The sequence below is a fragment of the Neodiprion lecontei genome, chromosome 2 (assembly GCF_021901455.1).
Source record: "Neodiprion lecontei isolate iyNeoLeco1 chromosome 2, iyNeoLeco1.1, whole genome shotgun sequence".
Lineage (NCBI taxonomy): Eukaryota > Metazoa > Arthropoda > Insecta > Hymenoptera > Diprionidae > Neodiprion > Neodiprion lecontei.
The window spans coordinates 4,673,709-4,817,887 of NC_060261.1; the positions used below are offsets into that span (position 1 = coordinate 4,673,709).

General features: G+C 42.6%; 1 protein-coding gene and 1 long non-coding RNA gene across 2 annotated transcripts; one reads left to right on the forward strand and one right to left on the reverse strand.

The window, feature by feature from the left end:
- Positions 1-18,147: 18,147 nt before the first annotated feature.
- Positions 18,148-19,561, forward strand: LOC124292841. The gene is made up of 3 exons (XR_006902777.1): positions 18,148-18,586; positions 18,688-18,990; positions 19,113-19,561. It is a non-coding gene; the product is annotated as an uncharacterized LOC124292841 (long non-coding RNA).
- A 25,283-nt stretch (positions 19,562-44,844) lies between these two features.
- Positions 44,845-91,037, reverse strand: LOC107227976 (E3 SUMO-protein ligase EGR2; the record flags this gene model as incomplete). The annotated part of the gene is made up of 2 exons (XM_046731082.1): positions 44,845-46,910; positions 90,933-91,037. Coding segments are annotated over 2 exons (1,683 nt in total), but the record flags the coding sequence as incomplete, so codon positions are not given.
- Positions 91,038-144,179: the final 53,142 nt, after the last annotated feature.

The following is a 144,179-nucleotide window of genomic DNA, read 5'->3' on the forward strand; positions in this document are numbered from 1 at the left end:
AGAACCGAGCGGTAACCGGAACTAAAAATTTCTCTCAAAATCAGTGCACTCTTAGCTGATTTGCATCCCCTCTAATTTTCAATTATTCGTTAAGTTCTGACTTCGAGAAGTGTGTGAAATCCGGTGGGAAAATAGGAATAAGACAAGGAAGAAGAATTGTACCTTAGATATTTTCGGTTTGATATTGATATCTCGATTTCTCGTTCGGCATTTATCTGAGATCGCTCAAGTCCCTCGTTAGCCACCGGGTACCACGATAAATTTCGGTAGCACATACACATATATGTATATACAAACAACACGTTGTATTACCGCCGATGTAACAGAGTGCGATCGGTGAAGAGGAGAAGCTGGTACGAGTGTAAGTAAATAGCTGCAACCGGCAGCATCCCGCTTTGGAAAACGGGATAGGTTTATCGTTATGGCGTTTAGACTATTTGCCCCCCGATTAATTAGTGGATTAAGAAACAGGCTCGGTCGCGTGGGCACCTTCCCACACTCCCCTTTACCAACGGAATCCAGGACTCGATAGTCCTGAATTCCGGCTCCGCCTCGAGATTTACTTCCAATTTCAATCTCCCTTCCATACGAACAGTCTTTCTACTCTCTTTCTCCCTCTTGACTCCCTCTAAATTAATTAGACGGGGGAGAATAACGGGAATTCTTTTAACTTGCGTATTATACACCGTGTCACTGTGTTCGACCGCATTTTATCCTGATTTCTTCGACGACGCGGGAAGAATTGCGGAACCGCACTCGTGGGGAGGAAAAGAGAGAGAGAAAGAGAGAAAAAAGGGGGGGGGGGGGGGCGGGACAATTAAGCGGGCGACCGTCGTCGCGGTTGACAGTCACTAAGGTATTCTAATTTCGGAGCAATATTTCCCTCGTCTTGTCTGCGTCTCGTATCTCTTCGTTTGAAAATTCGCGAAAAGACAATCGCAGCCAGTCGCGAATAATCGCTCAGTGTCGACGGCTACATGCAAGCGGAGAGAGGAGAGGAGCTACTCCTCGTCCTCGATCGCGAAACGAAGGGAGTTTACTCCGACTACATCGGGGTGCGACATCCTCGCCTGGCGCAATAACGTCGGGAGATTAATTGCCCTTAATTATCACCCCGCGATGTTAATCCTCGGGAGGTGGTGTTCACACTCGCGGAGTCTTATATTAGCCCAATCAGACGTACGCGTAGAATCCTCGAAACATCCGGATTGCTTCGTTTCGCCTCCGGATTCAAAAGCGTCCGACTCGAGTTCGTAAAGTTTTTAATATCGAGTCGCGACGGTGAATTAGGGGTGAGTTTGATGGTCCGGTCGTTTGATTTTTAACGATTTAATGAAACGGCTTATCGCCGCTGCGTAGAGTGAAAATAAAATAAGGACAAGCCTGCACGCGCTTACGGAATTTATTAAAAGCGTTATTATACGCGCGCGAGCATTTTTGTCCAACGAATATCGTAGCTGTGGGGATTTGAAACGATCGCGAGGTGTCGAGGGCGATAAACGGGCGTCGTCGACGGTCCCTGACAATAAAGCATTAGCGTGTCGGCCGGGTTCATTATCTAATATAAGAATTTCAACGACACCGTATTTCAATACCAGACCCGATCTTTCCTCTCCAGCCACGCTCTGCCGGTTCACAATAAAACGTGAACATTTTTTAAAAGGTTATATAATTGGGCCTCGTATTCTTTTTCCCGGTCCCATTAAAACAAACGTCCCAAGACGCCGCGACCAGATCCGGGGACGGATATCGCGCCGTTTTACCACATTCACAGGAACCACACCGACTCGGGCTTGCGTAACAAGCCGCGTTTCAACCTGCTACGGATATCAGCTGCGCACGTACCTCGGGACTCGGAATCGACGAATCTCGGTGTATTCAATTCCGTAAATAATTATCTCGGAATATCGTACGGTAATGGGTAGACCGATCGTCTCGAGAAGACTGCCGCATCGAATCCATCTTGCCCTTTGCTCCTCGGTAAGATTAGAAATTCATACGTTGTAGAAAAAGATTGAGAATTTTCTTCCGCAACTGTATAATGCAGGATCCTCGAATGAGAAAAAAATCGCAAGCTTTGCAGCCAACTCTTTCAACGAGGACAAAAATATCTTGACCTCGAACTTTAATTTTGAAGAAAAATCGCGGATATGTGGATCACGAATAAAACGCGGTGATTATTTCCAACGTTTTGGCTATGAGTATGTGACAATTAATTTTAACAGCAAGCAGAGGAAAAATGATTTTTCAAATCAAGGAAATTAGTTTTTCGTTTCGCTAACTCTTTCAGTCTCTACTCCCGATAATAAAATGCGATAAAAAACGACTGTCTGATCCTTACGAAACGTGCGTTGTTCAAAGTCGAATAAAACGTCGTTAAGACTGCACAAAAGAAAATAAACTTGAATAATCGATGCATGCTGACCAATGACAAAGTCACAAGATTTTCCAGTCATTCGTGTCAGGAAATTTAATAGCCACAAAAACAAAATACAACAAATAAATAAAACTGTATTTGTCCGTTTTCAATATCAGCTGAATGCGTATGATCGTTTACCCCGAGCATTTGACGGAATTCGTTATTTTTGAATGGTAAATTTCACTCGGCGACAATTAGACTTCCCGCAGAACGATTGTTACGAAGATATCAACGCTAACGTGGGATTTAAGACGCGGCGGAAATTGCGATTTCATCTCTTAGCTGAAATCGGAATTCGATCGGTTTAACACATCGCACGTGATAGTGAAAGTATGAACGCGTATACCTCGTTCATATGCTTGCATGTACACGTATAGTTGCTACGGCACTACTCGCGATGAAATTTATGTACAGTCTGATGTCTAACCGCGTGTATAATAAAATGCTCCTTCAATTAGCGGGAAAGCAAACGTCGTTATTTACTCGGAAAAGTTTGCCACGCTGTCCGATTGAACCAGTGCAAAGTGTAAACCGGCTGAAATAACGACCGACAAGGCATAGACGCGGGAGTGTTTTCAATAACTCGGAATTAATTTTCCATCGCGCATTTGATCGGACGCGGTAATAAAAGTCGGGCGATAATTTTCGCGTTGGTGGTTAATCGATTTTAGAGTCGACGCTTTTTTTTTTTCTCCTCCAGAATCGGAGAAAATACCGACGAAGTTCTTGTTGGGCATGTTTGATCGAATTCTCCGGCGACTCGTAAGCGCGCGCTAAATGCGTTTTGGCCTCGGTGAAATAAAAGTGTAGAAAAATAAAGGTGGGCAGAAGAAAATGGGGCTTAAAAAAAAAAAAAAAAGAGGAGGGAGAAAATCGTGGGATCTATTCGGCGAGCCGCCTGCGACCGGCGGCTTTCTTTCCCCGAATAGAGTAGCCACGGTACCGAAATAATTGCGGGCAAAAGAAAGGCTTGGAATAATCGCGACAGACAATGTGAATTATTTGAGTTGGCGGCGTAGGGTGCGGACCGAGTAGTCGAGATTCCCTCCCGGTTTTACGGGGGTAAAAAGAGAGGAGAGGAAAGAAAGGGAAAGGAAAGGAGACGAGAGGAGAGAAGAGAGACGGCTCTGTGCGCCGCGAGAGGGAAAAAAGGAAGAAAGTGAAAAAGGAGAAGCTGCTGCGAACGTCGCAAGAACAACTCGAATTACCGAGGACTCCAGCAAACGCCGCTTCGCAATCGACCCGCGTATAATGGATATTTATAAGCGGTAGAAAGACTCGGTGTAATAATTGCCCGAGTTTCCGATCGGCTTCGAAGAACGAACCTCGCGGGACGTCTTATTATAATCGCTGAAAGATAAAAACCGATCTACGGTAAGAAGGAGTAAAAAAGAAAAAAAAAGAAAAAAAAAAAAGAAAATAGAAAAAAATCGGCTTTTCAAAGCTCCCAAGAGGCATCGCTTCCAGATTCACTAATCGCCCCGACGATCATCGGCACATTGACCGTCGCAGGTGAGATAATACCCGTGTAGTAGTAAAAGGAACGAAATGCCCGAAGGCGCGATTCCGTACCGATCGACACCGGCCACTGTGCCTACATCTTCGCTCTGCAATTAACCGCTCCCATTTTAATTGCGAGATTCCGGTTCGAAAATCGTTCTACGAAACCGACGCTTTCTTTATGTCGATACCGTCTGCGATACGTTTCGTAGGCTACGCGTATGCGAGAGGATGATTTTTTATCAATCATAACTCGGCGGCTCGGGTTCACACGTATTCGATCGTATCGTATTACGATCTTGTAAATTAACGCGAAGGGAGATCGATGCGGAAAAGAAGATAATACGGCTGGCATCGGTATTAATCTCTTTTCTTTACACCCCTCGATATTTTTGGCATAGACCAAGTTTCACTGATCATTGCTCTGTGGGCGAATTTTTTTATTTTATGACGTGGTTAATGAATTGCCAGTTAAGGGATCATCCTGGTGTAAAATTTTCAAAAAATGTATGTATATTTATTTTCGTATTGCTTGATTCGTTAGTATGGACGAGGTATTGTACGGATCTCGCATCGCTGATTTATCGTGAGTAGATAATTTATTTGAAAATTCCACACACGAAACTATTTAAACGCGTTTCTCTCCAAACGGGGTTTCTCAAAACGCTGGACACTTTCAAAAGAAGAGTTTTCAAGCTATTCGTCTCAAATTTGGATACAACATTCTTTACGTTATTTTTTACCGTACTACCTAAGCGTTCTTTTTGAAATCTTCGTAACTTTTTTTGGACGATAAACTGTCGTTTTGTCAACTTTGATGGAAAAAAACCTAAACATAGCAAGATAGCGGCTTTCATACCGATTAATAAGTTATTTACGAATTGGTTTCAGACAATATTTACGGCCACAAGCGCGTACGCCGTGAGGACTTTTTTGAAAGACATTTTCAACCGTGAAAAAAACAAAATGTTAACAAAATGTAAATATACATTTGAAAATTTATTCTCTGTTCTTAACGGGTGCTTCGATTCGACATAAAAAAAAAATCAGACTGATTAGCGTATTTTAAAACCATCGAAGAAAAAATCGCGAAAATCATTTATTTGTCAAACCGTTAGATTAGGATGATTTCTTAAACGAGCCCTGCGTTACTTGTCTAATTTCAAACATGGAAATGACTCTGAATCATTTTGAACAACCGCTTTCAAGTTTGTGTAAAAATCGATGCAGATTTTGTGCACGTTGAAACAGCCTTTCAGTTGCCGCGAATAACGGTGTAGATAAAGCAGCAAACAAGATCGGGAAAGCTCCGGATAAAAACAAAGCTTACACTTGTGACTCGATCGTTAATCGCTGCTAGGAGCGAGCGCCGATGTTTCGATGACGTCACAACGCTGACCAAGATCCGAAAAATTGGTTCGCACGTAAAGTGGAGGACTAAAGCTGCGCTTGATCGATGTTTCAGAGGCGTTGCAAAAAGCTCGCTGCCCTCCTCGAGTGGTTCCCCAAAGAGTAACGAGCCGATCGTTAATTCGGTTTCGATTATTTACGTTTTTTGGTCAATTAGCTCCTCTCCCTCGTATATGCATGTGCGTATGTATATCGAGGGGGAAAAACGCATTGTCACTGCACGAGCGAGGCTCGCGCGCGCGCTAATTCGAACGTGTTAATTGCGGGAGCGGGTAATTATGAGGCAGTAAAACGGGCGTACAGCTCGTCGTTAGCGATGCAATTACCGGACGTACCTACCCGCTGCGCTTTCTCCTTCTTTCTCCCTCCTCCTTCCTCGTCGTAGTCGAGTTATCCTCCTTCTAAGACGAGCCGAAGGGTACAAGCCGCCGATTTTTCCACACGAAACTCGGCGTCACTCCCGTTAATCGCGAGCATGGGGTGGATTCCGATTATTTACGTAATCCGGACGGCCCGTTATATATCATAGACTATTTTCGGAGGTCTGGAGTGCGATTGCTAACTCGACGTGACAAGAATTTGGCACGAGCTTCAAGAATCGGGCGCGTCTCTTTCTCTCTCTCTCTCCCTTCTCCCTCTCTCTATCTATCTTACACCGGATTTGCGAATTTCGCTGTAAAGACCTTTCGCGCCTTTCGTCTCTTTTTCCCTATTCTCTTTCCGCTCTTCGTTTCAATTTTTCATTCATTCCCCGAAGCCGCTGCCTCGTCGCAATAACGCGTCGGCAGCTTCAAAAATCATAGCTTAATGCACCCCGGCTGATCTCCCGCAAGCTTATTGTTTAGTCTTTGGCTCGGGCTTTGCTCGCGAGCTTTCCGAGTCTCGCCTTGAAATTTCATACGTACTTAGCGCTCGGCCCGCTAATTCGTCACAGCACAATGGCCTATGAAGACCACGCGGTTGCATTTGCAGCCTCTGCGCTATCGGGACAGTTATTATGACTACACCGTTAATTAATGCTCCTCCGGATTATATATATATATATATATATATATATATATATATATATATGTATGTATATTTTAGCACGCTTAACCGACCCGTCGCCTTTCAAATATCAGATCCGAATTATCAACGCTCCAGACGCTCTCCTTTCATGATCGCCAGTTTTTATTTCCACCGTGAGTTATCACCCGCGTCACAAGCCGCGTATAATCCGGACCACTCTCGGATATCAAAAATTTTTGATAAATATTTATAGAAAAAAAAACAAAAAAAAAAGCACAAAGTACAAAAGGTACCGAGAGACAGAGATCGTGGAATTGGGTTTTATTTTTCGTGACAACTTTGACAAAGAGAAAAAAAAGAAAAAAGAAAAAAGAAGAAGAAGAGGAACCGGGCGCGATGTGATTAATGGGGCGAAAATTCAGGCATAATGCGAACGTCGAGCAAACGCTGCACCGCGGCGGCGGAGGCGGCTTATTTTCCGCAAGACTCGTCTCTCTTCTCGTTCGTGTAACAAATTGCCGGACAAGTGACAAACCTGAGCCTCGGCTCGGCTCGTCCCGTCCCATGAACATTGCGCAAGAGTTGACTAGGTATGTGCGCAATAACGTATGAATCTCGCAAAGTGCATCGCTGCACGGGCTAAGCTTGGCCTGCCGAATGCGACGACGCCCACGCTCTCTTCTCCCTTCTGCCTTTATTCACTCTGAAATCGCGTCTAGGATCCCGTCTCGCGGCGAAATTCGCGCAAATTTAGACGGTGCACAGGCATTATCCACGCTTCGTCCGCATCGAATTGGGCGTGGAGGTCTGATGTTTTTTTTTTTTTTTTTTTTTTATTTTCGTTATTTTTTTTCCCGAAACAAATCGTACAAATCCAAGTAAATTCACGAAGTCGTCTCGGACGGTTGTCGCTTAATAGTTTTCCGACAAAACGCGTCCTCTCTTTTCTTTCAAACCTCTCGACATCTTCGCATTGGCATTTCGGGATAACGCGGCGTAATTGTCGCGTTAGGTGATCGATCGGGTTAATTCACGAACGACTTAATGAGCTGTTCCTCGGGAAAACGCAGACGGTCGGTCCGACATGTCATAATCAGCTGGCAGAAGTCGCAGACGGCGCAACGCGCGGCCCATTAGCGGGACAACGCCGTCTCCTGTTCTCCGTTTCTCTTAGCGAATCGTTACGGACGTTCCGCGTTTATTCATAAAACGTCTCTCCGCGTCGTCGCGACGAGTATTGTAACAATGAAGTATACGAATGGCGAAAACAAGAATTATTAAAAAACGAATGAACTAAAAGGGGAGAAAGTCTGCCGGGGAATTGTAAGTGAAGGAAAGGCGAATGATCGAGGGGTTGGGGATGCGAGTGGCTTAAGTCGTTTGGAACATCGGTGAATCGTTCTGGTTTTAATACGAACTTAACTCCGGAGGAACGGTGACGGAAGGATGAGAAAAATACCCCACGGGAATTCAAATTTCCCGCCGTAAGATAACGACTCACGTTTTCTACTCTGGACACACTAATTTTTGACCACTTGTTTGGAACTTGAGCAAAATGTTTTTTAGCCTAAGTGATTATTTATTAAAAAACGAAGAAAATAAAACCCTGTAGGAATCTTGATGATACGATGTATCCGAGAGATGGAATCGGGGAGTTTTTTCACCCCCTGTTACCGGAATCGAAATAAAATAAAACAGCGTTAACGTTCTAGGGTTAATATTCTGGCAAATTTTGAAGAACTGACCAGCGGTAAATCAAAGTAAAATAATATAATTTATTCTGTCACCCGAATCGCTGGTAAATTCGACTGCGAGTCCCTTTGTCCTGAAAAACACATGTCAAACTGATTGAAACCATTAGCATTTTCAACCTCTCCATTTCCAGCAAATTTTTAGTTCCGGTTACCGCTCAGTCCTAGACTATTTTCATTTTTTATCAAAATCGAAAAATATAGTTCTAGGTAGAAATTGAAAATTAGTTTTCTAGTATCCGTTACTATTCTTTCTCATTACGATCACTGTTGCTATATTTTCTTGCAACTGTTGCGAAAATTTAACGCTCGTACGACGATAAATTGACGTTAAAGCCTTGTTTAACTAAAAAAGTGGAGTAAACCTCAGAAACTGATTCAGCGTTGCGATAACCAGAAAAGGATCGACGATAGCGCAAAATGGTTAGGCGTACCTCGTTTTTCGTAATCCCAACAATATTAAAACAGCTTTTTTTTAACGATACCTGTTTCACTAAATTCTTCCAGTTACTGTGGAAAATGAAATTTATCACAGTGCAACAGCTTTGGGAGTGACAGCAGATGATGCAGGTTTGTTCTCGAAAAAATGGGGATAAGTGATCCCGCGCCGAGATCAGCAAAGAGGTAAGTGCCGCTGGTGTGCGTGATGTGGAAACAGAGAAGTGACTCTCCGGGTTTTCAGTCGCGGTATAAATAAACGTTGCGGGTTTCAAGGGGGTTGCGGGGGGCGGCGGGGCGGAAAGCAATAGACTCGCTGCACCGTGGCTTGGCAGCAAGTCCGAGAGGGTTCTTACGCTTCTACGCTCACTCTGACACGGCGGAGCTGTCATCGGAACGCGAAATACGCGCAGTTGTAGCGGCGAGATGCGCGAGCTGCGCTGGACCTCGGCTAGGAGAGAGAAGAGGAGGAAGAGGAAGAGGAAGACGGGCGCGATTCGCCCGCGAACAAACGGAATCACTCGCTCGCTGAATATCTTACGCCGCCGCCCTCCCTCCCACCCTTCGACGGCCCTGATGCAGACTCCCGGTCTAAGTAATAATTATACTGCGGCTAGAACGATTTACCGCTCTCTCAAACCCATATAATGCACGTTCAAAATAACACCCCATTATTTATGTATTCCCCTTTCAATTTACGCACCGAACAGCTGTCCTCCCCGATTTTATCCTACATTATATCCCCGTACCGATACACTTTAAACAACAATTTAAAGGTATCGTACACGCCTGAGATTTCAGCCACGAATCTGTGTAGGTGTGGGTGATGTGTTGTACTCGATATTTGGAAATCCATTTGTCTACGGATGAGGTTAAAAATAATTCATCACTGGCGAGAAAAATCGACAAGATGAACTCTTTCGTTAATTGCAATATACGTCCGTTTTGCATTCGACGAATTTATAAGATCAGGAGCAATTCGTTCGTGAAGTATTTATCGACGCGAATTTACTTTTCGCAAATTTCTGCCGGTTTATTTTCTGCGGTAAATATCAGGCACCGGTAAATGAGAAACCGCGAAATTTCGCAACACCTGCAAGAGGTGTAGCGCGATTAGTATTGCAATTATTTATTTGCAAACAGGGCTGTTTCATGAGAATCGATCGCGCGAGGTGTATTTAGGTAAAGCGATAAATCAATACGGGAATTACATTTACACCGTTAGTTACGGTGAAACTAAAAGATATATTATGTGTATATATAATATGCATATGTATATTGTATGAAATATCTCGGGCAACTAGTTGTTACTTTAATAGCCAAGTTCCACAATGCGTTTCAGCAGCGCCGCGACGGCTATTTCCTAGAACACATACATGTCTCAGCTCTGGCTTATACCACCGACCACTGTACCTATTTGTATAATTAATTCAAGGATTGTGTGGCCATAATAGCTAATGACCACCGTTAGGAGCTATATACACGGGTAAGACGGCGTCGCAAAATACCCGGGTGATTTATCTCCTCCTCTCCCTTTTCGATCTCGATCTCTCGCAGTCTCTATCTCTCTCTCTCTCTCTCTCTATCTCTCGCTTCTCCGGTCAGCTATCAGCGAACGCGAGAATCGTCGACGCGGTGAATAAATATCTCGAGATTTGGTGAAACTTATTTTCCTTTCTTTCTAAACAATAAAAATTGTAGCAAACCACTGAAAGATGCAATTTTTTGTACCACCGCGGCGAACCGAAAGCTAAACGAATGCCCCGGGAGAGAAGGTGAAACCGATATTTCGTGGTAAGGAAGAAAACAACGCACGGAATTGGACGTGCGATGAAATACGGTCGTCGTTGATGAATTTGGAGACGTATTATACGTGCGAAGGCGATACACCGGGAGCAACGAGCGTCGATTCGATAAATCGTGAGAAATCAGTCAGCCTATGAATATCAGTGCGCAGAATTGCCGGAGGCGATAATTGCACGCGTCACGAGTACGAGGAAAAATGAATCCGTACATTAACGTCGAATAGAACGAAAATACGAGGGGATGAGATAGAGAGGTGAAGAAAAAAGTCTTGAGATCTAAAGACACGGTGCAAAATTTCACCGGCAAATAACGAGGAAAGAAACTCGCGACAGTCGAGGCGATAAGCGCGAAATGCGGCGAACGGGCGCGGCTTTCGAGTGCGGATGAAGCGGGGCAAACGGCGCGGATCCGTCGTCCCACGTACGCCAGGAAGCGTTGCAGCACATTCGAGGAGGGTTGGGCTGTTGGAGAAGAGAAGCAGCAACGGGGTTGGGAAAAAACGAACAGAGTGTACTTTGTCTTGGCGGGCGATACATGCGAGCGATACTCGATGATGGATTACGCGTGGTAGCTCGGTTGTAAACTACCGGACAGTAAATCGCGTCGTTAAATGACTGCTGGCCGAGTGTCCTGGGACATTATGCACGCTCCTTGCCGCGGTGGTAGCGCTGCTGCGTGGGCGAATTTCGAGATATTGGAGAGCGCAGGATATCACGTGGGATGCCGGGTGAAAATTATGGGGCGACAATATCTTGCGCAAATGATATCTCTATCTTACTCTCTCTCTTTCTCTCACTCTATTTCTCTCCTGCCCCGCCGCATTGTCTTTTCGAAAATTAATAGCCGACACTCTCGATTCACGCTTGGTTTATATTATGTAAACCTTTATACACTCGCTTATACTGCGGAGGATTTATTCACGTCCTACTAGGTTAACGCTGATATCTGTATGCAGGTATTACCGTTGGTCAACTGATAAATCGATGGACAATATTATACTCCGTGAGTTACGGGATCGGCATTCTGCACGGAGGCGGTCGCACCTCCTTGTAGAAAGGTCGACTGTCATCCATCACGAAATTCACCACGTTTTTCATCCGTCGTTCGTAGTACCAACGACGCCACGAGGTGGCGAACGTCGAAACTGAACTCGCTTCACACGCACCAAGAAGTCAGCGAAACCGGTAGAGCACTTTCTTTGGAGGAAAAGCAGCTTCCGCGGAATCTTATCATCCGGAAGTGCACTGAAATCGATGTCATCGAGCCTGCCTCAACTACGAAACATCACGAAAGTCACTCACCATCAGTGTCCACGCTCCGTTGATTGACCATTGATGACCGCGTTGTTTCACGCTCTTGCACTTTCTGTACTCGCTTCTTGGAGTTGTCCGGACTCTAGATGAGTGCATTCAGGGTCACTGGGCCGACCCGGAGACCTCGGTCAGGTTAGGGAGCGTAGGAAGATGTCTTGTTAGGAAGTTTCAGGCCAGAGAAACAAACCGGCCAAACGCCTCTTCCGCGACCCCGAGACTTTTTTCGTCATCTAATTCCAAGAAGGAAGAAGGAAGAAGTTGTACGCAAGCGTTGCAAGGTTGTTTCGAAGAGTGTGCATAGTAATGCGATAATACCACAGTGGACGAAGTGTACCTATCCGAAGAGGTGACGAGTGCGGATGGCTCTCATCTCGTTCCTCTTGCTGTTCGAACGACGGTAACCACCTGGTTGAATCATGTCGCGAGGACCGGTGTCCGCGTCTTTTCCGCCGAATAAAGGCTCACGACTCTCTTATCTGAAAAGTGAAGAAACGGGCGTTGGGCCGAGAATTACGAGGGTGACGAGTGACGAGTGCGGCGGTGGCACGGCTCGTTTGCGGCTCGAGGTATACCCACGATGTCAGAGAACACTTTAGAGCCGATGTCAGAGGTCAGAGGTCGAAAGGAACCCGGAGGAAAGCCCGCAGCGCTTACACGTTGTGCCCACATGTGGCTCTTGAGAGCTCGGGGATCGTGCGAAGCCGGCTCGTGATCTTCCGGCTCTCTTTCGCACGGCACGGCCGTGCTTGTATAAATATTCGACGAATAAAAACGTCTTCACGCTAATTACCTAGTCAACGCTGCGGAGATGAAAAGCGCCGGATCGATAATCGGCTCTCCGCAAGTGGTTCTGGGAATCGATATATCCCATAGGTGACAAGCGTGAACACGAGTCAAACAGGACTCGGGACAAATAAATTAATTTTCTTAGCCCCGCGACCGCGGCTCGAAAACCGTGCGGGATCCACGTCTTAATCTCTCGATCACTCGTCGATCGATATTGATCGAGCACGTTCGGCTCGGTCCGGGAGTGAATTAACGAGGAAACGAGTCGATGTTCTAGACCAGGCTCGATTAATATCATTTTTTGCCTATTGCGATGAAAGAATCGTGTGGAAACGAGGCGAAAAATCCCTTTGGCCTATCAATCGGGCCTAATTGGATGGCTATTTTAGCGCTCCCGTCATCTCTACCCCGCGATCAATTGATTGATGAGAATTTCGTCCGATACGATCATCGCGTGGTACGAGTCCCAATTACCGATCATTAATCGCCAATATTTAAACTTCAACCTCGAGGCACGAGTACTCGAGGATCATCTTCGATCCAGAGTACGTAAGAATCTAGCTCGTTCCGATCGTCCCACCGAGCTGTCACCAATTGTCACGTCACGATTCAGCGTATAAATTAGTGCGACTGTTACCGTGACGGAGTCGGTACTTTTTCCCAAACGAAACTGTAAAATCGTAGGACGCTAATGAATATAAAATTGCCGATTTCACAGCGCGGCGTGGAATCGTGATTCGGAGCAAAAACAATCGAGGGCTTAGGATCGGATCAAAGAGGCGGTGCGATCGGTAGAGAAAAAAATAATTGATTTCTTCATCGAGATCTTCGGCGACGAAGCTGGGAGCGGACGATCATCGCCCCACATAAATATAAGTTTGTACCGAAGGTGGGTTACAAGGTACACGAGGCAGCGTCCGTCGACGATGGTGGAATAACGACCACAAATCGGCCTCGCGGTCGGCATCGTTGTAGATCCTTGATCGACGTGTCGAATCGGCCGCATTGTCGAAATACATCAAATAATAATCGATAGACTTTCGGTGGGTCGTTTATTTCCTCCCGCGGGGATATGCCTGTGTGTTCCAGGGACGGCTCAATCGAACGAGCCTTTCTCTCCCACACTCTCCTCTCGCTCTCTCTCTCTCTCTCTCTCTCTCTGTCTCTCTTTTTAGGCCCACCAAAGTCCCGGCTCGTTACGCTGCCATGCACTCGCTCGCTCGATCCTTCCACATGATCTTCTGTTCGGCTGTATTATTTAATTAATTCCTAATCGATTCTGATTGACACTACCGATAAACGTTATTACGATTTCACACCACTGGGTGCCGCCGCCGCCGCCGCCGCCGCCGCCGCTGTTTCTGCTGCTGCTGGTGCTGCCGGTGGTGCTGCCGACTTCACAACCGCCCGCTGACCGACCATCGTTTCGATTCAGAAACCCGGAGCGTACGTGACGCTCATAGATTAAACTCAACTGCCAGATATATAGATCGAACCACACGCTACGCTCTATCCAACCTCTTCGTCGTGGTCTTTATTTAGGCCCAAGGTTCCAAAAAGTGCAACATGTTTCGAAACTCATTGAAATTTTCTGCTCACAAGTACATGCAGGATCCGTTTCACGCGCACAGAAAACTCGTATCAAGTATAATAGACAGAGATAGCCTGGCGCGTGAAGGAGTGAAAGTGATTCGGCCGGTTGGCCGTGTCTATAAACCGTAAGTGTTTTGAAATGATAAAAGGAGCTGACATAATGATAGCCAAGAGATCGGCGGTCACGCATCAGGTTTTATGCCCAACACCGGGTCATTATATCCGAACAGCTGATCATTGTGTCTTTCTATGTCCGAAAGTGATCCAACTTTAATTTCAATTAGTTGTGTATTGATTTAGGTTATCCTTTTCTCCACCTGTTTCTATTTTCGGTCCGGTTCGATAGGCATTTTATTCCGGATAGAACAAACCAGCGTCTGTTCCACCATGCAGAGATTAACGTATCGGCACCGGTTGTAGTAATTGCCGCGGGCATGTATGAAATAGGGAAACAATTAAATTATAAGCCGAGTATCAACTTTCGAGGAGACCCGAAAATCGAACGTCGGAAATTTTTCTTCTTTATTTTTATTTTCCAAGATCTGCGATCGGTTAATAATAGGGTTTAATGATTGGTAATAAAAGCGAACAGTGTTAGTCGTCCAAATTCGTAAGACACGCACTGAATCAATAATCGAATTAACATATTAGAAAAATCGCGGCGACTGTGAGGACAAGAGAATCGCGATATAAGAGATTAATAAACCGTGGGACAGGTTACGGAATCGGCCAATCGCTTAAGCCAGTCATATTAAATCAACACACACTCGGTCGGTCGCCGCCCAAAAACGAAAAAACGAAAAGTGAAACAGCATTAAAATTAAGAATAAAGAAGAAGAAGAATAAAACAAAAAATGAGAAATGAAAAAGAGAGAAAGAGAGAGATATGCGGGAGAAGGAGAATAAGGAACGCTTCTCTCAAGCCGAAAAATCCCACTGGCGCGGGCACGTAGCGACCTTGTGTGTAACGCACGTTAATTACACGTGACCATTAGCATTTAAATCACTTTTTAATTACAAATGGCGGATGATAATTTAACCGTGCCCGTTCATACGTGAGAGCGACGGCATATACGTGATACAAACCTTCTCCTCGTAGAGGTGAAACTTACGTGCTTGCAGTTCGGCGGCCTTTCGTATGTATTATACCAGCGCAAATGGACCCGCGCGATCGGTACGGACGACGAAGAAGCCGCGTGCTTCTCAGTCATGTCGAGTGTCCCATGATCGTCCGCATCTCCCGAGGCACATTATTCGTGGCAGATAGTAGCGGCTAAATACCGTGGGAGCCTGTCCAACGGATCGACCGGTGAAAATTATGGACACTCGTCGATCTCGGAAACACCCGCGTCTTTCGGCTCGAAATAGTCAAGGTCGTTTGTTGAGCCCAGAAGGAAGAAGAAGAAGAAGAGGAAGAAGAGAATGATGGGAAAAAGAGAGGCCAGCCACCTTCGGTAATTCCCTAAATCTCAAACCCGTCTCTCCGGTTTTTCGGAACAACTACGATGCAGATAACCACGAGATCAAATTGCCTGTTATCAAATACAAATCCAGACTAGCTGTTGTACCGTTTTACGGTAAGGCCTTCGGAGCCTCGGAGAGCGAACGAAAGAGCGACGATGCTAATTGTAAGACGGTGAGGTAGGTAGGTAGGTAGGTACACCTATTTACTCAGGTGGATAATCAGTCGAACAGTGAGACGTGACTGCCCGGGTTCCAGGAAGTCGGTGAGCAAATCGTGACGGGAAGGTGTGTTGAGGCGGTGGAAAGAGATGGAAATGAAAACAGAAAGAGGGAGATCATGAGAAATAAATAATTCTCGTACGATACTCCTCGAGTCGTTAATGAGGCCCCTATGATTCGTAGCTCGATGTTTAGGTCCTCGATTATTTGTCTATCCGTTTCTTTTTCTTTTTCCCTCACGTTCGATTCCTTTTTTTCCACCATTTTCGTTATATCTGATTTTAGTTTTAAGAAATCACTGATTTAATACCTCCTCCGGCGATCGTACACTGATAAGCGAAGTCCCAGCCTGATCAGCTGTGAATAAAGTGTTAATTTTGTGTGCGGCCGAGAGGTTATCGATTGAATTTCTTCAGACCCGTGAGCGGTGGATAAAAATGTTGAAAGAAAAACGAAGAAACGTAGATGGAAAAAGAGAAACACACATATTATAGTTTTATACCAAATTAGAGACTCTGTATAATGCGTGTATACACGCATCAGCGACGCATTCTAAATCAAAGCCGAGCCTCTTCACTTTTCCCTTACTCGGTGTTGTATACGCAATACATAGGTGTGCATGCGCGAAGAGCCTTTCTCTCTGTCCTCTTCGTTTTCATCAATTTATTCCCAAGATTAAGTTACCAAGCGTATCTTCCTGGAAACGGTGAGTGTACGTTACAAAATTGAATTTAATGAACAAACAGGTGTTCGTGATATTAAGAATCGGCGGGTTTGCCTTTCGAGAAAACGTAATCACGGAACACCCGCTCTAGCTGCATAGCCGTGCTCCAAGCATTCTTCGGCCCCTATACTCGCATCCTCGATCCATCTCATCCAGCTCTCTTCGTGTGCGCACGCCATTATACACAAGTTGAGCTGTAACTCTAGTCATTTACTGAAATCCCATCCGATCCCGTCCTCCTCCACCGCCGCGTGGTAAAATTAGTTAATCCGTAACTATCCGACGTTTGCTCACGGTACGGTATAATTATGTCCAATGAAACGAGACTCCGTACCCCACAGGATTTCACACCGATGTAAAAAAATTCATATTCACACTAAATCTTCAAATATTCTTTCTCCGATTTCCTCGTTTTTCCATATTCCAAGCGTGTACGATTACCGTTTCCACTTGTCAAACAGCCGGGCCGGAATACATTGGCAGTGGATCATTGTCGGACAAGAGACTCACCGTTCGGTTCTTTGACCGTGGTAAGCAGATTGTGGGTACCTGGCTGTAAGAGAATTGGGCAAAAACAGATGAGAAACCGATAGAACCGTACCCGCGTATCCATTATTTTGTAATACCTAATCGTGACTAACGGCCAGGTGTAAAATCAGTATTGGAAGTGTCGAACCTTACCGACTGTACGGTGAGCATAGGACATAGGTCCGAGACCAAGGACAATTAGTAGTTTGTTTTGGTTACGGTGTGGCCAGGCCGTGGAATGCGCCGGACTAATGAAGCGTTAATTAATAATCAAATAAGTGACGTTCGCCGAGGAACGGCGTGGGCAGAATGAACCGAGAAGAAGGCGAAGGCGAAGAAGTCGAAGTGGACACCGGCGGCCCGGCGGTGGTCGTCGTCACTCGCTTAGCCGACATTTTCAAGAGCGTCCTTGTCGAGGCTAAGTACACCTCGTCGCTCGACGTTGATCGAGCCGCCGCCAGCCTCTTACACCCGTCTACGCCGGGCAACCAATAAATGCCTCCATAGATACCTTTACACAGTCTCCTTTACTCCGCGGTGTGTAACCTCACCTCCCCACCAACGCCAAGAGGTTGATGCCTCCGGTACGCAGACCAACCTCTGTGTACAAACTCGTCACTCCGAATTAGATAGTAAGTCTTTCGCGCATACGGCGTACGCGGTGATGCTGTCGCACAAAGAGACATGGTTGTGGTGCGAGTTTACGGGTATTGGAATTATCAGTTTCATCGTGTCCAAATTACTGAAAATATCCAGAGTATCCCACCTCGAAAATTCGAAATACTGCTGCACCGAGTCTCATGAACGTTGAAATATGAAAAAAATCACGCACATAAAAACAGTTGGCACAAATTTACTGACCAAATTTCATCAAGATTGATTAACAATTTCCGAAGTTATCGGTTCTTCAAGATTTCGGGTAAACGCCATACTGGAGTTGAAAATTGAAAAAATTTGAATAGAGACCAAACTTTCATTAAGTTAAAGTGTTGTTCAACTACGTTCTTCAGTTCTTCCGTCAATGGTGAAGCCTCTTTATGAACGGAATACCCAAAAAAAAAACAAAAACAGAAGAACCGAAATCCACACGAGGCCGAATTTCGAGCTCTAAGTTCTCCGGATATCGGATTCTCACGCGAGTCCGCGCATCGGTACGGTACCTATCTACCTGCGTAAGGTGCACGAGCACAGGTTAGGTGTATCTACCTGTCCAGGGGCCCCTCCCAGCTCACCTGTAGTGAAAAAGGGTCAACAGCACGCGAGACCCCGCGCGCGTCCGCGGGCAGTAAAAGAATGGACGATGTTGCGGAGCCGAGAGTAGCAGAGAAGGACGGACAACAATTGTCCAGCAAGTTGGCTCGGCGCGCGGGCCTTACCAAATGCATCGGGACAAAAACCAACAAGGATAATGAAAGACCATCCGGTCAGGAAGTTATCGGGTGCGAATTCATTTCGGGTAGGATACTAACTTGCAGAGTCCTGCGAAAACAAAGGGGGAATCACGTGAAATCGATATCTTAGAGATCTTTGTCCCTCGGAAGATTCTCGAATAAGTAGATAAGAGAAAGAGAAAAAGTGAGGAGTAAAGACGAAGAGAAGGGAGTCTGTACTGGTTCTGCGTAGGGAGGTATATTCCTTGGTATTCACTAAAAAATCTGTCACAAATTCAAGGCCATTTCCAGGACATTTTCAGGTTATTCAAGGACATTGAAAATATAATATTTCCAGGACACGAGAAAAATTCGAAGATTGTTTCCAGAACCTTTGAAGGAGAAGCAAAATTCAAGGACATTTCCAGGACCACTGGACACTATGTATACTTATTTGACTTCCAGCGGCCGCGGCGTACGTCTATTACAGAAATCGCAAGCGGTGTCTTGACTGCGGGGAGTTTGTCACTATACGCAACGTCGTTAGAACGACTGTTGGGTGTACCGACCGCAGGCCTAATTCCGAGTCTCTCAAGTAACGTGCAACGCGGGTCGAGCCGGGCGCACAGGTGTGTCGTATAGAACCGCGGTGCTTAGAGAGGTTAGAATTTAGCCTTAAACAGCCCAGAGCTAAATCTGGCCGGGCGAACTCGAACGGTCTTCGAGCAGCGCGCGGCGCGGCGGCAGTAACGAGGCTAACTGTATTTTATTCATTAATTACAGCTAATAACTGACACTCGATTCAGCCCGTGATCTCGGCTCCTGATATCCAGCTACTAATCACCGGTAAAACACCGCGCAGCACCAGCAGCACCAGCGATAAGACGCAACGCAACGCGACGCGTTGGGCGGCCGCAGATCTAAGCGCAACATCGTCGCTTTAATTTTCACCAGACGCGTTTCGGCTCGGATCGAATCGAATCGAAACGCCGCCGCTTCTTTCGCGAGCGGATCGATCGATCGATCCTCCGGCCTCCTCGCGGGGTGCTGCCGCCTCCGAGGATGATGCCCCAGGGGCCGACGGTAGCCGGGCACTCATTGCCCCGAAATCAAGCGATAATTACGGGTCTCGGACCGCTGATCGCAGTCTTCTCGACGCGGAGGACGACGAGGACCCGGAGGTGGTTGCCCAGCGGAGGCGGCGGAGGCGGAGACGGAGGCCGAGAGGAGTAAAATACCGGTTTCGACGGCGCACCGACGAGCCGGACCGCGGGGGGCTTCGAGAGCTGCGTAAGCTGCGTGGAAACTGTGGTACGTAGCGCATGCTGGCTGCCGTTGTGGCTACACCTCGACATGACCAACTCCCATGATCCCAAAGTAGCTGTGAACCGCGATCGGCGGTCGCGTTCTGGTATTAGTAACACTTGAATGAACCGGGCACTATCATTACCTCGGCCAATGGCGGACCGAGTAGCCTCTGATAATCAGTTTCGTCAAAATTTATGGTTATTGTTCCTCGCGTGCCTCCGGATCACCAACTTTGTACCCGATCGAATCAGCTCCGCCGGGAGTTCTGAAATAAAATTTAACAATACTCTTTGACCAGATGATTTTTTTGTGCCCTCATTCTTGTTCTCTTCTTCCTCCACGACGGCCTTCTTCTCGTCGTGCGAAAGATGCTCATCGATTCGAAAACACTGTGACTGGTACCTCTTCTCTAATGACTTCCTCGTCGTCTTCGTTCAAAGTCTGAGCAACATCTTACGGCGAAAATCCGTAACTGGAGGGAGAGGTCGACGTATACAAGAGGACCTCGCGGTGGTCGCGAATCATCAATGGTAAAATGCGCAATACCTCGAAGTGGTACAGCGGCGACTAAGTAAAGGGCGGTGGACGTGTCTCCTGGCGATAATTTGGCCGAAATACGTATATTCAAATTTTACGACAGAGTGAACTGCGGAACGTAATTCACAATTATTATAATTCGGAGCAGAAACGACGGTGCTGCGGTTGTGCCCCAGAACCGGAACTGTTTGTAGTTGAAATCGTTGGTGGTTACGTGCGTGTGGTTGCATACAGGCGAAGCCTTGCACCTTATACCTACGCCTGCGTCGCCCTGAGACATCTCGGGCATGAGGCATCTTATTACGTCATTAGCGAGTCAAATAAAACTCCTTTTATTACTTCCTGGTACGGGAACTCCACGCCCTGCGCCCCGGACCACGTGAACTAGAACTGCGACTGTGCGAATAAGGTCACTCGACGCGCTTTTCGCGACCATTTCGCAATTCTTCATAGCGCGGAACTTGCCTCGCAGGGTTTAGCCGATGTCCGTTTCGAAATTCCAGGCTCGACGTTCCCTCGCGTTTCAAACCTCCTTCTTATCTTTGCCCTGCCATTTTTTCTCGTCCAGGAATATGGTTTCCAAACCTTCGACAGTTTCGAGTATCACGTATTTGTAGTTCGGATTCACCTGTAAGCCACCCCCTCTGTCTCCTCCAATCCCTCTTGAACATGTTCCAGATTTGTCGGATGAGTTTTCGTGGTTCCAATTGTGGTTTCGTGACGTGATCGAAGCCGCGACGGTCGCCGATCATTGACCGCTGATTTGCTGTCCCATCCTGATCATCGATTCAGAATTCTCGAAACTCATTTCCTTTCACTTTTGCCGGCCCTCGTGATTGCCCCCAAGCAGAGGCACTGAAAGTTTCTCAAACGATGCCATCTTACCACTCGGATATACGTACCTACGTCATAGGATAAATAGGGACCATTAGCGGCGACCCGTTTGCGAGTGGGTTCTCACAGATCCAGAATATTAAAATTCTACTCAGGAGAAGCTTCAGAGAATCGAGAAGAGTTTGAAACCTACGCGCTGCAACACCATGCGAGTAAAAACATTTCCGTAAGAGTAGAAACGGTGTTAAAATTGTGTTGCAAGCATGCGTGCAGCAGTGTCGATTTTCGAAGAAAGGCTTTTAATCTCGATCTCGAAGTATGTTTGATTTGGGGGAAAATTGCCGCGCCATAGCCCGAAGCCTTCCGTGTCGGATTTTGATCGGAGTGAACGAGATATAAAGGCATTTGCATTCGAAATTGGTTGAAACTTGATAATGCGGCATCTTCACAGCTTCGAGGAAACGGTCGATTAAATTCCTTTGTTGTTGTATGCGGGTACCGAGTGACGTCGACTCCTCAGGGTCCAGGAACTTGGGAGAAGGAAAACAGCAGGACCGGCTCCTGCAGGTGTCTTTCCATCGTTAGTCAAAACCTAGAAAGACCATCGCGCCGTGCGACTCGATCCTTCGATCACGTCTCCAGCAAAATCCGACTAGACGAAACACGCAGAGCCCAATAAACGGAGAAAATCAAGCCGAGTGATTTGGACCTGGAAAATGTCGGAGCCACGCAACAGGTGGCAAAGAGCCACCTGCGACTCGTCCGAGATCACTGAGGAAATATTGGCTTCAAGTAAAGAGACGGTAACGAGAAGATCCAAGAAGGGGAGCAGCCCGGCTGGTGGAAGTCGGCATAAGTTTGCGCATGCAGTCCGCAGCTCGGTGGATTCCTGGAGCTGGAACTGGACTACGGTGGAAAAGGTACCCACCGGAGGATAGTCGAGGCGAGGCGAGGCAAGGCGTGCGGCAAATGTACAAACCGTGACGCGAAGGCGAACAACGCGGAAAGCCGATCTGTCTGTAAAGCACGTCGCCCCCGTCCTTGTAAGGCCACTGCCTTTCCATGTGGACACGCTCACGCTCTCGCCTCTCTCTCGCTCTCCGTTTTCCATCCTCCTTACTCCGCTCGTCTAACGCAGTATTTACCTACGGCTAAGCCGTGCCCACATGCGGACTGGCCACCGACTCCCAGGTACACGTAATACACCCAGGCAGGTGGAGTGCGTCGGTATGCGACTGGCGCATGTTCGATTCGAACGCTATCGGTACGGGCGAAACGATTATATTCAACCCGGGTTGTCCCCCGCCGGCGTGATTAGATTTCGATGTCGCTCATTCCGGCTGATTCGTCCACACCATGCCGTCGCACCTCGATACGATACCTATCCGACCACAAAACGAGCCGGTCAACACTTTTATTCCCGCTTTATGCTGTTATCTTTACGACTCCATACCTCTCAGCGCTTCGTTCCCCGCCACCGAGAAATATCATCTCTGAAAAAGACAGTAAACCGTTTTTCGACCCTCTCCTTTCGTCCACTTCTCATTCATTCTTCCTCCTGTATTATACTAACTCGAAAATATCAGACCCTGTTCTTGTCCAACCGGTGCACGCGAAACGATGTTATTTTAAGGTCAGGTCAAATCGCACTACAGGCGTTGTCCGCAAAGGTGTGAGGAGAAATTACCACCCTGCATGTCTCGATCGGGGATCCAGGGACTCCTGGGCGAGCCCACGACGGGCGGCTTGGGATACGTAGGTAGTCGTACCTGGCGTTAACCGGAATGTAGAGCCAGAGCTCATATTCAGCTGGCAATAATCATAAAGATCGTTGCAGAATATTTGCATTCCATTCGAAGCACTTGCTCAACGTGGAAGGATACCGATGGAGGGAAAAATGACCCCACGTCGTAAACCCTTCGGACTCGAGAATCTAGTCGAGGGTCGAGGGGCGAATATCGAAAGAGCAAAATCGACATTCAGGCCAAATTGTCCAGAAAGAGATACTGTGTTCCTCTTTCTCAACGTTTTCGGCAATTGTTCATCTACCAAAGTTAGGATGTAATTTCCATCGCACCTGGTGCCGATCGTGTTCCCGAAACGGGGCTCGAGGGGATTTTTTGCCTGCATTAGAACGAATTTTCTCGAAACCGTGACTCGACGAAAAGTTTCTATTAACTCATTCGTATTCGGCATCGAAATAGCCGTACTAGCCAGTCGGTAGGGCGGCCAGTCGTTGGCTGGTTCGTGATGCAAAATCCGTGTAGGACAGTGTAATCAATGGCTGACCGTGATTAGAGGTCCATTACCAGAGGCCACCCACTGCTTCAATCAAGGAACTCGAGTGGCCCGAGTCCTGATGTTCCCGTTACACATTGCATGCATGCTTTGCCCGGCCGAGTCGAGCGAAGAGGAGATGAACATCCACTCTCCGGGCTTGATGAACATACTGCACGGATTTTTTACCCCGGAGTGATACCGGGCCAGGAGTCGATCTCGGCGTGTACCAGCGACCGGACTGCACTGCGAACGTCGCCTTACGTAAAACGCGAACGTGATTCATCGTGCGAGAAAGCGACACGATTTCCTGAATGGACACGCGGTTATATTGTATATGGTATACCGTGTGTACGCGCATCCTGATCACCTGGATCCACGTGCGGATGAATTCGCGTGGGATTCCGATGAGTGTGAAAATAAATGGAGACATTTAATGACGCGCAGTGAGGTGAGGGTGAGCACCAGAAAACCTGGTCCCCGTTTTAGGACTCTCTTTCCGGCCCCTCGAGACGTGAGAAATACTTATTCAACACGCCACCTTGAAGCCGGAGCGAGCTTTTTAGCGTCTCCGACTTAACGGCTTCGGTTTCATAGGCTGACGAACGCCGTGTGTGCCTGGATTACACGCACGGCTAAGCGTGGATGTAAATACCTACCATCGACTCAACGTCCCCGCAGTTGGAGTGCGATCACAGGTGACACGGGCTGGAAAGAGAACCGGGAAATCGAGGATCAGGAATCGTTGGTGTTCATTAAAAAGCCAAACTAAACAATTTCACAGCACCGAGAGCGGATTGAGACGCGGACAGCCAGTCAACGTTCGACGAACGGGCCTAAATCAATCGCGAGAATGCGGCTGCCCTATAAGGTGGCGAATGAAATAAATAAACGAATCAATCGACCCGCGCCTCGATACGAGAGACCGAAGAGTTAACACGGTCGTTACCGGGATGGACTAGTCACCGGATCCTCGTGTAAGCCCGTGACGATGAGAGCTGTAAACAAATCCCCGGAGCGTATATAACGAAACGCAAAGCCGAAATTCCCCGCGCCTTGATCCCGCCTGAAACGTGGCTCCAAAGTCGAAGACGAAACTGACACGACGCTGGGGTCAAAAAGGAGCACCATCTTTTGATTGCCCCGCGTACGTGCCGCGCCTATCAAGGGACCGGGCAACCCACGGATCCTGGGCCTCGGGCCCTCCCGCGAGCCAGAGGTCCCGGGGCCAGGCTCATCTCGGAAACGACGTATTCTGTTTCAGATGAAGTGTTTCCTTGGTGTATGCGGTGTCCTCGCTGCGGTGGTCCCGTTCATCATCCATGCCTGCGCCCCACGTCACGTGATCAGTTCTCCAAAATTCAGCCAACTCTGTAAAGTGCGGTATGGTGCTTGATCTCACAGGTGAGGAAGAATGGACTGTTTCACCGATTCCGGACTGAAGCAAGTTCAGGTGGTGGTCAAAAACATGCGGGTCACAATTATTCCTCAGAATCAATAGAGATTTGGTTTTGGTAGGGTGCTATGCTCGTGTACGACAACTTCTTCCACTCAATTCCAATGACTAGGTATCTAGAAACAGACTTCTTCTTTAACATTTTATGCGGGTGATAATTTGAAGCCAGATAACGAGAAAGCAACGGCCGACTGGAAGCTGAGCACGGAATGAATTATCTATATCGGAATGTCTGAGGGTGACGCGATGGAAATAAGTAACCCACATTCGCAAAACGCGTTGAAATCATTTATACCAGGGCGCGGCTCAGACTAGGCGACCCAACGAAGAAGTAGATTTTGACCGTTAAACTTGGAATAAGATACGATTAGGAATTAGAATTCTCTGAAGAAGTGTTTAGCCCAAATAAACTGGTATGAATTTAAGAGAGTTGGAGTAAAAACATGGGATCATTTCTAATTGGTGTCAACATCTTGAAGACAACGATCCATCCGGCGCGCTTTGAGAACGAGTGCAACCGTCTAGAGCGGAGACCGAGAGGACGAAGAACGACTAGCGGAACAGGCGCCTGGTATGAGAATTGAAAATAAATTAAAGTCGACACACACCGCGTGTAGACGAGAAGCGGAGTGTAATGGTACGAGTAAGAATCGCTCTTCTCGAGTCTCTTCACCGCGGGCAATGTCGCCTCTGGGTGGCGTTCGAAAGCCGGCGGCGCGGCGACGCCCCTAGCCCATTGTCTAACGGGTCGCCGAATACAATACTTAAACCCGTGGCTAACATGAATAAATGTATTACGGGTGTACGTAGGTGTGCCCATATATGCCGCGTTCCACCCACAACACAACGCTCGCTTTGCCTACTATCCAAACTTTCCTTGGAGTTGAACGCCGGGTTGTTGGACCGAATTTCTTCTCCTTTTCGAGCTCCTTCACCAGCTGGTGATTCGAATTCGAGGCGAAGTGACGCTTCGCGGTGGATTTAAGAGAGCTGGTCGCAAAGTCGACGAGCGAGTGTACGTGTAATATGGAATGCCTTGCGACCACCAACGCGAACGAGAATGAATTTCTCAAGCGTAGTACGCCGGTCGACTCCTCTGGTACCTTTACAAGCCGGCGCGAGCGGCGATATATCGAGCCTGCGGAGGCTGTCCTCATCTGGTAAAATCAGCAAACTTGCGGCCCGACATTCCGGAGGAAGGGGAGCTGATCCGGCTCAATAAATGTCCGACGTTTGACACACGCCTAATAGGTACGGGATGCGGCCGGGATAGCTGGACTCGAGGACCAGGAGGGAGGATTATACGGCATGGAGACCAGACACGCGATGGAAGTTGGCATGCCCTTAGACGCAACCGGATCGATCGTAAGTAAACCTAATCGAACCGTACAGCTGGGGGCAGTTTTACCCTAATACAGAAGTCGTCGCGACGTAGGCGGTCTTTTAACCCGAGAACTCGCGGCCACCGAGAGACGCTTTTCTTCGATACCTTTTTTAGGAGGCAAAAAGCGACGGGCGCGCCTCGAGCCGATATTCTAAAAACACAATTTCACTGCTGCACGTTGTGGGTCAGCGACCGATCGACCGAGGAAAGTGGCTGCGGTGGAATCGAGGAAAATAACCGACGGCAACTAATTCCGGATTCGCGAGACCACGTGGAGTTCTAATACCTACACTCGTCGATCCGCGTGAAGCGATCGGTTGAGGTGAGGATCGATGGAGCTCGGTACAATTTACAAGCCGGTGCGGGCCGCCGTATCGGCTATCCAATCAGCTGGCCAGTAAGAATAATGGCGGTAGCTGTTAAAGGTGAAGGGATTGTTTTACTACCGGTAAATTTATAATTCGATATATGATCTCCGGCTCGAGGAACCCATCGGTACCTACTGTAAAAATTGAAAAACTTCCATAGACGCGCAGGCGGGCGTTGAGGCATGAATATCCGGTTTACGAGCGAACGCGTGAGCCTCCAGACGCCCTTTTCGTCCCAGGTTATGTCATAGGTTTGCTGAAAATCCACGACGCAGTTTTGGAAAGTGTCTCGCGCCATTGTATGCTTTCCTTTCGCGTCTTGATCAGATTTTCTTTTGTACCGCGTAATCGAATCCACCGTAGGAATAATGTCATTCGATTGGAAGGCCTTGGAAGTCCCGTTTCTCATTTTCCCGCCAGCCGGTGTAGAATCAACTTACGGCACACAATGATCCCGTCTTCAATGTGCACCTGTATGTTATAATACGAGTTTTACGCAATAACGAAATACCTACGAGCATTGACCGAGCCTTTGAATATACCCTCGGCTTTGATTTTGGTACCGGCTTACGCGTAGCTTCGGGGTTGCGCAACGATATCGTAACAAGATGATAATTTGTTCGGTGAGACAATCGAGCCGCGGCTGAACGCCGAATAAATAATAACGTCATCGAATAAAGAGGCGTATTGTTACGGAGCGGCGTACAGCCGGCCAATAAATCGATCATTATCATCTGCGTACGGTTATTTGTGCGAGCCGGTATTGTCCATTCAATCGAAAATACGCCTCCCACGCGCAACTCGAGTCTCTCTTGTTAACGATGCACAATCGGTTCCCGAAAGGATTCAATCATCATTGAAAACACCGAAGCCACGCTTAATCGCCCAGCCCCCAAATACGCTTCATTGTTTCATTGAACCATCTGGCCCCCATTAATCTGTCTCCTACAGGCGATCGGCCCTTCTCCATTTCTCCTTGAAATTATTCCGATTCAACTCGGTTTTCATTATCTCATCATTGCGTCATTCAACTCTCATTCAGCGGAGCCGAATGCCAAAGGAACCTCGTGAAAGTGAAAACTGAAATCGCTTTCGAACGGAAGAGATCGTTTTTATCCCCGAACTCCCCATTCTCAAATTTACATCCCAAACGCTCTGCTTCAGGGCCGCTAAAGAGCTGCTTGAGGATGATTACAAGGGACGGAGAGTCGCGTGCAGGATCCAGGAGTCGGCGCTACTCCCTGACTAGTCCCGAAACTCGCCCGAGGCCCGGAAGTTCCTATCTCGACTTGTGATTCCTCTCAAACTGCAGCTGATGTGTATTAAGGGGAAAAAACGGGGAAATATGAGAAGAAGTCGGATTTCGAGGGTGTGCAATTCGTTAAGATTGCATGGTAGGATGATGTGCATTTTGTTTCTCACTAAAACCTCGCTGTTACAGATTTGTTGGAACATTGTTACTCTTACAATGAAATATATACCGAGAACACAAGTTTTTCCCATGTTATTTCCATAAGAAACTTCGATCACAAAGCGGACTATCTTAAGAGTTGAAATAAAAATGTGAAAAAATTAGGCAATTGTTTTTGAATCATTCGAAGTTGTTTTTCGGGGTGGAGAAGAAAAAATTCTTCAATGCCCCGAGTAAGGACAAACCTAGTGTACGGAAAGTCAATTCTTTCCGGACTCGACGAAACGACCGACCCGACGGTGTCCCACATTTCATTTTTAAACTTTTACGAACGTCTGTGAAAGGGTAATTCAGTCTGACAGAGCATAGCTTATGCATCAGCCAATACACATAAAAACATGTCGTGCCGACTGTCGGTTTAATTGAATTCGGCGTGATTGTCTTTATTACACCGGGTCACGGCGTCCATCGCCCTGATGTCGAATACTTTCACAGAGTATTCAACCAGTTCATACAAAATGCAGGATACAACGGCGTTAATTTCCTGTCTGAAAAGTGAAGTAAGATCGTTATCTGATATTTAGATCGTACGGCTGCAGTAAATTTAGCGTAACTAATTCAATAATGATCGTACAATATTAATTCTTACGCTGCACAGCGGGGTCAAAATGACCCCGCGGCATCTTTCCCGTTAATTTCCAAATGAACAACATCCAAAATAATCTAATTTGATGCAAGACAAATAACGAAATATCGTAAAAATGGTTAATTCATTCTTTTTACAAATATTCAACTTCGCTCAATATTTTTTTTTTTTTAATTAAATACCTGCGTTTTGAGAGTTGCTCAGTCAATTTTCAGCTCAAAATATAAAAAATTCAGTGAGTTATGATTTCTCGAACAGATGGATCGATTTTCCAGTAATTTCTTGTTTCACCAATTTCTTTTCACGCCAAAGACAACTAATTTGCCTTTAAATATAACAGTTAAATAGTATCTCATAATTTTATTCAAGTTATTCGAATCGACACTCGGGAGATGTTACACACAGGAGGCGTGGTGGAGCGCAAGGTTTTATTATCGAGTATTCGATCCTCGTTTGTAAAATTTTTACCATTCCTAAAGAAAACCTTGCCTATCTGTCACATTCAGCCGTAGTGAAACGACGACAAAGATGATGCCGACTAGACCGACGCTGATGATCCGGAATGTCGTGGGCAACCCACGCGATAAGTTGCGAATCGTCGTCTCCTTTCAAACTCACGCACACACGCGCACACACACAGAAACGCGCGCGGACACACGTTACGAAGAAAGACCGAGGAGATCTTACGAGCAGAGAAGAGGGTCGTCATGCGGTGGCAAAAACCTCCGGCTTGTTTCATCAGACTGCTTCAAAGTATTCGAGCTGCTCCTTGGCGCAATTATAAGTAACAGGATCGAGGAAATGAGATCGGGTCGAATGGTGTTTCGTTTGTTTATTTGTTTTTCTTACTTTTTTTTTTCTTTCATCTCCTGCAGGGTGAACGTAATCTCTCGTTCCTCGGTGAACTAAATATCAAAAACGATCGCAACAAGATATCGCTGTCATAACCGCGATCGTCGTCTTCGTTCGGATATATATGTATATATATATATATGTATACGCGGGCGGCAAGTTGAGAAAAAGAAATCCGTAAAACAAAAAAATAAGACTTGAAATGAAGGAATAATAAAAGTTAAGCCGTATTTATGCCGGCGTGGGCGTTCGTTCGGGCCCAATTATTATGGTATTTGTGCGCCGGTCGCAGTCGTCGCGTCGCGTCGCGTCGCCGTTCAGATCGTGCGGAAAGAGATGCGCTCTGCACTCGGCAGTTTCGAAGTCGCCGAATGACCCGCGCCGGTTGGGTAGGTACCTACTTCTTTTTACAAATTGCGACCGTCCCAGTCCTGCTCGGTCGTAAGGAGGTGTCAATTAGCGCGAAGGTACGGCTCGGCCTTAAGTACATCCTCTTTTACCTCGCCGAATGGTCAGCGTTTGCCTCTCGCTCGAACCGCCTCGATCTTTTCTCAGCGGTGAGTTGATCGATTCACCGATTACAGGGGAAAAAGGCGGTTCGACTCGCGAAGGTTCATCCGACTAATCGCGAAAAAGGTTCTCATAATTTTTGTCCGTCAGTTGTTGTTTTTTTTTGTTTTTTTTTTTAAATTTTGTTTTTGTTCCTAGTTCGATGTTACGAAAACGGCACACGACACCCGAAACTGTGTAAAATTTAGCGAAAATCGAATTCGGAGCGACTTGATCGCCAATTCTCTGAGTCGATAATTCCGCAATAAAAACGATCGCATACAGCCGACAAAATGTATTACTCGTATCAATGATTTTTAACTATTTATGTGTATACGGTTACTTTCCATGACCTCAATTTCAACTTCAAATTCAATTTGTTCAATTGCAAGTTCGAGTCGTTGTATAGCTATACGGAATAGAATCGGGTCAAATGGACTGGTATAAACTCACGTCAACTTATACTCGTGCTGCTTTTTGCGAACAGGATAATTTGGTTTTTGGTATTGTTGCCGAAATGGAGTGTTTGAAAGAAAAGTTAATTTTCAATAAAGTTTGCAATACTTGGTACAAGGATGATTTCTCGTTAAAGTTTACCGTCGTAATACCTGGCAACGTATTTTGATTGTGCCCGGAATTTTTTCTTCAGAGAACTTTCACCACCCCATATACGTATATATATCAGCGTCGTGAATAAACGAAGTTTGTTCCTCGCACTACGATCGATTGTGTAAACGATAATAAGAAAAGAGACACTCGGACGTCCCGCGGTTTACACCGTCTAATTATCCGTCGCCGTTCAGTTTCAACGTATTATACCTGTTAATAAAACGCCGATATGGGCAGGTATAATAACAGTGTAAAAATGAAAATACCATGCAGGACTTATTCACCCACGTGAGTGCAGGAGGTCCCACGTAATGAACACCAAACGTAGAAAGAGACGCCGGTTTAACCAAATACGGTAAATTTTTGTACCGATCGCAGGATTCGGAGAGGAGAAATAATTCGACGCTTCTCTCTCTCTCTCTCTCTCTCTCTCTGTCTCTCTCGCGGGAAGGTGCTCTTCCGCAGAAGATGAAGCGGGCCGTGATTCTGGGACTTACAGCCATTGACAGCGGCTAATTAACCGTGGAATTGACTCTTTCGGTGTGGTCCGCGATCGGCTTGTTCCGCGATCGAAAACGAGGAACGTGTTTCGAGCAATAACGATCAATAACTCGCGGCCCCTTTTCCTTCCCCCTTCCACTCCCCTTTGGCGCCGTATTTAAGGCTCTCGGGTTCACCTCAGCCACCCACGCCTCCAGGAACAGTTTATCTCTTGTCATTAGCCTTCCGCGAGCACTGATTAACCGTCACCTTCTAAGGGCATTTTACGGTTTTTTACGATCCGGAGACCGCTGCCACCCCCCATCCCTTTTAATGTGTCGAAACTCGAGTTTACATCGCGTTTCTTTAATACACCGAGGTTCGGGATTAGGTACGCACATTCGATGCTGGAAATTCAATCCCTTCACGCTACCTGTAAATCTTGCCCATTACTCGTAAGCAGATAATCTCGGTATATTTTCATTAGAAATTGTGAAGCTGGATGAGACGTTATTTGGTTATTATCTGAATATGCGAGTGAGATAACTTCACGAAATCACGCGTTTTACCGTAAATGTAATACGAACTAGAGGAAATCAGCGGTAATGTCTTGAGTGTTTCGCAAAAAAGCATTACAAGATGAATTTTACAACGGCGGAGAAATAACTTTGATGATCTGAACAACAACCAGAAGAAACTACTATTGATAAAATAAACGACAAAAAGAAATTATTAAATAAGTAATTAGGTGAAATTGAGAATAAGTATAATGTAAACACAAAAACACACACACCAAACTGTAATGTAACGACTCGAGTAATAACTTGTCATTGGAATAAAAATATTGTAAAAAAAAAAAAAAATAATATCTGAACTGAAAATAATATCGAAAAAATATTGAAGAAAAAATGTACATGTAAAAAGCAAACATTATGTTCCAATAAATCTAAATTGAGTGATAAATTATTCAAGTTTACTTTCCAAGTAATATCGGAAGGCTTCCTTAAAGGTGACGAGAAACTTTTTGTACCAATTAGGCTTAAGTATGTACGAAGTGAGGAATGTCGACTGGTATAAACTATTGTAATAGCAAGTTTTTTGAGACTGGTTTTCGATAGTTGGAAATAATTTTCACACGCGTAATTCAAATAAATATTTTATTTCTGTACCGCGTAACAAGGAGACAAACTCAGTCTTCTCGTACCGAACGTAAGTCTGAAATATGAGTCGTAGGTGAATCGAAAAGATCGTCACTACCTTGTTGCACGCGATTCTTTATACAACAAGAGTACGTCACTCGTTTTTCACGAAGCACGAAATTGAGGTTAGGGTCGCGTAATGTCAGATTTGTTCGCAACAGCGCATGCGTGCGGTACGGAATATACCACTTTCAACTCCGAGTACTGAAAAGTGGTATTTTCTGCACTCCGCGCACGCGCATCCGCAGACTCGCTCTACCGTGGTAGAAACCGATAACTTGTGTACGAAAAACACGCGTGGAAAGACGCGTAAAACGCGCTCGCGTTACATAAATTTGTATATTAGTGAATGAAATCTCGGAGTAAATCATTTCGTGTGGCTTGTAATGCGTGGAGATGAGAAGAGGAAAAAACGAGATGAAAAACAGATTGCCTGAAAAACGGCGAGGGCGTCGCACGGATTGCTGATGTGGGCGGCTGCCAGATACGATCGCAAATCACTTTACGCGTCGTTTCGCTTTCCGGATGAATTACGAAAAAAATATACCTACGTTTCTGCGATGGTGTCGTATTCACAGAGACACTGCTTCGAGTTCCGTGCATCGCAGCTAACAACAAGCTGCAATCGGTAGGTACTAAAAACTACCAAAAATTAATCAACTTTCGATTAAATCGATTATTTCTCCCCGATTATTTTTCCTCACGATCGGTTTTTCTCTTCTACTCCCACGAACAACGCGATACAATATCAATTTATTTGATCAAGTTATCAATTGTTATCATTGTCTCACTTACCGAGTACCTGTTTCAATATTTTCACCTGAAATTAAAAAATATTTTTAATCAAACTATAAATTATCGAAACACTTTCACGCTATTAAGACTACGTACTAAAATTTGCGAAATTTTGGTTTCACATGCACCGTTTAAAAAAAAAACAATACGAAACAATTTATTGATCGATTAATTTTAACCGATTCAATCGAGTCGCGTTCGATTATTTTGCCGGACTCGATTAATCGACGCATCGATCATTCTTGGCTGAGCTACCATCGCCAGCTGCATGGGGTACGGGAATCTTCTTCGCCTTGAAATTCATCCCACCTTCGTAGATTTCGCGTACAAGACGCTGCACGCGGTTGCAGCCGGCTTATCTATCGGGCATCCAGATCATCGCAACGCAACATTTCACCGGGCAACGTCTCGCGGACACGCGATATTCCCCGGCTTGTTTCTTGTCGTGCAGCGTCGCTTCGGATATACGGAAAACCTGCAATTTACACATCCCAGTTGCCCTGCCGCAGTTTACGCGGCACTTTTAGCGAGTTAATTATCGTCTAATTATATCCCTGAATGTATGCAATCAGGTACGTACGTGTACGTGTCTCTGCACCGCGACGGTTCTCCTGTGTCAATATTATTACTATAATGGCATATATCGGGGCAAATCCTTGGCGCCTGCAAAGCGACTCGAACACCTTATTTTCTGCAACGATGCACTTTCGCAGTAGGTACGATGCGGTTACTGAATACTCTCCCACATCAATCAAGCATTTCGATAATATGGAGGTTGAGAGAAAAAAAAAAAAAAAAAAAGACAGAGAAAAGGATTTATTTACCATTGACACGACGAAATAAACGTTTCGTTATTATTATCAAACTTTAACCGAGCCACAAATAATGATCGATAGAAATTTGTTAATTGTTAACGAATCGCATTTGACTCAGCTAAAATTTGACAATAATAACGAAACATTTGTTTCGATAAATCAATAAATGCTAGTTCGTTACCGAGTTCCAAGCTTTGATTCATTAGAAATAATTTATCTTGTCGATACCGTTTGTATAGTCTTACAATTAATAACATCTCGGCTAAACTCGAGACAATCACGGTTCAATGAGCCGGTGAAATTCATCACGTTCGTTACATATCCGTTGTGGCTTATTTTTTCACACTTTTTATTTTCGTTTATTATTTTTCGCAGCATGTATTACGAATAGGTGTACCGTACCTTATCACGCCGAGATACGGTAACGGTAACGAAAACTATTGTAGAAACGCTCTAATTGCCTCCTACGAATAAATTCCAAGCGTCAAACCGCATCTATAACGCGATAAATCAGAATGACATACCAAACTTTCAACCATCGCGTGCCACTGTGTGTTCGTGGGTGTGAATACGTTGTTGCGTGTGTTAAACAGCAGACCGAGAGGAGAACCGAATCGAACCGAACCGACTTGTCTGTCTATCCGGACTGTACCAATTAACTGTCCTAGCCGGAATAAAATTTGAATGCGGTGATAGACATGTGCTGTGCTTGTATATCTCGTAACCGATTAGCTGCTCTATTATACTTCAAAGCGAAACTCCCGATCATCCGCTTCTCCGAGAACGTTGGGTTACAGCTTTCAAGATTAATTTGTAAGAGATGAAAGGCGAAAGACTTGCGGAAGGTGGAAGACGGAAAAACTGTGTAAACAAGAAGAATTCTAAATTTTTTCGTGAGGAAAAAATCAGAATCTTTAATTACTATCTTCATTCACTCTTGGTTTATACATATTTTTTTTTTGTTTTTTCCTTCAAATCTAATGATTTTGAAATCGATCTAATTTGCTTTTTGCTCAATTCAACGACTTGGATAGAGAGAAAGTTGAAGACGTCGAGTAAACTGATGAATGAAGTAACAAGTAAAATCTCTAGAGAGGGGAGAATATCTGTATAATTGATATCGAGAGAAGTGGGAGAGCTTAATGAAATTCAATCGTCCAATCGACTAGCGTAATAGTAATTACTATATGCTAATAACGTACAGCGCAGTTATTATTCACATATCTGACTCTGAATATTAATAGTTGCAATATAATTGCACAGCTGTCGCGTTGCGGAAAAATAATTACGGCAGCCATCTTAACAACGAATATCACATTTGTCGACCTCGATAAAGTGAACCGCGGTTCTTGAATTTCGATTCCAATTGCCCGTCTTTCTCTTGAATATTTTCGCCAAAAACGAGTGAGAATCTGCCAAGTTATTAAAAACAATCACGTCACGTCCCAGCCTCGCTCATTCCTGGAGTAAACGTAATACGGTTATGAGGATCAAGTAACGTGGACCTCATACGTACAGACGTTCGGGTACATGGTATAGAAAACAAGCCTGGCGCCTGGAATAGAAAGCGCGATAAAGTTGTGGGTGGATCGGCAGGCACCGGTTGGGTCGCAACGTCGGCTTCGGCTGCTTGTGAATGCCGATCGGAAAAAAAGTGTACGTGAGTTTGTGCGCGTACAATTTATAATGAAAATCTTAAAATTCGTTCGATAATAGGATATTATTGATTCAGGATTTAACAGAATTAATTATATACCTTGGTTTCCCGAATCCGATAAACAGAGGCGGATGTAACCACGATGTAGTTAACTGAAAATTGGATCGATGATAATTGATTGAAAACTGTAATCACGATATACCTGCCTAAGGTCTAATTGGAGAGTGTAACAAATGAAACTCGGCAAGCTGACGAAAAGCCAGATATGGTTCGGTTGTTTGTAATTAGATCTTCACTGAGAAAAATTACATTTGTTACAGTAACTAGAAGAATTGAGTAAAACAGGTATCGTTGAAAAAACCGTTTAAATATTGTTGGAATTACGAAAAACGAGGTAAGCCCAAACATTTTGCGATATCCTCGATCCTTTTTTGGTTATTGCAACGCGAAATCAGTTTCTGAGGTTTACTCGACTTTCGTAGTTAAACAAGGCTTTAACGTCAATTTACCGTTGCACGAGCGTTAAATTTTCGCAACGGTTGCAAGTAAATATAGCAACAGCGATCGTAATGAGAAAGAATAGTAACGGATACTAGAAAACTAATTTTCATTTTCTACCTAGAACTATATTTTTCGATTCTGGTAAAAAATGAAAATATTTAAGAACCGAGCGGTAACCGGAACTAAAAATTTCTCTCAGTGTTGGAATATAAATTAAAAACTTGAGTTTTTGTTCAAGCTTGTGCAGCTAAAGTAGTTTTAGATTCAAGGCAACATTTTTCTCGATACCTTTCATCGTTTCGACGATCCCCGAGCAAAGGTTACTTTCTACTCTACAAGACTTACTCTGTGCATTTTTTCCTTTCTCTCTTCCCCTGTCCCTATTTTTGGGGTTCTATTCCCAAAAATTCCCGGCGCTTTCCATACCAAAGTAAAATACCGGGAATACGATTGGCGTAAAAATGGGACTCAACGTCGTTTTCCGTGTCATTCGGAGAGTACAAAAAAAAAAAAAAAAAAAATACGACCAAGGGAGGACGGGGGGGGAATGTCGGGTGTATTGTTGCCAGACGCCGAGTCGGAGATATGATCTAGCGGCGCGGTTATCACTCCGAGGGAAACGTGATGTGGCCATGATATCCTAGGATGGATGCATATAAACGCAGGCGTGTGCATGAGATGCTGACCACGCAGGTCACCCACCCCTGACGATGAGTGTAAGAGACGGGCCCAGGACTCGGGGCCTTACGTAACACGCAGCCTCGGCCACGCGGAGCTCGGGGTCCGTTTTTCCCGCTCCTTCGACTCCTCGAGGAATAAGTAAGCTGACGATGAGCCAAAAAGGGGGATCAGTTTTTATCGCTCTTTGTGAATAAACCATGAACTGGAGGCGGGCGGGATAAGGGGGTACACGCATACAAGGCCCCCGGGCCCGACGCATCGGGTTTACAATTTACTTTTTATAATACCGATCAACGCGTGGCTCCGGTTCGCCGTTCGATCGATCTCTCTCTGCTGTTCCTCTTCTTCCTCCTCCTCTTCTACTCATCTCGCTTCAACTCCCGTGCTTTTTACTACCCTCGTTCATTGCGGAGCAGCTGAGGGATAAAGAACCGGATAAATTGAAAAATAGATATAAACGATCGCATGAAGACACCGTCACGGACAATTATCAGAATTTATACAATATTCAAATTCTTTTCAATCACGAATAATATCGTCAATTTTATACCGATGAAATGGTAGATTGCGCTACCAGTACGGAAAACAGGCGATTCCCGCACCGGTGCAGGAACGTGATATTTTGCGCACGCGGTTGGGAAAACGAATTTTACTCTATTTCCGCAGTCTAATATAAATCCCAGAAATTTAATTTTCAACTTGGATGTGAAAATTTTTCTGAAACTAAATGGTTCTCCTTAGAAAGAGTTACGAGAAAAATTCGTGAAACGTAAAATTTCTTGAGATTCACTTTCCCGCGTTCGGTTAACAGTTTTTGTAGTCGGTTCTTTCACACGAAGCGGAGTGAAAAAATAAATGTATAAGAATGAAAATAAGTGGCTCGATGAAAGAAGAACGCCGTAAGAGAGCTGCGGCTTTGGGCCCCAGGTATGAAAAAGCGCATAGAATGGATAATAGACATCGGATTGGTTACGTATACTTAGAGGGAATTGTGGTTTGGGTTATTGGAACACCCGCCCACACAAAAACCCGTCTTCCCTCAACTCGAGGCCATCATCCTGCCGAAAGTATTTATTCTACTCGTTTTTCGTCTGAGCTTTTACAAAAGCTCGCCAGCTTCAAAACCTCGAATTCGGTGCGTACAATAATGCGCCGCACCTTTCGTTAAACTTGTAATCCCGAAGGTAATCGCCAATTAATCGTAAAAATGAACGCGACAAATGTTGGACCGCTTATGTTATAATACTAGGATTTATTTTGTCATATTTCTCCACAATAATTTTCATTTTATTCGTTTTTTATTTTTTTTTTTTTCTTTCTCTTCTACGCTTCAAATTCCCTGTACAAATAAACACGCATCGTATTATACCATGAATGAATTATAAAGATCCGAGAGAAAGCTCACAGGGAGGGAAAAAAAACTGAGGTTTGAATGAAAAAAAAAAAAAAAAAAAAAACCAAGAACCTCAGACGCCGCGGCTGCGTTGATTCATGAGAAGAGATAAGCGCCCATTTTTTTTTTTTTTTTTTTCTTATTTCTCTTCCTCATGCACCTTCCTTACATAATCACGGCAGCGCGGCAACGCAACGCAGTTGCCTGAAAAAAAAAATATATGCCTAATTCTTTCCCTGACAAAAGCTTAAGTCTTGACTGCTCGTTTCTTCTACGTTGGAACGACTCACGGTTCACGTCAAAATTACACGTAGCTCAATTACCATTAAGCGATACAACGTGTCTGTTTTCGGTACTGCGGCACTAATTTTATTAATTTTTTTTTTTTTTTGTTCTTTTAATCTTCATTTTCATTCCCGATCCTGATCGCCGATCGACACGCAAGGATTTCAGTTACGGCCCGAATCTTGACGCATTCTGCATTACCTAACTTGAATTTATTACTGTGAAACGGTAACAGTGCGTGAAAAATTGAAAACGTCAGGTTCGGAGGAAAAACAATCGTTATAAAAATTTTGAAGAAAATAAAAATAGGAGAAAAACTGCGCGAGTTTAATTTTGATATGCGTGTAATTCGTATGTGCGCGCGTGTATTTATATATATATATATATATATGTATATAGTACATAAAAAAGTGCACTACATTCAAGATTGGAAATATCGTCTTCTTTTTACTGTTCACATTAATAATAACAAATTCAACGTTCAACGTATATCGGATGTGTAGCAAAATAACCGTTATAGGTGTGTATAAGTTAAATACAGATTTACAAATATTTACGACTTAAGATCTACGTTGTACACATTTATATATGTATATATTAATCTGATGTCTATATTTATATAATTTGGAAATAATTTATATTGACTTACTGATGTTTAATGTATAATATAATATAATATAATGTAATATGTATAATAACGGACGTTTCAGATTCAGCGTGGGTTGTATAGAACATATTATATATAAGCGAATCGTACAATAAATTGTATATCTACAGGTTACAGCTTATTCAATATATTCACCCCTTTATTTAAATAAATCGCCACGCGTTCAGTCCCATTACGTCATCCCATAAACATATAATATGGGTAATTTTCACATCTACCTGTAGCACCGAATTTATGGGTTTGCGATGAAAAATATCAACGTATTATACGTATGTCTTATTATCTATACAATAACTCTCATTTAAGTTGTAACTAATTTCAGCCTTTTTAACGATATTCTAACGCACGCATTTCATCGCGCGAATTTTTTAACATGGTTTATAAATCGAATTCATTTTCTCCGATAAATTTGGGAATATAATATTTCTATAATACGAATGTCTATATCGAGTGATAGAAATTAATAATCTAACGATCGAAATTTGAAAATTTTCCAAATAGCAAATTGATCGATAATTTTAAATTCGTTTGGCATTTATTTAAATTCAATTCACAACCTATAATTTTTAAATAATCAATTGAAATGTTCCGAGATTCTACAGTCGTAAAAACGTCCGTCATTTATCAAGGCACAATATTTCGGTGGTCAAGTAGAACCGAAATAATATCAGCTAACGTGTGTCTTCGGATAAAAAAAAAAAAAAAATTGGAAGAAAAAAAACAAAATTGAAACCATTGGAGACGAATAACATAAGAGGGATGCGGGTCGTTAATCGGGTTAAACAAACAACAGGGTTAAATCATAAAAAAAGGAGAATGAAAAATTCGTTCAAAAATTATATTTTCATCATTCTGGCACGATTTTGTAAACACAACATAATTTATAAATTAACGTACACAATCTTCAATAATTTATACATATTACCATTAATAAGATTTTTATACCTCATCTACTACCGTTACAAAAATAGGCAATATTTTCTGGAGATTCCGTGAATTAAAAAACAAAAACGATGTCAAAAGAAACAAAAAAAAAAAAAAAAGGAAGGAAAATTATTAAAAGTTAAAAATTATTTCAAAAAAACTGAGGGAGAACTATTAAGCGTTTCATTCGACCTTTGATCATTTACAACGTACAGGTATAACAATTTCTCATATCCCTCAAGCGCGCTCAACATTTTTATAACAATAGTAAATGCATGCACACAGGACTATCCGAAGAGAGGGAAAAAAAAAAAAAAAACTTCTTTTTTCCCTACTGTTTTTTTTTTTTTTCTATTCTTTTTTCTTTCCTTTCCTTTCCTCATCTCAATGCAATAACTCGTGAAAACCTTATGACATACTAATCGTGAATAAAAGGGATTTATTATGTATAATAACAGGACGCGGCGGGATTAAGGGAAGTGGAAACGGGGTAACAAAATAAATAATAGAAGCATTAAACATTATTAATCACTTAACAAAATAACTAATGTATAATAATAATAATAATAATAATAATAATAATAATTATAGCCAAGTGTCTACGTATGTATGAACGTATTCGTATGTATACGTGATAAGTAAATGTATGAATAATTACAAACACAGGTAAATTTTTCTGGCACGATTGTTCGCAGAGAACGGGGAAAAAAAAAAAAAATTTCCGTGCACGATATTATCGTTATGTGTGTTTTTTCTCCTTGTCGTTATATATGTATATATAAATACAATATTTTTCAGCTCTCAACTGCAGAGATTTCTTCTTCGAATGGCTCTGATTTTCAATATTTGCAAGTACAACACGCAACTACAATAATTGGCAAACTTTCGGAAGGGGTGAGAGAAAAAAAAAATGGTTTAAACGTAATTTAGTTTTTCTTTAAATCTTTGCAAATTTTTTTTGTCGTCTTTTGTTTTTTGTTTCACTACATTCACCCTATCCGAACCGTTCAATTAGCAATAAAGGATTTCCATTACTATTTGCGGCGTTGATCGGAATGGAAAACTGGTTTAATGCAAGTTCGAATTTTCATTCCTTCCGTTGAAAATTTTCACGGGTCCGTAACATTTAAAAGAGAGATAATAAATTGTCAAGCCTGTTATTTACGGGCAAGTAAAATGGCAAACGAGAGAGCAAGTAAGTTCGTACAAACTTAATAAAAAAAACAAAAGTTGAAAATAAGAAAAAAAACCAAGAAACTTAATCACTAATTAATGTCTTAATAATGCTCGGCTATTAAACGGGATAAAAAGAAGAAACAAATTTAAAGTAAATGAGATACAATTCGACGTTCAAAAATATACACAATCTTTGTGATCCGATGTGTTCTAATATGTTACATACAAGTGTATAATAATATAATTTTTGCTAACGAGACGAGAAATGGCCCGAATATTGTAATGCTTGTATATGTATATATATCATTATAATACCTGTGTACGCGTTTTCACACCTTTAAATAATTTACTAGCCTATCGTGCACCGTAATGCCCTGATATACAGTTGATTTTATAACTAACGTTATTACTACCATTATTAATAATAGTATCATTATCGTAACTTTTAACGTTATTATTAAGAAAAATTGTTGACAACGCTGGCAGTTTTTTTTGTTTTTTTTTTTTGTTTTTTTTGATTTTCTTTTTGCATCGACGAAACTTAAATAAATTGACAAACGCACATACATAGTTTAACATTTCGTGTTATTCGTTATAAATTGGCTTTTCAAACGATGTGTAATTAATCAAGGATTTTCCTCGGGAAAGTACATTTTTGCTTACACATTTTTTTTTTTTTTGTATTTTAGTTTTTTTTTTTGTTTTTTTTTTTGTTTCTTCGAGAGACCTTCTACCAGGAGGTCCTCGGTCAATTATTAGAAGAAAAATAAATAATCTCGGAACCGTATCCACATCGATAACCAGATCGAAAGTATTTGTCATCGCCCTCTGCTTTTTTATAAACTTTTTTTTAACGGCTCGCGCAGAAATTTATTGTATAATGTTTATGCAGTATTTCGATAAACAGTCAAGTACAACAGTAGTAAAAACTGTCCCCAATTTTGCGTAACCATTGTAATACGTTACACAGTATGTTTCTTTTTTTTTTCATTTCTTTTCTTTTTTATATACATCTACGATATGTTATTATAATATTGTGCACATTATGCGGAGTAAAATTTAATAACATGACGTATAAATTTGCAGAATACGTGCACAATAATGACTAACTTTATTTATCAAACCTCGAGATGTTGTTTTTAAAAAAGTTTCGAAGCTTTTCGCAAAATTTTTTCACATTAATATACGTTTTCTGTCAATGTATATATGTATATATGCATGTATATATGTATTTATATAGTCTTGTATCAAAAAATATTTCATCTCGTTTATCATCACAGTAATGGACCACAACTTGTATTTTTGTTTTCGCGGGTCAGCTAATTAGTCAGTCAAACATCGCGGGAGATGTTTTTTTTCTTTCTTTTTTTCTTCATATTTGCGTAGCGCGTATTTTAACGTATGTTAAACATGAGCGCAGATATGATTTTGATAGATTACAATTAAACAACTAGTCAATGGAATAATTTTGCGAACAGCTTCGTGTTACGGTCAAATTTTTCGGTATTTTTAATTTTTATTTTTTAATTTCTTTTAATCGTACATATTTACTTACGTACCTTGTACAATATACACTCAAATTTCGTTGAATAAAAACAAAATATTTTTCTAATTGGTATAAAAATTTCATTCGCAATTGAACGCGAGATAATTATGTCCGATTTCATTTTATATATTTTGTTTTACGCCGCATTTAGGTTACTAAAAAAAAATTCGATTCGTCGATAGAAAAGTGTAAAGGAGCCGTCACGGGTCGATTACAAAATACGTGTATTAATCGAGTTTGAGATGAAACAAATTAGACTTAGGTAAAAATAAAAAAAAAAAAAAAAAAAAAAAAAAACACAGATAATATAATAAGATAAAATAATGGTGCACGAAAGTTAGTAGGTAAAAAAAAAAAAAAAAAGAAAAAAAAGAAGAAAGAAAAACATCCGCGATCAATCGCGATTATGCAGGATCGATTGAACTTGCGTGAAATTTACTACAAGTGTCCTGGTAGCAAGATTTGGCACTGCAGACTTGCGCGATGGAAATTTCTCGAACAAGTTTAGCTATGTAATAAAAAATTAACGAAAAGAAAAGAATTACAAAAAAAAAAAAGAACGAAGTTCAATAAATTATTATACGGATATTAATATATTAAGGATCACAACGTCGGAGCATTATTATGAACATAAGATAGAATATTTACAGCTGTTTACTTTAATATGTTAACCTCGGAGAGCTTATTATAGAAATTAATTCATACTTAATTCCTACATCGTGTTTATGACAGTGATAATAATAATAATAATAATAATAATAATAATAATAATAATAATAATAATAGAAATAGAAATACGACCAGAAAAGGTCATCTAATTAAATTCCTCACACAGCGTCGTGTCACGTTTCTTACGCGTTACGTTTTACGTATGTAGTTTTAGCGGAATGCTTGCGTTTTTTGTTTTGTTTTCATTTTTATTTGTTTCCATGTTTCTGTTTCGCTGATTTCTTGTTCAGGTGGGGGAAATTTTTCTCCAACTTTACCTTTATCTCACATCCTATCCCTCTGCGCATGTGCATTGTTATATAATTATTAAAAATTGCGTTAATTTTTGAAAATGATTAATCAATGTACCGACGAATAAAATTGTTTTAATACTCTTCTATGCAACGTATCGTCGATTAAAGTTACCGAGTGAATTCAACTGCAGTGTTTGTTTTCTTTCATTTTTTTTTGCGTTTTTTTTTTTTTTATTTATTACTTAGCAGATTCCAAAGCATACGCGAACACCTGGAATTCCGACGTCACAGACTATAATGAACTTTTTCAACGTGAAAATTAAGCTCGCACGACGAGTCGTTGACCAAAAATCTTGTCATTTCTCAATCGAGCACACAGTACGGAAATCGCGAGTGTTTAAATTTTCATCCATCTATCGAATGGCGAATAAAACTGGCTGGTCAAAGTCGCGAAGTGGATAAAACTAGCCGTAATGGCGGCCATTATCGGCCGCCATTCTCATTGCCTATCGTCACGGCGTATTTGCTGGCTGAAAGAGGTCACGAAATCATTTTATTAGTAGAAATAAAAAAAAAAAAAAAAATACAAACTCGAAACTTTACCACGAAATGTTTCAATAATGACTTTGAATTTTTTTTTTATCTTCTCCATGCGATGCTGACACAGCACAAGAGTACCAAGAGTTGTTCAAACATGAAAATTTCATAATCTACGACGTCAAAACGCTGCGTGATTTTTGAAAGCTTATGTTATGGAACCGACTCAATTGTAACCAGCGGTAAAGCGTGTATTGTAAAATGATATGCAGACAGAGGTGTAGGTGACACCGGATAAGAGGTTAAAAACATCGATTTTCATAACCTATTTTCATTTCTTTTCGTTATCCTCCTTCCGTTCGATTATTTCCGATTATGAAAAATTCGAATAACACAAATAAGAATCCTACATTTCTCAACAGCTTTATTACACCGTGTGTAATAAATTCTACGTTTCGTTATATTGGGTACCCCCATACTCAGCCCTTGGAAATATGATGATAACAATAATAACAATAACAACAATAATAATAATAATAATAATAGTTAAAACCGCGATAAGGGGTTATTAAACACACATATATTCATATTTATATATATATATATGAATATATTATATACACATATATATGTATATATATATATATATATATACATACACGCACATATAATACTGTAACGATGTTGCAATATACACGTGTATATATTATACACATGTATAAGAAATACGAAGTATGTTTATCAGAAATATGTATATCGTATACGTAATCGTTCGGTTGTGTGTCCATTAATGAAAAGCAACAGACACGAATAAATTCGATGATCTCGTCTCGATCAAGATCGTTAGTCATCACCACCGCAAACGTGCAACGATCGTACAAAAATTTATAATAATAATAATGATAATAATGATAATAATATTCACAACACAGAGTGAAGTATAAAGATTGTAGTGAGTAGAAAGAAGTAACAGTATAATATCGGTATAACGATAACGGTAATGAACGTCGTCGTTAAAATCATCAGCAATATGGATAATAATAGTAATAATAGAAAATAATAATAATAATAATAATAATAATAATAATAATAATAATAATAATAATAATAATAATAATAATCGTCAGCATCGACCACCGAACCCTCGACAAACGTCATTCCATTTTCCACTCCATCTTGACGTTCGCTGATCCGGCCGATGGCGAGGGTGCGCCATGATTCTGCGACGGTGAAGGAGGACTGCCCTCGGGTGTGCCAATTTCACTCTTCAACGGCTGTCCGTCAGGATACCTGGCGTGGGTCCGCATATGCCGTGTTATCATGTCCCTTCGACAAGCGGCGTAAGGACACTGAGGACACTTGTAAGGTTTCTCGCCTGTATGGGTACGCTGATGAGTGCTGAGGTGATCGGACCTGCTGAATACCTGTCCGCATACGCGGCAAGTGTACGGTTTTACACCTGTATGAAGCCGCATGTGTCTGGTTAGCATGTCCGACCTGGCGAAACTACGTTTGCAAACATCGCAGAGGTAAGCCTTTGCCGAAGCGTCCTGGGGACCCTGACGACGATGACGCGAAGCCATGTGCTTTGCGAGACGATCGTGAAGGCTGAACATCTGACCGCAAACCGGACACACGTAAGCGACGTCGGCACCGGGCGGCATCTCCTCGACAACGGGTGACACCTCCAAGTTGTACCTTACGGCAACGCTCTCCTTGGTAGTTGGTGAGGCAACGTCGCCTCTTACGACCGGAACGCTTACCGATCCTCGAGTTACGATACCGGGTGGTAGGATATGAATGGGATGCGGTCGTCCTCCGATCCCCTTCTTCATCGACAGATCGAGCGGCGAGTCCTGAGCCGGTCCGCTCGACGACGTCGACGTCGTCGTCGTAGTCTTCGTCGTCGTTGTCGTCGTCGGTGCCGGCGACGTCGTCGCCTCGTTCTCCAAGGATCCACTCCTCGATAGCGGGGGTGGAATCGGCGAGGGTCGTTCCCACCCCGGAACGTCGGAATCGGAATGACTCCGTCGTCTGAACATGTCCGGCAGGTACTTCGTGTGGAGGTAGTGCTCGAAGCTGTAGGACGACGGTGATACCGGCGTAAGAGGAGTCAACGACGCCGGTGTCAGAGGCGTCAACGGCGAGGCGGGGGAAGGAAGAAGCAACGAAGGTGGCGTCGCGCAATGAACGCAGGCGCAACCGGCGTACCTCAGAGCCGGATGGTAGCTTGATAAAGTCAGGTTCCGACGATGAGCTCCAACGGCCGTTCCCAAACCCTGAACGGAACCCGGCGGATGATCCTCCTCGACCCCGGTTCCAGCCTCGTCCTTCAGACGGAGCGGGGAGAAGTTTAGACGTCCGGGACTGCAGTCGGCCAAGGGTGACCTCGACGATCCGAAGACCTCCTCGTCCTCCTCGGAGACGGTGGTCGAACCCTCGAACCTGAAAACCTCGCCCTCGTTCGGCGAGCTCCGATGAGCCTGAAGTATGTCGAGGACCTGTGACAACCGCTTTCGCTTGCGATGACGGTGGTTCCGGTTCGCCGTCGCTGACAGGGTGTTGTTGTTCGTACAGGGTGGCGGCTTCGCCGGTCCGGGGGGCGCTGCGGCGTCCTCCACGGCGCTCTCGGCCATCGTCATCGGCGACGCGCGGCACCCGCCGCCAAGGCCCTTCCTTATTTCTACCGCTACACCCTCCGAGGCTACCACCGTACTGCCTCCCACCTCGTCCTGGAACAGCAAGTTTTTTCACACAACGATTAGTCCTCTATTTTTTTTTTTCTTTCTTTTTCTTTACAACGAAACGACGATAGGCGTTGCGTGTTGAGTTACGGAAAGCAAAAAAAAATAGAACGATATTGCATAGCTAGTGTTTTTCCGACTGTTTTTAATTATTGTTGTTGCTGTTTTTATTGTTATTATTATTGTTATTATTGTTTGTTTCAGGGTACAAATTTACGTCCATCGGTTTTAGCGAGGTTTGAAAAACGTCAAATCATGATTAGAAACAGCCTGAATTTTCAATTCCTATATTTTATATATTCTCTTATTTTTCACAGAATAATCTAATAAACAATACAGGCTACAATCTTCGATTATTTTTACAGATAGGAAAAACGTATTTTTTTTTTTTTTTTTCTTCTTTCGTCAGGTTTGAAAAGTTTCATCAAATTCGTACATATGTCTGTGAAAGTTTGATATCCGAAGATAATTATGTAAAAACCCAATTAGTGAAAAATGATTCACCAAGTTGCTCACATGCATTCCTCTCGATATACACATACATAAAATATATACCACTTTAAAACAAGTGTTAAAATCACTAAAATCGTGACGGAAAAGCGATCGATCAACGCTTCCTTCGAACAGATTGATTGTCAAAGATCGGTGTGATCGTTCGACGGAAGTCTTTTAACTTCCGATCTTCCAACTTCTACCTATACATTAGTACACGTATAAATCGTTTCAACGTCGCAGAGTTGCGGGACAATATTAGTTATAAAAATATAAACGTGTATGTGTGTGTGAAAGAAAAAAAAAAAAAACATTCTCCCTGACTCCGATCGGCCGATCCAATCGTTCGGTGCCCGGTTTTTTCCTGTCCCTAGGCTGTGACCCCCTCGTCCCGCGTATCGAATACCAGACCGTAATCGTGGTAGGTATAATTGCGGAGGCTCGGAGGTATAACACAGTTTCTTTGGCCATACCGATCGGGGATCGATGATCGTCGCGCGATCGTCTCGATCAGCGTCCGGGCGCTGCGTCGATCGCATCGCGATGTCGAGTCGCGGATTCACCGATCATCAAACGGAATCGCCAGACTCGAGGATGAGAGGTTGTGGGAAACCAAGGTCAACGTTAATCGCTAGTCGGTAGATGGGATAGAGATCCCAAAGAAAATTATGGCGATACGTCGAATTCTTACGGAAAGACGTGGCAAGGAAAGAAGAAGAAGAAGAAGAAGAAATCACGAACACCGATCAGAGATCAAAATACACCTGTTCAATGGTTCAAGGATCCAATGGAAATGGTCAGTCAATTATAACCTTGAAATATTAGGAAATGACGACCGACTTTACGATTAGTTCACGCTTCAACGACCGGGCAACGACGATTAGTTATACAAGAGTTGCGATATTGAACTCGGGGGAAAGTTTTTCGAAAGACTTGGCAATACTGTACAAACTGTTTTCCATGGGGTGTTTTTCTTTTATCATTTTCTTTTTATTTTCTTTTTTTTTTTTTCTTTTGGTTTCTTACATACAGTTCGGCAGCTCATAATAACATGCTCGTATTGAATTAATGTTATTTTATTCCAACGTTCGTTGTTTATTTTTGTTTTTCATTGACTATATTATTTCTTCCCCGTTCTTCTTCGTGTACAATTTGATTGATTATGACCCACCGGGAGGCGATTCGGATTCACCAAGAAAGTGTTGACCCTAGGTGCGTGTTCGATGACACAACGTCGGTTTTTCCATCTTCCTATTTTTCTTCCTCTCGGTAAAAATTCGTGAGTGTTAAATGATACCGAAGGTAGGTGCCCACCATATCCGTGCATAGAACGGCAATTAATCATAAGTTTGAGTAAACTGAGAAGGTAGCTGTATCAAATAAGAGAATATACAGGTATACACTGTATAAAGATGAATAGGCAGGTACAATATTTTGAAATTTGAATACGATCCTGGACTATAAGCGGTGTCTACGCAACTATCCGCATGCGCGTACAATAATAAACGTTTGGTAGTAAATCACTCGTATAATATTTGACGCATCGTAACTAATACCGTCCCATTATTTTCTCTCCATAGGCGTAAAAATTTTATTTCGCTTCTTCGCTTCTCCCGTACAACGTGTTACAACGTTATACGAATATCCTTATTACACGTTCGCGGGATTCGTACAGGCCAAGTGGTTATTATCGTCGTAAGGTTGCGCATCCATGCGGGGGGAGGGAAACGGATACTTTTACGCGTTACAACGACACACGTGTCGGTTGGGAAAGAAGATAACAAGACGACAAGTCGCAAGCCTGGATAAGAGAGAACAACGTTGCTGGAAAGGGAAACGCGCGCGAGAAAAAAACAAATAAATAAAATAAATGAAAAAAATAAAGGGAAGAAAAACTACGCAATGGAAACTAAGAAGAACTGGAACTTGAACGTCGGGTTAAATGCAGTATAAATGAATTCTGCATCCGTTCCTCATTTCGCACGGCTTACCGCAGGTGACGGACGCTGCATAGCACCGAGGTAAATAATGCGATATGCGAACAGCGCTTAGGACACAGGTACACGTATGTGTACGTATATCCACACGTGGTACGAATCCAGTATTACGGAATTACGATGGGTATGAGAGTTTTCTTCTCGTATGTATACCAGCTATGTTTATATCGCTAAGCTCTGGAACCTGCAGACTGCTGCTGCAGGTTGCACATTGCAAGTGCGGACAGGCTGGTGCAGCAACAGGTATATCTATCGTTGGACAGAGGGAAAAACTTGCCTCAATTTATATAGACAGTCGCGACAGGTGCGACGGAATGTGATTTTCTCTTAAGCAATTCTGCGCTCCATGCTGGAACGCAACGCAACGCAACGCAACGCAACGCCTTCGCAGTTTCTGCAAACTCCAACTGCAAGCAGTATTTTCAGAAAAGGATCTCGCGGGTACGTTAATTCGCCTCAAACTGTTCAGCAAGCGGAACACTGAGAGAATAAATTCGCAGAATATCTTCCCCAAGTCGTTTGATAAACCGAGATTCGATCCGCCGCTGCGGCGTGCAAAAATCTCGATACGTGCCTAACTTTGATGAAAAATTGCGAATAAAAAAAAAAAAAAAAAGAAAAAAAAAAAAAAAAAACACTTTCACGGAACCTGAATGGTAGAATGATGCAGCCGCGTGCAAACCGCACTACGAACGCGGAAAACTTAATCACGCCGTACCGTTTCAATGATAAGTTGCAGTTAGGCGACTGCCTGCCTTACTGATCGATCGCACCCGAAGCGCCACTTATGACGATATTTATATTTACCGTTCTTACCGGCAATTGCACAGCAGCAGCAACAGCAGCAGAGTGGCGGCGGCTTATTAACAATACCTATACCTATATATTACCCGTACATACACGTATGTATATAATAGGTTATAGGTAATAGGAAAGGAAAAGAAATTACATGTGCAAACGTGCATCGTTGTTGTTGTTGTTGTTGTTGTTGTTGATGTTGTGCTTACCGAACTGCACAACACGCGGAGATAAATCAAATACATCGATTGCTTCGCATTTTCTTTTATTTTGCAGCTTTTTAAATGAATACACTCAACACGTTTTTGCCGCGAACGGTGATTGACTGATTTAGAAAAAAAAACAAAATTTTTTTACTCCAAATAATTGCGTTAAACCTATTATTGTTATTATTGTTCGATTATCATAAAATGTGATCTCTGAACAATTTTCCGAGATAATTCATATAAATTTTGAAAATATCTAAACTCAATTCTTTTGGTCGTCAAAAACGATGAGTTTCATTTTATATATGGGAGATAAATTCGAGTCTCATGGATCGTTCGATCACGAGTACAAATTATTTTCATTGTGCAATAAACTGCAGTTATTTATTGGCGATCCGGAGTTTTTTACTCGCGGTATGTTTCAGTCACGCAACGGATGTGAAGTTAGTGCTTGACGTTACTGTAACAATGCATGTTCGAGAAGAAAAATCTTTGTTTTGCACAATTAAAATTGTCCGACATTTCTTTAAATCATACCGAACCAAACATACGCATATTTTTCAATGGCAAAATAACGAATTTCTTCCCGATGTTTCGTGACGTTGAACGTTGCCAACTTCAACCTCTTGAAAAAGAGGTAAAAAGAGGTCGTGGTGAACGCATTGTCCAAATATGTCGATGAAAAAATTGTTTTCAAAATACGATCCTTAAAAAAAAAAAAAAAATCATTCCGCAATCAATCCTACGTTCAAATTCCTGACTTTCGAATCTCAACTACAACAATCATCACTAATCTCGCGTAAATATTTTTAATTTTTATCAACAACGACAATTTCCAACAGCAACGTTTATCCTGACGAAAGATTGATATAAAAAAATATACACTTTATCAATTTTATAACACGACGACGATTTCAAAATACGACGAACATCGGTTTGCTAAATTTTGGACAATTCGAAATTCGACTAACGATGGTTAATTTTTTCCTCAATAACCGAATCGACTTGAACGTTGATGTCCGGTAATCCAAAGACGGAAATCGGGGTGATCCGCGATTCTAAAGCAACGCCGAAAACCCTTGTCCAGGTCTTCCTGGAATCGGGTTCAACGTAACGCCCGTCAGAGGCACCTGTAACAGCGACTCGCGACCGCCGGACGAAGAGGAACGGAACAGGTTGAGATGCACGCGTGGGTGGGGCTGATCTTTTCTCCCGTACGATCCGGACTCCCGACCGCGTTCAGCGAAGGGTTCGAGGTTCGAAAGAGAGCGTTCAAATCGGTTTAAAACCGTGTTGGAAAAGCCGGAAACCGGGTCCAAATAAATATCACGGATAATTTCGGGCGACTTTTGGCGGCGATGACTCCGCGCCTTTGGATTGTCGGAATAATTTCCGGGGCGTTTTTGCAAATTTCTGACACTGGATACCCGAGTCCGGTTTAAACCCGTCGCTGGTAACTCTCCGAGATCCCGATGATGCGAGAGCCTCGGGGCAGACGAGATCGGCTGCTGTTGCTGCTGCTGCTGCTGCAGCGGAACCAGCGATGCTGCTACCAAAAAACCCGCCGCCTCGCTACCGAAGACCCGTGGAAGAGATGAGGAAGACCTGGAGCTCCTGCGAGAGGGGAATAAGATCACGGACTCTCTTCCTTCTCTCTTTCTCTTCTTGCTCTCTTTTTCTATCTCGGCGAGAGTCCGTCGACTTGCATCCATCGAACCGTGCAGCCGCCGGCAGCTTCCTATAATACGACACCGCGCGATACCGATCCACGTGCATAGATATGAAATGGATTCAAAATCTATATGCATTCCGCATCCACGATTCACGGTTTCTATTGTACGAGCAAGTTTTTCTAGTAGAGACAAGAAAAAAAAAAAAAAAACAACAACAACAACGAGGTCGAAGACAGTAACGTTACGGTAACGATGCGCGTTTGGGAAAAATTAGCGAAATTTTTGTAATTTATTAGTGCAGTTTGTAAACGAAATATACACTAATTTTGAAAAACCAACTCTTTTAAAGTCATCCTGCAATTGCAGAGTAATGATTTTTTCGCAAGATTTATCGTTAAGTTAACGTTTACTAACTTCAGCCTCGTGCAACTTCAGGATTGATTGAAATTCAGGAATTTTTCATAATTAAAGGAAAACGTACGGATGTTGTACAGATTAAACTTTCTCGAAATCGTAAATCAACGAGTTTTGTTTAGATACGTTTATTACGTTAACGTTACTAACTTCAATACCTACTGTAGAAAAAAAAAGCCACATCGGAATAAAAACTATACATTTACTTCTTTTTTTTTTTATTCACGTAAATAGAAAGCGATCTCTTTTAACCGATTTCGGTTAAATATTACAAGTTCCAACTATAACCCTTGAGTTTGTATTTTCCTGCAAGGAAGAATATAATTAGCTGAACAATCAAAAATTTCAGTGTTAATATAATGAAGAAAAATAAAATTTTTGCAAATTTGATTACAACTATTTACTCTACACGCACAAATCGCGGTGAAAATTTTTTTCTTCTATTCTGTTTTATCTTCGTACACGTAAGCGAGAGTGGTATATTTTTCTATTTTTGACGTTCGGAAAAAATTCCCTATTCGAGGTATAAAATTTCCCGCAGGCTGAAAGTTGCTTTTACAGACAGAGCAAGTCGACGATCGCGTGTCTCGCGAAACGGCCTTTTGATACATAGAGAGCTGTTAAGCATGCGGCTCGGTTGTTGTACAGCCGAGGGTATGAGCTCTCTTCGCCTGTTAGTAGCAAATTAACCGACAATTACGCGATAACGTCTCTCGCGCGAGCAGCGCGCGCAAACTCGCCTTACGCCATAATTCTGTGCCTAGTAGCTCGGAGCTTCGGAGGTGTAAGCGAACCTCCGTACGTTGCAAAAGTTGAAAGAAAATAAAATGAAACAATTGCCGCAAAATGGCGGTCAGTAGTTCAAAAAAAAAAAAAAAGCCATTAGTTAACGTATTTTTTGCAAATTTTTGCATCCCACCTCCTAGCGATTCGTAACATTGACTCGTTTTTTCCACTATCGTTTTTTAACATTAGCTAACGCATTTTTAATATCGATTGGTTATATCTGAGAATGTCAGAAATGCCATTTGTAGACACATCCTGATCGATTTATTCCTACTACTAATTATCGACAAGCAACTGAACATTAACAAGTTAAGTATAACATAAATTCATTGTTCATTGTGTATTCAATACGTTAGATATTGTCTTTCTTCTTAAACGCAGGCGATAAACATTATATTTGCCAAGATATTATCATTGACAAATTTATGTATTATTAACACCTCTTTTTAAATAAATTTTTCAACTTTTGACAACGTTTCTCCGAATGGCCTGGCCCTGTTTTAGCGTTAGCTAATGCTTGAACGGCCGAAAATTCAGTGCGTAAACATTTCGGAAAAATTATTTTCTCGCAAATTGCAATTGATAAAATTTTCGCAACGATTCGGCTCGTGTGTCGTTATTAAGGTTGAGAGTTTCGAGGTTGAGAATTTCAGTCGAGGAAAGATGCAACAGCAGCAGCAGCATCCGTAAAACGACGAACCGAGACAAAACGGTCTTCCAAGTATCCCGACTTCCGAGTATACAAGGTGGACGTCGACATTCCGTCGCTCCAGAAAGTCGTCTGCAGTTACAGTATGTTGTTGTACCTATATGTGCAACTGCATACATACCTATAGGAAAGTTAACGGTACGGTCAAGGAACGCGAATTCACGATTGATCTACACCTACATCGGTGTACGCCTGCAAAGCCACTTTCGCATCTTTTTTCACTCCCTCTGGATATCCTGCGAGCGTGAAAAATTTATAAAAGAAAGTACGTCGTATAGGAAGTGTACAAGCACGGAGAAAAATTTCATTTGTTACAGTGACAATTTCTTCTTCATTCTTGTTTTTCTTGCATTAAATGTCTTGCTTTGTTTCCTCTCGTTGAATTATTCTTTCGATCTATCGCTATCGGGTCTCACATGTGTATGCAAATATATATATATATATCCAAGGAGATCGCACGCGTGCACGCCATCTTCCAAAGTGGTCAGAGTTTACAGCATGAACGGACCGTATAGGCGTGCGTGTGTGTGTGTGTATAAACATACACGTACACGCAGCACCAACGCCCATTAATATCGTACTTTTACATTATCGGCGAACTCGACAGCAGCAACAGCAGCAGATGCTTGGATTCGCTGCGCGATCTGCATCGACGGCGGTCGAGGTCAAAAAAAAAAAAAAAAAAAGGTAAAAAATATCTTTTTCAAATAGCCTGCAAGGTTATACCGGTACAAATGTATATAATAACTGTATAATTGTAATAAGAAATATTACGTATAATGACACAATTGTGTAAATTTATACCCGCAATACAAATTTTATTAAAGAAGCGTGTAATAATAATCACAATAAAATCCGTAATCAATATAAAAAAAAAATAATGAATGATAAGGTCTGATGAAAAATATACAAAATTCGAAATCGAACAAGGCTGAAGTTGGTAAAGTTAACGTAACGAAGTATCAGGGATCAAATCGTTACCGTACAATTTAGAATGACTTTCAAAGATTTTGCTTTTAAAAATACAACTTTGATTTCTTTAACAAGGTTTACGAAATTTCAGACGACCCGAAAGTGCGAGGTAACGACTTCTCCCAATCGTTCATTGTCAGAGTAACGTTACTGACTTCCCTTCCACGTCCTCGCGTTCGCACGCAGTTTGACGAAAATCGATTATCGATTAATCTATTCCCTCGCATATTATACAATCCTGTAACTGGTTGGTTACAAAAATGTCACGCATGCGTATAAATAGCACGTGCACTGCCCGATGCACCATCGGTTGGTTTAAAATGAGAAGTAAGGATTATTAAACATGGCGTAAACGACGGATGAGACCGGGAGGAAAAAGAGATAGAGAGAGTGAGAGTGAGAGTGAGAGTGAGAGCTTCGTTAATTATCCTTCCGCTTATACAAACACGCGGTAGGTTATCCTCCCCGCTCGTAAACATCGGTTTGTAGTAGGTATAACATGCTCCTTCTCCTTCTCCTTCTCCTTCTTCTTGTTCTTCTTCTTCTCCTTCGTCTTCTTCTTCATCATCGTCATCTGCATGGTTGCAGCTCGCGAGAACCTCGAAAGGAAGGTAAACGCGATCTTCCCTATACATCCCCCTGTACCAAAGTCCTTGCTCCCAGCATCCCGTCGTCGGTATTTTCCCATACGAAATCAAAATCTATACACACACACACACACACACATGTATATATACGAGCAGATACCGCGGCGTCTAGCTACAGGTCCAGCAGCATGACTTGTACCTGGCATAAATTATCTACAAGCATAAATTAACCGCCCTCGCTGTACGATAATAATTAACTATACCTCGAGCACACTGGCACCTGTAAGCCACGTTGTATCCACCTCCGAGTTATGCCTTGGTACATCGTATTTAACCAGACGCGCGCAAACTGTGCCTTACAGTGAAAAGAAACGGGAAGTTACACTCAGAGAAATTTTTATTTCCGGTTACCGCTCGGTCCTTAACTATGTTCATTTTTTACCACTATAGAAAAATATAGTTCTAGGTAGAAAATGAAAATTAGTTTTCTAGTATCCGTTGCTATATTTTCTTGCAACTTTTGCGAAAATTTAACGCTTGTGCGACGATAAATTGATTTACCTTTCACTGTTCATTCTGTCTGTCGGATTCTGTCGTTTTTGATTTGTTTTTTCTTTTGTTTTTCAGTTTTTTTTTTTTTTTTCTTTTCATCCGCGCGTTACAACGTCGCGTGCCTCGAGAATTGCGCCGCGATGCAATGTAATGTGCAATGCGAAACGCCAACCCCTGTTTAGTATGTATCTCGTACCGGACAGGCTATTAATTACACGCACAAGTGTGTGTTTGGGACATTTCGTGAGCCGCGAGCGCGACTCAGAGATTTGCGCATATAAATATACATATACATGTGTATAGACGAGTATGATGTTTGCGAAAAATTTTAAACGCACGCGTGATAAAGAGCACACGTTATACTCGAATGTATCAGGTGTACTGCGATGCAAGTTTGGACGAATTTTTGTAATCTGATTCCGATTGACAAATAAAAAATAAAAATTAAAAAAAAAAAAAAAAAAAAAAACAATCACTGAAAACGACCGATCGCAACAAATTATCAACAATTTCAAAAGCTCCTCGAAACGAAGCATCGATGTCGAAATTTTTGTCGATATTTCAAGTGGATATTTTCAATTTTACGATTTTTTTTTGTTTTTATCTAAATTGATCTTCGCATAGCTCACGAATACAAGTAACTCGACGATTGTTACATTTTCAACGAATTTCGATGTTTCGAATCTCGAATTCTGGGTTGAGTGAAAGAAGAAAGTGTCTCGTAAGTAAAGGGGAGAATGAAAAAAAATGTTGTAAATTAAACACCGTTTCGTTTTCAAAGAGAGGAGGAGAAAAAAAACAAAATCCGAATACGAATTCAATCTACAAATGATTATACAGGAAATAAAAAATGAACTGTTTTTCTCGGTTTTAAAAAAATTCTCGGTTTCCGGAGACTTTTGCAGCCCTTTTAAATTCTCGTTTATCCGACTGACAAACGATCCTGGACTGCACAGTGCGGATCCAGTCGCATAGGAACGAATAGGAAGCAATACGCGTGAGGCAGACTCGACGTAGCTGTATACTTGCTGTACAGTGGAAGGAATGGACGGATGGCATTATATGGCGGCACTGTTAAGGCAGGCAGGCAGGCTGGCAGCAAGAGAGGCGGCGGTAAGGCAAGTTTTTATCTCAGCCGCCATCTGCCGACCGATCGTCATTATCGCTAAGTAATCCTTCAGCCAAGAGGAGCACCACGCCGCTTCTCCTCTCTCTCTCTTTCTCTCCTTTCCTCTCTCCTCTCCTTCCAGCGAATCGCCTCGCCCTGTCCCGATCGTCGTCGTCCCCTTCTACACACGCGATACCGTGCTCTACTCTCCTCCTTTCGTCTCGTCTCTCTCGTCTCGACCACATTTCGATTTATCTCTTGACGAACGCGTGTGAAGATGACGGGACAGGGTTGATATCCCGAATTTGAAAAGGTCCGAAAGCGACGAATTCGGAATTTTTTTTTTGAAATGAAGAAAAGAAACTTTCAAGATACATCAAAGTTTCGAATGATCCGAAACCCGATGCTCAAAGTTCCGTGAGTACGAAAATGAGAAAATTTAATAATCTGAAGCGTCGAAATTGCGAATTATATTATCGAAGATTTTCAGTTTCGTGAATTTCTGGCTTGCTGAAATTTTACAACTTTGATCTTACTTTGCTTTGAATTTTCGATACTTTTACGTTCGAAATTCTGGTCGGTCAGTCAGACTTTCGATTTTTCTGATTCTGTACACCAACCCCTTGTTCAGTAAACTACTCTGTGCGAGTATATTTCAACTTTTGGAAATTTACATCATCTTTCTCTCTCCGCGTGCAACAAGTATCACAGTATTGTACCCAAACTTATTTAAAAATTCAACTTTTCCTCAATACTTTGACTACATTCTTTGAAAATCACGCATGCACTGGAAATAAACTGAACAACACTACGTACCATATTTTACAAACATTCGAAACAAAATTTTTAAAATTATCTTTAGAAACCATTTCCTCAAAGGAGTAAAAGAATACTAACGGATACCAGACTTTCCGGTAACAGCTAGAAAACTAATTTTCATTTTCTACCCGGAACTATACTTTTCGATTGTGGTAAAAAATGAAAATAGTTAAGGACTAAAAATTTATCTCAGTCTATCTCATTACGGCAACGACGAAAATGCAAACGAATCCAAGAAGGGTGAATAGGTGGGTACAGACATCGTGGCGCGTGGCACTCTGCATGTACGCTGTTACATGCCTGTATTATTTTTACGGTATGTACTCTATACCTATGCAGAGAAAACATATAACGCGGTAATAAAATTGTATAAAAATGTTATAAATCAATGTCTGCGTTATAAAACATCGACAAGCATGGGAGAGTATAAGTAATCCTCTCGACGTTTCTCGATTGATTTTATGTGCGGGTAATTTATACCTATACATGTACGTATTTCAAACACCAAGAAGTGTGCGTGCGTGTGTGTGTGTGATATACACGAGATGCAGGACAGGTGTCTGTATATATGTATACGATACAATAAAGACTGTGACACGTATTATAAAGAAGGACCATCGCGGTGAAGGAGAGAGATCGAGGTTAATAAATTCTCCGTTTTTTACACCAATCAAATAATTTCGGTTACGTTGTGTCTGTGTGTGTCATTTTTCAACGGCGAATTTCATCACTCGACGACGCTGTGTTGTTATAAAAATTGAAATTAAATATAAAAAAACAGAAAAAGAGGAGAAAATTTTAAACGAAATAAAATCACCGTTTCGAGAGAAAGAGAGAGAGAGAAAGAGAGAGAGAGAGAAAAAAAAGAAAGACGACTGCAAGAAACGTGCCAATTTAATTTTTCATTCTGTCTTCGATCAGACTTTGTGTTTTTGAAATACGCGCATGTGTATAATTAAATATATATTATACCTGTAACGCGTCGTTGTCTTCTCTCGAATATAAAAACTACAATTTATATATTGCATAATTGTATACTTTATACGACAGTTTCCTTGACGCTGTCCACTTGCGACAGCGGGATTTTTATTTTACAATTATCTCCTATCTCCTGTTATCCCTTTTTAATGGTTACATAGATTTAAAAAGGAATTCTATTTTCGGAGTTTCGTATAATACACGCCGTTTGGAATATTATACACGCATGCCTGTTGTGTTAAAGTGTCACGTGACGCAAAGTGAGAAGAAAAAGAAAAACAAGAAGAAGAAGAAGAAGAAGCAACGCATGAGAAAAAGAAATGTAAAGCCTTTTCGAATTCTTCTAATACTAAGATCATTCTTATAATCATCGTTGTTATTATTACTATTCATTGGATAACCGATGGTTGAAATCGCGTTAGCTTCTCGCCTCCGTTCAATGAAAATCACATTTGGACAATTTTTGAACCAACGTCGCCTCGTTCAAGTGATTTTAAATTGAACCTCCGGCGGTATTTTATTTTTATTTTTTGTTTTTTATACCTACCTACATCAATTACTTGATCCAGCGCGAAACATAAACCGATTATTCGATGTTATATTTATTCTCCACCGAAGAGCGAGTAAAATCTCTCGATGTGATATGTTAAAAGCATCGGCCGCGGAAGTTGCACAGCGAAAAAAAGGTTAAGATATTAACGTCAAATTCTTAGCTCCTTCCTTCTCCTTATTTTCTCTCTCGTTCCATTTTTCTCGTAATTAGTTCGTTAGTAAGGTCGTTATGCGGGTAAGCGTTTTTTTTTTTTTTTTTTTCTTTCCTCTTTTCGTTGACAGGATAACAGCATCGCAACAAACAACCCACTGATATAAAACGCCTTGCCCGCGGTCAAAACTTGCAGAGAGAAAAGAATTCTATCGCCATTCTCAGGATATAAAAGTTGACCAAGGTTCTCCGATAACGCGCACTGCGTCCCATCGTAACTGCAGCCTTTCTTCCGGCAGCTTCGAGATCTCAGATACGATTAAAATAAAGAAATGAAACTTGTGAGAAGGTAACTCGCGGTCTCCAGACTTGCCAATTCTCATTTTATATTATATTTTTCCTTTGTCGTATAGTTTGTACGGTTGTGATTTTTTGTTTATGCGTTTAATATTGGTTTTTTTTTTCCTCTTCTCGTTAATTGACGTTCAAGTCTGGATGTGAATTAATTATCTCGTACGAATTATAATATCGTTGAATAAATAAATGAAAGCTCAGCCAATCAATCGATCGATCGATCAATCAATCAATCGTTCCATCAATTAATCAATCAATCAATTTCTGCAATAGTGAAAATTAATAAAATATATATATATATATATATACATCTACTCGATGATCTTCGTTGCTCTTTATTATTCATAATCTATTTGCAAAAAAATATGCGTCGTTATTTTTACCTTTCAATGGACAACAATATTTCATTACTTGCGTAATATAATAATGTGATCAATAATATCACCCATAATTTCCAAAATAATTTACATGCACAACGAATGTACAGATTTTTCATTGGCTGAGTCTTTTCGCACACACACACACGGAATTGAGTACAAAGTTTGTATAAAAATAAATAGGAATATCGTACAGTAATAAAAACTTATCAGCGATGCAGGTCAAGGGTCAACACAGAGAGTATAATAAAGCACTGCACGATTTATAGACGAATTGCATTGTTTACACGATGTAACATTGTTTTCAGATGAAGTGTATAAACAATTAAATGCGTACGTTATCATTTTTGTTATCAAGTTATATCCATGGAATAATGAAGAGATCATTCAATCACGGGATAGATTTTGAAATTGTAAGTTTTTTTTTCTCCGATTCTTAATTCTCGATACTTGAATAAAAGAAAAAACGTGAAAATTTATAGTACACGACGTTATAATTAACCGTGGTAATTAGTGAATTGTAATTTTTCATTGAGTAATTCGAAACTGTTGTTAATTTTGAGGAAAAAAGTTTCAAGACCGATCTGTTGGAATTTATTTTACACCGCCGCGATACTAAATTTCTAAATTGATCGAGTTGAAGATCGGGATTGATGAAAATTTGAATTATGAAGCGGGAAGCTGATCGGCAAAGGGAAGTCTCGAGGTAGATAAGGTCCCGTCCCAAGTCCTGCGATGCGAAAAAAAGGAGAATTAAGAACAAAGGCGGGACCGATCAGCGACCGTTTTGTTGGGACAAGACAGATAACTGAAGGGACGGTGGAGGCGACAAAGAGAGAAACGGAGAAATTGGGAAGAAAAATAAGAAGAAGGAGAAGGAGGACGAGGTAAGAGCGGCCGAGGGAAAAAAGGAGGAAGAGGAGGAGGAGGAACATTGAAACACTAAAACGTCGGAGATGCGATAGGTCGCCAACTATCCGAACAAGCACCCAGCCCACGTAATTAACAGGCCACTGCGGTCAGTGAGCGTTGCCTGGACGGCAGGTGAACTTCGACCAGGTGTTCTCAAAGAAAACGCGACGCGGGTTTGACGCTGAGCTTCGAATTTGTCGAGTCGAGACGCACGCCGAGCGAAGGTGGCGGTGAAGATGTGAAGGGACGGTGGAAACTTGAGGTAAACGAGTCAAAGTTTGAAGAAACGACGAAGTTTCGTCCGAAATTCAAGTCACGATAGAGCAAAGTTTCGAAAAGTAAAGTTTCGGCGGGGTGAAATTCCGAAAATTAAAATATACTCATTGCGGTGCAAAAAAAAATTAGAGTTACCACATCTAGAGAAATTTTTAGTTCCGGTTACCGCTCGGTCCTTAACTTTTTTCATTTTTAGCACTGTAGAAAAATATAGTTCTGGGTAGAAAATGAAAATTAAATAAGAATATAAAAATATCGAAAATCCAAAACAGAGAAAGATCAAAGTGGTGAAATTTCACTTCCTTCCTTTCGAAACTTTGCACTTTTGGAACTTTGAAGGTCTGGTTTCGGACCATTCGAAACTTTGATGTTTCGTCAAAGTTCGATTTCTTTACTTCAAGTTTCGTCGCCAAAAATGTCGAATTTGTGCACAGGATCTTCCTTCGTCTCTAAACAATACATTTTACATCAAGTTTTGACAACTCTTGTTCGACCGTTATTTTTCAGTTTTCCTCGTTTTTTTTCTCACACATTCTCGTACAACGGGGGTGGTTCCGTTGCAATACAATCCGACCAATCAACCCTCCCGAGTGAATGAAAATGCAGATAATAAAATCGCGCGAAAACGCGATTAAATCAAAAAATCGATCCTTCCGGCAAGTCACGCGCAGTTCTTCTCTGTAATCCCGATTCCGTTCAATTTAGCGATTATCACATAGTTCTTAAACAATACGTACATACATCGTACACACCTCGCGATGTTAAACCCGTCGGATATGGTTCCCCGCATCCCGTATCAACACCGCAAAGTCACGGAGATACGTACATGTGATATTTTCTTTCATTTTTACTCGAGATCGCTCCGTTTGTCTTGTTCGTCAAATCTTTCGTTCCTCATTTTTATTTTTATTCTCTCATTTTCTCTCTCTCTCTCTCTTTCTCTCTCCTTGCTCCTCAAATCATATTCCATTTTGGATAATCAGAACCGATATTGCAATACACATCTCCAATAATTTCTTCCTCCACCGTAAAAATTCCACAAGTACCAAACAACTTTCCCTCTCTTTTCTCGCCTGTACATCGTAATGTAATGTTTTTAACCTATAGCGTGCGGCACAAGGAAAAATACTAGGCAATACTACCACCGGCAGCATCTCAGGAGCAGCACAAGAAGTCTGGACCAACCATTCGGCGTAACGACCAAAGCGTAATAATTACAGATGCGTGTTTCTGTCCCCTATCATCGAGTAAAATGCAGGGTGTACAAATACGACACGCGCATGTATATATGTATAAATGAATGTAAGAGTTGTAATTTAACTTGACTCGCGTTGTTCGGGGTCGTTAGTCGGTTGATTATTATTTTATTTATCGTTTTCTTTTATTCGACAAAATTTTTGTTCGTTTTTTTTTCCGTTTCTCTCCATTGTCTCTGCTTTTTATTAGTTTCATTCATTCATCCCACGTCCAACTTTTCTTTATTTTCAATATTACGACGATTATTATAATTGTACAGGTTAACGCTATAAACCTGCGAGGAGTTCGGAGGATTTTTTATTTTTTTTTTTTTTTTTTTTTAATGTCAGCGGGGCGGCGTGTCTACTGTCTCTAAAATATAATGTAATAGAGGTAGAGATGACAGCCAAGGGGTTTTTATAATACGATGAAACAAAGCGGGCTGTAAATATCTTGGATTATTTATTGATGTATGCAAGCGTGTAAAAACACTGTGACGAATTTCCTAACAAACAATTTGCCGCGCAACTCTTCGAGTTTTATATATCTATACGTGTACGAGGTTTATTAAAGCTAGCGAGAGCGTCGTTTAAAGGATTTCATTTTCATTTTTACACATGTTCGTTGCTCGTTGTTTTCTATTTTACAATACCCGTGAACGCCGTGTCAAAAGTTACAACGAAACGAAACGCGGTGAGACGTGAGAAAGAAATTTTATCAAACAAAAAAAAAATAAAATTCGTTACTCCGTCGAAAGAATTGTCTAAATCAAACTGACGGGATGTAAAATGGTATAAGAAAAAAAAAAAAAGTAAACGTATTTTCAAACTCGTTTACGCGTTACTCGTAATGGCAAATTTTTTCATCACAAAAAAATTCCAGACATTGGGTAATATGTTGAAAATAACATATCTTCGAATCCGACGAAACGGTGATGCTGATTTTTGTTTAAATTTCAATTATTTCCGACTCTTGTATGAAATTTTTTGGTACGAATGTATGTACCTGAATACATTCACCTTATTCCGGGTTCACGTGTCTCTCCGTGTTATTACATGACGATATATGTACGCTACGCTACGCTGCAGGGTGAGAGAAAGTTAGGAACAACGTCGCGACGTCGCATCACCTGCAGCGCTTCTAATATTTAAGGTAATTCCAAGTTGACGACGGGTAGAAGGGTCGTTTTTTCGTCTTTCTTATGTACACGCAGTCACTGTGCATGTTTTACATACATACATATACATACATTTATAATTATGTGTATCCACCCCTGAATACGCTGATTATAATTAATTTCTTTCCCGCAGCCGCAGCCTGTAAGCGAACAGCTGGATAATGTATAACAAGTATAATATTATTTTTTACACGTCTGCAACATTGTAAATAAAGTGTGAGAAATTCTCGAGGGTAACAATATTATTGCAACTACGAAGACGGGGTTGAAATTCCGAAATTAAAAAGTTGAGAAAGCGTCAAGCGTTTCGGAATTTTTGGTGGCGAAACTTAAAGTAGAGAAATCAGTCAATCACAAGTCAAAGATCCGAAAGTGGGAAAATGGGAAAATACAGAAAATCTGAAACGTCAAAATTTTAGTCGCGCGGATTTATGGCTTGGTGAAATATTTCGCCCCTTCGATCAATCTTTGTTTTTGATTTTCGATATTTTTACACTCGGAATCGTGGTCACTTCTGATTTTCGGTTTTCCTGACTTTTCACACCCACTCGTTGAATAAACTACGCTGCACGAGTATATGTTAATTTTCGGATATATTTACACGCGCGCGCGCGTGTGTGTGTGTGTGTGTGTGTGTGATTAAATAATTATGGTTTTTCTCACGGAATATTACATCTAATTGTTTCCTCAATGTGAAACACTCGGTAGCACGTAAAAATGAGTAATAATGAGAAAAAAAATTTAAACAATTTTGATCAAAAAAAACAAAAAAACAATACGACCGCACGTAATCGACGGACACTTGTAATCTCATATAAATTACAATATTATTATATTACGCATGTCTCGCACGTAAGTTGCGGTATTGCGTTAAATCTGCAAATATGTATGCATAGGTATAATATAAATTGCAAAACTAGTGCAAAAAAAAAAAAAAAAAAAAAAAAAACCACCACCGCATTCCTTTTCGAGATCAGTCAAACATAATGTACACGTAATGTGATAATCCAGATAATATGGGTAAATATATGAAAGATCGAAGCGATTGATCGCCGATCGTGGTTAAATTATACCTGTCTGTGTGTGTGTGTGTGTTTGTACAAGCGAATACATATAGATATAAAGTACATGATATAACGAGAAAAAGTGAAAGAAAATTGTTGGGAAATCTGTGATGATCGGTATAACGGAATATATATATATATACATAATATATGCAGACACGAGTTGTGGGCACATCGAGTATATGTGTGCAATATATATGAGTGTATATATATGTATACGCGTGCGTCGCGTACGCGCAAAGGTGGAAGCACGCGTGTGTAAAGGTGCCGCATAGGCCAGCGGCCATTAAACGATACACCTGTAGGCAATTAAGAATTATGCTGTAGGTATTATAAGCGTTCGGATATGGCCGCTGAGCCGCGGCCACCTACGCGTCTTGATTTATGCGCAGTTTGTCTCGAGCCATTACCGCCTTGCCGGAGAATTAATTAGAGAGAGAATTCACACGGTCTGCATCGCGCCGTTCGTTTCTTCGAGTTTCACAGTCTCATCCTTGATCGTAAGTAAAGCTCGTATCCGTCCGTGTTGGTACGTACGATATTGTTGTGTACGCGTTATGCGGGACCGTATCGTCGTATCGGGAGAGAATTTTTCGACTGTCGGTATCGGAAGGATGTGAAGAGAAAAAGGGAGAGAGATTTCGTTATGTACGATGGAAAAGAAACTGAACAGGTAAGAGGTCACACGCTGCGAGAAGAGGACGACGGCGAAGAAGAAGAAGAAGAAGAAGAAGAAGAAGATGATGAGGAAGAAGGACAAGTCTCTCTCTCTCTCTCTCTCCGCATTATACACGCGTATGGGATACTAAAATGTGTCCCCGGGAGATGGAGAGGCGACCTTACAAGGTCAGATTTAAATTATTCATCTCCGAAAAACGGTGAATATATACACTTTGTCAACACTCCAAACTGCCTGAGACACCTGGTCGCAACGACGACGACCATTTACGAGAACCAACTTCAAAAAAGAGATGGGCGTAATAGAGAAAGAGAGAGAGAGAGAGAGAGAGAGAGAGAGAGAGAGAAAGAGCGAGCCCGGTATACATAATTATAAGCTTTCTGAAATTCACGCGTCTTAAATTATAATTTTTTTTCCATCTTATGGTTTTTAGTTTTTTATCATAAATTTTTCAGTTTCTTCGTTTTTTTTTTACTTCGATTTAATTCATACACTGAAAAAAAATTCATTTGTTACAGTAACTAGAAAATTTGAGTAAAACAGGTATCGTTGAAAAAAAAACTGTTTGATTATTGTTGGAATTACCGGATTAACCGGAAGTAAAAATTTCTCTCAGTACAGATTTAAAGCTTTCTCAAAATCTATTCACGTATTATCTAGGTTAAATTTTTTACATACTACAATAATTGTTCAGAAAATTTTGTCGAATTTCTAGTGATGGAAGAAAAAAAAACAAAAAAAAAACAAAAAAAAGAAACGATTTAATAAAAACAGTTGTACTATATATGTATATATAAGCAGTGCAAATTATTAGCTTCTTTAATTATCCGTATATCAACAGTGAATGGTTAAAAAGAGAAATCTAAATCTAAAATCTCTCTCTCTGATTCTCGTCTTTCCATATAACGCGATTATTATGCAGATCATTCGAAGCCGAGAAATAATGATCAAGAATTATGATAATACGTAGACGATCGTCGTCGGGGTTCACAGACCGCGATTTGCGAATAGATAATTTCATTCTCTCTCAGGTAAATTATTTCATCATACGCATTGTCACCTACGGATGTACCTACATACATTACATCTACCCGATACTATACTTATCGGGATATTATCATACGCACACACAACAGCTGTGTTTACAATCGAGTCGACAAGAGTCGAAAACGTTGTATATTATGTATTAAGTGGTATACATCCTTATTCTGAGCCCCGCGATCATTATTTAAAACAAAGATCGTCCGTCCAATTCTCAACACCCGGATTTACGTTTTCGTACAAATATATTTGACAATATTTCGAGTGTTTTTTTGTTTTTTTTTTTTTGTTTTTTTTTTTATACAAAATTAAAACCGATCCGTGATCCAACCATTGAAATTTCTACCACCAATTTTATTCTGCAATTCTTTGCATTGGCATGAATATCGAAAAAAGTACATCGTATAATCTATATAATATATATACGTATACATAATTTTATATCCCATGTATACATATATTTTAAAGAGTAGTAAGTATGTGATCGAACGATTATAAATTTCTGTTCATCGATTTGTGTGCGTGTGTGTGTGTGTGTGTCTTTTTTTTTGTTTTTTTTTTTTTTATCAAAGGAGCCACGTACGTCGGATTACAGTGACAGTGTGTACAAAAGGACAAAGAATTGCACGAATATCCGATACACGATGTGTTTTTCTCAACGTCGCTAATCCCTGAGGTTCTACGCACGTCAAGGCTGTGTGTACGATATACTAGCCTGCTTACTACTTACTCTCTGTTCGGTACGAGTAGAATATACAATATATATGTATATATACATATACATATCTTATATACGTAAAGGCAAACGTGCAGCACGTGGCTTGGCTGCAAATTTATATATATATATATATATCAAGGTGCCAATTCATTTCAAGTTCCTCGAGTTTCTCTTTAATATTTTACCACGAGCGTCGACTTTTGTTATCAATCAATTTTCAAATTAAATGCAACGTGAGATTAATTTTGCACGGAAATTTTGTCGATTTTTACCCTGAATCGAATAGTTTTAATGGATACACCGAGAGAAATTTTTATTTCCGGTTGCCGCTCGGTCCTTGAATATTTTCTTTTTTTACCACAATCGAAAAATATCGTTCCAGGTAGAAAATGAAAATTAGTTTTCTAGTATCCGTTGCTATTCTTTCTCATCACGATCGCTGTTGCTAGATTTTCTCGCAACTGTTGCGAAAATTTAACGCTCGTGCAACGATAAATTGACGTTGAAGCCTCGTTTGACTAAAAAAGTAGAGTAAACCTCAGAAACTGATTCAGCGTTGCAATATTTTTTTTTTTTTTTTAACGATACTTGTTTTACTCAATTTTTCTAGTTACTACGACAAACGAAATTTTCATCGGTGTAAATAGTAATTTAGTAAGATAAATAAGGCGACGTAAGAATCAACGATGTATATAAAAGTATAATCGAAACGGCATCGTTTGATTATAAATTCACTGACAATCAGCTCTAATCGCTACGGAAATGACGCGTGAATACCGTCCTCTCGTCTCTGAGATCTCAGCTGCAGCCTGGCAGCATCCATTCGGCAGCCACTCGGGTGTTACGTTCGTTCACGGGGCAAATTATTGTACGCCAAATGGATTTCCTAATTGCCGAGCAATCACTGTCCGATATTGCCGCGGTGCATCGGGAGTTAGACGTACGTTGTACGTATATTTACGTATAAGGCGAACGGCGGTAGCAGCTGCCGATGGATCGCGTGTGTTGGAAGAGGATAGAGATTGCACGAATAGCGAAGAAGCGTTGTTATTTGACGAGTAAATTTCTCCTCGTGTATTTTTTATTTTTTTTTTTTTTTTTTTCCCTTTCATCAATTTGTAAAATGTCGAATAACTTTTCAAAGAGTACATTTGTCGTAAAATGACAAGACACCTTTTTTGTAGATATTTCAATTTTTTACGAAAACAACTAATTCGTTGATGAGTTATGAAATTTCAAAGTTTAAAAATATAAAATATCTCCGTGTCGTTTAAATGGGAAATAGAAAATGATGAAAAGATGAGGCACCTATAAATATTAATATTAGCGGCTGAATCATCTTTTATTTCCCGTCGTTTAGAACAATATTTTCGACTTGAATTTTGAAACAAAAAAAAAAAAAACATCATCCAACGTATGCATCACAGCGGTATGTAATCAGTTTCAACTTTTGTACGACGTTATCAACGTCGTTGGATTCGTTTCATTCGTTGTACGTATTTTACCATATTGTGTTAAGGAAATAATTATATATAAGCATAAAAGTGAAATGTCAAAAATTCTGTAATGCAAGTGTGTGTGTGTGTGTGCATATATTTAACGTCAACAAAGTGAACGTAATTTTTATACACATGTACAATAAACGATCGATATCGAATTCGAAATATTTATAATAAACTCTCGCAACGACGCAACAATCAATGATCTTGAATCAATTGAAAATAACAATCCGCAACTCAATTTGCGAATAAATCGATATGCAAATTGTCCGACTAATGAAGTGCAAGCATATCGTGTAATGTATAATACATATATTGGAAGGATTGTTTTTGCCTGAACGCAACGTGATTTAATCACTTCTATACTACGTGAAGCTTGAATATATATATATATATATATATATATATATATAGTGATCTGAATACAGCGTGCGGAACGAATATTTATTCGCTTTGTGTTTTTCGTTTATTCTTTTCCTTTTATTCCAACGGGTTTGACAATCTCGTCGTGAGACCGCAAAAAACGCCGATTTTTTCGGATTCTTATCGACGCGGAAAAACCTGTCAAACGTTCCGTTAATCCGACAACTGAAAGAAGTTGAGAAGAAAGGCGACGAAAAAAAAAAAAAAAAAAACGAAGATGAAGAAGAGAAAGAGTTTAGAAAAAATGGTCACAAAAAAAAAGAAAAAAAAAGAAAAAAAAATACGTCAACAATGAAATAAATAGAACAAAATCAAAACACGTGTTGACAGGCCTACGTTTCTACCGAAAAAGCGTACCGACGGAGAAACTGTACGAGCGTAAGTAGATTATACATGTGTGTGCGTGATTGATCGTGACGGAATGCAAAGGCGCCGATGACAAAGCCGTATTTTCATTATTCTCCGATTCACGGCAGCGCGTACTTCCTTTTTTCCTTTACTTCTTCGACGAAAATGTAGAAACACTCAACCGAACCCGGGCGGTGGATAGCCGATACGTTTTATGCGACGGATATTACAAAGAGAACTGACTGTGAATCGAAGTAATTCCAGAGAGCCGGGAACGGTGTTGATAATAAATAATATAGTAAGAATTAACGAAGGGGAAAAGAAAAAGAAATATGTCACGGTGGTACGTTTTTTAATTTTTTTTTTTTTTAGCCCCTATCAAGATCGGATCATAGATCATATATCACGCTGTGACGATAAGTTGTGTATAGTATTCAGCGATATATGTGAGATATTTACAATTGACTTGGTAAAAAGTGTACGAGTAAAATTAGTTTCATAATCGATGGTAAAAATTGTGTCAAGGATAAACAATATGAGCAGAAAGTAAGACTGAATTTGTCTGTAAACGAAAAGGAAATAAAAAGAAAAAAAAATAAACTATCGATTAATGACCTGCGGTATTATATGTTTATGATATACTTGGTGTAGGTGTAATGAAAATGTTAACCGAATCGGCGTCGATCGAATTGATCTTAAAGAAAAAACGATCTAAATTAGATATATCGAAAAATTGAAATCATGTGATGATAATGATAAAAAAATATACATTGATTATTCAAGTTTAAATTAAGGTTTTTAACAAGATAATTTTGTGGTTATGAATTGATTGCGATATCAATGTAGGAAATAATGCGATAAATGTTAATAATAAATCTTTTTGGCTTCCGTCCGCAAGTTATTGTAATGTATTATATACATACATTGATAATTGTAGAATCATGAAATATTCTGATGCCGTGTACTTTTCAACAATTGATTAGTTAATTCGCGATTTTGATTACGACACATTTTTTAACCTACTGTCATACCGTAATTAAACACGTATCTGAAGACTTCGATTAACGAAGATTCAAACGAAGTAAGATCTACCAAAATATAAAAATCAAAGAGAGTGAAATTCGTAACGTTAATGTAACAATTCAGTTTTGGTAAAAATGATTATTTTTTTCCAACTGTAGGATCGTTTCAAATTAAGCAATGTATTTTCAATCACATCAAAGTGTATTCAGATTTTGATAATTAAACTGCTTTAAAATCTTTCTAAATTTTCAAAGTAATAATTTTAGTTTTCGATATTTCGTTAGACTAACGTTACCATAAGTTCAATCTGGTAAAAATCATCGTATCTCGAATGAAGTGAAAATATTTACATACTAATTCTAAGTAAAATTGAGCGGCTTCCTCAACGATCCTTATCCGGCAAAAGATGATGCAAAATCGAAAGACCATCGCATTGATCCCAGTTAAAAACTCTGCACTGTATACCACAGAAGCAGAGCGAAGAAACTAATCGCAGATCGATCCGCGTTTTGAGATGAAGAAAGAAGGAAGGAAGGAAAAGAAAAGATATAAAAGAAGACACGGATCAGGTTAGAAGGGGTGGAATTTTTCCTACGGACAAAAAGGGTCTCGAAGCGTGAAAATCGGCTCGCCTTCGGCAGGCTGTCAAACAGCGTTCATGGAGATATTACGCTCAGCTGGGTTTCTCTGTGCGTGCGCGTCCGCGCTCCAATTCCGACGCTTAGCGCCGCGACGCTTCGCTGAGTTCTTCTCTTCCCCTCGATGCCGCCTGACGTCACGCAGCGCGCGACCAACGCGTGCCACCCTCGCTTATTCTATGGCGATGCTACTTTGCCATCTTTGTTATACCTAACAAATATAATAACAGCAACAATCGGGTTCGATTTTTCTCGCTGGTTAATTTTTTGACGGTTCATCTAAATATCAAATTTCATACGCATATGATTTTACCGTACTCGATAAAAATCGTGCGAAAATCATTGACGAATTTGTTATCCGTGTTTCCAGGAACAATTTTGTCAAATAACCGTGGCGGAGATCTGTGCAAATTTTTACTCGCAAAACGTGTATAAATAATTTGCACACGAGTTGTTCGTAACTGCCGTACGCAAAACGATCAGTGTATCAAGATTTTATCCAAATTTGAAAAGAATCGACGCAAATCCAAGTAAGATTGCAAAATTTTTCAGTTCCAAATCGTACAGCAGATAATTATCCGCGAAATAATACGCGACGTTATTATAAACAGCATTATAATGTACGCGGGTTACTAAAAAATTAATACAGGAATCGGACGGTGAATGTTTCGTTTTAGAATTTGCCGCACGATTCGAATGGAGGATGAATTGCAGTTGTAAAGGGGAAAGAAATTGTCTGAAACAGCTGTTTCTCTTTATGAGGCTGAATGGGGGAAAAAAAAAATCACTGCTTTTCAATTTCTCAGTGACTTTGAAGTGGTCAAGTATCGAAAACATGAATTACTTCGGCATCTTTACAATTTACCGCATTTCAGAAACATCTAAAGTTACGAATAACAACGGCTTTTTCGAAACACGAATTATTATTGCAATAACGTTACTAAGTTTTCAGCCTCATCTTTCGCTACTCTGAAGTTAGCGACGTTACCGTATCGATACGTTGAAACAAAAATTACCACATCGCACCTTGTTAGAACAACTCTAGAATTTGAATGAAAAAAAATCCGAGTTCTTTTACGCTAGATTAACGGTTTTCCAAATCTCAGAAAAAACAGCGACTTTTTCTAAAGATGCATAGTTACAACAACGTTACAAACAACTTCAGTCTGACAATCTTTCTTTCCCCCAAAGTTTGCACTTTTGTTAAGTGGTAAGAAATAGTCTCGAATTTTCGCGATAAATATTATTATGGATATAATAATTATTGTACATTTTACATACGTTAATAATTTATTACACACGCAACAAACATCCGTCTCCGTATCCTCGTTAAATTAACCGCGATACTGGTTTGCAGAACCGCAAGCTTCAAGAGTTTTGGTTTCGGTACAAGAGAGTCGAGAACTGATATCGTGAAAAGGTTTTCCGAGACGTTGATAATGAAACACATCAAGCAGGCGTTTAAAACCGGAATCATATTTACAATTAAATACACTCAGTTTTGCAAACTTACCAAACTTTTGTGCTAATTGTCGAATTCGCAGAAATTCATCGGCTGGTTATTCGCACCGTTTGATCGTCTCCTCGTTAAATTCTTCCTCTTCTCCTTCGTGTAATCTTCTTCTTTTAAAAAACCGGCGAAATGATTTGGTCGTTGATTATTCTTGAATTTGTATTATATATATGTATATATATATATATTTATTGCTCACAAATCGTCGTTTACACAGCCACTTGTAATCATTTATTATTCATAAATTTGTTATTATCTCCGCAGCGAAAGATTGAAACGAAAAAACGGTTTGAAATAAAACCACCACTCGATAATCGATGCGTATAATAATACGACGAATCGTTTGCTCCACGGGAAAAATCAATCTCTTCACTTATTTTTAAATATCCGTAATAACGACGTATTAATTATGCTTCGGTTATACAAACTTCGGTCCGTCGGTAGACGAGGATGAAAAAAGATGCACTCGACGAAAACTCGGGACGTTTATTCGCATCGTATTTATCCTTTTCATCGTTTTAACAAACATTTAAATCACTCTCTTCTCGTATCCAAATTTATGCCTTTATCGTATTATACGTACGTACGTGAATAATATAAAGGAACATGTTCCGCACAAGTTTTTACTTCTCATCATACAGCGAACTTCGGAACGTTGCAGCGAGTATCCCTTGAATTCCGTCACATATCCGCAAATCGTTTCAATGTCATCATCGATTATATTCAGTCTTTCTCTCTCACTCCTCCTATCACGCGTGTTTCTATATCACGTCGACACTGTAAATTTTCCCAAATTCAATCTCACTACAACGAAGAACTTTGTTTTCGCATTGTTTTAAAACTCGAATATTAATACATACATATACATTATAAATTATCATTTCACTTCGCAGCTGCACTTCGTTATATCGTTAATCTCAAACCACAAAAATCACCGTGAAAATCTCGTCGATCGGTCTCACCGACAGTTTTAATTAACAGTATAAAAACAACAAAAACAATAACCAACATCAACAACAACCAACGACAGTGTTAACAACGACACACGGTTGTTACATCGCACAGATAAACATTAAATTTCAACAAGCAAATAAACACGACCAAAATTGTCGTCGAGTATTCGACACGAGTTCCATTCACTATCTCTCTACATTCGGCGTACGATTAACGACGATCTCGGCGGCAACGAAAAAAAAAAAAAAATAAACAAATAAAAGTCAAGAGAAACTGTAATGAAAATTCGGTAAAAGAGTAATCAAAATTTTCAAATAAACAATGTTATTACTCCTCCTCCTTCTCTTGTCTGCGTATATTATATATCGTATGTACGTACGTTGTTATATACATGTATATTATATATTATATATATATATATATATATATACATATGTACATCGACAGAGAGTGCGAGAGAAAGAGAGACAAAAACACACGCAACGTGATCGTGTGTGTGTGTGTGTGTATATATACGCATATACATATATATATATATGTATATTGTTACTCGTTTTAAAGATAAACAGACCGCACGCGGTGCCTCGACGCGTTCTTAGCGGCAGCGCGGTTCCGCGCTGACTGTGACGACCGAGTATCGTCTCGAGTCTCGGAACCCTCTTTCACGCACTGCCGGTCCTGCTACGGGACACACTCGACTAGCCAGCCGTCCTACGAGGAGCGAGGAGGGGGGAGGTTGGCCGGCGTTGGAGGTGTGTATGGGGGGGGGGAGGTGGTACGGGGGGCCTACCGGCGGCGACTCCCCCCCACCCCCGACGCCGACGCTCGCGCGACTCGGTCACACTAACGCACCGTCGGGTTAGTTGGCTCCGCCCCCTTACCCCCACCGCACCGCCGATTCTACAGTACTCACTCCTCACGCAGAACGGCCAGGAGGAGTCTGGCTGTCTCGCCTCACGGCGAACGCGCGCGTCTCTTTTTTCTCTCTCTCTCTCTCGCTCTCTGATCGTGAATGAGGCAGTCGGTCGATCGACCAATTTTAGGGTCTGTTTCTACGCCGTTTTGAACGGTGATATATGATGCGGTGAATCGACGATTGGCGCGGAATTGAAGTCACGGGGTGAACGAAATTGTTGTCAATCTGGGGAGGGAGGGGGTGATGTCGAATTTTTTTAACAAAGCGGATTGGATTTATTTAATTTCGATATTTTAGAAGGCACTGGGCGGTAGAAGACTTTAAAGGTCACAACGTAGAACGCCAAACTCTAGAATCGTCGGAATTTCTCTTGATAATATAGATTGCGTATACAGATTGTCGATTTTGTCGTTCTATGTTTTGACCTTTCTATAATTTGTCTTTCAATATTTTGAATTTTCTGTGCTTGGACTTGATGCATTTTTATATCTTACGAATGAGATTTTCGCGTCAATGAAAATTCGATATTCTGGTCCTTCTATATCGATCGGTGATTCCAGTTTTTTACCCCTGCCTGGGAAATCTATTTTATATTATATAAACTTGTATTCGTAAATGTGGAGGCTGTTTTCATCCTCTCAGGTTACGAAATATGTTTCACGAAAATCGTCAACTGTGACAAAGTTTATGACGAGATGAACGAGGTGAATTATTGTCAATTTTAAGTGTTGGAAAATCTGTCTTGCATGAACTTTGTATACGTTATAAGTGCGGTTTGTTTCAATAAGTAGGTAAAGTTGAGAAATTTGTTGGTGTAAGTAATTTTCAATCGAGTATTGACGTGAAAGTTTTTTCCGTGAAAAATATCATTCGATACGTTCAGCGATATACACGTGTAAAGAAAATTAATTTTCCTACCGCAACGCTTTATCTTTCTGGTACAAACTATTATTATTACGTGAGTTAAATTTGAATTGAATTGAGGTCGATGTATAAAATCCCTCAACAATGAAATTATATGAATACGAGTTTTTCGAAATGAAAAACAAGTAAAATTGAATTTGAATAAAAATTTTTAAAAAGTTGAGAGCCTTTTGTCATCGATTTCTAACATTCCGCCTTTGCAGCATGATCTAAAACCTATAAGTATAATTAACGATGATCTCAGGAATGGGATTGAAAATTTATCGGTATCAATGATTTACTTCGTATCCTAAACAATTCAGTTCCCGTACTTGGAAAAAAAAATGCAAAAAATTTATTTCATTTATTTGATTAATTTAAATTGAACAAAAAAAAAAGAAATACGCAGAGACGTTCGTGAATTCGCCCATACATCGTAATTAGGTATGCTAATTATTAAATCGGGCACCACGCGTGTCGCAAAAAGCTGTAAGAATGTTGATTTATATCCGGACACGTAATACAACGGTCGGTTAATCTCGGCAGGTGCGAAAACCTCGCATCGGTTTGCTTTTCGTATAATTTATACGCACAAATGCGTGTAATAACACAATTATCCGAACGAGGTGAGGCGAATTAAAAAATTGGTCAGTTTTATCGATTTATTTTCATTATATATATATATGTATATATATATATACCTATAACTATATTTCTTCTTTCGGAGGAAGAATATAATCTGCAAGTCGCGTGTGGGACCGACTGTGTATAATTTTCGAATCCGCGTCACATGGTTTCTTTTTCTCTCTTGTTTTTTTTTCTTTTTTTCTCGTCTTCTCGCTTCTTGCCCGTCATTTTTTGAAAACAACCAATAATTTGTCGATAAATACCGAGGCGGCCGTTCGTGTCGGAATTATTGCAACTGGAGCTCGCGTTGCATCGCAACTTTGTTACACCTGCGAGGATAATTTTTCTCTTCTTATTATTTGTTCTCTCTTTCAGAATATTCAATAGAATATACCTATATACGTATATATATAAATATATAACGAGGGAACCTCGGTGTAGAAGGTCTACAAATTATTTCGCGTGACTGCGTGGCGGTGCAGGGATGCAATCGCATCACATCCTATGCACCGAAGGTCTGTAATCGTCGAACATGTGACAGTTACGGTTGCTTTTAAACACACTGTATGTACGTTGCATACTTCGCGGCGAATATCATTACATTGCGAATGAAAAAAATTGCGCGGTGGGACGGAGTCTCCGTGAAATGGCTCGTTATAAGTGCACTTATAAATAAATTCACGAGTTCGCTTCGCGGCAAGAGACGCGGCTTATTATCGTTATTATATATGCAGGTGGGTAAAACCGCTGATTGCCCGACATTGTATAAATAAAAAGACCGATGGAACCGCAATTAGCCGCATCCTGACAGATGACGGTGCTTTTTTTTTTTTGACGTCGGTATGGGGCGGGGTTGGAGTTACCAGTTTTAAAAATTCCCGATTCCGCATTATTTTGTGACGAAATTTGAAGTACAGAAATGAAACTTTGAAGAAACGACGAAGTTTCGAGTGGTCGTAAAGCCGAGGGCTCAGAGTTCCGAAAATTCAAGTTAAGATGGCGCAAATTTCCGAAAAATAAAGTTTCGACGTAGTGAAATTCCGGAAATTAAAATTTCCGAAAAACATCGAAAATCCAAAACGAAGAAATATCAAAGTGGTGAAATTTCACCAAGCCGGAAATTCACGGATTTATCACTTTCGGAACTTTGAGCGTCGGTTTTCTAACCGTTCGAAACATTGGTGTTTCGTAAAAATTTTCTTCCTTCGCTCAAAGTTTCGCGACGAAAAGATCCGCGATCTGGCGCCTGCGGAACTTTTAAAATTCGGAATCTCAACCCCGCGCACATCGATATGCCGCACGTATTTCGGGAACCATCGAGAATGTCCGAGGAAAAATAAGAGATGAAAATGGAATGTAGGAAAGAGGAATTTTCAGTGAACACGCAAGAGTGCACGTGGCGGACGGCGCACGCTTTCGACACGTGGTGTGCACGGACTGGCTCCTCGGCCCTCAGAAGCCCTTTCTTATTCTACGGATGGTTGACGAGTAGTCGCTAAGTGAGAAGTGGGTGTTCGTAGCAGCAGCAGCAGCAGCAGCAGCAGCAGTCAGTCAGTCCCTTTTCATTTTTTTCACCTCCTTCATCCTCTGTTTACCTTTTTACGAAACTGGTAAAACCCTAATGCCGGACTCCTGGATGCGGTCGAAAAGATCCAGCGGTAGCCGATTCCGTATGTACGCCATTGTACAGGTGGGCACACGTGGGTACATTTAGGCTCTCGTAAAGGTTACAATTTTACTGCCTCGGCATCGCGCCCGTCCTTTATAATATCTTGCTAGATGCATTTTTACACCTGTTATTGTATGATGTACCGCACGCTTGCATATTGCTCGCCAACAGCGTACGCACACCCATGCAAATGCGTTAGGGTCACCGTAATAGACGATATTGGAATCGACGGTGAAAAAAGCTCAAAATTGACGAATTTCTCAAGATAATATGTAAAAAAAATTCTCCAAAGTTTCGGTGATCAAGACTTTATCACGTCGTTGTAACCATGGTTATTTTTTTTTTATGGTATATTGATACGGTGGAAAATTTGAGAAGAGCCTTTTTTGCAACTTTTACAATACTGTACAAAAAACAAGAGAAAAAAAAAAAATATCGAATAAAATTGAAAGAATTCGGAAAAAGATAATCTGTAACAAAAAAGAGAAACGAAATTTACGGATAGATGAGGAGAATTTTGACGCAGCAGTGACTGTATTAAATATACAACCCGCTAAAAATATTATACGGCTTTAAGATACATGTGTTACACCTATAATTCACGAGGGAAAAAGAAAATTACAGAGTCTTCAATTTTGTAACTAATAATTTTGGTCGTTATATTATACGTATATGTATATTGTTATTTATACCGTCGAAAAAGATCAGCAACTCATCACGCACATGGAGAATTTTTTAAAGTAAGGTTCGAAACTTGTGGTGGATGAAAAAAAAAAACGCTGAAACTAACCACGTTCGTGGTATACCTATACCTACTATAATATATGTCGGGCACTTTTCGCTCCTTCGAGGAATCACCATGAATTATTTAACCCGTCACATAACAGCTGTGCTTCAAATATCCAAAAATTTAGCTATTCGGTCGGGAAAAGTGTTTCACTTTTGATGATCAAAATGAGGGTATCGTAAGTCAATTTTAGGGTCAATTATTATTTGAATACTCGAATTATTAAGCTTACGTACAGAAAATGTTTCACTACTAATTCCAAGAAAAAAAGTGTGATACTAGAATTGAACAGATTTCGAAATTCATTCTCTGAACAAAATATATGTTTTATAGCCAGTATATAGTTGTATAACCGTTGGAAAAATTTACCTATTCAATTGGGTCTAATTTTGATTTGCCAAAGATGAATTTTCAGCGCTATGAATCAAGAATAATTACCTCGTCCAATCCTGGACAATTCTCCTCTTCTTTGATTGTTTGAAATATTCTTCCACCGGTTTAAAAAATAAATTCCAAATTGCAAAAATCTCAGGGAAAAAAATTAATACACGGACAGCACTTTTTTTTTAGTTAAATCTAGATCAATTCTGATAGATCTACCTAATGATGTTGTAACTCTGATAATTACCGGATTAGTAAATCTTGCCACAATTGTTGTAGATTATACTCCTAAAAAAAAATGATGTCTATGTATATTCATCACAAGAGATATACTCAGAAAAATATCATTTGTTACAGTAACTAGAAAAATTGAGTAAAACGAGTATCGTTAAAAAAACTGTTCGAATATCGTTGGGATTACGAAAAACGAGGTACGCCTAACCATTTTGCGCTATCGTCGACCTTTTTTTGGTTATTGCAACGCTGAATCAGTTTCTTCGCTTTGCTCTACTTTTTTAGTCAAACAAGGCTTTAACGTCAATTTATCGTTGCACGAGCGTTAAATTTTCGCAACAGTAGCAAGAAAATATAGCAACGAGAAAGAATAGTAACGGATACTAGAAAACTAATTTTCATTCTCTACCTAAAACAATATTTTTCGATTCTGGTAAAAAATGAAAATAGTTAAGGACCGAGCGGTAACCGAAACAAAAACTTTCTCTCAGTGTACAAAATCAACAATATTTTTCTTTCCATGAGCTCAGCGGCTATTAAAGCGTAATTTCGGATCGAAAGATCGATCCGCGATCATTCACCATACATCATACGATCCTGTGATACGTAAACGCATTGTGCAAGGCAGCTGATAATCCGCATTAGTAGCCTGTGTAAACACAGATGCTGGATCTAGCTCTCGAGTAGCGCGGCACGTGGTTCGATCAAATCAAACAGCTGGATCATCTCCGTATCGCACGCTTAGTCGAGCCATGCGTGGAGGTGGCACAAGAGACGAGGATATCCCGCGTTTTCTTACGTGTATTGTACGAGACGGTTTTTGGGGGCGGGGGGGGGGGGGGGGGATTTCCGGTATCCAGGTGGACCTCGAATAAACCTTCAGCATCTTCGGGCACGCGCGCACCTCACAATGCACCCCTCCACCCCTGATCCGAGACCACATCTCCGATCCAGCAGAGTGATGTTACGGGATTGAAGAAAGTTATCCGGCTTTCTTTTCCTTGGATGACGGATGATCGATTGGCTGGATTCACGGGGATTCACGGGGTTCACCCAGATTTCAAATTGCCTTAAATCTTATTCACGATTTTTATCCGAGTTCAATTTCACACCGTTAACCCGCACCGATTAGGGCAAAAATTAAACGTCGTCGGTGTAAATCGTTCCGATTCTTGACACCAAGTCGTCTTAAAATCAAACACGCGAAATACCGCGTTGACTTCTATGTAATATTTTCGTTGTTACATTTAACTCCGTATTTCTAACAATTAAATCCAATTCGGTCGAGAGTTTCGCATCGTTTAAAATTTACGCGAGAATCAAAAAAATCTTACACACCTTTAGTCGATTCAAAACCGAATTTTCATTCCGTCCGTGTAAATGATATACGATTAGATATACTATTTTATGCCCAATTCTTATCTCGTATCCTTTACAAAGTAGTATAATAATAATAATAATAACAACAATAATTACAATAATTACAATAATCCGGATGACATGAGACAAAAACGTGGCAGCTGCCCGACTTTAAATCGCTTCATTAGCATCGTTTCTTTGGTTGAGATTCTTCTTCATTCAGGTATATAATCTTGAAAGAACGGAACAGAGAAAGGATCGTTTATAGAGAATGGTAAAAAAGGGTTTATCGGAGATGACTGGCTAGTTTTCGTACGACTTCAGGAAGCAGGGAACGTTTTTGGATAATTAGTATAGATAGGACAGTTTCGGACACAATTAGGATGTCACACACACACACGTATAGAAATAGAAATGTATAAGAAACGAGTCCCGAAGTATGAAGAAAAAGGTGTTACGTATACACACAGCCGAAGGTTTTCTTTCCCCAAAGTGACAAACAGATTAGGATTTCCTCAAGCTGAGAGCGGACAATACGGATTCGGAGTTTCAACATCCAAAAGATTTACGATGCTTTCGCCACCTCTTTTGCCCTCCCTCTCTCTTGCTCTCTCTCTCTCACTCTCTCTCTCTTTTTCCTCAAACCCGCAGGTAGTGCGAAGAGAAACGATAATAAAAAGATAAAATAAGGTTAACGGAGAAAGAGGAGAAACCCGCAGGATGCGCAACAATTAAACCGGAGTATCCCTGGTGGTTGGGAAAGACGGAGAAACAAAGTTGGTTTTAAGGGGACGCACCGAGAGAAATTTTTAGTTCCGGTTACCGCTCGGTCCTTAACTATTTTCATTTTTTACCAAATTTTTCTAGTTACTGTAACAAATGAAATTTTTCTCAGTGCGGCGTGACGGAGAGCGGAAAACTGCAACGACAACTCCCGACTTACGTATTCTTTCTTTCTCTCTCCCTCTCTCTTTATCCCTCCTCACCGCCGTTCACGGGGTTCTCGAAAGCCTCGGGGGTAGATCTCACATAAAGATCCCGTCGAGTCATAATGCCTGAGGTACCTTACATGTCCCACCTCTGCACCCGACACACACACACACACACACACACGTATGAATCCTCCACTCCGTGTCCCCTAACGTACTTCCCGCGACCGTTACTGCGGTGCTTACAACTTCCACACGTGCCCGTCACACATACCCGCAGACCTTATTATCATATTTTTTCACTTTTATTTCCCAAGTTTTTTCCTCTCGCACACAATTGTAGTAGTGATTCAACACTCGGCGCATGCCGTTAAGGCGTAAGGACATACATGTGTACGGATACCTACGCGTCACGAGACACGTACTTCGAATTAAAACGAAAGATTCAGAAACGTGGTAATTTTGACGGGAAAAAATATCGGGATCAATTTTTTACGCGCATCAATTGTATTTAAATATAACGATAATAATTCATTCGAGTTTGCCGTTCAAATTATACGGATATGTTGTTAATTTTAATGTGTTAAATAATTTTCATTGTTCATTGTAGATTCAACCGTTTGATTATTACAATTTTTCAACCGCCGTACAATACGATCGTTGAAAAATTGTTAAACGATGAAATATGAGAGTGATTTATTTTTTCCTTTCGACGTCGATTTTTCTTTTTGTATTTTTTTGGATAGGTGATATTTGTCCGTGTACACAATCAATCAAGATAAGATATTTCCTGCAGCATGATGCACGGAATGCTCGCTTGCGTACGTACAAGGTGTACATAGACGCCCGATAGGTGTACACGAGTAGCGCGTTATACGTTCTACGATATTCCTTCCTCGACAAAAACATTAATAAATATACACGTGTCTGTGTGTAAATTGTGTGCCTAGACACAAAACGTGTAGGCATGAAGAACTAGCTGCAGGCCTGCATAGGGAGGGGAAAAATAGATGTAACGCGCTGCATATATATATATATATATTTTGTCGTTATTTTAACAACCGTACAATGGGTCCGTGTGTGGATCACAGCAAGTATACATGCACGTAGGGTGGTTAATTTTTTGCCTTTGTTTTTAAGGTGCCAGTTAAAAAATTTGCGTCAGAGCCTGAAAAAAACATTGTCGTAAGACCTAAGACACGCGCGATGATACTGACGATACGCAATTGCGCATCCAATCACGCATCTTATAAAAAAAATGAATAAAAGAGAGATGCGCGCGGGTATGTGTGTGTGAATGAATAAAAAAAAAAAAAAAAACGTCGAACGATCACGAAGCGATTACTATTCGCCGCAGCGTATGTACATCGCGATATTACCTGTTGTTCGACATATGCAGATGATAATCATAACAATGATAATGAGAACAGCATGCCCAACTTCGCAGGCATTATACAAGGTATAACCACACAGAAGCCTCCGCTTCGCCTCGAGACGGAAGGCTAATGGCTGACACGCGAACCCGTCCTAGCCTCTCGAGGTTTGCAGAACCAATCGCTACAAGCTGAACGCGTTAGCGAAATTTACATTTACGTTAGCGGGGGAGTCGCGATCCCACTTTTTATCATCACCTTACGTATCGTTATTAATTATTCATCTAAGCGTGGATCGCCGCTCAAGTCGTCATTAATATCGACTCGCACACACACACACACACACAGCTTCGCTCATAGAGCTCGGAAAACTTGACGATAGGCGGGACTGGCATGGAACTAACGAGACGCCTCCCTCTCTCTTACTTGCAAAATTAGAATCTAATACACGTTCGCGAATCCAGTCGGGGAACTAATAACTAACGGTCCAAGCTTTTTCGCAACGAACCGCTCTGCCTTTATAAAACCGGTGAAGACGAAGGTGTCTCTGGGCTCCGCCCACGCCTTAGGATTGAATCATCCGTCCCCCCGTAAAAGGTGTATTACAGTCGTGCGAATATTAATACGGCTGTAGCGTGGAGGTTTATGGGGTACGGTTATTCAAGCTTGCCAATTTTTAACGATGATTTATGGCGTGGGTCAAATTTCTGTCTTGAGGTTGTTACGTAGCACGGAGGAATGATCGGTCGACGGTGGTTTTGTGTTTTTTTGTTTTTTTTTTCTATTTCTCTTCTTCGGCAAATTGAGATCGAAATTTTATTCAACTGTAGGAGGTGCACGATAACGCGAAGGAAGAAATTTATTCGATCGGCAAAACTCGGACGCGATTTTATCAGACCTGAAATCGTTGATGAGATTTCGACATATTTTTTGATTCTCGACGTCTTTCTTCGGTCGGGAACAGTTCTCGGGTCGTCGACGTAGGCGGGACTGTCGCGTATACCGAATAAGCACCAACAACGCGGTGACCTTTAGGTGCTCGAAAGTAACAACGAACCGGACGAAACGAGGCAACGTCGAATCGCTGCCGCGGCTGGTGTGGTAGGAATTTCGAATGGTGGCGCGTACACGCGGCCCCCCGCGGCTCGACAACTCGCAACAGGTGAAGAGGAGATCCCTCGGGCACTCGAGGTCTCGGCACGACGCGTCGTTATAGGACCGGGAGTGGTCTTGTGGAATTTTGTTTCAAGATCGAATTACTCGAGATTCAAATTCGGGTATCGATAAATTTCCGATCTTTTTCGAAGCCGAGAACATGGCTTAGGTGGCGATGAGATAAGATCGCGCGCAAAAGCCTGATTCCAATATGGCCGCCGGTTGCTCGCTTCGAGTTTTGTTTCGACTGTAACATCGTTTTGAGGACCGATAACCGAGCGCAATTTTTTTCACCCGAAAGACGACGATGGCAAGAGTAGTTCAAGTGCTGGTTAGTCTCCGACTGAAGTTCGGAAACCGTGAATTCGGTCTGCGAGATCCGGTTACTTCGGAATGCCGCCGACGTAGAATTTGATTTCCCCGCCGATAACGAGAGGATTTTCAAACCTGTCATTCGCAGTCGTCGGGAGTTTTGCGATGAAAACGCTGTAGCGCAGGGTTGCCGCGCGTGCAGTATGGAGAGGGGCTAAATTACAGCCAGTTTGAGCGCCGACGTATACCACCTATAACAGCAAGGGCACCAACAATGATATGTCATTATTCTCGAAGGCTCGGTCACGCAACAGCTGATGGCAGCGCAGCGGGCTGGAGGGTGGCGGCAGTCGAATTGGGAGGAGAGAAGAGGATAAAAGATAAAAAGGAAACAGAGCGAAGGAGAGGAGAAGAAGATGAAATAGGCGAGAGGCACGCGTTGACCACGAGACGCCAGCCCTCTGGCGCACGCCTCAAGGCGATGCGGTCGAGCGGTCAAAACGGTCAAAGTGTTGCCCCGTGTGCATGCGGTCCCCGAATATATGGAAGAAGGAGGGCACGCGGAGGCGAATAAAGCCGCGCGTGTTTCGGCCGCATTATATTATACCCACATCGCGGGTATATTTGTCCGAAGGATGTTCTCGGCTCCTTGGCTCTCCTATTTTCTGGGCCCACTGCGGGCATTACACGGGACTCTCACCAGCCTCGAACCCCGAGCGAACAAAGCGCGGAGCTTCTCCGATATTGTAACAGCGCTTCGCGGCGTGGCTATTCCGAGATTTACGCCTGTCCGGAGCCATTATGGGGCAGGTTCGAGGGCTAAACGGTCCCGCGAAACACCCGCATTGATCTTCACGGATTCATAATACGCCGTAACTTTCCCGATGGTTGTGTCGTAGGCGTGTAAGCTGCCCAGTGTAACGTAATTCACTACCGGGCGGGGTTGAAGCTCCGAAAGCGGCATATTCCGAATTATTTTGGTGGAGAAACTTGAAGAAACGTGGAAACGTGGAAAATCCAAAAAACGAAGGAAGATCAAAGTGGTGAAATCTTGCCGAGCCGGAAATTCACACTGAGAAAAATTTCATTTGTTACAGTAACTAGGAAAAATTCAGTAAAACAGGTATCGTTAAAAAAAAACTGTTTGAATTTTTAAGTCTTCGCACTTTCGGAACGTTGACTTGTCGGATTTAAGTCCTTTCGGAATTTTGAGCGCCGGATTTCAGATCATTCGAAACTTTGATGTTTCATAGGCTTTCCAATTTCGGAATTTCAACCCCGCGTCAACTTCTCGTTTTTAAAAGCTCAGAGATCCCGGGGAATAATTCGTATCACGTACCGCTAAGTTTCCCCGAGTAATCGGCACCTCGTGTACAGTGTAATAATCTGCAACCGCATGAGCCAAGCTTGCTGCTGACAAATCGCTAACTGCTTACCGTTGGTCTGTTATACGCTTGCGATGCTGCAGGCGAGAAACTGCACGGCAGCTACCGGTAATAGATAAGAAAGAATTAATCGCGCGAACACGAGTCTAGTACAACGCTTACCAGACACTTTACACGCTCCCGCGAACTTGCCACGGTTTACACACGTTATGCGGTATGTATACGAGCCGATAGCGCTGCTCGTGCAGGCTAGTTGTGTACAGTTAGGTCAGGTTGGAATGAACGAGGAAAAAGAAGAGAGAGAGAGAGAGAAAAAAAAAAAAACATTCCGTACCAACTTTTGAGCTCCTCTTCACCCGAAGATCTGAGTCGTGACATCACGTAGCACGTATCTACCATAAAACAGAAGTTTAGAAACGATGCTGCGGAGGAGAAAACCGGCTTCGTTTTGTCGAAATTTCGTCTGTTGTGTGAATAAAATGTGTCGTGTGACTTTAAGTTTCGCTGCAATTTTTAAAAATGAAGAAAAAAAGTAAATAAACTGTTACTAACAGCGAACGATTCTTTGTTTTGAAATTAAATGCGCGAAAGAAGAAAAAAATTACTAATTAAAGATAATGAGTAAAGTGATTTGTCAGGAATTATCAACCCTTGAAAAAAAATTATATAATTATATACATCGAGTTCGAGTAAACGTTGAGAGTTGTTTAGATTCCTGCAGCTTCTTGATCTCACTTCAGTATTTGGTACACTGTTATCATTTGGTGTTAAGTAATATGTACATAGAATGTATGCACAAGTTGCGCAATGAAAATAAGACTTCAAGTGCAATTTCTTTTTCTTGTCAAGATCGGTATCAATTTGTATGAAAACGAGTTTATTTCTTCGACGGATCCAAATTAAATCCCAGTCTTATTTTCAAAATTCTCCAACTGTTTCCTGTATTTTCCCTTCCGCATAAGAAATCACTCGGAGTTTTCCCGTTTTTCCATACTTTCACTGCACGTACACGGCTAGAAAGAAAAGAATATGCCAGACAGGTTCGCTAAAATTTTTAGATCGATGTAACAGTTTTCTGGCGTATTCACCGATTGAAATAAAATTAACAAGTACGAAGATAATATTTAATCGTCAAAATAACGAAAATTCGTACGATATTTACCAAGAGAAACGTAACAAGTAACTCGAACAAAAATTAGACCTGCCGGTGCGTTACGTTGGGTGATAAATTTTTCCAACAGTGTACGCTAACCCCTTAGGTCCCTTGTTATCAGGTGAATAAGGTTATTCGTGCCTTCCTTTTTCCTCCGATCCGGATACGATCTCGACACTGTAAACGCAGAGAGGCACTCGACGGATGACGACTCGGGAATTACTATACAGATCTGGGTTACGATGCATCAAACTGACTCGCTCCGCGCCGAATGAATTGCAAATCCGATCCGAACGGACCCGGAGGTACAACAAAAGCAGCTGCCCCAAGGCGGCGTGTCGGTGAGTCCCAAAGGCCTCCTCCTCCTCCTCCTTCGTCTTCGTCTTCTTCCTCTTCTCAGGATGTCTGTCTGGCTGATCGTACGAGAGCCAGTCCCTGTTCTCACACATCGAGCAGAGCGCAGCCCTCCCCGATCATACGAGAACCCTTAAAGAGTCCGTCGAGCCGAGGCGAGACAAAAAATGCACCCAGCTATGAATGCCTAATGTCCCCTCCGTCCCTCCTCAGCACGTGCTCGAATTGCACCTCGGCGGCGGCACGTGCCCCATTCACAACCCCCGACACCACCCTCCGCACCCTTCGTCGTCCAGAGACCGACGAAGACGCCGACGCCGTTCAAGACGATCAACCGAGCGATTTCACCCCCACCCCCCCACCCTTGACGCTCCTTACTCGCAAGGCTCGCAAGCCGGCAGACATCCGGACGACCGTTTTTACCCTGCAGCTGGAACGTCGCTCAGGCCTCGATTCTCGATTCCGAGAGCAATTTTATTAAATCCCGGCTTCGATGCGGGGGATGAAAATATACCCAGGCAAAAAATACGATCGCGTCGATCGGTTCAAAGATATACTCAACGAATCGATTTCTTGTTTTTTTTTTTTTTTTGTTTTTTTATTTTTAGTGTTTTTTTTTTTTTTTTTTTTTTCATCACCGATTACGCGACATCGAGTATACGTGATATTTCTGCAAGCACGTTGCGTATGAAAATATTACCGTTACACCGTACAGAATCGTTTCGAACAAGAGTGGGGAAATTTTTGTTTCTTTATTTCATCTTAACTCGAACACTTATTCCAACAACGTTCGAGTTCAAGTCAATATTTACAATTCTGAGTATATAAATGTGAAAATAAAAAAAATTAGCGATATCGTATACCTGCCGATCAGTGGATCTAATTTAGTATATTCTATGAGGGATTGGACGATTCGCTTCACCTAGCAAAAATATTGTACGAAATTACAAAAGTTTGGCTTTCACGGAATGTCACACGGGTGGTTAATCGAACCGGCGAAAACGCGGTAATTTCTCTCTTGTTTGCACAACATATAACATTATATATATATATATATATATATGTATAACAGATATTCTCCTTCACCTATTTGGGTACGTAAGTACACATAAGTCACATGCATAGGTACACACCATTGGATGATTGCTCAAGGCCGTTATATACCTGCACGCTGGTCTATAATATGCAAGCATACGTAGGTACACGTAGGTTCGGATGGCCTATAATATCGTAGACGTAAGTACGTAGGTGTGCGTGCGAGAGGTATGAGGTGGTATGCATACCATGGAGCACCGTGTGTGCCGAGCATGCTCGCTGCTATATTTGTCGAGAACTTTGTCCCGGCGATTCACCGTATGTGTAAATACGTACGTACACGAACGTAGCGTACGTACAATGAGAGGCACGTGCGTGAGTGGCTAGCTTCTCTCTTTCTTTCTTTCTTTCCTTCTTTCCTTCTTTCATTCTTTCCTTCTCTTTCTCTCTCGGAACTGCGTTATTACCGTACCGTTATTTCACTCACAATAAAGCCGGCTATTCCGTCGCATATTGTGAATATATACCGTGTTAAACTGCGATCGATTATCGAGAAAACAGGGAACACGAGTTGCAGGAATATATCAAATTTTTCAAGGATTTTAAGTAACTTTTGAAAGAGTTCACTTGTCGAAAAATGATGGGAGACCTTTTTTCGTAGATCGTTTAATTCTCTGCATAAATACGTTCTACTCTTATCCGGTACACCGATGCGATGGCGGGTTGTACGGTTTGTGAGGTGAAAATAAATTTTTTTTTTTTTTCCAATACGTTGTTTCTAGATGGGAAATAAAAAATCGAGGTGAGGCACTTCTGAATTTAATATTAAGAGCTGAATCTTGGACAGCATCTTTTTTTCTTCACAATTTATCGTAATATCACGAATTTGAATAAAAGACAATTTAAGTTAAGAATGAATTTCGATAAGATATTTGTGAAACATCGATTCGGCGCAATTAAAATTGCAGCGTTAATTGCACTCCCCCCTCTCGAAGCGGAGCTTTATCTTTGAAAGAAAATGGACAATTATTCAGATTTTCTACGGAGAATCGCGTCGGCGATAATATTCACCGTGTATACCTATAATCACGTACCGTGTATGCACGTACCTTATACGAAAGATAATTATAATAACGTTCGAGTTAATAATAAGTAACAAGGACGAGTGCAATCTCTGTATATACAAGCACAATTAGGAATAAATATATAAATAAATAAGTAAATAATTAAATAAATAAAAGCGTTCAAGCTGCGGAAGATGTATAATATTTTCACGCGTTATCACGGTGTCCCGTAAAATGTGAAGTGGGCAAGTTTTCAAACATCGGAATGGTTAATTATCCCATATCATCCAAACGAGCATATGTATATATATATATATATATAATTCTAGCCATCGGGTATGTGCATACAAATAGATGGGAGGATACGGTAATCGGAAACATATGAACTAACGAGCAATTAGCTAGACGGCGGAATCGACGCTGCGGAATTTCCACCCCCGCGAAATTTAATGGTACGTAGGTAGGTGTAATCGGGTAATTTGTCCTCTCTCTCTCTCTCTCTCTCTCTCTCTCTCTCTCTCTCTCTCTCACACTCTTCAACTTCCGCAATCCGAGTTTCCCTTTAATTTCGTGAAAGTTCACACTCGCAGCGTGCAATGCATAGAATGCAGGGTCTATTATCTATATATAACCCGTGTACAATGCCTGGACATTTATTGTAGATTTTCTTTCGCAAATGAGTCTTACGGTGGGTACGGTAATAATTACACTCGATTCGATCGGAGGTCGATGTGTGAAAGTTTTTCAAGCTGTTTCTCCCGTGTTATACGGTTTTTCTCTAATTTTTGCAACCCTTCGCAGAGATGCGTGAGAACAATTTATTCAACGGTTCGATGATGAAGTGTGTGACAAAATTATTAATTCAGAGTATACGCTGAGAAGGATTTCATTTGTTACGGTAACTAGAAAAATTGAGTAAAACAGGTATCGTAAGAAAAAACTGTTTGAATATTGTTGGTATTACGAAAAACGAGCTACGCCTAAGCATTTTGCGGTATCGTCGATCCTTTTTTGGTTATTGCAACGCTGAATCAGTTTCTGAGGTTTGCTCTACTTTTTTAGTCAAACAAGGCTTTAACGTCAATTTATCGTTGCACGAGCGTTAAATTTTCGCAACAGTCGCAAGAAAATATAGCAACAGCGATCGTAATGATAAAGAACAGCAACGGATACTAGAAAACTAATTTTCATTTTCTACCTAGAACTATATTTTTCGATTGTGGTAAAAACTGAAAACAGTTAAGGACGGAGCGGTAACCGGAAATAAAAATTTCTCTGACAATCAGCGTGGAAACTCAGATAACTGCAGCGTGCAATTTATCCTTGCGTAATGACGTGTGTAACTCACCTCTGGTACAGACGGCAGCGTGAATTGGCTTATCGACTGCGATTCAATGATGACGGACGACGCGTGGCACTGAGGTGACGACGATGATGAATTCGATTGGATAAATCGACATCACACTGTGAGCATCACTGATTTATCCGTTGCTCATCGCGGCACAAAACTGGATCGTCGTTATCATATTTTGTTGTTTCCTTGTTTGTTCGTTTGTTGTTATTTTCTTTTTTATCTTTCACTAGATTAGTTTGAAACGGAAACGGATACGTGATAATCCGCATGTTACGTAATAATTGTTCGCAGCATCCAACCGGACATTTGTCGATAATTTTCAAAATTCAATCGTAACCATTATCATATCTTGTTTATTTTAATTGACGTATCACTGCATCCCACATTTGTCCGTCATTTACATATGCGTTCACATTGATCGATGGATCGATTCAACGACGCATCGTTTCAATCATCCAACACGTAAGTAATGCGACCGTTCAACGTGGTTAAGAGTCTCGCAAAATGTTATACGTGATCTCGTTTCACATATAAAAACATTAACCGTCGTTTCAACACTTGCGTCATTCAACGTATCAGGATAAAAATTCATACGTGCAGTGGTAGTTGAAGGGGGTGAAGAAACATTTTTCTTCTCTTTTCTAAAAATCACCACCACAACGATCTAATTAACTCGGAGTAAAACGTCCGACCACAAACGATGTTAAAAAAAAAAGCAAACGTAGAAAGGAAAAAAAAAGACGCGATCGATTCGAAAAAAAATCAAATAAAAAACAAAAAAAAAAAAACAAAACCAAATAAAGAAACAAACGATGCACGGAAATGTGATGATAATTCAAACTTTTCGTACGAATTCCAATCAACCGTCAGGCACGCGGTGAATACTCGTACGACGTGCGTCGTTCGTAAAGCTTCTCTACCGGGATTTGAAGTATGAGAAAATGAAGAAGAAAAAAAAAAAAAAAAAAAAGGCGCGAAACGTGCAGAGACTCGTGGGCGGGCGAATATATAGCGCGATGCGAGCGAAATGCGGCGGCGCCCGAGTTCGACGACGACGATGTGCGGGTCGAGAGACGCGGGGTACAACTGGAGGACGTCCGGCGTCGGTGGCGTCGGCGTCTGAAATGCACCCCGTCCTCGATTGCCCTCGGGTATACCCCCCCCCCCCCCCCCTCCCCCCCCGGCGCCACCGCCGCTCCTCTCCCCCCACCTCTCCTCTCCGCTCCTCTCCTCTCCTCTCCTCTCCTCTCTTCTCCTCTCCTCGCCGCTAACGCGTTAAACTTTGCAACAGGTGACCGCGAGGCCTGCTGGAGCCTTGTGTGCGCGTACCGAGAGAGAGAGAGAGAGAGAGAGAGAGAGAGAAGCTTCGTCTTCATTTTCCGTCTCTGTGAATCTCCCCCTCCCCCCCCCTCTCTCTCTCTCTCTCTCTCTCTCTTTCTGTGGGAGGGAGAGGAGAAAAGCCGAGAGTGCATCCGCGCGTACGCGTCTCTTTGCTGCACCTCCACGTATGCTATAGTATTATATTACATACCTACCTACCTACCTACCTACCTACCTACCTGCATTCGTGTTCCCTTGCCGGGGGGATTCCTCGATCCCTCCGAGTAGTGGATCATCGGGAGTGGGGAACGAGACACGCGACAGGATCGAGGTGGGGATCGATCTTCCCCTTGAATCCTACACTCTGGTAGGATGTAACCTACGTTATAGGTATAAGTCCTCCGGGACGCGCGGATCCTTCGCACTTTGTTATATTTTTGATCAATATTTAATTCGCGTATGACATTTTGTTCCAGAGTCGGGAATTTTGATTAATTTGTCAGGTGTTCGGGATTTTGTTTCGATATATTTTACATTCTTGCAAGGATTTTATCGTATTGTTGGATCGAGTATCCAGATCGATGTTTTCATTGTTTGTGCCGAAAATCGTTAGAAATTTTTATAATCTCTTTGTTGCACAGATTTTTGTCTTAATCGTGAAGAAACACTTTTTTCTTTTACTTTCATTCAATGTTCTTATCGGTAAAAAGTCCCGGAAAACTAAGTGAATTTGAGTCAGTAAATTCTTATTTCACTACAGATTAACGCTGTAGTTTATCAACAGTTGAATGATATGTTGTAACGATGAGAGAAAATTAACTTTCAACTGTTCGTTGTGACGAAACGAAATTAGTTGTAAGTACGAAACATGGCGTAAGATAAAATAAATAAACCTCGCGTGTAATAATCAGTGGTAATATATAGTTATTTAAGAATTTAAGAATACATTACTATATAATTTCAACTCGATATCGTACAAGTATTTGTTTTATTGTCTTTTATTTTTTTCAAACAAAAACACTTATACACAGTACGCTCGGGAATGTTCAGTAAAAATGATGTAAAATCGAAAATCATTGAGAAATCGCGCCGCGAAGATTTCTGGTTGAGAAATTGAAAGTAAAATTTCGGGAACGTTGCAATAAACAAATATAACGACGTGTCCACCACAGGTATAAAAATTCCCCCTCCCCAGACCCTTCGCCTTCACTCATTGTCAACCACCCTTGATATCCTGACCAATCAGAATCGCGCTCATGCGCACCTCTGAGTCTTCCGAATGAAAAAGGTGTTCAATTATTCCACGCGTGAGTCCGGGGGCAAATTTTTGGGTACAAACGACGAGCGAGAAGGGCAGGTTGGGTCCCCCCAGTTAGAAGCGAACCCCTCCGAAGGACCCCCGAAGATTTCACCGAGAGTCCGCGTGGGAACTGCGCAGGAGAAAAGATGGGGGGGGGGGGGGGGAGGGTCAGCGACAACTGCGGCGTAATTTCGAGGGGTGGATGCAGGGGTGGTCGGATCTTCGAACCCCCTCGCAAGATCGCGATCTAAGGGGGTTGGGGCTCCTCTCCCTCTCCCTCTTTATTTCTCCGTTGTTCCCTTTTTCTCCGACACGCAATGGGGCAGGAATAATATCCGTCTGTGGGTACCTACTGTAGGTCTTGACTGCAGCTGCGACGCAATTCGTTACTTCGATTCCCAGGATCTGCGGCTGGAAGGTGAATTAGCGATCCTCTGATATTCCACAATATTATTATACTCGGACATGAAAATCTGGGATATATATGTCTTGTGAGCGTTGGTTTTCGGCTGCTTTTCCTAAATGACGATTCGGTGTAGGTACGAAGATATCTAGAAAAATATGAAAATACGTAACGATTGGTGCTGGAATTATGGGTAAAAGCTTCGATAACGATGCTTCGTTTCAAAGACGATTTATAATTATTTTATTTGATATAGTAGAATCGTTCGATTTTACTTTGCAATTACTAATTTTCCACTGAACCAAAAACCTTCTTTTCGCAATAGTCGGTGCAATCGTTGTGAAATTGTATATTTAACTGTGCAAACGTGACAAAAACGGATGAAAATTGTTTCCGTGAATTTGTAGAAACCGATCTTTCCGAAGAAAACGAATCTACTAGAATTTTCACAATTTTGAAACGAAGCATCGATTTCTAAGAATTGTTTTTTTGTGATCTAAGTTTTTTTCGTTTCTGAACTTCAAAAAAGACTCGATGAAAAGTTCAAGTCTCGTGATAGAATCAGTAAAACGTAACGATTTTCAGCCAATTAAATAACCTTCTCAAATCGTCCATTCCGAGTCTTCGTTCAGACGAATCATAGCATTATGCAAAGTTCGACGCATTGTTTTCAGCATCGCCGAATCTCCCCCTTGTCGTCATCAATTAACACAGTTCACCTCCTCTAACAACAAATCGATTCCGTGAAAGGAGAGAGAATGCGCCCGGGGAAGGAAATAATATAAATAATTCTGCGCAGCGTATATAATTCTCCGACATAATTCACCGTTCTCAACTTATTCGTTTATCGATCCAACTACATTTTGCCAGGGAATAATTCTCCCTCTCGGAGTTAGGGAAAAAAAGGCTTAAGGCTCGACAGATCCTTAAACTGAAAGGTCATGTTTCACTCGCTTCGTGCGGAATCAATCGAACGTGTATCCGAAGCACGTATTAAGCTGATTGTAAGCAGAAAAAAATAAATAAATAAATAAAAAATAGAAGAAACAAATCTTCGAAGTGATTTTTTTTTTTGTACATTGCATCTTTTGACGGCGTATGAAAGAGAGAGGAAAAACAAAATGTGTGAGCTGTTTAAAAAAAAAGAACACAACTATGAGTCATTAATTTATCACTGTCCAAAATATTGGATAAGAATATGTATTTCGAAACAATTTAAATTTACCCCCCCCCCCCCCCCCCCCCCCCACACTCACACACAGAGGCGAAGCCGCGGCTGCGGACGATAATGACGTGTATAAGGAAAGAAGAAAGACGAAAGAAGAAAGAAATACGTATCGACTACCGCTTGTCGCTTCGTATAGATGAATATAAATACCGTAGGTACTTGTACTCGCGTTATTATTATTTCCTATTTTATTTTTGATTGAAAAATGGTCGAGGTGGGACATTATACCCCCCCGGGCGAAGGAGCTGATCGACGGTTCCTCGACGGTAAATGTAATACAACTGCTGCACGTACCTCTCTACCTTGTAGGTAACAACTGCGTATAAAAATGGACAGGCGTCGTGCCTTGAGGAGGATGGAAAAAATATTAATCAAGCGTTTAGGCGACGTGAACGTCGATGACCCTGCGGTGATTAATGTTGGTTGAAAAATACGTCTGATAATTGAATAGCCGGGGGTAGAAAGAAGCAGCGCGCGGTTTGAGCCTTGGCAAAAAGTTACCGTGCATACGTTACGCGTATCGCGAAACGTAGGGATAAACTTGGAGAAATTTTTAGTTCCGGTTACCGCTCAATCCTTAACTATTTTCATTTTTTACCACAGTCGAAAAATATAGTTTTACGATCACTGTTGATATATTTTCTTGCAACTGTTGCAAAAATTTAACGCTCGTGCAACGATAAATTGACGTTAAAGCCTTGTTTAACTAAAAAAGCAGAGTAAACCGAAGAAACTGATTTCGCGTTCCAATAACCAAAAAAGGATCGACGATAGCGCAAAATGTTTTTCGTAATTCCAACAATATTCAAACAGTATTTTCAACGACACCTGTTTTACTCAAGTTTTCTAGTTACTGTAATAAATGAAAAATTTTTCTCAGTGTAGATTATACGCTTACGGCGCCATTAGACGACTCCATCAGGATTTTCATTAAGGGAGATGGTTTAATTAAAATTCAATATTCTATATAATTTTTCAATTCAATAGATTTACGTGATTTAATCACCGGATTAAAATCTTGCATAGATTCACGGGATTGTTTGTGAGATATGAGCCAACAAGTCTTCGCTCGTTAGGAATGAACGAGAATTGAAGCTATCAATTAAATTTGTTGACATTGAAATTTCGTTAAAATTTTTTTGTCGCAGTAGAAACAAGTCTAATAATAATCGATAAAGATATTTCAGAATTATTCACCACTCCCGTGATATTGGAAAGAAATTATTTTTAAAAAAATGTACACATTTCCGAAGTTCTATCCAGCTATGCAGTCCACAAAACATTGCGACGTGGCAACAGCGCATCACATGCCTAAAACGTGAAATTTCAGTATTAGAGTTACTTTTCGGTTAAGAATTTAAAAAAAAAAAATGGAATCTTATGCATGACAGATTTTGGAAGTACACAGAATGAATGTACAAAGCCTTCGCAATAAAATGACGCGACGTTGCCAAACTCCGAAAAATCTAATACGCTAGTCAGACACGCAACGCGATCGAATTTTGACTAGCAATGTAACGCCCGTTAAAACTTCCTCAAGCCGTTACAACGATTTTGCCCTGGCGTATAATATATAATACATGTATAAAGGAACCGAGCCAGCCTAATGAAATAACAAAAGTAAAAGGATTATCACGGGATTGAAAAAGTGGTATAAAAGTAACTGAGTTTTACAGGGAATATGTATATAATATATATATGTATATATATATATTTGTATACGCGCCGGGTCTAATCAGAGCTCCTGCACGGGATGAATATAAATTGAGATGAAAAGGGTAGGCGAGATTTCGATGTTAATTCAATACACATAAAACGAAACGAACGCAGGAGGATTGGGAAAAGTTGGAAACAAAAAGAAACCAACGAAAATAAAAATAAAAAAAAAAAAAAAGCTGGGACGGGAAAGAACGAATTGAAAAAATCCGGGCACGAGGGACCCGCTTCGTGTTTTTAGACCTCGTCTTTGACGGTGCGGTAAGTTGGCCTGACAAAATGAAATGGTAAGCGTACGAGGCGTTGATAAAAGAAAAAGTGATTTAGTCGATCAGCGTTGGGCGTGAGCGCGCTGTCAGTCCCGCCTCGGTTAATGTTTTAATTAATATATCGATGCCGGAAGGGGGATCCCTCCCCTCGATATACGTACAGGTTGAGTCTTCGTAGCTAGCCGATATCTTCGATAATAATTAGACGTCTTTTACACGCATGTGAATATATATAGCGACGCTTCGAACTCGCCTGAGTATCGATAGAAATTTGCTTTCGTTGAGCGATCGATTAAACTTTTGAGTCATAGCGGTAAGTGTTCTTACTACCTATTTTATATCCCGTGTTTTAGTTTGTTTTATATTTAGAGAACTTTTCAACACATTTCTTTGCGGATTTTTGATATTTTTGATAGTATACCGATAGGTTTTACTATAATTGAGAGTAATTATTGCGATATAACGTAAATTGTTGTTGTGAGGAACAAATTGATTGAAAATAATCGTGAAAATTTAAGGAATAATTTATTTCCGAGAATGTTATTTCATTAATTGTAAGTTTTTGGGCTCGCTTATTACGAAAATAAACAGACGGTTATTGGGTCGCGAAAATTTGCAACCACGCTAAATAAAGTAAATGGATCGCGGCTGACGGTCCGGAAGACGAAATCTGCCTAAAATAATAATTATTATTATTAGTATGCTCCGGCAGATTCGATTCCGCAGACCGCACGCTCCTCCGGAGGGACACGCAAGGGCCACAACCACCTGTTGATTCGGTCATACAGTAAAAATCGGGGAAAAGGAACGAAGGAAGTTGAATTCAAAAGATTCAAACGTACTTGTATTGTTAATAGAATTACGACGTTCGTGAAGCTCGAAATATCATTGAAAATTTGCTTTGGCAAATAATATGTATACTTTTGACGTGTATAAAATCGATACAAATTGTCTCGGGATGAATTGAAGAATACAATTTTGTAATCAATACAATGTAAAGATCATTCGGAAGATGGAACGTGTACGTAAAATTTCAAACTTTATTTTATTTCTCGATTTTTAGTTGAATTACCGCGGAATAGAATTTACTTATAATCTTACATTCAAGCGAAAGAATTATTCGTATTATTGTTGGCTGTAAGAATGGCACAAAATGTTTCCAGTTTTTGAGGAAGATAGAGGATATTACGGGAACATTAGCGCGATACGTCGGTACCGATATTTTTAAATAAACATACGCGCGGTATCGGCTCGTGGATATTTTAACGCCTACGCCGAGGCATCAGGCGACTGTTTAATAATGTTTATATAATGCTACGCGGTCCGTGTATAAGTATCAATTCATGCGTCATTATGACGACAGCAAAGCTGCTCCGGCTCGTCGAACCGCGCGCGAATGTCGAAAAGCTAGGCAGTCGGATAAACGATAAAATTGGCGATCCGTTCTTGCCTATTTATTTTCTTTTTCTTCTTAGAATTTTAATTCGAAATCGCTCCAACCCCCGACTGTGTTTCGCATATTCGACGTCACGGTGCCAAATTGATCGTTTAGCGACTCGCGAATCGTGACGAATTGAATTCCGAACGGTACAGTTTAAGCGAGATCTCGATGAACGTGGGATATGTGAGACGGTGAAATCGCTTTAACGTGATTAAAATTGTGCGAGAATCAATTGAATCTGCAATTGAGGTGGCGCGTATCGATCCGATCAACGATTACGGCGCAGGTGAAAATTGCGAGGACGCTATCGGCGCGGAATTGCAGAGAGTGAAAAACGATCGAGAACGAAAGTCCCGACCTTGGAGGGTTCCTATCTATCTCCTGATACTCACGAATCTTCCGTCACCTCGAAACAACAGATAGATTTTCGGAGGCGGGTCACGGAGGTTGCGGTCTAATGACGTCAATGCCATCGGACCACTGATACATAAATAATATCGCCGAGATACGAATGTGGGTGGATCGCGAGCGTCAGTGTCAACTGTTAACATCGTACGAGGATCGCATATATATTTTCTCGATTAAGGCAAGTGTACCAGTTACATTGAGAGAAATTTTTAGTTCCGGTTACCGCTCGGTCCTTAAATATTTTCATTTTTTACCACAACCGAAAAATATAGTTCCAGGTAGAAAATGAAAATTAGTTTTCTAGCCGTTACCGGAAAGTCTGGTATCCGTTGCTATTCTTTCTCATTACGATCGCTGTTGCTATATTTTCTTGCGACTGTTGCGAAAATTTAACGCTCGTGCAACGATAAATTGACGTTAAAGCCTCGGTTAACTAAAAAAGTAGAGTAAACCTCAGAAACTGATTTCGCGTTGCAACAACCAAAAAAGCTCGTTTTTCGTGATTCCAACAATATTCAAACAGTTTTTTTAACGATACCTGTTTTACTCAATTTTTCTAGTTACTACGACAAATGAAATTTTTCTCAGTGTATTGATCTCGTCCCAATTATTCACCTTTCTTGGTTGTACCTGTTTGATCCTGACTTCCAAAATTACTAAAAAATAAATCCCTAGTTTCTAACCCTCTGGCAATTGGTTTTATTCATCGAAAAATTCAAAACTAGTGATTTTGAAAAATAAACGGTTCAATAATTGGGTCCGAGCTTGTCAATAACCGGTACACTTATCTTGCTTTGTACGCGTGGCGAAAAGAGAGAAGCAAATTTCAGCATCGGCTGAACCGAACGAAGTTCGACGAAGGCTCGCAACAGGTTGGTAAAAAACATGACAAAGTCAAGGAAGCAAAGATCCTCTGTTCGAGCGCGTCGGTTTGTTGATCGGTCCCGAGACGACAGCTAGCCCGAGGCTCAATCGGCGAATGGGCCCGTCTGGCCCAAGAGCCAGAATATTCGGTGCCCTCTTCGTAGAATCGGAGCCCGAGGGATGACCCAGAGGGAACAGGGAAGCGGCGAGGGACGCGCGGGGCTCTTCGGAAATACTTGGACCCATTCGACCCAGGGACTAACTAAGGGCCGGTGTTTAGGCCCGGTAATGAATGTGATCAGCGGAAATAACATGGAGTTTCGAGTTATCCTTTCGTTCTTCGATCGCGTATGTACCCACCTATACGTATACCGACCTACCTACCTTCTACCTACTGCGCAACACGCACAGCCGCGAAAGAGAAAATAAGACGAAGATTTCGACGGCTGACGCGGGCCCAGCCCGCAACCTCTTAGCTCGGGGCCAATTATCGTCGAATATAAGGGCCCGACGGTGTCCCGCCCACGCGGCCCTGCGGGGCCCGAGGCTCAGGGCCCATCGACGCCCGGAATCGCATTCCTCGACCGTCGGGCCCTGATCACCGACTCGGTACACGCTACGCGGGTAAGGCTATCTTAATTACGACCTCTTAATTACGACCGCGATCACGCGACCTCGAAAACCGCGGACGCTCCCGAGGTATTCCGGTCATTCGATCCGAGCGAGCTTCGTATCGGCGGACAAAAGAATGGAGGGTCTAAGATTGCGATTTATTCTATCGAATTTTCCTCGGGGATGAAAAACGCTTCACTCAAATGACGAACAAGGTCCCGAAGTTGGTAGTTCGACTGATTTGAACATTGGACAAGCTACTCGTTTAGTCGACGTCGTTAAGAATATCGAATATTTTTGCTGGCGACACTTTTTCGAACCTTGGCTGAAACCTGAAAAGTACGGTGATATTGTGTACGATTGGAAAAAAAATTTGCTTCTGGTAGGCCAAATTTTTTTGTTATTTTCACTCAACCAAAAAGTTTAGTTGATTTTTTGGTGCGCGGAAAACACACAATTTTTCAGTCATGTCTAAGAAAAAGTTTGGCACCATAATCTCATATGATTCTGTTGCAATTGCGAAATTAGATTTGAAAAATGTTTGTTTAATTGTTGTAATTGAAAAAATTATCGTGTGATTGTAATTTATGCTACACGAATCAAGTCTCGCATCAAACACCGACAAAGAAATGTGCCGATCTAAATTGACAAGTTGATTCAATGGTTTTAGAACACTAATGATTTAGTTTTGCTTATTATACTAGACAGATACCTGCAGCTCTCACCAATAACTGTTCATCTTACTTCTATTGCGAGAAAGGATTTTCGACTCGTCACAGAGAGTATTTTGCCACTTGAACAAAAATTATTTTTAGATTTACGATGTAACATATTACACGATAGCGGTAATCAATTGGTAGCTCTCATGATTTTGTAAATTTTTAAAATTAAAAAGCAAAAAGTTTTCCCTCCGTGCGGACTACATGTACAATTCAGTGTCGACGCAAAACTATCGAACACCATAATCTGAATCTGTATTTTTGGATTGACCAAAAAAATGATTCCAAAGCACGTAGTGCTGGATATTTTTCATGACTCCACCCATCGCGATCATCAGCCTCGAGGAGGGTATAACTTATACCTATAAGTCAAGAGTTCCGTATGCAGGGGGCTGAGTCCCGGTAACGGTAGGCTTAATTGAAATATTGTTTTAGTAAACGTCGCCATTCGTCATAGAAATACACGCGGTGAGACAGATGAGGAAACTCCGGGTGCGCACACCTTGTACCCCGGCCTGTAGCGCGTGTACGTTGGTTTGTATCAAGGCCCATACGGACGTGCGTGAAACTTACGAAAGCAGAAGCATTAGTCTTACCCGGATTCCCCCCTCCTCGATTCGAATCCACCGTTGAAACATCATCCTCGCATAATATTTAGGTGCGTACTCCTTGCCGCGCGGATGTACCGCGATGAATCGTAAATTTTGAAAAATGGAGGAAGAATCGTGAATTTTGGATACGTTTACGTGAAAACTTTGTACATTGAAATTGAGAATCTTTTTGGGGCATTGAACGAATATTTTCGTAAATACAGCCTTCACAAATTTTCGGAAACAGAAATTTTAAAGTAATGCAGAAAAAGCAACGAATTCATTCCACATGACGACAAAATGAAAACGTTCCCGAAAAATTTGTTTAGACAATGTTTTAATAACTTTCGGGCATTATTATTATTATTAAAATTTTATTTTCTCATAGCCTTTGTTGTGGTTGACTTTTTTCAGATTTTTATCTTCTCGTTAAGAAATTCAATATCGTCGACGAGACAAGTTTTTGGTTGAGAATGTACAGCCGGTACATCCTTAATTCAATTTGTACAGTATCATCGTTTCGTTGGTGCTCGTCCAATTGGCGAAGAATCATCTGGTGGCATTGTCTGGAGGACTGTCTGCAAGCTGGACCTCAAAATGATAATTTGCGAATTTGGGTTGATCAGGATCCAATTCCGAAGTCTTGTGAGAGTCAACGCTGGACTCTCGGTGCCTTATTCTTCTTCCTAGCATCGATCGTCGATGACGAGTATCTGGTTATTTTGTATTTCCCACGGAGCGACGGGTTCCGGGCAACAAACGATATCTCTTAAGCTTGTGCCTTGTCGATCGGTGAACGTGAGGTGTTGTAAAATCGTTGAGAGCGTTTGATGGCTGGCTGGAGGTTATTGGTTATACCCGGAGGTTTACCCACGTTGATATAACACGTATTCAAATGAAAATCATACGTCGTTAACCGAGCTCCTAATCTCGGGAGCTGCTGGAGCATCGTTACTCGAGGTACGTGATGCAACAGTGAAAAGCACTCCGTGTGACTCACTACTGGAAACCGAATATGACCACGGTTAACAAGTCGTGTCCGTGCAGGGTGGCCGACATCCGGATAAGAATTTCGGTTTCCAATTAGTGATCAATTTACCGATCGAAGAGACGTTGACAACGGATAATTGTCGAAAACGCTGATCAACACTCGGACTTCTCGAACAATTCACACGCTTTGACCACCGGTGGATTTTATTGGTAAGAAATTTGTGACCTGCGTATTAAACACGCCGTCTAATCTCTGGCAGTGTTGGGATACGTTGTCCTCAGTTTGATATCGGATAAAACGGTGATCGAAGAAGAGAGCCTCGTTCCTGCGAAGCTTTTCCTTATTAATCGACTGCTTGAGAAGGCGGCGATAACGAGGAGGTGATGCGAGGCTTTCTCGCATGTCTCGAAACCGATTTTCCCACGCTGCGTAAGTTTTTTTTTTTTTTTTTTGAAAAACGAACGCGGTCTGAAATCGGTGATCGCCGAATGCATCGTTGGTCGAATTCAAGGTCTCCTTAAAAACGCCGAAACTCGCCTGACCCAGACAGGAAAATAATATAAATTCGACAAGGATTATACATCTGACTCGTAAATCGGTGAGACGAGCGAAACGGTTGCCGAATAAATTGCAATCGTTTTGCATCCCGATGTCGGGGCGTGCATGCCCATTTTTAGACGACTTCTACATGGCCAAGGCTCACATTTCAATATAGGGGTCAGCTCATGAGAGACATGCCTGACATTCGGGCGGTGAAAAGTAGGCTTCTTCCGGGACGGACAAATTCGGCGTACTAAATGGCGGACGATTTTTCGCACAATTTAATTATATTATTAATTAGATGGTACGATAGAAATTAGCTCGGTGCCAATTGTGTCTAGCTATAAAAATCGATACGTTCGGTATTGAATCGAAACCCGATAGGCACGGACCGTCGACATTTTATTGTGAAGCGAGACAAGTCCGAGATAGAAAAGAAGCTGAGTAAATTTTGTGGGCAAAAATTCGGAGAATTTGAGTCTTGAAATTTGAATTAACGGTGAAAAGACTGTTCGATCGCATTGGTTAGTAAGATTGAATTGCCGGTGTCGATCGATCGAGTCTATGATACGCAATAAGGTATGTAAAATTTGTTTTACTAGTAACTGATCGATGTCCTTGGAAGGCGATAAAAAGTTGAGGGTATACAGATCGGCATGTCAAACAGCTCTGTGCTGGCTGCGATACATCTGTGTACCTACACATCTATCGTTCTTTGAAATAGTTAATGAAATTTTCTAATTGTCACAGTGCTGATTAATTGACCGCTTATCGACAAGGCGTAATCTCGGTTTAATTTAATTGCTATCAAGGCTCACCCTCTCCCTTTTTACCTCGTTCCTCTCCTCTCTACTCCATAACAGCAAATCTCCCTCCCTCAACCGCCCGCGATCCTCATTAACCGAGATTAGGCGATAGTCGCGGGAGTGACGTGGTTAATTAAGCTGCAGAGATTAAAGAAAAGAAATAAAACACCCATGGCTAACGTTATTCTACACATTACACATACATTTATAATCACCGCGTGGAGCGCAATTGCGCAAGGCTATAATGTAAATGTAATACGAAATTAAAATGAATAAAAATCGTTCGCATATAGGTTCTCGAAGCTGGTGTAAGTCACATGTTTGACACAATAACCGTTACACAATATTATTTATACATATCGAAGGACTTGTCTTCTTTTTACTCTCTCAGAACGAGATCGTGAACCCGGATGATGCATTCTGCACTCGAGTTTCATGTCGCAGTCCCGAGATGATATGACGAAGTGCAGCTGGAAGCTTGTCCATCGAAATATGGGGAAGTGACAGGGGTATTCGAGAAAGCGCAAATGTGCTTTATTCGCCTTCGCGAAGCATGGCAGTTTGGATCTGTTGCTATGCCAAAGTGGCCCGTGGAAACTGCATTCGCTGAATCCGATCCAAATTCATGTATTCCATCCGACCTATACCCGGCTATCCGACGTACCCCCTGTATACACTTCGCAGTCTAGATTCTATAAGCAATGCAAATACCTAAACTCGTTTACAATTGCCTCCCACTTCGCCCACAGGATCGCGAAGAAATCTTGTCGGGGAATCAGAAATGAAATGGGGTCTTATATGTTAAGTCTTGAGCAGGCTTCGCCGCGTATCGTACAGGAATATCTATGCCTAACCTACCTCTGCGGTATCTCCATTCCTTAACCATGGTCATTGTCACGCTCTTAACGATACCAGCATGTGCATTTTGACCGGCGCCCCATCATCAGCCGTGAATTCACCGATTGGACTTCGACGTCTGTCGGAAAAAGCTCGTAAAATTCGGTTCACTGCATGACGCGCGTTGTTTTCCTGGATTTTCATCCGGCTTGTCACGGGATAATTGGAATAAGGCTGCTTTGCGATGACCGGACATTCGTGGGTTCAGCTTGGGACGCAACCTTCTTCCGTCACACGGGACACGGTTACACTTGAGTGCTGCTTTTCCTCGTTCATTCGCTCCTTCGTTTTCCTTAACACTATATCGGAGGACGTGAGCTAATTCATTCTGACGTTGGACGAACGGTTATACCAATTAGTAGGAGGCACGGTGAGGTCGTGAACAGATTTGAGGTCTGGAGTAGGAATCGGGGGCGCGGAGACAGAAGAGCCATTCTCCATAATTCATGCGCGTACATATCGAATGCATAACATCCTTACATCCCAGGAGCGAAGGATCGAATCGGCTGAGCAGCGGTCGTTGCTGCAGCTGTGTATGATGCCGGTACATGAATACGAGGCCGAATATCGAATGCGTAGAGAGGAGTCTCGAGATTGGTCAGACGAGATAAGTCGAGCTTTGTCGCAAGTACGCGGTGACCGCTGTACGTACGTTTCCCGAATTATTCCTAAATGACGAATTCCCCGAGGCCACGAGTTCCCGGCGCCATTCGTTTTGAAAATCAAATTCACCGGACCGCAGGATCGACGCAACGTTGCGCAGCGCGAGACGATCACGCGATGAGGACCCGACGGAGAGCTTGCACCCTGGAATGTCTCGGCAGCTGCTTGCACCCTTCTTGAGCTAGGCGAAAGTCATGACCTCTCAGGTTTCTTTCCCTGCAGGGGAGGAATTTGTCCCACGCATTACCTATCGGAATGATCCGGTGGCCGCGGGTCGACGCTAAACGTTCCCGAAGAACCCATTCGGGACAATGGCGAAGTGAAACAATGTGGTTGGCGGCTATGCGAGCTGGGGGAGCAGGGCCAATGGTCTCCAGCAGCCCTCCTTATCCCGGTGAAGGGGCTCCGCCGTCACGACCAAGAATCAAGTCCAATTGTCCTTGGGGTGGCTTTCGAGCGCGTGAGAACTTGCGGGCAGCTGCAGAGACTCCGGAGCCCCGCGATCGGCTCGCCTCGACTGGTAGTCGCGATTGCGTCACAGCCTGCACTGCAGGGTCTCAGAGCCGCAGATGAGGAGGAAAATAGACCGGGGTTGGTACAAGCCGGGCCGGACTCTGGTGCACGTGTGCTGACTACAGGTAGAAGACGGCCGATGGCCAACCCCTCGACTAATGCGAACACCCGTCGCGATTCTGCCGGACAAACCCTGCGACCCGCGTTCTCCGATGCAAATTAAATCGCCCAGGGGCACCCTGGCTCTCTATGCGCACTTAGCCCGGAGGCCTTGAACGACTACGAGGGCTACTAACTCGTTGGCTTTTCTTCACAAAGAAGCTGGTCATGTGTTCCCTTATTTTTTTCGAACGGGAGGCGTGAGCCAAGGCGAGAAACTTTGGAACAGTAGATCATTTTTCATTTCGCTGTCTTGGCACCAACATCTGAGATCGAAGGTCGTTTCAGCGACAGTACGAGGTACCAACAGTTGTCTCTTAAATAATCCCGACCATTTTCTGAAGGCACGGTTATACAATTATATAATCTTTTCGAAAGATCGTTATCAGCCACGACTGTAATTGATAAGAGGAATTAGTCTCACTCGAAACAGCGAACATCTTAATTAAGTCAGGAACGACCGCGAACATTCGGAAGATCGTTGCTGAAACAGTTTCTCCGCGAGTTCAGAGGTATGAATGTATGCATGTTACGGCATGCATTTGACCGAGCGAATTTCTGAGACCCTGCTTTATGCATTATTTCAGTGCATGATCAAAGATTGTCGAGACACGTGACGGTGGTGGGGATGGCGGGATGTCGAGTCGCGTGGATTTATGTAAATGGTATAAAGAGGCAAGCGAGTTTGCAAATTTTCGTGTATACACCCGCGGGCCTTGGCACCGAGTTTTTCTCTGTAATGCATTGGCCACTACATTGAGTGACGTATGTAGAATGCAAGCACTCGGAATGTACATTATTATACTCCCGTATAACTCGCAGGTGAGATTAGAAATGCAGATGGGAAACGATTTATTATACATCGATGGTATCGTCATCGTATAAGAGATGCAACGACTGCGTACTTATTCCTTCCACCCAGCCTTCAGGCTTCCCACTGTCCACCACCTTCCACCGTCTGTACCTCACCTAGACAAATCCACCCGGATAAGGAGCCGATCAAAAATCAAGATTACCTCCGATGCCGGTGACTTACATCCATAGACAAATTGCCGAACTTGCTCTCGTCTCGTGCACCTGATTTTCGAATAGCAATCGAGCCTCAGAATTATTCCCAGAAATTGGAACAGTGGATTTCAAGGCTCTACGCTCCTCTCGTCATTGGGGAAGCCCCGGATCTGGAAGATATACGAAACGCAGAATTTTCTGGACAGACTTTCGACATTGCACGTAAAGCGGCTTTCAGTTGCTAACCGTCGAATCGAATCCAATTGCCCGGATGTGAACACATGGACGTACCCACAGCTCGAGCACGTGGGGTGATACGGGATTCTTTGAAATAAGCGCTTTCTTCGCCCGAGTAATTCGAGTGCTGGAGTATAACCGGCGCAACCTGCTTGGTATGCAAATTCTGGAACCCGATCGAGAGGGTGTTCTCGTTTATGACGAGTCCCGGAGCGGCGGTTGAGACGGGGAACATTAAGAGAGCACCGGAGCTCCCACGACCAGGTGGAACCAGCGAGGTCTGAAATCTGGTTTGATTCAGCCTGACGTCGTCGATCGAATCCCCCCCGAGCGACAGGAGTTCCGTTTGTGGGAAATGCGCAGGCTGTGTGCACCTTGCGTTCTCCTGTTCCCGCCAAAAAATATGCCTCTCCTACGTCACACCCTCGATCGGAAAGCCATGGTACCGCACTCTTACGTCACGTGCATCTGCGGGCCAAGTCCCCCTTCTTCGTTCCCCGAGACTTTGTGCTGGGCCAGATTTAATTCCAGTGTGGGAATGCGTGAACTCCCATCGCGCATCTTCCGCCATCCGGTCTTTGGGTATCCTTTCCCCTTGAAGATCCCCCAATGAAATTTCTTCTTACTTACCCCTCGATGCGATCCTCATTGTGCGTCAGTCCCACTTCCATTGCGTCACAAATATCACCTCGCGTCACACCTGCCTTCGAAAAATGTTCGGTTGGAGTGACGTCGGATCTTGAGTATTGGATGCGAGCGTCCATCGGCTTTGGATTGATCATCTCAAACTGGAAGTGCAGACATCTTTGAAAAAGAATTACCTAAACGTGGCCGGTTTCGAAGAGGAAATCTCGAACATCACGAAGCGATGTTAGGTAGGGAAAGAGTAGGTACGACAGTCGATGAGGCAAGTCGCGTGCGATAATTAACCTGGCTAAGAATGGTTATCCTGTGTATAAATCGTAAGCAAAGCTTGTCGTTCGCTTCACTTTTAACCTTCTTGGATACGCAGTGTCGGCGATAGACGAACCGGCGCCAGGTTTGAATCGACCGAGGGAACACCATTAATCGGACATTTTGAACAAGGTTCGAAGCCCCGCTGCTTGAGAGCCACTATCCCATCGGCCGATTGAGGACGTACCGTTTTGAATTTTTAAACGGCTTGACTTTCTCGTAGAATGTATAATCTAGACGCTTCCTAGTCTACCGATCGGCCCATCGTCCTCCACGTCGTCGTCGTCGTCGTCGTCGTTCAACGGCGAAGGTCGTTTCCACCTATTCCGCAATACCTTTCCAAGAGTTACGGCGTGAACTCGTGAACCACGGGTATTAGCCTTGCGGCTGAACCGAAGGACAAGTGGAAGGAGAAGAAGAGTCTCGACGTTGGGCAATCGGCGCGATGTGCGCCGCACGCTAATCGCTTTCTCCTCTTTATTCGGAGTTCTTTTTGGTTGTGATCACCGCCTTAAAAATTTGCAATCCTGTGACTCACGATCGTTTTCTAGGCTGATCTTGATTTCCGTACCGATTTCTAGAGGCGAACATCTGTAACGGTTGAACATACCATTCATCGGAAGATATCCAGTAGTATGTCGAGATCAGGAACTATCATATAGTGGCATGTAATTTGATTTTCAACAGCCGAATCGGCAGTGAAATCAACACTGGTGCCGATTTCCGAATTGTAGAGATCGGAATCGAGAGTGCATGTATATGGTCACAGTTTTGGAAGACGAATAACAGTTGCGTTGGAAGCAGATATTTCTCGGTTATTTTCACGGATGTACACTAAGACGGGTTAATCGCCTTACTTAATACTTATCAACTCGCGACTTATTAAAACACGATTCGTAACCGGAGACCTCCCATGCCGGGAGACTTGTCCCTTCGACTCGAGTCCAGCAATGCTCCGGATCGACGTATAATGTACCCGCAGAGCCGATTTCATTGAGATTAAACCACGCGCGGGCGAGTTCTTGACGCTGTTCACTATCATCCCTCGCTTTGCTCGTTTATAATGCCCGAGTCCGTTCCATCTTTCATTGGTCAGCGATGCACCTGCTGATTGACGTAAAAGATCCAAATCGCCTTTTATCTCCTTTGCTATTAACAGACTCGGGACCAACCGTGTTTCTTCTCACTCGTATTAGGTCGCTGCCGATTTTTGACCGTGCAACAAAAGTTGAAAGCGGCTTTACCGCTGGATTTTGCAAATGTGTCTGGTCCCTATCGCGTAATCATCTACACTGGGTTCACCGGGAAATTACGTTCCTCGTGTCAAGAGTGTTTCACACCAATTTGACGAAGAATCGGCAGCCCCTGCAAGATGGCTGAAATACCCTGCATCGAATCTATGGGAATCGTTTTTATTATCCGACTCTGTTTAGCACCGTAACCGGAGAAGTCTGGTGATTTTCTCCGGTGCGTCGCGTTAGGTACCGGTGATTAAAATTTGAGCTGTTCTTGTCGCGGTACGGTCGTAGCACGTGGCTGTTTGTCAGAGGAGCCCGAAGGTAGTAACGTATACCTCGACAAGCCGAAGTCGTGAAGAAAGACACGTGGGGTCCGGTCATCGCGATAAATTAGAATAAGAAACGTCGAGGCACAGGGCATCGGCGCGGAGAGTGCAGATCAGGGGTATCGAAACCTGCAGAGTCGAGATCGGTAGATCGTTTAATTAAATTTCACTTCATTCAAAAGTTTACTACATCATCGTGGGTATAAGATATCGTTTGTATTTATTTTAGATCGTTATCGGCCGCCGTGCTCGAGGTCGTTTATAAATCTATACCTATGCTCTGCGCACAGAATCCGATGAGATCGCGTTGAGAATCCTCATCCAGGCATCGAGGTGTCCGTCCACCTATAGTCAAATATATTACACCGGCGTGTGCATAAATATATAATGCCTACAAGAAATTTGAGAAGCTGACTTACCGCTGCAGTACGCGTATAAGGTAGGTACGGGGTACGGGATGACGAATTTATAAAAGAGACCTGCGAGATGCGATCGGAGATTTAAGGCCCGGGATCGTCTCCGCATCTGGCCTCGCGTCTATTTCATCTCGGCATCTGCCCCTGCGCTGTCACTGTGACGTAATAATGTGACGTGTCGAGTGTAACGGACCTTCGGCCTGCCCTTCTTTAGGTGGGTCCCGAGGGGCCCGCAAGACGCCGTCCGACGTCACGTTCGGGGCCAGGTGCAGGTCCCGAAAAGCAAGACCCTTCGGCCTGGCTCCTTCAGCCGTATCGTATTTATAAACAAACCCGCGGGGAGCCCTTTGAGAGACTGACGAAGAGGAGCAAAGCAGGCGGTAGCCGAGAGAACGATCGTCGATTTCGGTAGACCTGTACACTGTTTTTGGCTCCTAATTTCGACTGACATCTTTTCCTCGATCATTAAATCCGTATACACACATTCCCGTAGGTACGTACATATATGAGCATAACGAGTTGAGTCGGTGCGGGCCATGTGTCAACTAGGTAATTAACCAGTGATTTTATAGGGCCCCGAGAGCTTTCAGTTTTAAATATGAGTTTGAGGTAAACCGTGGGAACAGAATTGTGTACACACGGATTCATACATATATATATACGCAAACACAGACCTTGGGCGGGGTCCCCGCTCGTCTTCGGGCTCGATTCTCGATCCTCTCGTTACCTTTGCATAAAATACACCCATATCTACACCCATGTATATACATATCTGTCCATAATCCTATTGATAAGATCACGCCGAGCTCCGAGACTTGTTGTAAGAAGAGAAATAAAAAAATAAATCTCCACACATCGATACGCCCGTACAACGCGTGTAATATACCTCGACGAAAATGTCACGAGCAAACGAGATACGCGCAGCCCGGAGCGACGCGACGCGACGCCGTGACGTCGCGATTATTTTGCTCTTATTTAACCGGCGACGAGACGAGTCGGCGTACGGCGAAATATGGAGAAGACCGATTTCGCCGATAATTCGGGGCCCCATCTTCCGCGCTGAGAAAAGGGACAGTATGAGAGCTTTTTTCACAAAGCTTATTTCTTTTCCAACCACTTTCGACCCCTTCTCCTCCAAAGTCCCCCGGCAACAAAGGGATGTAATAGCGCCTGGTTTGCCCCCCCACCCTCTCCCCCATGCTGTGTCTGGCTTTCGAGTAACAACAATGAGGAGATTATTTTGGGTCACGGTAACTTCAGTTCCGGTTGGAGTATCCGGGTGGCAGCTTCTGCTCCTCCACCTCCTTCTTCGTCTTCATCATCATCTTCCCCACAAGTTCAGAACATTAGACCCACACACGGACGCTGCATTAGGGAGTTTTTCCCACACCCTGACCCCTCGAGGAAACGGAACCCCATCTGGACTGGCACGTAGTCCGGGTGACGGTGCAGCTTTTGTAATGGGAACTTGGTATGTAGGCTGCTGTTTATTGCCCTTCGGGTCAACGGGTCCTTGTTTATGTATCATTGATTTGAATAACCTGTAGGTGCAGTTTTTTTCGAGGAGGTATATAACCTCGCTGAATCTTCGTGTCACGTGAGAAAATTTTGCCGTATGAAGGATCGTGGAACTTGTATAGATGATGAATTACCGTCGGAAGTAAACGCGCATAAGCAGCTCCTAAAATGTTCACGGAAAGCGGAAATTCAGATGAATACTTTATGCTCCAAGAACTTCTCTTCTGGCACTTCGAAGTTCGACATTTTGGCACAAGGCAGCGGTCGAGAGTTATCCTTGAAGCTTTCGAGTAGTGTGGAGAACGTGAGTGTAAGCTTGCAGCAAGGAAAACGCCGCATCCAAGGATCGGACATCGACGTTTTCAAATTTCTTCAGCGAGCGGTGGAATGAATACACGGACATCGGGATGAATACGCGGCGGAGCATGCGATTGCGGAAGACGGATGGAGAGACAGGATGGACGGAGGTTCTCGACTCGTCAGGACGAGCGACGTGGAAGCTCAACTTCAAACACGCCGTCCGGTAATAGCCGATCCGTTTATGTCTGTATTAGCTCGCCACCGGCTATAAATCATTGACGTATCATTGTTTTGCTTGTTAGTAGCGCTACGGAGGAATAACTGCAGCATCGTCTTACACAGCTCTATTCCGCTCTCTCGCCCGTCGCATAGCTGCATCCCTGATCCGTCCTCGACGTTATGCACTTAAAACACCATCAAGATTTTCTCGAACGGTCCTCCGACAGTAATGAGATACTTTGTAGCTACCTCGTTCGCCCTCGACAGATCTCTTTGCCAATGATTTTCCAGATCAGGTACACGATTTGCTTAAGCTCGAGGAATTCTCGTATCCGAACTTGGTATTGCAATCTTCTGATTCCACGAGCCGGCAGAAGATGAAAATAACGACTTCTAACCGCTATCCACACTCATGGTTCTCATATTTTTTCGATCCCTTGATTACATGGGTAGACGCAGCGTTCGAACACCTGAAATGGTGAATGAAAGCGTATAGTTTTAGGAGGTTAAAGATAAGGTCGAGAATAAATAGTAGATATCATTGAATAATTCAGGGCAGTAGCCAGCGGAGCAGTAGAAATCAGCATCGATGGACCGGATGACATTGGATTGAACGAAGTGTTCCAACAATCGTACACGTTCTCATAGACGCGGATCCGAGGTAGAAAATTCATCAAGTTTTCTTCGTTCTTCACGCGATTTCGTAACACCATTATACCGACGCGCCGTTCACCGACATCGTCACGCCGCCAACACCGCGGCACGCGTGACTCACGAACGTTGGACCGTGTTGAAAAAGCTCGCTTCGCGTAGAGATCCGAGGAGCGAACAATCGCCAGGTGGTCCATCGCGTCTTGGCGATAGTCGGATAAGAATATGACTATACGTGGGCAGCCGCGCGTTCATCTCCGCGTTGCCTTGGAAGGCCGCCGCGTGACCCCGTCTCAAGAACCGTGCACACGACGAAGCGATCACCCACGGATTGTACCGTGCCTCGTCCCAAATCCGCCTGCGACATCCATCCTCTGGATTCCCGTTTCGACGACTCGGGCGTCTCCGTGTCACAGCGACTGGACGCGGGTCCGATTTCAGGAATTCCGCATCAGCGTACCGCATGTGCTTCGAGTCCATTGTGAGGAGAGCCTAACCACGGCTGGAGGACGAGGAGCTCGGGGCGCGTGTGTGGGTAATTAGTGCCAGGACGCTAATCGGATGACGAAATATTCCACAAAGGAAGAGAGCGGCGACTGGTCCCCGGATAACGGAGAGACCCCGGAGAGGAGAAACTTCACCAACGCTCGCGGGCGTGGGCCGGAGACCCCGCCTGACATTCCGCTATTGTTTAACGCTACGGGACTCAACGTGCCTCGTGCTAATTCTTACCAAACAACGTAAAAGTATCGGGCCCAACCGGGCCCTCCGTCCTACCAGACTCGCGGGCTCGTCGCGCCTTCCGGAAGTCGGTGCCACCTGGTCCACGAACGAACGGGTGACCGATCCATGGCGAGAACACCTTGATCCCCCGTTTTTGAAGACTGTTGATACACAGATGTGATCGATCCTGAGGATCAGCTCTCGCGCCTTCATTTCCCTGTCATCATTTCCGTCTTTGTCTCTTTCCCGCGGTGTTTCCGAAGGTGAGCGAGATGCGCGGGTCGCGGAAAGAGGGAATCGGTGAGAGAGTGGTAGGTACGTAGGCATGTTTTACGATGAGACATAAATTTCAATCAATAAGCAACGTTGATGGGTATGCATGCATGTATACGGTTGGTTCGGACAAACGCGTGCGTCTCGTGTTACGTGTAAAATTCAACTTGTGTGCCTATTCGTCGGACGGTTAATATACATGGAAAGTCGGTCCTTTCCTCTCCTCTCCTCTCCTCTCGAGGGGACACATACGTGTCCATGAATATAAACACGCGTTTTAAAATTATTTGTAATTTCCATCGGCGTTTATACAGGCAGGACCGGAGACCCCCTTCGGGCGTGTATAATTAGAGTGAGATATATTGAAATGGCAACACCGTCTTGAATTATCATCCAATTACGGTGATAATAACCCCCATGGGACCACCTAGACGCCCGCGGACCATCGCGCGCATGATGCGCGCTTAAAATGTACCTCCACTTTATTGAGTCATGCCAGCATTTGCCTCCGGGTGAATAAAGCTGCGTGTATCATTGGGGTGTTTCAAGAAAATATAATTTGCGATTTTCCACCGTGGCACGCCCTAAAAAGTTTGTTTGGGTCGAAAGAATGATTCTGTCAAAAGTTTCAGCGTTCTACGTCACGTGGAAGCGCGCTCATTTGAGTTTTTACTTTCTTTTAATATTTTTTAAAAAAATTTATCAAAAAACACGTAGTAGCACTTCAATCGCTATTTCTTTCATGAGTTATTCACCTCAATTAAAAATGATAACTATTTTATGAGATTGCATTAATAGTGAAAAGGTCGTCAGGTACATACATTTCTAAAACATCAACTGGAGGCTTGATATTACATGTGTTGGTCTTCATTGTGACGTAAATTGATGTTAAGATTGATGTAAGCAATACAAAAATAAAAAAACTTCATTCACGATACTTCGTAGATTCGCAAAGAATGTAAAAAAGTAAAAATCAACTAAGCTCGATTTTCCACATAACGTAAATCGCTCATCTTTTTTTTAATCTGACCAAACTTTTTACGGGATGCTATGGTAGAAAATCGCAAATTATTATTTTTTCAAACACTCCAGTGTATCACCTTTCTCACTCTCGTTTTGGAGTGACAAATTTGGTCCGTAACAATGTTCTCGAAAGGAATTCAAGGATCGTCTGGAGTTCGCTCTCGATAAATTTTCTTTGGAAAACTTGTCTAGCCGGATGTACACGGACCGAGTGGAGGGGATGATTTGCGAATGTTTTGACGGGCGGGGGATCCAGGGGCGAGGAAAATATCAACAGGTGCTGGTTTACGGGATCAAGGAGCAAAAGGGACGCGCGTGGGCATGTAGACATCGATTCTGATCCAATTTAGATAACCGAAAGCGTTCGGACAGCACTCAAAGTTGAGCATCGATTTATCTAGCGTTAGCATTGGTAAATTCCGGGTGAATAAATCTGGACGCATTTGCGTGACATAACACGCGCCGATAAACATTTCCCGCTTATCTAAAGCTCCCCCATCAGCCCCCTTCTCGGTTATTTAGAGTCGCCGTTAAAATCGGTAACGCTTTACATTTGCCTACGGATATTGGTGCTCGAACACTTCACGCGCATTGGTATCTTCCACCCTGACGACTTTTATTTCAGAGTTGAGACTGGATGCTTTTACACAAGTGCACCGCTTATCCGATGGATTCTCTTCCTTGCGGGGTCAATCTCACATCGGATTTCAACGCGGAATTTATTTGTTCAATAAATTTCCTGAAAATCAGGTGTATCGTGTACGTCGGCTGAATTTTGTATGTGTAAATTGATTCACTTTACTATCAGTACTTCATTGAAGTCAGTTACTCGTGAACCGTAAAAGAGAATAGTTTTAATTTTTATGTGAAATGAGTACCAAAGGATATTTTCATCGAACCTCGTGCGAGCTTTTCATTTTAAACTCAACTTCCGAGGGATGAAAGTATCCTCGAGTTCGAGTATAACCTCGAGAAAGACGTTCTATCGAATTTAATCGATTTTCTAAACGCTGCTCAGTCATTTAAAGACCGTCCTTTGATTCGGCATTCGGACAAACGTCGTTGACTGACATTTAATTTGGATGAAACTAATGAAACTCTAGGCAAACTTGTAGTAAATGAAAAATCGGTGTCCAATTTCCGGTTTTCATATTCTTCGCGATGTCGCACCGTACAGCGGATTGAAACATCGGACGACGGTCGAGTATCGGTCGAGTGACAAGTGCGGCAAGGATTCCCGAGTGCAAATCTTACCGTAGAGCCTCCTTCTCCTCGTGGGAAAGAGAAGTTGAGTGACTTTGCAGACTCGGACGGTCCAGAGGATCCGCGGAGAGAGAAGCGTCCCGCAAAATCGTGCGAATAACCGGGCGGCCCTGAAAGTAGCGAAGGAATCGAATTGCGTGGGCGGGGACCGATAGGGTCTACATGCCCATCGAGCTCCGAGCCACGCACGCTACAGTCGGCAGGTTACAGTTCTCTCTGTATTTTCCATCCGCTTCGTTCCAGCCTCTCGCGACTCGTAGATGAAGACTGAGAGTTCCGCTACGGCAGGAGGATTCAGCGTGTTGGCGTAGGAGGAACGTAGGTTATACGCCGATGTCCCCACCGGAGATAAACTCGACTCTCCGACGACCGCGAGGCGATCCGATGCACCGGACAAAGTCGCGGGTCAAAGCCCCCCAAAGATTATGCGAGAGCTCGTCGCGGTCCATTCCGCTAGTCCGATCCCGCAAACTGGAACGCTTCATCTTTCACCACGGTTTCCCGATCGTGAAACCGCACGCGATGACGTGCGGCGTGTTTGTGGAGCGCGAAAAATCTGCTGAAAAATTAACAAGGATCTGTATATTTGTTTTATATTTTCGAGCGTCATGCTTTTTATTTTACTATTACGACACACGTTTGCAAAATTATTTATTGGAGAAGTTTCAAATCAGTTACGTAAAATAAAAATCTGATATTATCTCTCTCACTCGGGACAATTTTTTTTCATCAAGATTAACTTTTCCTGGGCGGATACACTTGTGTTTCGTTTTGATTACACTTAGATTTCACGGTGTGGTTGAGAATTTTTTACATTGTATCTTCATTGTAAAAGTGTACCAGAGTCCCACCGAAAAATCACTGAAATAAAAAATTTCGACCATGCCATTAGCATAGCACTGAAATCAAACAGATTTCTTAATCTACTAAAATTACACTGAATTCTAAATTCACACTTGTAATTGTAATCACGCTTGAAATCTACTGAAGTTAAATAACGCGGACATTTTATATTTCCAAAAAAAAAACTTATTAGTGTTACTTTGGTAATACCAGGGTGGATTTTTCGAGTATAATTTTGGTAAAACCGCAGTAAAAAAATTTCAACAACTACGTCGAATAATTGAGTGGAATTTGAGCGATTATCTGAAATATCACTCTAATGTCACCGATTCGAGAATCCACTAAAAAAGAGACTCTAACAACACGGCGGGGAAAGAATCCGCCAGGGTTTCTATGCATGCGGCGTTGCGCAAGGCGTGAAGCTTGATTTACGGCTTGAGTTAACGAAAATATGGTAGTATTTACCATTTTAATGGTCACGCTGACGTTTTTAACGGTTTATCTTGACCTTAAGCGAAAGTTGAGGTACAATTCTTGGGATACTTTTCTCACAGAGTACAATGCGCGCGTGGGTGCTTCGCGACTGTCCGTATATCTCTTTCTCCCTCTCGCTTCCCCTTTTTTATTAACGCTCGTTCCCTTTTGGAAAGAGCGCGGCTTGTTCCGCCTTCGGTTTTTCGCAAAGTATACGCGCGCGTTCTGATTGCGAGACCGCAGCGATCGCGGCCTACGCCCGCGGCCTATCTGGAATAGCTTAATCGAGTCTTTGCCCATCGAGAGGTTGCAGGCTGCTATCTCTCGATCCGTTGTTTATACCCGAGTGTATCGCAAGGACTCGTATACACCAGCGGTGAACAATGCGTTCCCATTATCTCGCCCCGTGAAATAATTTCGCTCGCCACCCGCCTAGACTGCTCGACTCGACAACGAGTTTCGCGATATCGCATCTTTTCGCTCGTGTTTTACACTCCGCCGAGACACCGAGACTCGGAAGACCCGAGTTTGCCAATTCTTCGAAATCTCACGTAGTTTGGGAAAGTCTGCTTAGGCGCTAATCGTCGTGCTAGCCGTTCTAATTCGATACGATACGATATCCGAGTCGTTATGTGCCTGGGTATGTCCGAGTTGAAATTTAGCGCTTACCTCAAACGTTATATTAACCCTACACTGACAAAAATTTCATTTGTTACAGTGACTAGAAAAATTGAGTAAAACAGGTATCGTTAAAAAAACTGTTCGAATATTGTTGGAATTACGAAAAACGAGGTATGCTTAAACAATTTGCGCCATTGTCGATCCTTTTTTGGTTATTGCAAGGTTTACTCTACTTTTTTAGTTAAACAAGGCTTTAACGTCAATTTATCGTTGCACGAGCGTTAAATTTTCGCAACAGTTGCAAGAAAATATAGCAACAGCGATCGTAATGAGAAAGAATAGTAACGGATTCCAGACTTTCCGGTAACGGCTAGAAAACTAATTTTCATTTTCTACCTAGAACTATATTTTTCGATTGTGGTAAAAAATGGAAATAGTTAAGGACTGAGCGGTTACCGGGACTAAAAATTTCTCTCAGTGTAGCCACTTACACCTATGGAAACTTTCACATTATTCACACGGGGTTACCCAGAACCCAGCCAACTTTGGAATGTTATTACTGTACACAACATTACGTTATTCACAGATAAGGTTTGAACGAAATCCTGAGACAAAATTTAACAATTCAGAAATAGAATCCAATCTTAGTTTTAGTAAAAAATGATGGAGGATGCGGAAGAAGTTCTTGAAGCAAAAAAAGTAAAACAATATGTTATATACATTCTTTATTTTACTTGCTCAAACTACCCTGATTCAAGCACGTTGACTTTAAAATTGTAGGTTAAATTTGGTTCCGGGGTAAAGTTACTAGGGTTAAGACAGTAAACTAGATTCTATTTCAATGCAATAGCAGACGCTAGAAATGTTCGTAATTTCCCGATTTATCAAGCTTAAGGTCAAAGTACGGTCTGTTTAGAACCTCCTTTAACCCTTCAGAGGTAAGCCTGCTTGCTTGAAGCCTTTTTTTAACGCCGAAAACCCTACCCCGCTGATAAAGGTCCGTCGATTTGGATGTAATAATTGTATTCATTTTAGATATTTAATAATAGATTATTTTTAATCAGACTTTATAGAGTTTATAACTATCATCTAATTCTGGTTCAATGTACTAACAAATTTAAGAACTTTATATTTGTGTCAACTTGAAGCTCCTCTCGTTAAAAGCATTTTTGTATTTGTAAGAACCTTGAATAAATACAGTTGAAATGCGATACTTAATTTTAAAATGTTATTGAAACTTATCAAAATTATGTCTAAATAGCCCCTGGATTATTCATTGCGAATACTCAAATGTCGCTGTAATAATACATTTTTAGAGGAGGAGTTACAGATCCAATGGAGGAGCTGTAGATTGAATAGCGTCAAAAAAAAAGTAGAGTTTGGTACTTCAATTTTTAGGAGTTGAAGGTTCAAGGAAGGTTTGTTCTTGAATTTTCAGGACTCAGAGGGTCAATGTAGGATTTCTCGGTTAAATAAACAACGCATGCAAAACCAGACGAACGTAAGTAGAAGTAAAACAACAATCTACTTAGCGGCGCGGTAAGAAATTACCTGGCGTTCATGGATCGGGCGCAATTGATAGATTCGACGGACGATTTCATCGTTTTGCAACTTAATTTGCCTTTCTCTTCCTCGTGCTGTTGGATTCAGCCGTGGTACGACAAGTGTATTTCTTTCTTTCCTTCTTGTGCGTATTTTATTGCGTCTTTTTCCACCTTGCATCATGTATTTTCTTTTTCAATCCTGCCTCTTCGTTTCGTTTCCTTTCCATTTTTACTGTCTTTATTTTGTGGTAAAAAGTTAATTGGGTATATAGCCAAGTTTTGCTCTCATATGCACTTCTCTCGGTCCTTCTTCTTCTCTTCTTCACTTCTGCGAACGCCGTGAACTCCCCGCATCTCCCTCAGGATATGGCCCGTTAAAAAGTTGTCGGATAATTATTTATTTACACCGTGTATGTGTACGGGAGGTACGGCATTTCCTTATAACATCGGATCGGGCAGGGAAGAGAGCTGCTGTTAAGCCCTATAAAACGGTGCCGATTGGGAGATATAATTTCGCCCGTGTGGAGATCGGAGAGCCTAAAATGTAGCCCATAAAAAAAATGGAGGATTGTAAAAAACGTCCGAATCACCCGCCGCGTACGATTTTCTCTACCGTAACCCAATTAAACAGCAGCGAATGGGCCTTATAAACGCGTTGCGTTGCCGGAGGTGACTTCATGGGTCCCGAAAAAAGGACCGCGAGTACCTAACTACGGATACCGGGGAACAAGTGCGGCTGAAAAATCGACCGTAAACGTGAACCGCGTGCAGTAGACGTAAAAAACAGCGTCGCATACTTCACCTGCAGTATCGCTTAAAATTCGCCGGTGAATTGTCTCGATAAATAACGCTGACGACCCGCTCGCGAATAAGGGATTTTCGTAGCTGCGATCCGATGACAGGTGAAATAAAAGGCGTGCTCAAACCGAATAGTTAAACCTCCTTGTATCAGCCCCTCGAAATCGTTGTGCGGTAAAAGCTCGCTGAGTTACCGCTCGTTATTTGCCTCTTTGAATTTGATGAGGTTCGAAAACGGAAGTATAAAAGGGGCGGGGTTGAATTTTCGAATTTAAAAGGTTCCGGAAGCGACTAATAACGAATTATTTGGTGGTGAAACTTGAAGTAAATAAATCTAACTTTGAAGATACAATAAAGTTTCGAATGTTCGGCCCAAAGTTCCGATATGCAAGATTTCGAATAATCAAGTTACGATAGAGCAAAGTTCTGAAAAGTAAAGTTTCGATGAAGTAAAATTCCGAAAATTAAAATACAATCAGAAAACCCGAAAGACTGAATGACCGGGATTCCGAACGTAAAAATATCGACAATCCGAAGCAAAGAAAAATCAAAGTGATGAAATTTCACCAAGCCAAAAATTCACGGTACTGAAAATCTTCGATCTTTCGAAATTCCGATGTTTCAGATTTAAAAATTTTCTCATTTTCGCAGTTTCGGAACTGTGACTTGTCGAACTTGCGTCTTTTCGGGATTTTATCCTTTCAAAACTTTGCACATTTGGAACTTTAAGGGTCCGGTTTCGGACCATTGGAAACTTTGATGTTCGGTCAAAGTTCCGTTTCTTTACTTCAAGTTTCGCCACGAAAAAAATCGTAATTCGGCGCTTTCAGAACTTTTTAAATTCTTAATTTCAACCCCACTCAATATAAAATACCGAAATCATAACAATAAAAGCTTGGATAACGATTTTAGTAAATCGACCGAAGAGCGTCGATTCTTTGCCAACCACTCACCTCCAGAAGTCCTCGTTTCGGGTATTTTCAGCTTCGCAGGCCCGAGACCGGTGGCTTAAAGAGCTTTTACCGTACTTCCCGTACTTCTCACCGATGTTCGCCTGCCGAGGCGACTCGTGTTCGTAAGAAGGATAGCCGATGCGGAGTCGATATCTGGCGCGGGATCGATTGGCGCGATCAGAACGGCGTATCTCGAGATCTTACGGGGTATTATTGCGCTCGGCTCCGTCTCGTTATCTGCTTCGCCCCGAAGAAACCGCTCCGAGAACTTCCACCGCCAATTCATTAAACTGTAATTGAGTTTTCAGCCCCGCAGCTTCGCCCGGAGAGAGCGAGAGAGGGCCAGAGAGGGCGAGAGGGAGATGGAGATGCACGTGAAGAGATACACGCCGGCTGTGACCTCGCGTTACAGTATCGGCCTCGCACGGAACAGAAAGCTCCGCAGCCACTCCTGAATTAAATCCTGCCTGCGTGCAGCGCGACGTGTGACCGGTGTCCTTTTTTTTAACAGGACGAAACTGGAGGAGAAACCTTATCTTATCCTCAAACTCATCCGTGAACTCGTACTCCTAATTGTTATCGCTGTTTGTTCTTGACGAATTTTTAACTTCGGTGTAAGTAATCGATGCCAAAAGGTTGGAAATTGACGCTATGGTGTTTTAAAGTTAGGAAAATAAAAGAAACATGTATTTATGTATACAATGACAAAATCGCTATTGAACAACAAAACCTAGAAAATGAACATGAATCTATTGTCAAGTGTCGGAAAATTTTCTTACCTTTGGATCGAATATGACAAGACTTGATTACAATAATTTAAAACATACCGAAAGTTTTACCAAGAGGAAAAGAAACGTTTTTTTTTGTATATATGTATATGAAGTATGAAAAATACTTTGAGCAATTTTTTTGGTTGGTAAAATTGACTGGTGGGAGTAGAATTTTGTTTGTAAAAAGTCAACATTCTTCAGAGCGAGTACGGCGAGGCATCGAGAGGCTGAACCATTTACCCATGAACCAGGGCATCGGCCCATGAGAGAAAACTAATTTCATTGAAGTCTGACGGGTCCGAGGTGGTGCCAAGGTGTATATACCTTATATACAAGAGTCGGGGACTTACACCTGCCCCGAAGCGCTGATGGCGGCGGGCGTGTTCGGCTGGGTTGCGTGCAGCGGGAGCAATCGGGGCCCGAAGAGGGGCGGAGAGGCGGGTTTCATTACGGGAGGCAAATGAATCCTCATTCTCCTTGCCATTCCTCCGATCCGTACACCCGCTTCCCCATATAGGTTATTACGCACGTGGGTCCGTGGTCCCATGCCCGTTTCCGATTACGTGTGGGCGTCTAATTAATGATCACAGCCCCGGTTTCTGCCCTCTTTGTGTGCTTGGTGATCCCACGAGACGTACACTGAGAGAAATTTTTAGCTTACTTTCATTTTTTACCACAATCGAAAAATATAGTTCTAGGTAGAAAATGAAAATTAGTTTTCTAGTATCCGTTACTATTCTTTCTCACTACGATCGGTGTTGCTATATTTTCTTGCAACTGTTGCGAAAATTTAACGCTCGTGCAACGATAAATTGACGTTAAAGCCTTGTTTAACTAAAAAATTAGAGCAAACCTCAGAAACTGATTCTGCGTTGCGATAACCAAAAAAGGGTCGACAATAGCGCGAAATGGTTAGGCGTAGCTCTTTTTTCGTAATTCCAAAAATATTCGAACAGTTTTTTTAACGATACCTGTTTTACTGAATTTTCTAGTTACTGTGACGAATGAAATTTTTCTCAACGTATGCAGCTAGGTATGGAAATGAAAGTCGACGATTCGAAGGATTCATCTTCCTCAAATTATTACACCAAAGCTGTGCTGGAACGTAACGAAACGGCGAGAAACGAGAAGAAACCGATGGCGTAATAACAATTTGGAAAGACGACGAGTCATGCCGAGTGGGCGGTTGATGGGGTGGGATAAGGGGCGCGCAATGTTGGGCGAAGAAAAAACTCGAACCAGTTCGTGAATTTTAATTTAAAATTAAAGCGATACGGCGGGGGAGGCGCTCGAGGTATCGAGGTAGCCTCTCGGACACACCCCTTTGGGGCCCACGACGGTTTTAGTTACGCTTTCAGGGCGAACGTCCGCCTCGTCCTGAAGATAGATGCACGGATAGACGCATCGTATATCTACAAGGTGGTCAATTTCGATTCAAGGGGCTGAACGTTCGATTTTTACAAAAGAATCATTGCTCGAAGTGTGCACGAAAGGAACCTGGCAAATTAATAATGACCAAACGTAATCGATTTTTGATTAAATCGATTATTTTTCATCCTTTCTTACAATCGGTTTTTGTTTATTACTTCCATGAACAAGGCAATACGATATCAATTTACGTGATTAAAGTATCAGTTGTTATCATTGTCTTAATTACTAACAATAAGTACACTTATTTGATGTATGAAGTGAATAAATAAATAAATATTTTTACATGAAATTGAAAAATGTTTTGAATGAAACTACAAATTATCAAAAAACTTTTCCGCGCTTAAGACTACGTACTGAAATTTAATAAATTTTTTTCTCAAATGCACCGTTTCACAAAAATATGAAATAATCGGTTAATCGATTAATTTTTACCAATTTACCGATTATTTTCAACTTAGTGGCTACCGGTAGCATCAATTTATATGTTAACAACGTCAATGTCACTTCAAATAATTCTTCCATTCACGATTACTGAACGATGCTCAACAAAGATTCATCGTTATCAAAGAATTAATTCCTGAATCGGTTCCCGTTGAATCGATTCACTGAAAAATCGTCTTCAAATAATCGCTCCGAAAAATTGTTAAATTGGACATTGTCATTGCCTTAAGAGTAAGTGTCACAAAGTGCACAGCATGAAATGTAACAGTCACATCTAACAATTGCAGTACACATACATAGATCGCAAAACCTTGATTTTCAGCGTTAAGCCTCGTTGAGAATTTCATTTACAACACAGAATATCGCATCGCAGAATATCAAGTCGGTAAGTTATTCGTCAGTGATGAAACAATATATTCGAAAGATAGTTCGTTGTGCTTTCAGGATCGATTTTGGTGAATCGAACGAAGAGTGAGCAGATATTGTTGAAGCAATTCAAAGTAACAGCAGGATTTCACGCCATTTTTCACCAGTCTTGGTAAGTCAGGGATTTTCGGTGGTGAAGGAAATTCTTAGATTAATCGGCACAATCACCACCGCGTCTATTCTACACGGTACAACAGCGGTACAAATTAACCGTCGTAAAAAATAATAAGGTGTTTTAATAACCAAGACGACGTCCGCACGCGGTGAAGTTAAGATTTCCGTTGTAAACTACTACCGAGCCGTCTTCGTAAAGCATTACTTTTTATGAATGCTACATGCATATGTACATGCATGCGCGTGTCGTCGGTGATCGTGATACGTGTGGGTAAGAATAGGTGCAACGCGCATCCACACGCACGTGTAATACAGACGTGGTATATAAGTCACGTGAGAATACGTACCTACCCACGAGTGAATTTACTGCTTAATCAAAGCTCCGTCAGTATTTCTTAATTAAAACATTATTACCAATAACGTTTAAATTCCCCGGTTGTAGTAGGCAGGAAGGCATGGAAGCAAAGCGCCGCGTTCTCCACTCTTATAGGTATAAACCGACGCTGAACCAATCGTGTCCACATTCAAGTTTTATAACTCGGCCAAGATGGCCCTTTGAACTCGTTCCGTATACAAACGTAGCGTGCTTCGGTATTTTCTTTTTATTTTGCTTCTTCTAATTCACGTGCCTCCAAATACCGGAGCCTCGTATATCGATTACCGCTGTTTGTTGGCTGATAACCATCGTCCCGACGCCCAGACTCTCTCTCTCTCTCTCTCTCTCTATCTCTCGGTCCTCCGTATGAATAGAGAAATAGAGAAAGAGAGAGTGTCCAGCTCCGATTGAACCGTAACGAGGCATAATGTCGGACCGAAGAGGCAGGAAATCCGATTAGGAATAGCCACCTCCGGTGAAGTAATTCGGTCGAAGGAGTCAAATGGCTCCGTGGCTGCTTCTAATGGGCCCCTATCTCAGAGCGGTGATCCATTCGGGGCCCGATATTTCTGGGTAAGTGTTTATCTCCCGATGCTGCCTGTTACCTGCCGCCCGTTAACTGCCAGGCGTTATCACCTCCGCATGCGGCCCCGCAAGACCGCAGCTGATCCACGCCCAAATAGCGTGTCGAGGATGCGGACTCGGGAAGAAGACGAAGCGTCGCGTTTCCACGGTGCAACAGATATACACATACGTACATACGTGTATGTATGTACAACGCTACACCCGACGCTTTTTTTATCTTTCGGGAAGTGATACAGAACTTTATTATACCCGCCGCAGGGTTGTTCTACTTTATATATACTCGTTATACCGCACCGATCTCGAAACGTGGACCGGCGCCTCTCTCTAAGTTTTTCGGTAAAAATCGTTGGATAAGTAGCCGGTAGAGAAGAGCATCCCGTATCCTCAAGGACACCGTAAATCATGCGATCGACTGTTCATTAATGTCTTTAACAGGAATACGAGACGCGGCGATGCAAGGAGACGCAGCACCTGGTTCAGGACGCCTTTATTTCGGTTGGCAGTAATTTACCGCGATAAGATATCGACGTGTACCAATCAAATGATAGCGGTGAGACGTATAAATCGACACCTCAACCGACCACAATATCTTGCTTCGTGTAACACGTGTGTAATTATTTTTATAACACGCGTGTCATGTACCTACGTACCTTCTTCGCATCCGTTTATAGTCTACTAATTGTCACCTGCACTGGTACTGCGAGGTATAACATATTTATCGGTATAATTCAATACCGCGAGAGTCGACTTGTCAACGATTCTCTCGTCGAACGTATCCAAAGCGTCGCGGTTCGTCGATTGCAAATGCACACCGTTAAAATCGGCGCCGATTTCCATCCGTCGATCGTCGAATCATCCGAACACCGAGCTGACTTAGATTTCAAAATTAAACCGAGAATCGACGGACCTTCGACGATTTGCGCGTACGCGGAACGCACGCTCCGGATGCGTGAAGGATCGGTGATCACCGATCGACTTAATAGCGCTTACGCGCGGGTAACGAATAGCGCGATTTTTTGCGAGACCAGCGCCGACGGGATCGGCGGCCGAGAGTGGTCGACGGATTTTATCGGTGAACGGCGGCGTTGTACGTGATGCTGGTTACACGCCGTGGCAGCCAGCCGGCCGGGATATGCCCACCGTAAGTCGATAAAATAGGCGCAACCGACGACGGATCATTACCACCAACGACGTGCAAGGCAAAAACGCGGCCACGCGGCTCAGAAATTGCGATTGAGAAATAGTCTTGCCCGTGCACCGAGACCGAGCCGATCATGCGGGATATAGCTCAATTCGCCCAACGGTAATCGATCCTCGATTCCCTCGATCGCTGATTGGATTGGGCGCGAGCTTCCGGGTTCGGGTCAGAAGCATCGAGGGGTGAAGTGGCGAATCCGCGATGGTTCCTCACGAGTTGGATGACCGAAGAAAAGAAATAAAGAAAGAAACCAGGATCAAAATCCCCGGGAACCAAGCCCAGGGTCCATCTCGTTTAACGAATGGTGCAATTTGAGAGAGGGGATACAAGCGAGGAACGACGTGGCGATTAACTCGACTTGACGAGTATTAATCATAGCTAATGGGAATGAAATATCTGTCTTCGATGATATCGGGTCTGATTGCTGGCTCGACGCGATGCAGCTATACCTTGGGCCCCGAGCTCGTACCTTGTGCAGGATCCGTTCCACGGGTGGTTGAGCTCCGGATCGGCGCTGAACGACGACGGCGCGCGTCCTAGAGGAGAAACGCGTTAATGGTCGGAATACGCGAGCAAAAACGGCAATTAGAGCCTTGGAGCAATTAAACGATACACGCTCCTCGCGGTGCTCCTTGAGCCGAGGTGAAGACGCAAACATGGTGATGCCGCGAGCGTCCTCCACCTGGGTTCAACAAGCTTCTTCGTTTCCCTTACCGGCTCCGTGTGTCTCTTTTTCGTTTCATTTTCCCATCCCCGACTTCTTCCTCGAGCCGGGTGAATAACAGACTAACGGATAGTCGGTGGGTCAGAGTTGAGGCGGAATTCACCCGAATGCTCTTCTTACCTTTCCTATCACCCGTACTAACTCGTCTCGAAGAAGAGGTCGAAGCTGAGGATCGAGAAGATCAAGAACCCGCGAAACGACCGGCGAACCGTAATAGCCAATTCGAAATGGATCTGGTACTGTGCAGGTTCGAGGGGGTTAAGGATGAACCGATTTGCACGCGGAATGAACCGAGATGTGTTCCATAACCGAGGTCAGCTCACCTCCGACTATCACGCGTTAGAACCCGAGGGAAGCTTCATAGTGGTTTCAATTTCAATTTCTGCATCGCTATTTTTTATCCTCAGGTTTCTCGCAGTCTCTCATGATGCAGTGATATTCCTCCTGGGTACCGGAATCTTTTGCATATCCAACCTCATTGCACTTCACTGCTTCTCACTGCGGTGAGCTGGATAGTCAATTACAGATTTTTTTTTCTTATCCAGGGTCAGTGAATAAAATACATCCGTAGATTTTGACGTTTCAGCCCTTTGGTGGGAATCCTCCTCAGAACTATCACATTTATTGGAATAAGTTGCGTTGCGTGTAATCATTTAAGAAAAGAACAAACAAATGCGATGAATCGCTCAGAACATGTGGCTTATATAATGTAATAAACGTTTTAAAAACCAATGAGGTCGATTGCTGAACATATTCATGTCTTATAAATGTAACCAATCCCAACAACAATTACGCACGGCATATCCTTCAAACAATTACTGGAAGACCTTACCAACAGCAGACAACCTACGATTCATTTATCTGGCTCTGTCGGGGACATCATTTTACTAATGAATCAACCAACCATTTTTTTGGATGTGAGAGAAGAACAATGTGCCCGGCGCCTTGGAGAACGCGCCGAGAAGGAACCAACGAACCCAGTCAATGATTGCACGAACGAATAATTACGGCGAACGATGTTCCGGGAAGAAATCATCGCACCAGACCATAAACTCACCCTTGCAGAGCTTTTCCGCCGTTCTTTTACCCCCCCGATTTCTTGCTCCGCGACGATGCTCCGGTACCGGCTATTTTAACGCGAGTGACGCGCAGGCACCTCCTTCTCCGTCTCCGCAGATCGAGTTCGACGGTCGCACACGCGACCACCTGGCCGTGGTCTCGTCAAACCTGCCTCCTTCGCCCAGGCCATGTCCACCGGACACGAGGAGTTCTTATTCTCCTGATCGGCCCGATCGGAGGAGCAGCGTTCTTGGATTCCTCGCAGGCAACGCCGCCGTTCTATAACCGATGTCTGACGGATGGCGTCCATCACTCAAATTTATTGGCGATGCTCATTGCTGATTGTAGCATGTATATACCGACCGTCCCATACCCACGAACGGGAAGTGCAATCATTGGATTCAGGAAGAGCTGAGCCGCAGGTGAAACAAGCCAACGTCGTGACGTACTCGACCATGGTTCGCCTTATGGTAAAGCTCCGTACCGCCAATGATCGTCACGAGTCAGGAAGTGAACCTCTTCCGACGACGGAACAGCAGTTTTTCTCCGACCTTTTTTCCTCTGGTCCATTTCGGTGAGCACTCGCAGTGTCGTTATTACGGCTAATTAGTCATGCCGATTACGAAACGATAAAACCTCGTCTCTTCTTTCCTCGGACAACGATCGCGGCACAACTGCAACCTGGCAGAAAATACGATGCTTGAGGAAACAAATCGCATTCCTGACCGGGCTGTTTTCTTCTCGGAGAACCTGGTTCCCGGTAAAGTCCTCATCGTTCTCTTCTCTTCTCTTCTTCTCCTCGTCACGGACCTGTTCGTCTCTCTTGAATTTCCATGCACTGGGTTTGCATTTTCGCCCGTACCTAACTTCGATATCTCATATCAACGGCATGGGACAAAGACGAATCCATGGTACCAGTGAAGTATACGATAATTAAATTCAGAGGGGCTCCTTCTTTTCCGTAGTAGGATCAGTGCAGCTGACCGCGTATACTGCGATAAATCCTCGGTCCCAAGCTCGGCGTTGTCTCCACTGTGAGACCACCTCCTCGATTACCGCATCCTCGTCGAACTCTCGGCACCGCTGGTGCAGGTACGTTAGTATACACGCTCAAGATGGTGCAGCCGAGTAAACTTCCGTGTCGTCAAAGGTGGCGTGGGTAATTATCGTCGTTGTCGACGATCTCGAAGCCGTATCGACCGTCTCTGCGACGTTCTATCGCTACAACTAAAAGAGAGAAAGAGAGAGAGAGAGAGAGAGTTACGGACCCCGCTGAGGGAGAGGGACCCAAGCTGCACCTGTACGCCATAGATCAAACGTCATCGAGGTCCGACTCCCAGATGCTTCTCTCACTTTTCGGAAGCTCGGAAGTCAAGGTCGAATTCTAGAAGAAGAGAAACACCGAAGGTGTAGAAAAAAAGATAAAATAAAAATAAAAAATGGCGAGAAACACGCGGCGCGAACGCCGTTCCGGTTAACGGTTCCTTTCCGCGGTGACCTCGAAATGTGACCCGGGCTAAGGCCTAAATTTCCTTCGCGGTCGAAATCGGGGAAAGGTCGAGAATTCGGCTCGGCTATGCAGCGAGAGGCAGTGCTTAGCTCGGCCGGCTGTCAAGTCTGGCACTTTACTAAAATTATATACGAATAAAAGCGTTGAGCGTAGGGGTTAAGCCGGGTCGTCACGCCGTTCACGGCTCTGTGTAAGCACCGGAAAAAGAACAATCTCCTCTCTTTATACCTCTCGTTGTAAGTATGGGCGTACGTTTTCGGTCAAAACTGCGGCTTCGCCGATGTCATTCACCGGGACAAACGCTACCTGAAGACGTCGAATCTCTGTTACGTAAACAAGTTTTCGAGATATTTGCTACCGCCAATATCTCTTCTTCCAATCTGCAAAAGTGTGTCGGCACGATTTACGATAATTATTCGGTCTGGTCTGCTCGCAGTTTAGGTTGAAAAATTTGATGTGCTCGAGTGTGGAGTTGACGCGAAAATTACTTCTTCCTTTTTCAGATCTTAATTCGTAGATTATAGAAATCGATGTCTGTTTAACTTAAAATTTGAAACGTTGGATCAGCGCGAAGTTGTTTCGTAGGCTATTTCGAAGAGCTTACGGTCGTATACACCGAATAAATTTCCCGCCTTTACGTATCCAACAAATTACCGACGATATTGCCTTCGTCTTGGTTAGCAGGATCGCGGGACGCGGAGAGACGCGTGGTTATAACGATTTTTAATCAGAAGAGCAGTCATATTGACGAAGGTTCGATGAGTGCAGTGTTATAAGCGGCAGGTCGACGTTTATAATTGAGATTTTTCAATCGTCGTTCGTCCACACGTACATACACGCGTGCACGAATCGTTGATGTAAACAGAGAAGCCGATTTTCGATGAAACATAACGGGTCGCACGAGAAGAAAGGACTCGGTGTTCGTTGATTCAATTAGAATGTTGAAGGGATAGATTATTCCGAGGAATTGCACCGCGCGCAGTGCATCATGGTCGTGGAACGGCGGCGTTGAACGCGGGTTAAGACGGTATATATAGGAAGCTTTGATTATCAAATAACATCGAATTACAAACCCATTTTCAACGCGGCGGGGGGGCGGTGATTCTGAGGTGAAAATAAAATACGACCGCATACGCGTCCTTTCCCCGTATCCATACACACGTGTAAAGCTCTTGCTGCGTTGCACACATGCGTCCACGTGTCCAGGTAACGTGGTGGTAACCCGCGGTCAGAGCTCTTGCCTATGGACTATTATACGTATGCCTACCCACCTCTGTTATATAATAGTACAAAACGCGTACCGGTGGAAAAGTAATAAAAAAAAAAAAAAAAAAAAAAAAATGAAGGAAGCCATCAATTTGTACCACATCGTATAACTCGCGTGGCACCGACAACAACAAACTCGAACATTTTCTCGAGTAAAAAATAAATTAGCACTCGGCACCCCGTCGGGATGTGACTCGCTTGTCGGGACACACTGACTCCCAGGCCACTTTTTCATCGATACACGTCCCTCGTCTATTTTTTTCCCCTTCTCTCATCTTCGCCCCCACAATTTAATCCACGGACTGAAAGCTCGAAGTCCTATGCTAGATGGACGCTCGTTAACTCCTGGAACGGTAAACTGGAGTACGTACGCTGCAACCCCACGATGATTTCAAATCTTCCCGAATTTTGCCAATTTTCAATTTTTTTGTTTCCCTTTCAGATCCAATTGCGACACAATTTTCGAATTTTTGAAAAGTTTTAAATGGTATCATCGTTTTCCTCTTTTAAAAATGAAGAAGATCAAGAAAAGAAAATTTGTGCCCCGGTGTACAGTTAGGTGTTAAAAAAAAAAAAAAAATACAAGTGTACCATTCCAGGGTCAATAACTCGGGTTACAATTTTCCCACGTCGCGTTCTCAAACTCGAGGGAATAATTTTTAATCCGCAAATTCACCGCGTACGACAATACCGCTTGAATAGACCCGTGAAGGTTTAATTTATTCGTAAAAATTATTGTTCGTTATTCTCGTTATTATTTTTCATTCTTCTTCTTCTTATTCAGGAGACGATGAAATCTTGTATAGGAGATGCGAAGGACTCGAGTGGCGGTAAATTAATCAACGACAGCGGCTAATTGAGAGGATAAGATTTACTCGTACAGCCTCGTAACGCGATGTACTCGTAAAAAGAATCAACGCGCGAATAATATACCGGGTGTAAAAATACTCCCGAAAGACCCTCGCGATATCCCGATACGTACAACGGGCCCAGCCTAATCAGACCCCCTTGGTTATCCCGGTCACCTCATGTGCGTAAGAGACTTGTGTCTGCATATCGTACTCGTGGGCCCAGTGACGTAGCTCAGCTATGCCGTCGACCCCCCGCAGAGTCGTATGCCTTTTACCTCCCGAGTGGGTCCAATCGCCCGAACGCGTTTTCGAGCGTGTGAACGCGTTGACCACTGGCCACTTCCCTTCCTTTCTTATCTTTACGAGAAAATTGTTAGAAACTCGGAAGGAATGGGAGAGAGCGAGAGATTTGACCGCACGTCGTTTGACCTTTAACCTTAATCTTTTCTCGCATGAAAAATCAGCGAGGACGGTTGCTCGATCGAGGGTGAAAAAAAATGTCCAACAAACGATTCCGCAGATAGACCAGATGTCGTTTGAGGATCGCAAAAAAAGTTCTCTCAGTTTTCATAACCAGAATTAATTGTTTGAATATTGTAAAATATCGGCAAAGTTGAAGTAACGAAATAATCGTGTGGTTATTTTTTTTTTTTTTTTTCATAGCAATGAAATTATTTGGGGTGATATTGACCCCAGGTGACCGATTAGGGTCAAGTGAAATTGATCTTAAGCGACTTCCATTAAACGAGGCGTATAGTGCAATGTAACGACAAGAAGAAACCTTTCGTTAAATTTTTTTAAGAGATTAACAATAATTCTTGGTAGGCAGGTGAACGGGAGAGAGCGATGGAAGTGTGAAAAGGGAGCTTCCGCATTTGTCCGAAGCTGTGAAGTCGGCGGCGATGAGTGGAGCGTATTATATATATATATTGAAATATATGTATATATATATATAATGTAATTTTGAGCGGTGCGAGAAGTTATTGTAGGAGATTAGATATATGTAACGGGGTAAGATATGGGAGCGATGAAATTGTAACTTTTAAAACGCCGACGCGGGGAGCTGCTCGTCGGGTCTTTATTCATGGGGGATAGTTGCCCGCGTTCTAGGGTTTAATTGCCGCGGACTGTAACGATTATTACTCACCGCGGCATAAGCCAGGAACCGGGGAAGACAAACTGCATCGGAACGGAACTCCTCGAGCTCCTCGCGTTAAAGGTGTGTGTAACCTCGGTGAAAATGATGCCGAGAGTTCCAATCACCCGCGAGTTCATCCTCGCGAGCATCATAAGGCCCAAGAAACGCTGCATCGGTCCATAAATATCGCGGGACCCCGTAGCGCGCGGTCAATAGCCAAGACAAAAATATGAACCTGCCTCTCTCCTCTCTCTCTCTCTCTCTCTCTCTCTCTCTCGTCTCTCTTTTCTCTCTTCGACTTCAAGCTAGCCAGCCTCTCCGATATATGCGCGCAAGAATTACGATCGATGATAAAATAAAAGCGCGTGGTAGCTACGAAGGGGGGAGGTTATGGAACAAAAATACGCGGCGATAACGCGTCTTGATATTATTACCTCTCTCTCTCTCTCTCTCTCTCTCTCTTATTCTTTACCCGGCTGTATAAATTTCTGAAACATTTCAATTTGTGGACGATCTTCGTGACTCTCCCTGTTTTTTCTACGTTATACCCAAACGGTCCGATTAACCATCGCGTGGGCAGAAACGATCGTTTTATGGGAATAACCCATGACGATACGGGATTTTTGAAGTACTTTTAAGTGTGATAGTTCACGTGAAATTGGGAAAATACCGCGTGATTATTTTCATGGAATACCTGACTTCCTACATCGGTAACACGGCCAATGAAATTTTAGGCATTTCTAAACTTGGTGGGGGTAAAAAGTATCGAATTTTCAAAGATGGGAAAATTTGATTCGTAGAATTATTAAAATCTAAAAATAGTCCAAGTAAAGAAAATTGAAAATATAGCGAGGTCAAAGCATAAAACGGCAAAATCTAGAATCTGCAAAGGATTTTCTATCAACCAGACGAATTCCGACGATTCTATATTTTGGCATTCTAATTCGTCTTACGACATTTTGAAATTCTATAAATGAAGCTTTCACTTCTTAAAAGAGTCAATATTGTGACCTTTCCATTTTTTAATCTTTCTGCATATTAACCCGCACCCTCCAAACTCGTTCCACAGTTCATTAATACCGTCAAAAAAAAAAAAAAAAACAAAAAAAAAGAAGATAACCCAATTATAATTATATCGCCGTTTTCGCTGCAGAAGGACATTTCTTAAATTTTGGCACGAATCAACGCTTCTCCCATAAAATTATCCTGCTTATCACCGTACGCGAGAAGAGAAGAGCCAAAGAGCCGCGGTGTCGACCCTCAAAGGGCCGCTAATTCTCCGGAAATTGTGTACTTCTACGACGGAGTATTTGTAGTCACGAAATCTTACGATCCTGCGGGTGGATTCCACGGATACCGCGAGCATCTCCAGCTCGCTGTTGGTCCGTGTACCTCTTCACCGGACTTCCAGAGCCTCGTATCTCGACCCCCGGACCACGATACACGGTATTTAAATTAGCACTTATACCAAAGTGACGGTATACTAATTTTTAGTCATCTTTCTTTCCTTTTCCACCAGCTGAGCGTGAAATATATCTAGTCAGTTTATCGCTGCTGATGTAAATAAGTAAGATCGAGTTCGGGATGATTCTGAACATCTTGTATGATCAGTTTTTAGCATTTTATACCGACGCGTTTGACAATGTTCACCAAATTTAATTTTGAGATTGAAAAAAATGCCGCCATTGTTGGAAACTTCGAACGGTAATCTAAAATTTGCAGAATTCTCTGATTCTAGATGAAAATTCCAACTCTTTATCAAACTCCCCATAAAATCCGTCTCTTTAACCCTTACACTGCACGCTGGGGTGAAAATGACTCCACTGCATCTTGAATATAAATTCTATACGAAAAACCTCCAGAACAGTCAAATAATTAAGCATCTTAAAAATAAATATCTCTTATTCATCGCACAGTATCTGCACATTTTTTTTTTTTTATTCTTAATCATCCGCATCTTGAAAGATACTCGGTCAATTTTCAGATGAAAATATTGAAAATTCAGTGGGTTATGATTTTTTGAGTAGAACGATCCATTTTCTGATATTTTGTTGTTTTACGAATATTTTTTCATATATTCGAAACCTCACTTCTATAAAGATACCTAATTCGCCTTGAAATACAATATTTAACGAGAATCCCCGAATTTTTTTATACTATTAGAATCGTTGCGTCATACACAGAAGTTGTGTAGCGTAAGGGTTAATCCTCATTGGAATAATGGATATTGGAATTTTAGGTGAAATGAAGTAAATCATATGATTTTTTTCCATTAACGTATCGAGCCGAGTAAGGGTCCTCCTAACAACGATGTAGACATTTATTCACACTGTCAATAACAAACAAAAAGAGAAATGAAATAAAGATCCAATCTTGGACCTTCATGGATGTGACAAAGGTAATTGTTCGACCATGTCGCCACCCTTGTCATATCCCTACAGGTCCAAGATTGGAACCCTATTTCATTCTTCTTTTTCATTGTTCTTATGACAGTGTAAATAAATGCATAAATCGTCGCGAGGAGGACTCTTTACTCGGTTCGAAACGTTAACTGCAAAAAACGTTGCGACGTACTCCATTGACCTACAATTCCAATATCCATTACTCCGCTATATCAGCGAGGTCAAAACCTCGATATTCTTCAAGATGATACTTATACCCGCAGCCGAGTGAGCCGATATAACCAGTACGAATCGATGGGCGAGTGAATCGAGTGCATAGATCATCTCTCGGTGCTGAATATACGCGCGGCACGGAGCTCGTGGATGTCTGGGTACCGGGTGTTCCTTGTCTAGGATACCCACGTCGTGCACGCGGTGCATTATGCATCGTACCGCGAGGCGATGCAACATGCTAATCCAGAGACCGAAGGAGGAGACGACGCGGCGGCGGCGGCGGCGGTAGTCGGGGCAACAAATTGCTGCGGATAGGATTGTCATCTGATTTACTGCCTCGGGTCGGCAAGGCTCAGAGTCTCTCGTAGCGAGTAACCGACTCTTCGGTAATTCCGTTCCTTCTCTCATCCGCAAAATGCTAAATTAGCGGACAAAAGCGCGACGGATACCGCGACGAAGGAGAGAGAGAGAGAGAGAGAGAGAGAGAGAATCCGAAAAGAATTTTTATCCTCACGCGTATGAGCCGAGGGTAAAAAACTGAAACGAGATTCCTGTAACACCGACGATTTCTAGGGTAATTAAGGCCGGATCGTGGGCAGAGATTGTATGTATTATACGTACATAGGTGAGACCGGAAGCAGCGTTGGAGAACTTTGGACCTCGGTCGAAAGCTGGCCGATCGACGGGTGAAATATACGACTATAAGGATGCTGGGATCCCGTTGCTGCACATCCTGCCTTTCGCGTTCTGTCGTCGTGCCTGCTGGTGGCCAACTCTCTCTCTTTCTCTTTCCCTCTCTCTCTCTCTCTCTCTCTCTCTCTCTCTCTCTCTCGCTCGCGTAAGGAACACACGCGGATAGTCAGTCGCCTCCTTCGTAGGAACGCGAGGTGCCGGTGCCCGGAGGGCAGGATAATTAATCCTGAAAGACGGTGACTTTTTTTTTTTTTTTTTACTTCGAGATCCGATCACCTCGTACACCCGCACGTCACTACCATGCAGAGACCACGACTCACTCCTAATCCCAAGACCGTAGTCGGCTATCAATTATACGAAATTCCGCCACCTGCGGTGAAACTTTTGCATATTATATGTATTTTTTTACACTGTTTCTTGTACAGTTTATCGCCAATTTCAAGATGTTTGCTGTGCAAATAAGCGGAGATATTGATCAATGGATTCGCAAATACGTACATAAGTGCTACTCCTTGTGATTATCCTGATCCATGATCCTATCTGTCCTTTTTTAAAAAGAATCCTAGTATCCTGGGTCACAGGATCTCTCAGCTGTTTAACTGACAATACGAACGTTTCGAGTATTTCGTCAGCAAGCTTTTGCTAATTTTTTACCTCGTCACTTTGTTACTCGCTTTCAGTTTATTCAGCGGCACAAAACAGAAGGTCAAGGATTCGTTCAGGTTACGGGAAAGGATGGGTTCCCACGAGGACGCGCGTGATTCTACATCTACTTATACTTTTCTAACTTCGAATGGCACACGTATCGTGTACACCTAACATGCGATAGACGCAAGAAGGAGGAGGAGGAGAAGCGTTTGGGCTGCGACAGCGTTAATCGATGGGCAAGGTGAAGCTTCGGCCCGAGCACACCATCGCATCGCCATCATCGACACACAACTCCGTAGCCATAGCGAGGCCTATTATCGCAGCGTATGCAAATCACGGTGATATTAACCGATTCCACCGGCTGCTAGATTTCGCTTGCCACATCCGATACGTTACGACGATACCGACGTGTGTGTAATACACAGAAATACGTACATGTACTCGGTTCAACGACCTTTACCTCCGCCCGTCCGAAAGATATAGCCAAAGAATATTATTCGAATGCTTTGCTTCGATTTCGAGCCTTTCGTCGAAGATGATTGAAAAAAGAAAGATTCCTTCTCACTTTCAAATACCTTTCGTAATTTTCTTTTCGTTGTTCTACTCCCAAGGAGGAGATAAAATTCCGTTTCATATTTAATTTCTGCATATTATCATCGAAAATTTCACCATTTCCCATCACAATTATCTAGAGAATTCAACAAAGGCACGTCCTGTTACCCAATTCCCTCGAAATATGTTTTCTAGTTAACTCCTCGATAAAAACTTCCGGCTCGTACTTACGGCAGTTGACGAAAATTCTAAGAAATCGCGAAAGTTTTAGCCAGCCTTTCGGATTTCGCAAAATGGAACAACCCGCTGTACTGTTACGCGGATCGCATACGTAACATTGCGGATAGTGAACCGCGAAACGGGACATCGCGCAGCTGATCTCCAGCTTTTACGAGTACACATTGTGAGATAAGCCATGGTATAAGGTACCGGACAGCGCGCAGATACGCCGAGTTAGGATATAGAGGAAGCGTCTGTGTCATACCGGTGCAGAAGGCACGTAGAGTTATCTCAAAACTTGTCCGATTAAATAGAACCACGATACGAGACGCGGTGTATATTTACCGTTCCCACAATGGCGGGAAATCGTTTTCATATAACAATAATGCGTGTATTATACGTCAAGCTTGTGTTTGGGCTGAACGAGTGCTACGAATTTATCACATTATTTCTCCTTACAAACGTTATACAATAACTGTACATCCTAATAGCCGTACATTTTTACGGCTGATTAAACTTCTCGTCGTTGCGTCGGGCGATTCGTTTCTAAGCGCAATATTTTACCGGACGCTAATTAAATGCGCCTGAATGAAAAGAACAGAAAGAGAGAGAGAGAGAGAGGGAGAGAGTGAGTGAGTGAGGGAAAAGGAGAAGAAAAATCGTAGAAATCAATCGGTATCGCGTTACCGAGTAACGTGTCACGCTCCGCGGAACCCAAGGAGAGGAGAGAAGATGAGACGAGAGAAGAGAAGAGAAGAGAAGATCGCTGCAGCGCAGCGCGGTCAGGTTCACGCGCGGATTAAGAGAAGGTGGAACAGCGATAAGACGGCTCTCCAAGGTCGAGAGACGGTTACATACCCACGCGACGCTCGAGGATCGGGTGGATATGACGGGCCTCTGGGCCAGTGACTCGCCCCGCGGGCCCAGAGCCAAGAGCCGCGAGTGGGGGGGAGGGGGGGGGGGGGGGGGGGGACTCGGGAGCCCGGGAGCAATAATTCCCACGCCCGCGAGGATCACCCACCTCCTCGTCCTCCCCTCCCCCTGCCCCTCCCCCTCCCCCTCCCCCCCCCCACGTCGGGCCCCGAGGCGCGGAAGATGCTGCGTGTCTTCTTTGGCAGCCGCGATAAATTAGCCCGAAGAGTTTCGGCGTTTAATGCCGTCAAACTTCCGCGTGTCCGACGCTTGTGTTCGCAGGGGTTTTGGGCCCTATGACGAATTCGTAAATGGACGGCGGTTGGCTCTTTCCGTCACGAAATTCTCCGATTCCGTCAACGAATGATGTTGTTGTTGTTGTTGTTGTTACTCGTGAAGATGTGCAGGAACGCTCTGGGCCAACCCAACCGGGGACCCCTCAGGCCCGGATTCGGGGCCCCAGGGGTCGTCGAGCGGCAGGTGCTTTCCCCACTCCCACAACCTCCGCGTATGGCAGTCGAGGAGAGCCGGGGAGAAGTGAAGAGACTCGTTTGATTACTACCGCTCACGATTCCGAATACAGATAATTATCATTACATAACCACTTTGCTGTGGGTGCCATGGGGGCCTCACCGCCTGGCTTCAGCTTCCTTTCTTATCCCTTCTCCTTTTTTTATTTTTCTTTTTCGTTTTCTCCTCTTTTCTACGGTTTAACGTCATAGTTCCTCGTTTTGTTGCTCTTCTTGATGTGATGTTGATGTTGTCGAATCTACGGCGGGAAATCCATTCCACGATTCTCTGGGGATTTCTTCAACGCTCAGAGGCATGGACAAGTTTCGATATATCCACCGGTCAGTGTCTGATGCTTGTTCACCGGTTCCATCCAAATTCATAACCATCGACGGTATATAATTTACGGTCACTATGTTAAATTGCCCGGTGTAAACAGTGTTTAACCTTACACGACTGTTGAATTCAATTCGCTGAAAAAACTTGATGTGTTTAGAAACGAAGTTTCGTACGTACGTCTATAGGAGGTTTATACCGTTCACACGCAACTTGTTGATTAAACAAATTTTCTTTTCTTTCGAAATACGTAAAGAATCGTCGTTTGGTCAAGAAGCCACGAATGATTGTAAAATGGAGCACCGTACATTATTTCTGGCTTACCCAAGTTAGCCGCAGCAGCGTTTCGAGCAGTCTTAATGCAACGATTGTGCGATGCTCGAGACATTTGCAAAAACGATGGGTGAGCAAAGTCCTGTGTATTCGACGCCGGTAGCATTGAGCTAGAGCTCGAGGCAAGAGTTTAGCCTGTATCTTTCTCGGCAACATTTATGAGTCAATTTATGCTCCAGCACCTCGGGGCTAAGCTGCGTCAAAAATCGTTAAGGTGATAATATTCCATTGGCATATAGTATATACGGTAGGTAATAATACTTTATTGCCTTGAATTTACTCGATAAAATCCCTGACTCACCGAGCGAGCCGTTGCTCTCCATTCCGGCATGGCTTATACACGTATATTGTACATTATATATCGCAGAGGTGCAATTAGGTCCGTTTTAAATGACGCACAAAACTTGGCCGAAGCTCGCACGTCGCGCGGCTTTTCGAGCGTTTACAATAAATTATCTCATCGCCGACTGAAACGCGTAATATATAACAGAACAACCAAAGAGCAAGCTGGAGTTTCATTATCCTATCATTATAATACTCGAGTATTCAATATTGATTTCTTTATTCATTTTTATTTTAGAACATCGTGTTTCCCGGCTATAAATATCCCCCAGCGATACACAGCAATCATTCCGAATTCAACCGAAACGGTAACGAATTTATCACACACTTGTATCTTTCTTTCTCCGCACGATCGCACGATTCGCGTTTCGCTCTCTTCTGACCCTTGACACGATCGCAGAATAGCGGTTAATAAGCTGTACGCAGGTTAAGCATTAACCCATCAAGTCAGCTCTTGTATTCTAAACTCCAAATTACCGTTCTTGACCTCTGAAATTACACGCGGTCATCCACACCGAACCTGAAAATCTTCTCATAAACGAATCCTGAAACGTTCTTTTGCGTCCGATGAACGGTTGAAACAAATCAGCAGATTGATCGTGGTGGAAAAATAATTATTCAGGCTTTGCAAAAACGTGAAAACGTCGATCGAATCGGCTTGTATTCATTCTTTCATTCATTCTTCCTTTTCGCTCACAGATCGAGCAGCATTGCAAGCTTCCGATGAACCCAGACTTTACTCGAAGAATATACTTGTCGGTTTCAGAGTTACCGGAAGTGGGTGGTGAACGCCCGAGTCTGCCGGTCGATTCTCACCTAATTCTGCACAGGCGGTTTATTTTTGATTCGTAGGCAAGTCGAAACGATATTCGAGGGACAAAGGTTGACACGGATACAATTTCGCCCGTCGAATAAGGAGGGGCCAAAGGTGAAACTGGAAAGTAAAGCGGGGCTAATGAGCTTTATCGATGGTCCGCGGGAGCCGCGGGAGGAAGAGCGATACACGGGTGCGGTTCTATCCTGAACTCCGTGGTCACGCAGCGGAGGAGAGAGATACAGAGAGACGGAGATACTCGGACTGGCGGCAGATGCTGGGAACAAGGTCGTAAATTTATCAGTCGGCCATCATCCCTCTTAAACGGCGGATAATACGGTACGAGACCCGCGATGTACGAGCGAACGCGCATGAAGGTCTGGAAACGCGCGAGTTGATAGGTGCAGGTACCCTGCATCGCGAAGTAAGAAGAACCAGACGGGGAATATAAGAATAAACGGATGAACGGACGAACAAGAGGAGGAATAAGGCAGCACGCGTCCTCTGTAGAACCGCTGGACAGTATCCGCGAATTATACCTCGTGGAATACATCTGCCGCAGTTTCCCGCATAACCGAGAATCCATGCAGCCCGTGCATACACCGTGAATGTGTCCAACCTTATACGCCATGACACGACGGTACTTATAACCCACCGCAACTGCCTTTCTTCATATACCTGCAGTAACCAACGTTATGCCCATTCGACGCCCTAGCTCCGTAGTCTATACTTATGCACTGACAACGACCATAAACTTTCATCTGGTACCGCGGAGAGAGATTCGCACCGACCATACTCGCAGCTTCTTTCGGGAGATTTTCACCTCAGGAATCGGAAACCGTCATTGTTCGGACAACGATGTGCTACTCACGCGACTTGTCTTTTCAGATGAAAGAATAAAGGATGGTCTGAAAACATGTTGTACCTTGTACATTGAAAGGATGATGGAAATGGAAGGATGGGTGGTGGCACGTTTGGTTTTCTTCATCCGCAGTTTGGCGTTCAAAGGTGAGGGAACTAGTTAAATTCAGCAATCGGAAACCGTCATGGTCCAGAGTACGAGGTGCTACTCATGCCATTTGTCCTTTCCAATTTAAGAATGAAGGATGATCTAAGAATGTTTTGTACGTTGTACAGTGAGACGATGATGAAAACGGAAGGATGGGTGGTGGTACATTCGGTCTTCTTCATCCGCACTTCGGTGTTCGAAGATAAGGGAACTAGTTCAATTCACCTTCTCCCAGCATTACTGGAACTGGTTTTCGAACAATTCGAAACATGAGGGACTCCCGGTTGCAGCACGAAGCAGAAACGAGTTGGAAAAGTTTTTTGGAAGGATGTCGGGTGATCCATTCGAGGGTTTCGAGGATGGGGTGAAGAGGGGGCGGCGTCTTTGCGGCACTTTTAAAACTCGGATCTCCGGTATACACGGGTATAATACAGGTTATTTTTTGAGGGTCGATTTCCAGTGTGTAAGAATCGTTAGAAACTTGGAAGGCAATTATAGGTTTGTACGCCCACCGTTTCATTCAACCGAAGCAAACGGTTGTATGAATGAAACGATATAATAGCCTGAGAACGAAAACCTGACTACTTAACTTACCGTTCTCTGTTCCACATGCCGACCAACTGGCCATCCGCCCGCTCTACACCTTCGACCGAAACATTTTCTTCTTTCTTTTCATTATTTATTGCTCGATAAGCGTTCCCTTTATGTCGAATGAATACGCGTCTTACGTCAGGGGGTGTATTTACACACCATTAATGACACGCCTCGCGAGGCATCGCCTCTCGGCGTATAATAAACGCTTGTATACATACTATATGTATACGTGTACGTGTATAAATATAATTGAAGAACATTATAATATATAAGGCGAAGAGTGAACGCGAAATATTTGTCAAAAATTTCGCAATCTGCGATATGACCCGAATGTGTGTACCGTGAATTTTCTCCGACGACAAAATTTCACCGCGTACCTGCACCTTGGCAACCTCGATGTGACGTTTCTACGGTCCTTTTTCTCATTGATGCACTTTTACCCGACACATCGTCCTCTAGTAGTTGTCTCATTACGAAACACTGACGACTGGGTCCGAGGTCAACCTCGACGAGGAAGAAGTCAGACGAATAGACAAACGACTCTGGAGCTAATTCATGACATTAGAGTCGATAGAGCTGTTTTAGCATACGAGACAATGGCCAGGCAACTCGAGCCCATTGATGGCCTCACTAATCACGGACCACGGTTTAAAATTTATCACAAGATCCTAATGACGTGTCATTGATGGCTTTGTCGAGAGCCACGTACAGTCTGCACCACCTTGTTCTACAACCATTTGTCACTTCATTTACAAATCCATACCCCACGCGATTCACGCTGATGAAAAATGGTCTCTTGGATAATTAAACAGCGAAATTCGAAGCTCCACGGGGGTTTATAGATTCGTTTTAATTACACGAGGATTGTTACGATGCTGCAGAACTTTTGGTAATCGCGATGTCCTAATTCATTCCGTAGGTGATCTTAATCTCTCCACGTTGAAATAGCAATGT